The sequence below is a fragment of the Gymnodraco acuticeps genome, unplaced genomic scaffold (genome assembly GCF_902827175.1).
Source record: "Gymnodraco acuticeps unplaced genomic scaffold, fGymAcu1.1, whole genome shotgun sequence".
Lineage (NCBI taxonomy): Eukaryota > Metazoa > Chordata > Actinopteri > Perciformes > Bathydraconidae > Gymnodraco > Gymnodraco acuticeps.
In genome coordinates, this window is record NW_022989974.1 from 1,902,739 (window position 1) to 2,046,917 (window position 144,179).

Sequence of the window (144,179 nt, forward strand, 5' to 3'; positions counted from 1 at the left end):
ATGGAACGGTAGTTATTAAAGTTGTTGGGGTCTGCACCACTTCTGGGACGCTTCGAGCCGCGGCGCAGCGCGGCGCAGCGGGTCTGGTGGAATAGCACCCATTGACTAGAGTGGCCGCGATCGCTAAAATCGCCACAGCGCAACGCAGCGCAACGCAGCGCAACGCAGCGCAGACGCTCCTGGTGGGATTAGGGGGTAAGGGGACAGCATTAGATCGGAGGGGGGGCATGAAGAAAGACCTGCACCATCTTCATCCACGCTGGGCGTTGCTGTTACTTATCACTGGCTCAGTGTCATTTCATTTGACCAAATGTCTTCACATATACATTTAATAGATGTTATTATTATCCACATTTTTGTTGTATGTCCTTTTATTTAAAACATTCTTTGAGACTTCATCTTCTGGTTAAAATTTCAATAAATGTAATTTGTATAATCACTCTTTTGTCTTTATTCTACATGAAAATGTTAGAGATTACATTCAAATCTGTTGATTATTCATATCTTCCTCAGGCTAGGAATAGTATGTAGAGTTGTTAATGCTAAATGTATATAATTTTCTCACAGGATATAGAATGAGACAACACAGTTTGTATCCATTGTGTATGAATGCTTCAGCTCTTCAGACCAACATAGTAAGATGTGAGCATGTTCCTAATTGTGTTGGTATGCAGCCTAGATCTGGTCTGTTTAATAAAGCAAATCTGCCACTTTTATATTGTAGAATTTGTAAAATTAAAGCAGTCCTTAATTGTTTGTCCTAAACATAGCAATATATGCTTTTGAAATGTAACATCTCTTTGAAAAAAAAATATTTATATTGTGCATCACCTTTAGCTTGAAAATACATAGATGTGTTTTTTTTATCTAAAAAATAAATAAATAGACAGACAGACACTTTATCAATCCCAAATTGGGAAATTAATTAACAGCAGCAGTGTGTTTAGGTATTAAAATATTTAAAGTTGTAATAAAGTATAAACTACACAACACAAGTATAATGCACAGCAATCCATAAGAGAAGTCCGATATGTTCATGAAAACTCCTCAGGAGACACCGACACTAACGTGGCCGAGTGGACTCCGGAGTTTGCTGCATGAGTTGCACTGTATGATCTGTGGTGTAGTGGGCTGTCACTCAAAAACTGAGTAGCCAATGAGGACACACCCCTGAAAGTCCCGCTCACCTGGGATGTTTGTGTCAAAATCTCAAACAAAAAATGAGGGAGCGTAAACGAGAGAGCTGCAGCGAGAGCAAAAGTCTGATCATTGAGAAAGAAGAAACAAGAACTGCAAACAAAAACCTATGTTAAAACAAAGAAAAAATACTTATAGTTTACATGATTACACAAATGATTTGTTTGCAATTTATAGTTTTATTTTTGAAATTTATTTTATTTTGCTTGACTCAGTTTTTTTGTCTTTTAAACTCATAGTTTTGCTTTATTCTGAGAAAGTGTTGCTTTATCTTTATGATACAAAACTAATCACATAGAAATGCAGACGTATTCACCTGTAAACACATACTGAACGACATACATGCACATTTACCATTTACCTCACTGTATGAAAAAGTAACTGTGTTGATAATAATAATAAACAGGGATTATATTTGCAAAGTAGCCTACTTTGTTTGTCACTCCTCTCACAATGTCGCTTGGGGCCCTGCGTGCCAGCATGTGTAACTGGAGAGAACGCAAACCCTCTTGGTGGTTTATATACGATATTGTGGTCGTGTTGTCTGTCCTCACGAGGACATGATGTCCTCTTGAGAAAAGGCAGAAAGCGTTTCAGGGTGAGGAACACCGCTAAAAGCTCCAGATAGGCTAATTTATGTGTGACCGTTGGAGGTCTCTGCTCCAGAGACCTCCAGCGTCTGTGGTGACTGTTGGGGAATATTTTCCAAGGCCCATAACTTTGACCCAGTTTATCAGTTCAAACTGTCCTGACTGAGCACACGCACCTCGTAACCTTGGCTGCTGTGCTCTCAGTGTTCTGTCTCCCTGTTCCTGCCTGTTGGCGTCAGCTGATAGAGGTGTTGATTCTATGTTCCTGCCTGTTGACGTCAGCTGATAGAGGTGTTATGATTTTATCTTGTTATGCAGCATGTTGATGATGCTCTCGGAACTAGCTAAATACATGGGTCTGGGGTCAGGGGCGGTTCTAGGGGGGGCCAGGGGGGGGGCCAGTGTCCCCTAACACTGAGCTCTGACCCCCCTGTGGCCCCCCTAACAAGGAAACATTTTTTTTATTTTCTGGTACTCGGTTTGCCAAAAACCGCAGGATTTTGTTGCTGTAATGTGAGATTGTGCAGACACCCTTATGTAAAGTAGAGTTGTAACTGTTCATTGTCTTTATTTTTATATAAAGCCTGTAGCCCCGTGTTACTGTCTTGAAAACCCAAGCAGAATCTGTGAGCATCCTCCACTTTTCGCTTCTCAAAGCGAGTGGAGATGTCACATCCCTGTCGTCTGCCCTCAGTGTCTCTATTTGTTGTGTTATGGGGCCCTCTAGTGTCTGAACACGGTGGTACCCCGGGTTGACAACCCCGGTCGACACTGCGCATGCGCGTGGCGGTGATGCCTTCACAATCCCGTCCATCGTCCGCCTTCTGTGAGAGGTAGCAGCCACTCTTAGAATGGGGGTAGACGTCAGACTGTTTATTGTTTTTATTGTCTTTCTTTTCATTTTTATTGAATGCGCCCTTGGCTTTAAGCCTGGAAACGACAGTGGAAAATGATTTATTAAAAGACAATAGTGATGACATGTGTTTGTGTGACTTAAACGAGCAGCGGAGCTTGCTGTCGTTGATGTTAAGTCCATTTCCCTCATGGCGCGAACTTGAGGATGACGTTCTGACATCACTCGAGGCGGCGGGAAGATGGGGGCATGGTTGCACCCTGGAAACACATGAGCATCCAACACTGGAACGTGTTCTGGAGCTGGAGAACAGGGAACTTCCAGCACTTTTATCGAGGAGAGGAGAGGAGGCTGTCAGGCCGCCCTCTTCTTCTTCCTCGTCTGGTGGCTGAAAGTCTGGGCCGGCTGCTGCCGGAACCGGAGACTTTCTTGGCCAGCTCGTCCTCGCCTCGTGTCTGGGCTGGAGACCCGGGGCGGGCTGTGGCCTCTGCTGTTTCGGGATCTTGAAACGGGCAGGACGTGAGGCAGCCTGAGCGAAGGACTGCCGCGGGGCCGTTGAAGGCGGCGGCTGGACCCTTCGGGGAAGTCAAAGCTGGAGAGCCTCATCCTCCTTCTTTTTGGATTCACACCGCTGCTGCATCTAAGCTAGAGCGGAGCCAAATATGCCCTCGGGAACAATAGGCATGTCCAAGACGTCCTCTTTTTCCCGGTCTGGAAGGTTCGTCAGGGTAAGCCACCTGGCTCTCTCCTGTACCACCATTATCCCCAGTGCTTTGCCCGTGGTTTGGACTGCACAGCGCTGCACACAGAGGCAAATGTCCGTGATCGCTGCGATTTCGTCCCACACGGCAGGCTCAGGTTTGATCGTCATGTCCTCGCAGAGCTCCGCCTGGTAGGCGGTCAGCAGCGAGGAGACGTTGAGCGCCCTGGCGGACAAAGCTGCGGCTTTATAGGCTCGTTCGGTCATTGCTGACTGGAAGCGGTCTGCCTTTGCCGGTAGCGTGGGGTTTCTGCTCGGTGCCGAAGCCAGCCGCGGTTGGAGGTGGGCTGTCACCAGCGGTTCCATGGGCGGTATGCGAAGCAGGCCGAGCTTCTCCATGCCGACACAGTCCAAAGAGGAGGCACCCTGGATTGGGGCCTTGTTTCTGAAAGGGCGGTCTCTCCACGAGACCGACACCTCGTCCAGCATCTCTAAAAAGACTGGGAGAAGCTGCTTCCTCATCCTCGCTGCTTGGGGCAAGTTCTTCCCCTCATAGCGAGATCTGGAGGTCTCCTTGGCCACTTCAGGCCAGGGGATGTCCAGCCTGGACGCAGCGCGTTGGCACACAGCCTGCAAGTCCATACTGAGGCAGGGCGAAGCTGGTGTGCTTTCGCCCGGGGGAGCGGACATCGCCTCCGGCTTGGCAGCCTGGGCAGATGAAACAAAGATGTCATCTTCGTGCTCATCCGAGTCGGATAAGAGGAACTCAGAGGCATCCTCCTCCATATAATCCAGCTGTAGGACATCCTCCGCGGGTGGAACCACGGTGAGGTCCAGTTGGGAGCCCCAGCTTGACACAGCGCGGGGCTCCGCTCTCGTGGCTCTTGCCGCCACCGGGCCCCAGCCTGACACGGCGCGGGGCTCCGATTCTGCGACTACCGCCGTTGTTGAGCCCCAGCCTGACACAGCGCGGGGCTCAATCTCCGCGGCGGTCGCCACCATGTCCAGATTGCCGGCCGGCGAATCAACGGACATGAAGGGGTCCCGTCGGCGGAGGCTCTTGATGGTGAAGCGGGCACAATGCCCGCACAAACCGGGGGTATCGATAGCTTCCTGGGCGTGTTCCAGTCCAAGGCAGGACGAGCAGACCTGGTGTGAGTCCGTGCCCGAGATCCTAAACCCGCAGCCTCCGAGCCGAGCCTCCGACTCTTCTGGTGTGAGGGAGAGAAGGGTCCATCCTCGTTTGCCGGGGTGTCGGCGCGGAGGGACAAGCTAGTAACAGGTATGTTGCCGAAAAAAATCCAACCTTATCGTTATTCCGAAAGGAAAAAACTACGGGGTAGATTTTTCTTTAAAAAATATTAACTGGTGTGTTAATATCTTTCTTATCTCCGTCTCCTCTGGTGTGAGGGAGAGAAGAGTCCGTCCCCGCTCGCCGTGGTGTCGGCGCGGAGGGATAAACTAGCAACAGGTATGTTACTGTTTGAAGAAAAAAATCAAACCTTACCGTTATTTCGAAAGAAAAAATGGCGGGGCAGATTACAATATTAACTAGTGTGTTAATATGTGTTCAATTCTTCTGCAAAGCAAAAAAGTAACCGGCAAGCGCCCGTCGACCGAATGTTAGCTTGGGTTCAGTCTGTGGACCGTTAAGCTAGCCCGGCTACTGATATTCGAGATGTGCTCTGAAGCGAGAAGAGGTGTTTGAATGACGCTGCGACGTAGCGCAAGCTACTTAAAGGGTGGGTGGATTCCCTGACGTAGACGTCAAGATCACCAGCCAACCAGGATTGGCATAATGAGATTGATGCTTCTGTTTGCATACGTGTTGAGGCACATCCCATAGTGAGACATCGAACGGAGTGTTATGAATGAGAACTGAGGATTTATTCCCTTTCACATTTGAGGTTGAACTTCAAGAGATTCTTCAATAAATATGTATACATTTACTGGGACCAACAACTCTGGATGCACATAAAGGCATTTGGGAATTGTACTAAGAAAAGCTACAAATCCACATATACAAATCCATAATCAGATGCAAAACCTTCTTTGGTTGAGATGTTGTGACTCATTGCAAGCAGACAAAATCACGTTTTCTTTAAATACTGTCAAACACTTCCCTGATGACAGGTTCTGCAGCTGCGCTGAAAACAACCACAATGTAAACTGTAGGATATATTTTGTAAAAGAAACGTAAAGGTATGGTGACAAGAATGAGGAAATGCAAGTACTTCCCTTTGCAGCCTGAGACAGTGTTGTAACATGAGTTGCTTCAGAGTTTGAGTTTATGTAAGCTCGGCCCCAACACATGAATCATATTAGAAGGTTACTGTCTCTTTTTCCATACAGATCATATTTTCTCTTCATTTTTTATTATAAATGGAATAAAGGTTTTACCATGGTTTTACTTAAAATAAGGTATTTGTCAAACTCAAGTCATGTAATGTGTGGACTGCCTAACAGAGAGAAACTTACCCTGCAGATTAACACAATTCTAAAATAGGCAAAAATTACATAGGTAAAACTCTCTTTTTTTAAGGCCTTTCACAGTATAAAGCCCTAAATTAGTTTAAAAGAGCTGTTAAATTAAATGATAGTTTATTGAATATAATTTATACCAGATATTTATTATTTTATTATTTACTAAATCGTTTATATATGTTTCGATCATTTATTTGATCATTGTTGTTGTTGTATTTTTTCTTTTTTCTACACAACCGTTTTAAAAGTGCCAATTGTTAAGAACATGTGTTGATTCCGTTTTATTTGTTTGTTTTTGTTTTAATTGATTTCTAGTTTAGTAGAGTGTTCGATGTGTATGAGAAACGGGTATAATCACCATGGTTACGCCTAAGCCAAAGGTGGTGGTTTATTTACAGGCTGTGTTCCTTCATGGTGTCTCTGTGACTGTGTATCGGTTACAGGCTGGTTTATCGATCAGGGTTAACTTTGTCTCACCATGGCATTCTTCGGTTTAACGCACCTGGGTGATCAAAACCCCATAGGGGATAATATGATAGTGAATCCCAGAGGAGCGTCTCTTTTTCGGGGTAAGAGGAGCTACACTCTAGCCTACCTTAGCTGCTAGTCCATTCTCGGTTTTAAAGTGGTTTCTTCTAACTAACTAACACAAAGTTAACTGAAGCTACACTTACAGGGTAAAAGACCCTTAGCTTGCTGATAGCTAACAAGAACACATGTTAAGTCTTCATAAGTCTTCAGGCTTCAATAACATGCTACATGTAGAGCTAACGTTATATAGTTATTCTTTTATACGAATGTTCTCATTGTTTACGATATTTGTTGTGCAAAAGGGAAATGTAATGTTTATTTTCATGTAGCTTCACAATTGTGAAGATTTTCTGTTTCTCTTTCAAAGTATTTTAATCAGTTTTTTAGTGCGTAGTTGCAGTTTCTCCATTGATAATTATAAATGTTTAACACTACTTGTACATTTTCCTGATTTTACTTTCATACTCAAGAAATATTTTCAATGTCAGGACTTTAATAGAGTATTTTTAGTGTTGCCAAATCAAATACAAGGACTTTGAGCTTGAATGCATCTGTTTGAGGAGCCTTGAATGATGCTGTATAATATATAGTATGCTTTATTTAAGCAATATATGGTAAACAATACACATACATTCAACTATATCCTTATTTCTTTTGAAAAGCAGCTGCAGGATTAGTATTATACATATCTTCTATTCTATAATAACATTTCTATTTACAGATGGACCACCTCCATCTCTTCAAGAACCACCGAGACCCCTCACATGCAAAGACACATGCAGCGTTTCCCACCAGCCTCTCCCCTTCAGCACTGACATACACCATGGGAGCTATGAGCGACACAGAGAGATGGTCAAAAAGATTAAAACACCCAGATGTGAGTAGTAGACATAGAGAGCATGCAGATTAGGGGTCTGAATCACAGCTGTATTCTTTGTGAAAAATGTGTCTGTCTTTTCTCCCCAGCACCTAACCAGCTGTACATAAGCCCGATGACGGAGAGCCAGCAGTATGGATGGATGGTGTCAAACCCTCGTGCACAATGGACCAAAGTCAAATCCTTTCCCAGAAAGAACAGTGAGATGACAAAGTAGGTATCATTTATAGATCTAAAGAATTCAATAACGTTCTATAGAAGCTGTGATTATAATCCATTTATTGCTTTCGCAGGTTTGTTAACGAAATGTCAACAAAAGACCGGGAGTTCATCATTTTCTGACAGCCTTATCTTCAGTTATTAAGCAACAGAGGCAGCATCAGCTTTGGGGTTCATTTCGGAGATTAAATTGAAAACAGAGCATCTTTTTGAGATTTTTCATGGCTCATTTAGATTCTTTAACTCAAGTTATTCTTTTTTTTAAATCTATTTTAATCGTGCCTGTTTTTTTTACACAAGATGTGAAAATACTTTACAAGCTTTTAAGCTCACAACCTTTACAAAAGAAGATGTACATCTACAGATATATATTCACGTGAAGGAGCAGTGTGTGGGGTTAAGGATCATGTATTGGTACAGTTGGGATATTATTTCCTTATAGGTTTTTCATTAGTGTATAATTGCCTGGAACTTAATACAGTTGTGTTTTCATTATCTTAGAATTCAAAATGCACTACTGGAGTGATTCATAAAGAGAGACTGTACCTCCCTCTAGAGGACATTAAAATAACTACTCCTAATTTTGGAAGATAATTGTATTGAATTGTTAAAGCAGAGTTTAGTAACCGGGCCATGGGGAGTTCTTTACCTACGGTCTCAAACCAATAATGTCTAAAACAATTCCTATTGGACTTAATTCAGTTCTACAAAAGTGGCAGATTGGCGTGTCAGAATTAAAAGCTGTTACTTACCATGAGTTAAAGGTTGATCCTGCAGATGGGTAATATTGGTTTGCTCTCCAGGACAGTTTCCTTGCGTGGTCCTTCTGCAAAAAAGCCTCAAGTATTCTTAGTCTGTTAATTTCACATTAAAACATCAACTTAAAAGTAAGTCACCATCTTTTTTTGTTTTCTGTCAACAACCACATCCTTGTTGCAGAACAGCTGTATAGTATTAGTTATAATGGTGCTGATTCTGAATCTGATAACTAAAGCGTTATGTACGTGTATAGCCGTTGTGATTAATGCCAACACAGTAAACGCATCCAAAGCCGGGATGTTGTTTCCAGTTATAGGTTCATTAGAAAGTGAATATTTAAAATGTAATTTTAGAAGCCAGCACAGCTTTCCAAATGTAGAAGGATCTGCCTGTGGTTACGTTTTTTTATATTGACAAGTTAACCCCTTTTTAGTGCCGTAAACATACATGATTCTAAAGGGTCACAGGTAATAGATATTTGCACTGAAGCCCATCTAACAATATAAGTAAATATACGAAGACGCAAAACAGCCATTGATCTTTTTTAATTTTTTTTCTTCAAGGGGAAATGTTATTTTTTCTCTTTGTCATAGTCCTCAACTCCTCATGTCCTTCAGTTTTGCAGAAAACACTCCCCTTTCAGCTCCTCCAACTGAGGGAAAATACAAATAAAAACATACGGAAGGATTCATCAGGCCTGAGCAAAAACAGTGTTTCAGTAGTATGGGGGACAACCTTCCTCCCCTCCTGTTCCCCCCAAAAACATCCCAAGAGTTAACAATCAACACAAGTCTATGGACAGCCAATAGAAATAGAATACATACAATGCACATTTTAAAACTCATGTCCGTTGGATAAACTCTGCTTATATGACTCACTCTTCATTGGTCACAGTTCACTTCATAGTTGGTGATCTCCATTACATTTTGTCCTCTGGTGCTCCCACCACGCCCCGAGGCCACATATCATCGCTCAGGAGGGGACAGAGCACGAGGCTGCGTGAGCTGGCTTTGGTACAAACATGATCAACTGTTGGTTGCCAGTGTTGAGTGTGGCGGAAGAGCTAAATCAGGTCCGATTCTCCCAATTACAAAAAGTTGAAGCTGGAGAAACCAAGATCGAGTTTAAAGCCCTTTATCCATCTCTCGTCCAATCATCAGCAGTCCAGGCAGGCACTGTTCCCTGTCAGAGTTATTCTATGATTTGTTTTATATTAACTTAAGGCAATCAAACTCAGCTATTAGTACTTCTACTGATTGTGGGCAGGATACAGAAATATGTGGTTAGGTTTATTAATTCTGCTGTCTTCTTCAGTCTACCACCAGTGATATCCTATGTTACTGAGAAGTGAATGTGTGGGAGGGAGAGGTCACCTAAAGCCTGACTGAGATTTACAATACTGCAGTAGTGGCATAAATAAATTAAAAAAGCACAGTGAATCATCTGTATATGTGTGTGTTTACTGCTATGCTTATGTGAGCATACACCCCTCTGGTTCTGCTGCAAAGGCAGCTAATGGTTATTACTTACTATACATGAAATACTGTATTGTGCATGTAGGGTTGAACAGCAGGATTCATTGGCTGCAGTTGATCAGTTGGTACCAGTGAGCTTGAGCTTTTACAACTGGCATTTTACAAGAAAGCGTGCTGGTCTTTGATCCTTTTCATTGGAATGGAATCATCATTATAAGCATAATAATAATCATCATAATAATAATAATAATATTAAGAATATACAAATGATGGATACAGAAGTGATACAAAATACCCTACGCTAAAACAAACCAAAATGAAAACAAGATACCACAATCAGACATGCTTCAAAGCAGTTATGTTTGGCAAGAAAGCAGTTTTTGTCGTATCGTAAAAACCTCACAGTGAAATTAGTTATGCCCCTTCAGGATTACAAAGCACAGTATTCAGTCAAAATCAATATATATTTCTTTCCTTCATTTATTTCTTCTTCATGGAAGAATCAGGCTGTGTGGTACAACTGCGTTGAAATCTGAGGTTTCCCCCTCTGATGGCTCTGGATCTAAATTCCTTCATTTCCATTTGCACCAAAAAAATACTTTTCTGAAAGGGAAGGAGCAGTCGATGACAATATATACTGTAACGGCTGAAACCAGCGGCACACTGGCTCTCAAGCTCTAAGAAAGCAATCCGACATGAAATGAGGATGAGGAGGATCCTACTTTTAAAATATAGATTTCAGATATCACCTTCTACTCACATCCTTAGTCGTCTTTAGTCATTTTGTTGAGAGGTTGAGGGCAACATTATAATTTAGAGCTCTCCGCTGCCTGAATGACAGACAAAATAAATACATTTGATATATTTTATGAAAACAATGTAGCAGCCTGCGCTGCCAAAAAGACAGGGTTCAGGCCTTCTGCCTAAAAAACAGAGGCGGTGATCATTGCTGACTTTTGCGAGAACATATCAAACATGTCTTGCCTTGCTTTTAGTGAATACTTTAGTCTTTGGTCAATATATTTCTCCTCGGTTTATACATATATTCATACACACACAAATATGCATGTACATACACACTTATAAACGTGTAATAAACTGGATATTTGTGCACGTATGTATTCACACTTTTTTATAAAGGACCTTTTTGCGCAAAACATCGAGATTAAAATAAATAATTAATCCGGAAACAGAAAATGAGTACCTGTTCTTCATAGGTCATGTGAAATAAAAATAAAAATCAGAAAAACAAAACTCAAAGTAAAATAAAAAGTAGCCTTATGTACAGCGTTAATCTTCTTTGACACAGGCTAAAAGGCGTTGTTTTAAATAAACAGACTTTGCATCTTTCAAGAAGCCTGAGAGAGAGGCTAGACATGAGAAAGACACGCGTCCTTCATCATGTTTGGAGCCAAAATGGCTGCTAAACGAGAACATCTTCTTCTCATCAAGAACACTTTCCATTTGATGTCTTTAGAGTTTGTTTTCCTCTTTACTTGGGATTCAAGTGATAGCGTCTCTAGTGAGTCCTCGCTCAGTGGGGCTGTGTCCTCGCAGCGGGGACATCCCGACATCTGCTGCTGCCCCGGCTGCTAACTGTTGGGCGGCCCTTCGTTCAGGAAGTAGGTCGCCATTTCCCCTTTACCTTTGACCTTTACCACCCCGCGATACTCCAGCACGTACCCTTTGTTTGCAAGCACCTGGTAGAGGTCTGTAGTCACCTGAGAGCAACGGAAAACATAGATGTATAAGAAACCTTTTAAAACGTTTTGCCCAAAGCGACTTACATACACTGTGTGTACTATAGACATTTCTACGGGAGTCATTTGGGGTTATCTTCAATCTTACAAATTATCAAGAATCCAGGGTCTGACTGAAGGTTTTTAACACTGGTTGCTAGAAAATGTTAATATATGTGGACTACATTTTAATAGTTGCAAAAAGACACCTACCTGTATGCAGTCAGGTACACCTGTGCTGTCCATACGGCTGGCCACATTGACTGTGTTTCCCCAAATATCATATTGAGGCTTCCGCGCACCAATAACCCCCGCCACCACCGGCCCAATGTTCAGACCTGGAAGACAAAGCAGCTACTGTTACCTGTTGATCACAGTAGAAAAACTGAATGAATGCGGTTTCAAAACATTCGAATCTCGCGCACCTATCTTCATCTGGAAGTTGTTGAATGAATGCTCGTTGATGTACTTCATCTGCTCCCTCAGTCTCATGGCGTAGTCGGCCAGTGCAATAATGTGTGATCGGCCCTCCTTGTCATAGGTGGAGTCGTTGAGACCGGAGGCCGCCATGTAGGTGGAACCGATGGTCTTGATTTTCTCTAGCTGCCTGTACTTGTCTTCACTGATGATCTGAGAACAGAGAGTGGTCACATTGTGCAACACAATCATTATTACATGTTTTAATTAGCTTTCAAATTAAGCCAAAACGTCTCATTCCTGTATTTTATATTTAGGGGTGAATGTTCACACTGAGCTTTAAAACGTGCCTCAATAAACTTTACCTGTATACCAAAATGTGCATACCTCATCAAAGTCAGCGATGATCTCGTTGAGCAGCCGGAGACACTCTACCCCCTCGTTGTTGGCCTCCAGCTCCACGTAGAACTCAGAGAAGTTGCTGATGGAGGCGAACATGACGGCCACACACTCACAGGACTGGTAGAAGAGCTCGTCGTTACGCCGCTCGCGCGTCAAAAAGTGAGCGGCTACGTCCTTGGGCAGAATATTATGGAGGAGGCGTCGATTGTAGGCTTGCAGTTCCTCCATCTCCTCCTTCTCCTCTGTGGCCTGGGAGTGAAGAGGAGAGTTTTAGTTCATATATCTATAGTTTTATTCAGTTGTTATAATGTATAAAAAAACAATAGTTTATACTGAGGTGGACTGAAGCCTTAGATTGTTAATTATTTCAAACAATGCTCATTAAATAACTAAATTCAGTATATGTATAGTATATATACCTAGAAATCCCCCCTAAATGTATATGTGTTTCTATGACACATTTACTGTACTAATTTAAGTTTTTTTTGCAACATGCAAATTCTTTTTCAGCCTTACTCTTAAAGTCCAAAAAAGTACAGTATGTGAATTTAGAAAATATATGCTCACTGTCTGTTTACAATTCTTATAGCTTTTACAGTAGCATACAAGTTTGATTAACAAATGATATATATTAAAATGTCAGGTAGGGTCAGGTGTACACAAAGATATTCTATAAGAAGACATTCATAAACTAATACAGCTCGATCACTTTTATCAGCAGAAATGTGAAGCCAATGTGTTTGCAGTTCACATGGTGAGATGGCGCCCTCTAGTGGACGCTGCACATACCTGTAGTTTCCACAGGAAGTCGAGGCGTGCGGTGGATTCGACCTGCTGGGAGTGCAGGTACAGCGCCAGGACGAAGACTGTGAGGATCACTGGAGTCATGACCCTCAGGGACACTTTGGTCACAACGAATGGGCTGCAAAGTGACAGACACAGCGTCACATTAATGCAGAACAATCTTTGAAATTAGAGATTAAAAACCTTACAAAGTGACACTTAATGTATTCTTACCACTGATTTGTAGTTTCATTGAAACTGGACCTAAAAGTGCAAATACAAAAAAACCAACATGCTGGTCATTACATAATAATCCTTGTGATATTATATATAGAGTCTTAATACAAATAAAAAGTCTTACCATTGAGCACTAGTTTGATTTAAATCACTGAAAAGGAAAACAAATACATTAGATCAAATAATAAAATATACAACAATTACATATAACTCAAATAAATATAATGTGATTCAAAGTCATGTGTGCTTTCACTCATGGCAAGAAACAAGGAACAAATAATCATATTGTTTCAAAACATTGTATGTTGGTGCCAATCAGATACCTCAGTTTTCAATACTGATTGAAAAAATCTATATTTTTTTAGACACTAGCATTTTTTCAATTGGAGATCTAATTGCTACTGAGAATCTCTTAAACAAAAGATTTTAAAAGACCAGTTTTGTGTCAACTTACATTTAAAAACATTGACATCTTAAGGAATCGGCCTCGAATTATTTCATTTTGGATTCAAAAGCATAATAAAACAAATTATTGAAATGTGAATGTTTACTGATTCAGATCAAGAGGAAAAAGTGAAAAGACTGACCAAGTATTTAAAGGCAACTTTCATTAAGTCTTGATGTTTAATAACCCGCTTTACTTTCAAGAGCCGAAAAGAAATGCCATGTTACTTACATGGCATTGGAGGTGACGAAGAGGTCTGCGTTGTCGAACAGAGCGACCTGTGGCCACTCCACCAGCAGCAGGAAGGTGAGCTGGATGAGCAGCATGAGGGCGAGCTTCCCGATGCTGCTGATCTGCAGGAACACCGAGCAGGCCAGCAGCGTCAGCAGCACGCTGTAGCTAAAATACTGAGAGCAGCATCACAAAGAGACGTTATCAACAACAGATCTAAAAAAAATGCAAATGTGACATTTCAGACAGTGGCATAGTGAACACACAAACAGTGAGGAGGAGGAACAACAATGGTCTCACCTCAGGGAAGGGGCAGGAGGGGCCTTCGCTTGGACAGATCTCCAGACCCCCTTCAATGGACACATTCAAGCTGCGGATCAAACAGGGCGTCACCAGCGCCGCGGAGGTGTTCAGCTTCTCGGCGACGCATTGTGCCAAGCTCCTGGTGTCACAGGCAAACTGCAGGGAAGCCACACACACACACACACACACACACACACACACACACACACACACACACACATTAGACTTTGCTGGATCCACCGGTGCCTTTTCTCCCTGTTACTAAAGTTTTGGAACGTTTTTCTTACCATATATTAGCATTGTGAAATTCTAGCAACAAGAAGTCATTTGGTTATCTTTATGGTGATTTGAAAAGCGCCTGGAAGAGATCTGGGTTTGCAGGAGAGCACAAGAAAAATGTTGCCATACTGGAAGTACCAGAGGCGTGTGGATACAGGATGCTGTAGGACTGTCTGTTTTTTCACATTCGTAGCTTCTATTGAGGTTTTGAAATTAAACTTTGAATGTTGGTTGTTATATTTTATGACATCATTACCCTAAGCAATTGAGAATATTAAGTTTGTTTTTTGTAAATGGGGTTGTATGAATGTAACTTATTAGTTGCTTGATTCTGAAAAATGTGGATTGAACCATTGCATTTGGGAACGGCATCCATCATTTTAAAATAAACGTTCAGTATGTATTAGTATGTAGCTTTGTGGTATTTTGAACAGCCCTCACATGCCGTCTCTTTAATCTTACCATATTAACAAAGGCAGAGATGAACACGAGGATAATGGTGAATACTCCCACCAGGGTGCTGTTGGTGCGAGACTCAACTATCTTCTTTGAAACAGTCTGCATTGCAGCTGGAAAGAGCTACACAAGAAGGGGCAAAGGAAACATAAAACGAGTTACACATCAAACAGTGAATGATTCATATGAAGATATCTGTGTTTTTTGGAAGCTCGGCTACCTTGATGCACGAATATATGGCACAGATGAAAAGGATGTTGGCGAGTATGACGAAGATACTGATGTAGATTCCCAGCATGACCGGGGTGCTGCAGGAAAGATAACAAACATTTATAGATAAATATTTAGGACACCAAATCCAACCTGTTCAGAGTCAAACATGTCAGTTAAACTCTTCAAACACTTGACTGTGTTGGCGACTATATAACGTATTACTTTAGCATGAATTCAAATTAAATGTATTCATCATTATTACATTGTGAAATGTTTTCATGTTGGAAGTTTTCTATATAAGGAATGAACTGTGTATATACAGTATATATATAGAGCTTACACAATTACACTAAGATTTACTTGATGTCTCCTCTGGACATCATTGAGAAATACATAATAGAGTGGCGAAGTCCCTCCCTTTCCGGGGACCTCCATGGGACCTTATTTTGGAAAAATGATGTATTGAAGTCAATGGAGAGAGAAAGATTACCCTTCGATCCCGTTTGAATTGTGCAACGAATTACACATATGATGTTTGTCAATTTAAAAGATAATTTTGCAAGTCACATTTTTTTAAATGTGCCGTAAAACTGTGAAGTAACACTTTTCTTGGTGTGAAACCGCTCAATGAACTACAACTCCCGTCTCGCACCAACACCAAGACGGCCGTCCCGTTGGCGCATTTCACTTCTTTCTTTCAGAATGAGGCGAAAAATATTAAAAGAGGTGAAAATCTCTACAAGTCTGGGCATGTTGAGAGCTGTACATACACAAAAGGGGAGTTAGTCGGTTCCGTAAGAGCCAGCATACAGGACCGGGATTCTGGGATTTGTAGTCTTTCTAGTTGCATATTTTTCAGTTTTATACTTCAACAGTTTTACGACAAACTGTGACTTTTTTGACATGGAAATCATTTTTTAAGATTGACAAACATCATATGTGTAATTCGTGGCACAATTCAAACGGGATCGAAAGATAATCTTTCTCTCCCCATTGACTTCAATACCTACTTTTTCCGAAATAAGGTCCCATGGGTCGGAAGTAGATGGGCGGGACTTCGCCTCTCTATCATTATAATTTTACATAAACATGAGCGAACATATCATTCCAGACCGAATGAAACTAACAACAGGTGTGAAAGCAACCCTAATACATACAGTACATACTGGAAGATATACAGTATGGAAACATTAAAGTACTCACTGTGGAAAGATGACGATCTGTATGAAGGATATGAAGCAGAATACTAGTAGAGAACAGGCAACATAGCCTCCAAAACGATCGTCCACCTTCTTGGAATACTGCAAGAGAGTCAGATATAGGTCACAGCCTCCTCTATAGATGAATTATACTTAAGTTGAAGAAGAACAGATGATTATGATTATTATTATTAAGGCAATTAGTTTGAACCTTCTTCTCCAGGCTGGACGTCTGGAAGGTGAGCAGGAACTTCTTAACGTGATCTTTTCTCAGCTGATCAATGCTGCGAGCGTCAATGGCTCGACCCAGAAACTCATCCACCTCGTCCTCCGGGTTCATCGCCTCCTGAACACCACGGCTGCAGAGAGAGACATGTTGTTAAAGAAATCCAGTGGAGCTCTGCCGCAGTATTCATATGTGTAAGCAGCAGGAGTCATGTAATGCATAGAACAGACAAAGGTCATTAGAAAGAAATAAAAAGGATCTGTGTACAGTTTTCAATTATTTAAAAGTAAATAAATGACTTAATAGTTACAACACTTAAATAATGTCATACTTCACATGTGTCAAAATCAAATCAGGCCCTTGGTGGATTTCATTTCGGCCCGCAGGATAGTTTCTAATTACTATTAGATCTGGCCCGCCGGTATATTGCACGCACACCTTCACTCAACCCTGAGGGTTTCCTCAGCTCAGAGCCTGAGCCCAAACATTGATGAACTTGCCCCCAAGATGAGATGCCAAGTATCTGCTTGAACTAGCATCACAGAGCAGCAAACTGATTTTAATGGATGTTTCCTTCTGCACTTTTGTTCTTGAGACAACAGGGCATGTTTGGTTTGTTCTTTGGAAGGAAATTGTTTTTTTGAAGCTGTTGTTGGCCTGTGGAAAAATGTAATCATAAGAAATGACTCTGGAAAAGCTGCAGATAGAGCCATAAGAAATGAATGCAACTAATTATTTAATGTTTAATGTTGTTTTTATAAGCAATAATTTAAGCTTTGTTAGTTCCAGGTTTAATATGTGCAATAAGTTCATTTAAATAAGTTTTGCAATAAACATTGAACCAGTCCGGCCCTCGACTAGTACCGATTTTTAAATGTTGGCCCACTGTGTATTTGAGTTTGACACCCCTGTCATACTTGATTGTGAAACATTTAATTACAACAGGTGATTCAGTGTATTGGAATAACCTTCTAAGCATTGTAACCTCCCCAGCCCTGTGTGTAAGCATCAGCACTCACTTGTCTTTACTGGAGCTCTCATCAATCCCCTGAGAAAGAGAACAGACACAACGTAAGACTCTCAGAGAGAAGCAGCAGCCGGCTCCATGAAGGAGTGTGTGTTGGTTTTAATTCTCACCATTTGTCTGAAGACTTTGGAGTCTTTGGTCCTGGAGAAGGTTCTGTCGGGGACCCAGCGGGGCAGCAGACCCTCGTTAGAGTTGGCTCTCGTCCGCTGCATCTTCGCCATCACCGCCTTCTCCTCCTTCTGCTCAGAGGGAAGAACATGAAGGCTCCACCAACTGTTCCCATTCAACACAGTCAATGACAATAAGTGCCTAAATCCACGTGAAGATTCCTGTGGTGTTACAGTTTCACTGAGCTGTGTTTGTTTTTGTGCACTGACCCGTTTCTGGCTGCAGCCGAGAACCAGGAAGGTCTCGATGCTGTTCTCCTTCAGATACGCGTTCCTCTCACCTCCAAAGCCTGGCTCCACCTCATAGTCTGCGTTCAGATACTGCAGCGTGGCTTTAGTGATGTGGATCCGCCTACATCGAGACAAGGAACTTTAGGTTAAACGTGCGTGTGTGCTGTGGGTCTATGTTTGAGTGTGCAAATGGTTTAAGGATATATTTCTTTATTAGAATATAAATAACTTGGTAATGCAAGACCATACTGTGCAGAATTACCATAACATAGTTCAGGGACATTATAAGAAATAATATACATAAAATAATCAAATGCAATTTATATTTTTAAGCAGGTTTATGCAACAGATATCCCTTCAACATAAAGGAAAAAAGGGTTTTTTTAAAATGAAAAAAAAACACTGGAAAAAGAAATATATGTATTTACATACACACATATACAAGTAATACAATAATTAAACATCATAAATTTAATGTGGTGAAAATGTCCTTTTATTATGAAAACTGTGTGTTTATCTCCCTCACCCTGCTTTGCCTCCTGCCTCCATGTGATTGGCCAGCGTGACGTCATTCGACCACACGTCAAACTGCCACTTCCTGAGTCCCAGCACACCGCAGTGCACACGCCCGCTGTGAATCCCCACACGCATGTTGACGTTTACTCCCGTCACCTCACGCACCAGCCTGCAGACACACAGCTGATCAGAGTCTCTTCCAGGATCAAAACTTTGCAAAGGACATCAAACAAACCAACTTCAAAACAAACACACTTATTCAAACACTGTTTCTACTCACGAGATCGCCTCAATCATGTCGACACCCATCTCCACACAGCAGTGAGCGTGATCCGCCCGGGGCTCAGGCAGCCCCGACACACAGTAGTAACAATCTCCCAAAATTTTAATACGTAGACAGTGATTCTCCTGAGAAGTAGAGAAAAGGGGAGACATACAAGATATAGAAACAATTTAGATTGACAGGTGACAATAAACGTATCGGAGGGTCAAAACAAAGCAATAGTTGGAATTTTTGGTAAACTGTCATATCTGTCTTTTAAAGGGCCAGTACGCCCCACAACTCACCGATGCCAGCTTGTCGAAACGGGCAAAGAGTTCATTGAGTGTCATGACCAGTTCCTGAGCCGTGCACTGGGAGGCGAGGCTGGTGAAACCCTCGATGTCTGCAAACAGAATACTGAGGGAAACATGAAAGAGGTGGAAAGAGAATAAACACACAGTCAATATTTCAATAGACTAGAAGAGAAAATACTTTGTGTACTCTTTGCATGAAAAATGCAGTAATGTGTCTACAGTTTGCAAGTGCAAAATCAGCCATTCAAAAGGTTCATCAAAACACATTATATCACATCCAAACATGACACATTTACATAGAAGAACATACACAATAAAGCAGATTTAAATGACTGTGCTAAAGTTGCAAACTGGCTTCAAAATGTCTCTGTCCCTACTGATTAAGATATTTTATGGCAACTGGTACAAATCATTTTTTATAAATGTTTTTACTTGCACAGGTGATGCTTGGTAAAAAAGATTTACAATTAACAGGAATCAACAAGAAAGTAACCCAGACGTAGAGAGGGATTATAATACATCATTTATTACATAAACATAATCTAATTGATTAGATCCTCCAGCTGTTTGAGTCAGGTTTGGCCTGTTATCCGATATCATTATCAGTGCGTCTCTAGTTTAGCAATTGTGCAGTTTTTCGGGAACCTGATTATATTTCCATCCCTACGCAGCAGAAAACAGAACTATAATACAGTTAGTTGCAATCAGAGCTGCTGACCTTGAGAGAGAAGTTTGACCTTAAACTCTTCTGAAGGAGATCTGTGCCAGTGTGTGCGTGCGTGCGTACATGTGTGCGTGTATGTGTGTGTGTGTGTGTGTGTGTGCGTGTGTCTGTGAGAGAGGGACAGAGAGACTATGTGCAGTGTTTGCTCAGTGCTGTAATTGAATGTGTGCTGAAGCTCTCCATCTTTGGGGATTATCTTATCTTGGCTGCTGGTGATTAAGTATTCCCTCACTAGTGTTAATTAGCCTCCACTCTGCCAAACCACTCTACCCTCTGATGACTGCATGCGCACGCCTATATGCGTGTGTGTGTTTCAGTGGAAAAAACGTGCTGTGAGTCTGACTTAGAAAGATTAAGGGAAAGGATTTGTTCTGTGTTGAATTGTATAGGTAGAAATTGTAACATGTATTTTAAAGGGAGACATATGATCAAAAACACATCCTTTTGATTGAAACATTTTAGCATTCGGAGTGCCTACTAGCCCGCAAATTGAAATAAAATAACCCATTGAGGTTTTTTGGGCTCCTTTGGTCAGTAAAATTGAGATTGATCAAACCATTCAGATTTAGATCCCCTTCCTCTCCATGTCACATGCAGGCTCATGAGAATATACCACCCCCAATCCTACTATGCACACCAGGGGTGTCAAACTCAATTTCATTGCGGGCCACATTCGGATTATGGTTGCACTCAAAGGGCCGGTTGTAACTTTAAGACTATATAAAAATACATATATAAATATTTAACATATATAAAATAATGTATTACATTATTGGCTCTGCATTGGATTATTATCGGATAGGGTAATACCTTCATAATTAACTATGTCTGAAAGCAGAAGTCTAGGGCAAATAATTGCAAGTCTCTTCAGTGAGAATGTCACAAAATAATTTAAAAAGAAAAGCCACATTCTGAGAAAAAAGTCAAATTTGAGATGCATTGTGGGACATGGAGTTTATGGGCAACGTGCCTCTGTAAAGTAGCATGTAACCGTATAATAAACATATCATATTTTTTGCAAGCTCTTGTGGGGCCACATAAAATGAAGTCGCGGGCCGGATTTGGCCCCCGGGCCTTGAGTTTGACACCCCTGATCTACACAAACTGCTTGATATATTTATCTCAGTTTTTCCCACAAGTCAATCGGAGCAAAGTGGGACTTCTTCAGGAAGGAAGCTTAAAGCAGGGGCTAAAATGAAGTTCAAAATACAGTTGTCTTGAGACAGACAGTATGAGAAAGTGTTTTGTAAACAATAAAGCAGGTAAAGCCCAAGTATGAACCTGGAAATGAGCATGATAGGTCTGCTTTAATGTTAAGAGGATGACATGAAATTATATATTATAGTACTTCATATCATTTTACTAAAAGAGGCATCTTACACAAATGCTTCTGCTCCTACTATAACAGAAAACAAAATGGATAAAGTGTGTATAATGTAAATTCTTAAGTGAAACATTAAAGCGGCGAGTGTCCCGGCTGACCTGACGTTGTCGTGTTTCTGGATGTAGATTTTATGAAACATCATGTCTTCCTTCTTGGCATTGATGTCAGCCTTCATCTCCATGGCAACATGCCTTGGCAACACTGAAAGCAACAGACGTTCCTGGAAAAAAAACAAAAACACACAAAAGAAAGAAACAAAATATAGATTATATCATTCACAATATAAGTGACTATGAGCAACATGGCAAGTGTTTTTATTTTAATCACAAGGCAACAGGTATGGGTTTGAGTGAACTACATTAAAACATTTATTTTATTTATTTGTATTTATTGAGTGCCATATTTTGTACATAAAAAAGACAAGAACAACAGAACAGTTATAATAACAAAACAACATAGAATAATAATAATAATAACAAATATCCTGAAGATTTTCTATTGTTATTTAAAGATGATAATCAGAAATATTTTTGTAAAAAACAAAACAAACATCTTTATAACATATATGTTGTTTCCACATTCATTGTTTGTGAACACACCAAAGTTACAATTATTTCCTAACTTTGGAAATGGGAAAATCCGAGGAACACTTGAATGCACCTATAAATATTGTTTATTTTTAATATGTGTCTAATTCTCTAACTGTGTTTTTAAATCTTGTTTTTATGCACCACGACACCAAGTCAAATTCCTCGTATGTATAAACCTACAGTACCTGGTAATAAACCTGATTCTGATATATACACACACATATATAAACATATACAAATATACAAGCGTGTATCTGTGTGCGGGCCCACCTGTTGCTGATTCTCCCTCTGCAGGTGCAGTCGGGCCTGGATGTATCCTCTGGTCTCCTGGAAGGCTTGTCTCTGGGAAACCTCAGCGGGGTAGTGGGTACAGATACCAATGATGTTTGTGCACAGGAAGATCAGGACATTAGCACTCACCTGGGGAGGGGGGGGGGGAGAGGTCGTCAAGTTTAAGATACAAGAAAGGAAAGGAGGATACTGCTTATCCTGTGAGGTAACAGGGGCAGTCAATGAATCAGGGGTTAAGCATAAAAGTAAGCAGGTGTCAAATAAAATGACTCCTCGTCATAGTAGACAAACGATTCATTTCTCCGGGTTTGTTGTTATTGCTTCGGGGCCAAAAGTGTTTCATGAATCAAAACCGTAGTCATGACTGACAGAAAAAAGTATACAGGATCTACACGTTGTAAAATGTGATAAAAACGTATTCCTTCATGTTTGAATTGAACCTTAAATCAGAGAGGAAGTGGTTCCATTGACAGTGAGAGCAACAGAGAGGCTGAGAGTTATAACGAGAGAGATATGAAGAACATCCCAAGTGCTTCACTTTACCGGAAGAACTAAATAAGAAGTCATAAAGACTGGTGGGAAAGGAACTGGGGACAGACTGTTATTGCACTCTTTGGCATGGTTACTTTAAGATACTTGCATTCCCCGGTTTATAGTTTTTAAACATTTGTGTTCCTTTTCACTCTCCTAAAAACTCAAGACGTGTTTGCAAAGAAACTCCAGTTTGGAATCTTTCCACTTTTTCATCCTTTCTGAAGTATTTATGATCTGAACCTTTTACACACTGACATCTTCTGGGTACAAATGGAAGTACACAAAGGCCAAGGGTTCTGTGGTTTGACTTTAATACAGTACCTTAACTTTAAAAAACACGTTTAACACAAAAATGTAAAAACACCACAACACATGATAGCTCTTATAACACATGTATCTTTAAATCTTGGTTGTTATAACACTCTATTCAGCACCATCCAGATCACTTTAGATGACTCAACTACATTCAATGTTTTGATCCTCATGTTTTCTCAACTTTTTTTAAAAATTCGCTGAGGACTAAAGGTGCAGTTTAAATGATATCATTCAGATTTATTTTCTCCCATTACTGGTAAAACAAAAGATAATACATTTTAAATTGTTATTTAGAAAACAGGGTGCAAACATATAATTGCCCATGAACAGAGCTTTTATATAATATCAAAAGAAACATGTTTTAGAGGGACTTGGATTCAAACACAAGAGCATAAAGGAACAGAAATATAGATATGGTGGTTATTAAAAGATCAAGAATAGCAATGGGGATAGAGGTGACCGGTGGTGACAGTCTACAGAGTGTTGCAGACACAAGAATAGAAACAGAAGTGCAATGGAAAGATGAGTTCAAGAAGAAAGTAAACAAGGGTAGAAAATAGACCGGCAGCATAATGGACAACAAAGATATAGGAGAAGACAGATGTTGAGGGTAGGAAGGAAATAAGTGGAAAGGAGCAGGATGAGGAAGAAAAAAAGACAATGTGAGGGCGACGTGTGTGTGTGTGTGTGTGTGGGGTGTGTGTGTGGGTGTGTGTGTGTGTGTGTGTGCGTGTGTGTGTGTGTGTGTGTGTGTGTGTGTGTGTGTGTGTGTGTGTGTGTGTGTGTGTGTGTGTGTGTGTGTGTGTGTGTGTGTGTGTGTGTGTGTGTGTGTGTGTGTGTGTGTGTGTGTGTGAGCAGACAGAGCAGGACAGATATGGGCCACAGTGACATTAGGCAGATGGCTCAAGCGCTCAGCTCTGTTTACATTACTCTCACTGATCAAGCAAAAGCAGCCATGAGCCTAAAGTGAAACCTGCAGCAGGGTGTGTTGTTGCAGGTGAATGCCTACCGTCAGTCTACTGTGTGTGTGTGTGTGTGTGTGTGTGTGTGTGTGTGTGTGTGTGTGTGTGTGTGTGTGTGTGTGTGTGTGTGTGTGTGTGTGTGTGTGTGTGTGTGTGTGTGTGTGTGTGTGTGTGTGTGTGTGTGTGTGTGTGTGTGTGTGTGTGTGCAGTCAGATGTGTTTTCTTTTCTCCAAATGCAATGCAGCTACTGTAAGTATTTATCTGTGGAGATTCACCCCAGCCGTGCGTATCACACTCCATGTTTCTGAGCTCACGTCCTCAGACTAATTGCTTGCTTTTCTCAAGAGGGCAAGGGCTAGTGGGTTTGCAGAGTACACAGTCAGGTCCGGTGTTTACGCAGCAGCACTCCCCCTCTTTAGGAGCTCTGCGTGGCAGCGTTTACCTTCTGCACGCCGTTACTGCACCTGCTCCTCTGTGCCCAACAACACACACATCTATCTAAACTGTGATAGACTAAACTACAGCCAGCCGGCCAACTGCACATCTGCAAATGAGTTGACTTTTTAAAGATACATTTGAGTAGGGCTGCTCGATTATGGCAAAAATCATAATCTCGATTATTTGGGTCAATAATAGTAATTGCGATTATTAAATGCGATTATTAAATGCGATTATTCATTGACTTTGAAAACATCCATTTATTGGAGAAAAAAACTTTGAACAATATGTTTTTAACAGTTGATTACCAGGAACTGGTAATAATAATAAAAAAAGTATCGTTTTATTTCGATTACGTTGTTTTCGTAATCGTTGCAAACCATAATCGCGATTAAAATATGATTAATTGAGCAGCCCTACATTTGAGCATGGCTTTAGAATATTTCTTATAACTTTGTTTTACCTCCTTGTGTCTATCTGATCAAATGTTATATTTTGCTGAATGTACCTTTTAAAGTTCTTAACAAATAATCTGAGGGGCATTTCTTGTTGTTTGTTTTTAACGTGTGATGTCATTTTGTAAAGCACTTTGAGCTGCATGAGTTGTATGAAAGGTGCTATATAAATAAAGCTTTATTTTTATTATTATTATTATTATAACTTGCCCTTTACATGTTCATTGCATATCCTAGATTAAAGGTGGGGTAGGTAATTTTGGAGAAACCAGCTCGAGTGCGCTAGAATTTGAAAATACACAGCCGGAACAAATCTGCCACTTCCTTACAGAGCCCCTCCTCCAACACACACGAACGCGCACATGACCAATGAGGGCACGAGATAAGTTTGTGCACAGATGGAAGGCTGACAGGCAGGTAGGCCATCCTGTTATTTTAGCCGGGCCGGCTAAAATGATTGGTCGTGCTTTTTACAGCGCCACGGCTTCCACAGATGACTTTTTTTTGGGGGATTTTTTGTCAAAGCACTTAAGATATTCATTGCTATCGGGATGTTAAGAGCATTCCATGGAATATAACAAAAAGTGTATCTCGAGCCGGTTTCTCAAACTTACCTTTAAATTAAGTAAAACTATTATATAAATCTGTTTTATCTGTCACATATTAATATTGAATTGACAGATTTATTATCTCCATTTGTAATCCTTTAAATGGGCCATGAAGAAAACACTTTATTTACTTATTTACACATAAGAATGTAATGGGCACTTAACTAGTTGAAAACTGTATTTTACAATTATTACACTTTTGTTCCTGAAGTGGTTGTTTATGGCCAACAATCAAATAATTTGGCCACGCCTGAAATGAGTGACTTATTCCTGAAACGAGTCACTTATTCCTGAAACGAGTCACTTATTCCTGAAACGAGTCACTTATTCCTGAAACGAGTCACTTATTCCTGAAACGAGTGATTTATTCCTGAAACGAGTGATTTATTCCTGAAACTAATCACTTATTCCTGAAACGAGTCACTTATTCCTGAAACGAGTCACTTATTCCTGAAACGAGTCACTTATTCCTGAAACGAGTCACTTATTCCTGAAACGAGTCACTTATTCCTGAAACGAGTGATTTATTCCTGAAACGAATCACTTATTCCTGAAACGAGTCACTTGTTCCTGAAACGAGTCACTTGTTCCTGAAACGAGTCACTTGTTCCTGAAACGAGTCACTTGTTCCTGAAACGAGTCACTTATTCCTGAAACGAGTCACTTATTCCTGAAACGAGTCACTTATTCCTGAAACGAGTCACTTATTCCTGAAACGAGTCACTTATTCCTGAAACGAGTCACTTATTCCTGAAACGAGTCACTTATTCCTGAAACGAGTCACTTATTCCTGAAACGAGTGATTTATTCCTGAAACGAATCACTTATTCCTGAAACGAGTCACTTATTCCTGAAACGAGTCACTTATTCCTGAAACGAGTCACTTGTTCCTGAAACGAGTCACTTATTCCTGAAACGAGTCACTTGTTCCTGAAACGAGTCACTTATTCCTGAAACGAGTCACTTGTTCCTGAAACGAGTCACTTATTCCTGTCCATCTCTCCTGTTCTAGTCCATCCTAATCAATCATGCCACCACTCTGCATTATGATGTTCTTTGCTCACTCCCTAGAGTTCATGACCAATATGATTACAGATCACTAAAAGGTTTGTGCATCTCAAATAAACCAGGGATTGAACATCACGTCGTTGGAACATCACATAGTTTCTTCTTCTTTTTTTGTTGCAATAAAAGCAGTCGTCATCCGTGTGTGGAGAGGAACTCAGCCTAATCCCGGGATATCAAAATGGCATTATGTAAGAGCCTCTCTGATCCAGACAGGACGGGCAAAACAGCAGCACAAATAACAGATTCAAATGTATTTGAACAAACACAGTTTAGGGTGGATATGCAGGCTTAATCAGTACATGATCAGCATGGCTGAATAATGGATGTCTCCTGCATAGCTGAAATACATCCAGAAAAACAATGCAAAACAATGTTTTATTATTGATTGATTATTAATAACCTGAGACATTTATACCTGCCACCAAATACATGTTTGGAAAACGTTTTAAAAGCAAGCTCAACAATATAATAGAACTTGTGCAGCTATAAAAAACGTGTAGTCTTAAAGGTCCCATGTCATGGCCATTTCTACTGATCATAATTCCATTGTTGAGGTCTACTAAAATAAATGTATATTGTGCAATTTTCCAAACTCACATTGGTTTCTCAAACAGCATCTCTGTATAGTATGTGTATTCACTCTCTGTCCTAAACGGCTTGTTGGAGCTCCTGGAGACTCTGCAGACCGTTTACATGCATAAAAAGCTACATAACCAGAAAAGCATGACATGGGACCTTTAAGTTTTTATATATTAATTGGTGAAGTGATTTCAGTTTAAATGCTCCGAAAACATAATAGAAAAGTAATTATAATATTGATCCTGTTCATACTCTTAGTTAGCATGCTAACACTTTGCTGCAGTAGTTACCACACACATTACTGTACAACTGAGGCTGATGGTAACCACTTTTACCACTTTTGGTCATAAATAATTATAAATGACGAGGAAAGATTGGATGGTGCAAGAGGAAAGTCAGATAGTTATTGCAATTTATGCTTGAACAAAGGTTTAAACAAAAAGTGTAAGACAGTGTGTACAGCAACATGGTGTTGTTAGAGAAATACTTATCGGTACAGTTCAGATAAAATCTTGAAGGTACCAAGACCAGGACCAGTTAGCTGATTTTCTTTCATTCCTAGTAACCAAAGTGGGGGACGGACTGACCGACTAACGTTGCATCCCGAGAGCCTCGTGATGGTATAAGAAGTAAATAAAAGCACAACAATATCCAACCCAACCTTCTATTGTTTAAACAACAATTACACCTTCCCTCCACATCCAAACTCATCACTATTTTAAATGTACTGGTCCAGAGTTGGACGAGCAAGCAAGCATGAGAGGGGCACTAATGGAACATTCAGAAACTTTTATTTATAATTCTCCTCCTCCTTTATGATGGATTTAGCGCGGCAGGCATTTACTTTAGCGGGAAGTATCTGGTCCTGACAGTGGGTCTATAAACATTGACTTTTAAGGCCATCAAAGTTTGAAAGAGTGTGCTTTTAAGAGCAACGTGAGAGAACATGGATGCGATGCTTAACAGAATCCCACAAGACGCACGCAGATGTTATACAGCTCAAACTATTTTTTCCACTCATCATTTCTCTTTTAGCAGCTATAGGGAGCTGTTTTCAGAGGAAGACTACGTCAGTAAGTGATCTGATGAACACACTGAAGCATTTAACAAAAACAGCCAGATTTTTTTTCTCTTTAGTACGGAGACCAAAAATAGAGCTAAAATGTGACTTCGCCAAATGGCCAGAAATACGAAGAGCAACCTAATGTTGCTCCGTAACTGCTGGATGTGCAAATAAGCAACTCTTTGCTAACACCAAATGAAATTCATCTTTAGCAAAATGTCAGCATGGAAGACAATTATTTTGCATGCTGATGCATATGGTTTGTTTCTCGTATACATCCTGCATTCACTCCACTCACACATGCTCATTTATGATTTCCTGCCATCAATGTCTGAAGCTTTCAATCCTGGCTATTGTCATTGTAGCCAATAGTCACAGTCAGCAGCACCTCCCCTACATTGTTAGCCTATCATCTTGCTGCTATATATTGACTTGTAACCCCTGTATCATCACACCTATCATATTGCCAGGTTTTGCAAAGCTCTGTCTCCCAGTCTTGCAGATTCTTCATTGTATCAGCCGTGTCATCATAACACATCTCCCCATAGTCTCAACAGCAAAAATGAGCTGTCAATACTTTATTCTCACATTAAATCATGCATTATATACACTTATCTTAACTTATTTCACTTGTGATTTGCATTTCAATGTTGTCTGTGCTGTCCTGAAGTGACCCTAAATAAATCTGTTATTGCAAGATGAATGAACAACGTTAAGGAAGACTGATCAACAGGAAAAACAAATGAAGTAATTAAACAAAGCCTCTCCCAAAAGACAGTAGGATGTGACTAATAGTCAGCACTCAAATGCCAATCCAATTTCAAACCAAACAATGTCAATCAAACTGGCGGAGGTTTCCGGACGCTGCACAGTGCAGAATGTCAGCAGAGTATCTCTTTTCTCTTTTCTCAGCATGTTCACGCAGCAGTAGGGGACCTGACCCCTCCTTTAATCCCCCCATCCTGCTCTCCATCACACTTAACAATACCCAGCCAACACCCAGCACTGATCACAGGAAGGGGTGTGTATATGTGTGACATTCATACATCCAAAAGCACAATGTAAGCAGGTGAGAAAAGATCTTAAACATGTTTCTCACCCGGTATTATACTGCAACGCCTCATTTACAGACCCCTTACAAGTCAATTGAAAGCATGAGGGTGCACCATCTATGGGGGGGGGTAGTGGTTGAAGGGGGGGCTGAGGACTTTGTCTTAAAGGCCCATTACTCCAACACACCAGTCAAAACATTTAGTGTGCTCAGTATGTTCTGAATATGGTTAACCCCTAACCCAGGGGTCGGCAACCCGTGGGTTAGGGGTCTACTCTGGCTCCCTTGAGCTTCGTATCTTGTATTTGGAGGTGATACTGTGACACATAAATAAAAAACGGTTTTAATTAGGTCAAATAAAATATGCGTCATATCTTGCTACGGTCCCGCACCAGCGCCTTTTCTTGCAGGCGAATAACCTGACCCCCGGCTCGATGAGCGAACTATGGATAAATCAAAGAAAATAAAAGTATCGTAGGAACACAGAGGGTTTAATTCTGCGCGGTTAGAGTTATATGCTTTCACAGCAAACGACGCTGGCTTACCGGTATGTTTGATATGTGGAGAGAAGTTGTCAAAGGTGCTGCAGCCTTTACGTATTGGAGGAAAAACACGGAAGAGGAAGACAGCTGATGATCTTCAGTCATAATTCAATCAGTTAACTCTTTTTAGGGTGCAGCTAAAGGTTTTATTTATTTCAAAGTGGGCCTGTGTATTTTTTTTAATTCTCCTTATAAGAGTTCTTTGTTTATTATAAGAGGTAAACAGTTTTCTATAATGTAATAAATAATAAATGCAAAAAAACTGTAGTTTTTGTCTATGATGTAACAATATATACAACTTTATAAGCTATCAAGCTATCACATATGTTTTGCGGCTCTGGAAAAGGGGGCAAAATTGTTCTTTTGGTCAAAAAGGTTGCAGACCCCTGCCCAAACCACACATTTGTTTCACTAATAATAAATAACATTGTTCTGAGCTGCCTAGTCCTGGTTTAATTAAGACAGGGAAACATTTAAGATTACGAACTAATGTGTTTGGTAAACGTAACGCAATTTCAAGTTACCTTAATAAGCACCGTAACTTTCATGACATAATTTCTCGGTCATAATCGGTTGTTTCCGTGAACAGCCGACTGTTGAGTGACGGCAAATGCTGCGGCTGCAAGGCATTGTGGGGCAGCATTTTCTCCTCTCCTTTCTTCAAGGGAGGTCCAGTGGTTCCTAAGCTAAAGGAGGTTATAAAGGAAGTTTGAAACCTCCTTTCCTATCATCTAGAGAATTCGAACGGCACTTATCATGGCTGCCACTGAGGGACTTTCGGGTAATTTGACTACGTTAGGAAGGTTCCTAAGCTAAATGGACTATTCGACTGCAACCCAAGAACACAAGAAGTCAAATATCGCTAATACTTAGACCCAATGCATAATGCTTCAATATATAGAGAAATAAAAAGTTTATAATTGGACTATCGCTGTTCTGTCAATGTTTCCACTCATCCTTTCAGCACTGTCAAACTTCAAATGCTTCAGAGCCGTTCTGGAGTACCGGGGTCCCAAAAAACTCAAACAATATTTCATGCTAATGTGGAAAAAATCATTTATAAGTCCTATTCCCAGTGGGAGCAATGACTGATGGGATATTGTTGTTGAAAAGTTGCCAGCAAGAGTGCAAGTCAGAGCACATTGGCCTTTGAGGAGCATCTGGAACTTCTTAGAACATCTGTGTTAGATCAGGCTCTGTAAAACACAGAGTAGCTGCTTAACTAGTGACAAAACATAAGAGTCTCCCACGTAGGTTGCCCCTTGTCTCTCCTTTTGAGCGTTGGTTATTTATTTCCATTTTCTTTCCTTCCATTAATTCTTTCCTGCCTGTTAATGCTCTGACATGTGCTTACTGCAACTTTTAGCCTTTGTGAAAGAGTGTGTGTGTGTGTGTGTGTGTGTGTGTGTGTGTGTGTGTGTGTGTGTGTGTGTGTGTGTGTGTGTGTGTGTGTGTGTGTGTGTGTGTGTGTGTGTGTGTGTGTGTGTGTGTGTGTGTGTGTGTGTGTGTGTGTGTGTGTGTGCGTGTGCGTGTGTGTGCGTGCGTGGTGCCAGGCAGCTGCTGGGTTTGTGTACTCAGCCTGAGCCTCATGTCTACACACAGCTCGTACTGCCCTTATCTGAAATGACCAGAACCACATTGACAGATAGAGTGAAGCCACGCCTGCTCCTCCTGCAGGGCGGTCCCGAGGTGAGCGTCCACCGGCTGCTGCTAACCGAGACACAATAAAACACTTGTATCTTTACAGTGGAAAAAACTTCACATAAAAACTATTTTAAGCTGCTGATGAATGACGATCTCCTGTACTGTCATTTCTGTAATTTGTGATCAACAGCAGGGAAGAGTTTGTTCCTTTCTTAGGAAATCATGTTCCAGGACATTTCCAGGACAACATCAATCAAACTGTTTATTGGGTTTTCTTTGTTCCTCAAATCTGTCATTGTTGGGACTGACATGAAGCAGTGTCATTTAAACAATACAAGTCTGTAGCATTTTGATGTGAGGGCATAAAATGTAATTACTTTTAGATGTATTCATTCTCTGGTTCTTTGTTTTCACTATTTTTTTGTAAATCCTATTTACTATTGATGCACAAAATGTCCCTTTTTCTAAATTGAGAGCTTCTATTGAGGAACAACGAAGCTGATCAAGATTTGCGTCCGATATGACGTAATATCTGAAATGTAGACCCACGGCACTATCAGAAAGTTGCTATCAGAAACAATGCCCGACTGTTTTGGACGTAATATGGTTGGTGTTCACATTAGCATCGCTAACACTCCGAGCTAACCTGTACTGGAGAGCATGTGTGTGAAATAGCAGGAAATGAAAAGGAACTCACCTTGTGGTATAACCGGCAAGAGCAACAAGTCCTCCAACTCATACAACCAAATGGGCCGATTGTTCAAGCCCTTATTACGACCAAATATGTTGTTTGTTCAAGCGCTTAATACGTCCTATAATTATGTTTTAACGTTTTCGCCCTCTAGTGCTCCCGTTGAATGCTAACGTTACATATGGTCGTTTATTCACAAATAACCCTCTCTGTAAAATCCTAAATTGTAGGATAGTTTGGCCATTAAAACGGTTTTTGATTAGATTTCTAGCAAGAAGTGTATATTGTACTTTTAGAATCCACGTCCAGTCGATATGTAGGATCTATAGTTTGATAGATATTACGAAGATGATTTGAGGTATGCGGCAGCCTCCATGTAAAGTTACGGGTTGAAAACAGTATTTCCGGTCTCGACGTTTTCATAATAAAACCAATGATCAAATGATTTAACAGTGATATCTGCAGTACTCATCAACTAAAAAACATCAGTTTATCCTTGTTAATTATACAACATTTATTGGTTTAAATTGTGTACAATGCTTTTGTGTTTTTCCCATAGGTTTTTCTCTTTCGATTCTGAGAGACACCTTTCTTTTTTCAGAGGTTTTGATAGGCTAAAACATCGATTATTTAGCCACAATGCACGTCGGGATATGGTGTTCATGCGATATGAAATTGGAAAAAAAATATTTTTAAATAAAATAATACTTCATTCCGAGTGTACTTGCTTTTCTCTTTGGAAGTCATCACATAACGGCATTGTATTACATGGTTCGGCTGCATTAAATATTACATATCTGCCGTAGATATTTATTTATAGAGCCCTGATCAGAAGACCTTTTGACAAACTGTAAGAAATGCAGCCAAAACTGAATACATGACGTGGATCATAAATATATTAGCAATTAAACAACATCTTCCATTTCCTTTCACACAATGCGTCTCCTTGCAGTATCAACACTAATACGGCTGACTTTTATATTTGATCCAATTGGTAGATAGGTTGTATTTACACTATAACGGTGCACAGCTGATAGAAAGGGATTTGTTTGTAGTTTTTAAAGATATTATTTACTGAACTACCTTTCCAACTCCTCATGCAGTTGACTGTTACAGGTCTATACAGGTTCATGGTACGATGCATAAGCTTCAAATCGAGAGACTGAAACTGTATTTTCCTTTACCGTTCTGTTTTAATTTCACAATAAAGTTAATAGTCATATTATGTTTGATATTATTATGTTTTATTAACTACACCACTGGTTTTTTAACCCGCACCGCCTAGTGGTTAAAGCACGTTATTGAATGTTGTTGTTGAATACGTTTTATTTGATAAAAACATTTAAATATTAAGAGTAGCCTACATACAAAATTTGGGGAAAGTAGATAGAAATATAGAATAGAAAATATCAAGAAGATACTGTAGTGATCTCTACAATAAAACAGTTTAGTGCAGGACGTCCAAAGATATTAACAGGAGGATGTGCAAAACAGACACACTAATAAGGCTATATTTAAACATTAAAGAACACTTTAAGTTAAGGTCTTCTGTTGAATAAGAAAAAAACGTTGGGGTTATCCACAGATAAATATGAAGTCTGACAAAGTACTTAACGTCCAATATATTGCATAGTTTATTTTGGCACTTGACAATCACCTTCCCTGAATTTGAGTCAGGTGTAACTAAAGTCTGATTTAAGGGTTGTTTATATTTCACATCATTAATCAGAATCTGCAAAGTAACTAAAATACATGTAGTGGAGTAAAAATACCAGGTTAACCTCTGAATTGTAGTGGAGTAGAATAAAGTAGTATGCTGCTGTAACAAAAACATTTCCCAACTTGGGATCAATAAAGTATATCTTATCTTATCTTAAGATGATCGATGGCGACTGCCATATTTGCAAAATGTGCCTCTGAACCTTGACAAGTGCATGTTTCAGGCTTATCAATGAACAACAGGAGGGGTCACAGACATAAGACCAGCTGTTAAATAAAGCTCTTCTGACCTCTGATGTGGGTATATTAATTCACCCATTTATTAATTATATGTTTTAAATTTGATAACACCACTGTGTTTCGTATCCCCTAAACCTCCAGGGTGTACAGTTTAATACTGGCAACTTCTAATTGTGGGAAATACGAAAACGTCTTATAAAGAGACGGGGGCTGGACCCGTCCAATTCCAGTTTTGGAAAGTCTGCTATGGTTCCATTCCATTTCATATAGCTGTTTGACGCTCGGCGTAACCTTGTCGCACTGCCACTCCAACATTCAATCACAGGGCTTGATGACTAATCACGGGGTTTGTAAAGCAAGGCGGATGTTGTAGTCCCAAACGATAGCTGGGAATTCTGGGTAGTGTAGTGTCTAAACTCCGGGAAAAAAAATGTGTTTCTCTGAATCGAAGGTTAAAAACAGAAAACCATTGTACACAATTTAAACCAATCAATATCGTGTAATCAACAAGCATAAACTGATGGTTTTTTTAGTGGATGAGTAATGCAGATATCACTGTGTAATCATTTGACAGTGAGGGGAATATATCCGGTTTTATTATGAAAACTTCGAGACCGGAAAAACTGTTTTCACCCACGCTAACTTTACATGGAAGCTGCATACACGTTATCCTGGCGAGACCTCAAATCATCTTCGTAATATCTATCAAACTATAGATCCTACACATCGACTGGACGTGGATTCTAAGAGTACAATATACACTTCTCGCCAGAAATCGAATCAAAACGCATTTTAATGGCCAAACTATTCCACAATTTAGGATTTTCCAGAGAGGGTTATTTGTGAATAAACGTCCCTCCGGAGCAATGAACGGGCCGGGAGCATGTTGTTTCTTACACGACCACTAGAGGTGCTCTAGTGGTCGTGTAAGAAACAACATACACTTTAAAACATGTCTCTGGGTCGTAATAAGGGCATGAACAATCGGCCTATATGGTCGTTTTTTGTAGGAGGACAGGCTGGGCAAGAGAGAAAGCCTTTGAGCTCCATACTGTTTCAGAAATAATCCTTGATAATCCATGATATGGCGTTTCATCACCGCAGTATTTTAGACAGTAGCTGCCGGGTCCCGTATGAGCTCAGCCCCCTCCTTTTTTATTTTTTATCAATTCTTTAATTTTTTTAATCTTTTTACCCAAAATCAGCACTTTTGAAACAGGAAGTGAAATAGAGGGATATGAGGCATGGCTAGAATGGGTGATCTGTTTGGTATTTTGAGCAAAACACTTCATAGACATGTTTTTATATATTTTTATATATCTGAGACCTATGCTATTGCCTAAAAATAGCATGATAGGTGACCTAACAGAAAATAAACTATGGATTGAAGCAGAATAATTGTTTAAAATGTACAGTGTACTTCTCTTGCAATCTGTGGAGGAAGTAGCATATTTTTTTTGTGTATTCAATGTTTGCCTAAACAAACGTGTGATTCAAAAGATAAATTCCAGACGAGCAGGAAGTGGAGAGCTGATATTATATCTATCTTCTTTTAAAACAGGAAATGGTGAACATATTAGACCAGTGGTCACCAACCTTTTTAAGCCCAAGATCACCGACCTCGGCCTAGGTGAAAGGCGAGATCTACCTATTGCAGAATTGAGTGAAAAAGACGGCCCAGACCGTGCTTCTAATTTGAGGCCTTTTATATAGGCTAATTGCATCTGAATTACTACAATGAAGGCTCAGAAGGAAGTAGCCTAATGATAAATCTGCAGCCTCTGAAAAGTGCCGTGTCAGAGAACCAGTGCCATTTATGCACGGCCGCTCACTTCGCTAGATCCGCTAAAAAGGACAGCACACAGACACACATCAGGTGCTCGCTCATTATTCCATATTCTGCCGTTGTATACTCTTTGTTTCTAAATGTATCAATGTATTGTGAACCAAAACTAAATAACATGCAGCATAACATTTATTTTCACTCATTGCGGCGTGCCGCTTAATCATTTAAATAATATGTAAGCTTCTTTTATAAGTGAAAATGTTTAAAAGAGAAGGGTTTAATATAGGAAATATGCATTACACAGTTGCCTACAATGATATGCAGGCATTTATTTTTATTTAATTTTTGTTAATGAGAAACATCTATTAGAACAGGCCCAGCCGAAATTACATTGGCCCACCCACAATTGAAATCCTGGCGCCGCGGCTGGTCTGAGGGCTTCTTAATATATTATAAACTATGAATGTTTCATATCCATGTAACGGGAAGAAACTCAGCTAACTGATAATATGAACCATTTTTAGCAAAAAAAAACACAATACTAACGCTGAACCTCTGAATTAGCCTTGAGCGAAAACATCTTAACGCCGTTAGCACAGAACTCTAGCTATACCGATCAATATACTTATTGGATCTGCACAAACAAGCTTAGATAACATCCTGAGAGTCCACAGATTATAGAAATATAAGAATCATCACTGAGCGATCAGAACTCGTGACAGGGGAAGCAAATACAGACAACACGCGACGTAGCTTTAGGTAGATATGCTCACCTTAGCTGTTATTCTGATCAAAAGTCCTGTTCAATGGCATTAAAACGAGAAAAAACGCGGCTGAAGGTTAATCCATAGGTTAATCAATGTGTCTGTCACTTTGAAACAATTATTGATAATCCATAATTCAATTTGTATGCAAAAATCTGAGAATAAAAATTAGCTGCTAATAGTAGCCACCAGAGTGTGTCGCAGCTCCGGTTTTGGCTACGCGTCACTCTCACTCCTTATTTGGTAATCTGTGTGTGTATGTGGGAGTTCCCCTCGATTCCATTGGCTCTAGTGGTTAAAAAGAGATGTCAATCATCAAAATCGACCAAGGGGGGCCAGAGATAGGTCAAATCCACCCAAATGACCCCAGAAGTGGTTTTTTTTTTTTCTAAATCTCTCTAAAAATGTCACATTTCACTTGTTTTGCATCAATCTTGATACAGGGTACTTATTATATGTTATAGTTTGGATTCCTAAAGCTTTTAGTCTGCTATCCCATCATTCAAGGGTGGTTTTCACAATAAGTAATGTGTTTTTTTTGGACGGACACAATCATTTACATTTTTTACTATGTTCAATCTGAATTTACTTTAAAATAAAAACATCCAACTCACAGGTTTATCATTGCTTTGAGAAAAAAGATTATGAATTTTCCCCTTTTAGAAGTGTAGTTATAGTTATTTGTTCTGGGAATGTCATTTTCGAGCCTGAGACCTGGAAAACAGGCTTGGGAGTTAACAGGTTAAGGAGCTTTGTATCTGCTTATGAAACGTAATACTCCTAATACCTCTACATAGCTAAAAAGACAATAAGTGATAACATTGAAGATTTCTAAATTGTTATTCTTAATGTTGTTGATTGAGTTCATTTCCATGCAAAAGCAGACAAAGCTATTCCCATCACGCAGAGCGGAGGAGCGTATATTTTACATTTTTGAAGGCAAGTAATACAGTATGTAAAAGGAAGCAGGGCAAGATTTTTCCTCAACAGGGTGTATGCAGGAATCCTGAAGTGAAATGTAATACCTTTTAAGACCTTTTTTAAGACCCTTTCCATACATTTTAAGACCTCATCGCCACTTCGAGTTTTAACCGGTTACATTGGCGACACACTTTACCTCACATTTACTATATTCAGTATTGATTGTCCTGTTTAATACTTTTTAATAGCCTTAATTTTCGCTAAATTGATTTATCAACTTGTAATACTTTTTAAGACCCCACGGACACCCTGTTTGGTGAATTACATTGTATACGTTAAATATTATGGTTATGGCTTAGACTGGGGCAGCAAGAAAGAAAGAAAAGGAAGAAGAAAATAGCTGATTGAAGAACAGAAACAGGTATAAGGGGACAGTGATGGAGCAACAGTGGAAACAAGTCGTCATTCAACAGGTGGAGAAAATGGAGGGATTTAAAAGGATTCAAACAGATCTTGATTTTGCCCACTTCCCCCTAAGCTGTTATATTATATACTATTTGTATTCAGGAAATACATTGTATGACATAATTCATCTTTCCTAATCACAAATAGATTCATTACGTTGTCGCTATGAAAGAATTGTATGAAGAATGTGTTAAAATGTAATATTTTGTTCGGTTTCACAATAAAACCACGCAATTGCTAGATCAACATGTGAAGAGGCGGTGGTGCTCATGGAAACACGACGACTTTAAACAAAAATGTAAGTTATTTTCTCTTGGAAGAAAATATGTCAACATTAGAAGAATACAAAAAGTTGTATTTAGCATTCAAAATAATGATTTGTCTCCCATAAATAACAAAACCATACAAGGTTATACAATTATTCAAGCCAGAGACTTTCTCTTAAATCTTTGAGGCCTCATACTGCATTGTGGGTAGAGACGTGCAGAGTCACACGCTGACAGAGATAAGCTTCCCTGAACCTCACAACTGCCGCACAACATCCTGTGCATCCCTCCACTCAGATGACCTCTCCTCTGTCATCGTCTTAATTATGGAGGGAGGGAGGGGGAGGGCGACAAAGCACAAATCTTTCAGAGAAACCAAACGGTCGATCAGTGTGCCTCGAAAGCCTCGGACCCCTCCAACATCAAAACGAGCTCGAGCTTTCAGATTCTCAGAAGGAGAAAGTGAACAGCAGAAATCAATTTTGACCTGTTTTTTCTTTTTTTACTTGAAACAAAGCTGTTCACCAGCAGCCTGATTCTGGGTCTGCTGGCTGCTTGAGTCGTAGTTGTTTCCATGGCAACCACTGGACCAGCTGAACACAAGCACTGAGGGAGACACTTAGCGATGCTGTTCATTCCCCTTCATTCTCAGAAGTGATGCTAAACCGATAACTTGTTTTCCAGCGCTCTGATTGGTCCACAGAGCTGCTGTTGTTGGTATGGATGAGTTTAGTCTCTGTCTGTTCAAATCTGTTAATAAGAAATCCTCATGTAAATAATAGGGAGTGCAACTGATGAATATTTAGATTGTTGATTAATTTGTTGTCTGTTTCCTCCATTAGTTGTTTGAGTCATAAAATAAAATGGTGAAAATTGTCCATCAATGTTCCCAAAAGACAAAGATGATGACGTTCGATGCCTTTTATTGTCCACAACTCAAAGATATCCAGTTTACTTTCATAGAGGAGTAAAGAAACGAGAAAATGTACACAAATAAACTACAATCTGAGATTTTTTAATTACTCGATCTGGATTAAACAATTGAAGAAATTGCAGATTAATCGAATAGGTATCAATAATCAGTTAATATTTGGAGTTTTCGGAAACACAGGAATTTACAAACAAGTGCATTTTATTTATATATAAATACAATTTAAAAAATCGTACCCCATTGGTAAATATAATTAATTATCAATGCTAACATTTTTACACTACAACCTCTCTGGAGCCTTCAAGTCAAGCTGAGGTATGTGTGTGTGTGTGTGTGTGTGTGTGTGTGTGTGTGTGTGTGTGTGTGTGTGTGTGTGTGTGTGTGTGTGTGTGTGTGTGTGTGTGTGTGTGTGTGTGTGTGTGTGTGTGTGTGTGTGTGTGTGTGTGTGTGTGTGTGTGTGTGTGTGTGTGTGTGTACTTATATGATTCTGTTTTCTTCAAGGTTGTGTCTTCCTGGTCGAATGTACTTATTGTAAGTCGCTTTGGATAAAAGCGTCAGCTAAATGCAATGTAATGTAATGTGTGTGTGTGTGTGTGTGTGTGTGTGTGTGTGTGTGTGTGTGTGTGTGTGTGTGTGTGTGTGTGTGTTCCCATCATTCAGCAGCACCCATCCTGCTAGGGAGCAAAGTGTACATGTGACAGGTACCCTCGTTAAAATGCTGCTGCCGCGTTAAACACAAATTATTTATCAAGGAGGCTGTGGAAAAGGGCTGTGTGGGGAGAATATCACACCTCCTCCTCCTCCTCCATTTATACTGGGTGTCTTATTCTATAGCTGCAGCTTTCTAGTTCTACAGGTGATCGTCACACACTGGCTGACACTTCCTCCACCGGGATCCAAGTGCTCCCATCTCAAAGCACACAAGAGGCGCATTCACACTGCGGTACTTTTCCCACAAAGGTTCATGTGAACTTAGTTCATGTGAACTCTTTAGTTCGCATGAACTAAGTACAGATCGCGTTCACACTGTAAAAAGTCCCTGGGGGTGGATTAGGCAAATGAAGCCGCTGACGTCACTTGTTCTTCTTCTGCTTTGGGTTTACTGGCAGGCCGCAAACCACTTCACGGCGTATACTGCGGCCTAAAGTTCCCGGCCGGAAGTCCCCGGAGTTGGGGACTGGCTTCAGTAGAAGCCTTCCGAGTAAATCGCCAGAACGCCGACACCTCCTCATCTCCACCGCTCCCATGTTTTATTTTGTGTTGCCATAAGTTAGTCTCTCTGCGTTTCTGCGCTGGGCTAATGCTAATGCTAATAATGCTAATGCGAGGATAATAAAATGGCGGCTTCACAAAACTTTTTGGGAGTTTTACGGGGCGTGGTTTGCAATCCGCCCAGCCAATCAGAAATATAGCTATTTTCTCATAAAAGAGCCGTTCGAAAGGACTTTCGAGGGGGTAAAAAGGTTCACATGAACTAATTTTAGTACCGGCTCTTTTTGGTGTGAACGCGATAAAAGAGTTCACATTAATGATGGGAATTCCGGCTCTTCTTGGTGAGCCGGATCATTTGGCTCGGCTCACCAAGAAGAGCCGGCTCTTTCGGCTCCCAAACGGCTCTTCAGTTTACCACATATTATACCTTTTAATTAAATCAAATGTAGCCCTGTTTTGACTAATGATTTATATGTGTACACACATATATCACTTAAATTATTCAATACATCCTTTGTACTGAAGTATTCAAAAGTAAAAATGACATGTTTAATATAAATGATTTGCTGTGGCCAAATGTTTTCATTGCATTTACAGACCCGTGTAACTCTCTGATACCACCCAATGAATGCACTGACTTGCTTCTCGAACCACGCTACACAAAACAGATAGCAACACCTATAAAAACTATTTTAAAAAAGGGGCTACTGTATCGACATTTTAAAATTATATTTAAAGAAAAGGCCCTGACAAAACAGCAGGGCTCTATTTCAGTAACTATTAGCTATAGAAAAAAAGACAGCAACAGCTGACATCAAATCTTTGCTGAGCCTAAGGATAATCATAAATAAACAACATAGTGAAAATAAATATATTGCAATGCTCAAAACAGCAGCATCCAACCGTCTCTAATCCTTGGATATTACATGTCACCTGCATGCATGCACGGAGCAGCTGTAGCGCGGAGATCATCATCATCATCATCATTCTGTCTTGTATTACTTAAAGTGGACCTATCATGCTATATTTGAACAATATATTGTAGGGCCATATCTATATAAAGTATATATATGATTCTGTGAGCTGCAGCTGACCACGCCCCCCTGCAGGAGAGGGCAGCATGCTCTGAGGGCTGTCAGAAGAGGGGGAGACAAAGAGATCTCCCTCCTCCGTGTTTTATTCTTATTGAAGTAAGAAGAGAAGTAATGGGGCAGAAACCCTCCTTTTTACGCAGCGGTCCAGACATAGACATCAAACGGCGACACATATTCTGTTGCCAGTTACTTTGGCATTAGGGCAGGGATATCTAGATACTTTCCAAAGTTTGACATAATGAATTGTGCTACTTTTAAAGCAAGCAACGATGTTTTCAAATCTGTAATCAAAAAGCTCCTCAAAAACACTCGAAGCAGTTCCTGCCGTTGCTACGTTAGTTCAAACAGTAACAACGGACTATTTTTCTTAGCGGATGCATGTCAATTTAAATACATACAACTCAATAAATCAATAAAATAATTTTCTAAATCCAGCGAGCCGGCTCCTGTCGTTCACTTAAAAGAGCCGGCTCTTTCGCGACCGACACATCACTAGTTCACATGAACTAAGTTCACATGAACCTTTGTGGGAAAAGTACCGCAGTGTGAAAGCGCCTATTGTGATCCCATCTCAAAGCACACAAGGTGATCCCAGCTCAACAGGAGTGGCTGTGAAACTGTGAACAGCTGATATGGTGTGAGATTTGCTCTGATTCAAATGCACTTTTTACATCCTGGAAATTAGGAAATTGAGTCAACAGCCATTTGGAAAGTTTAGCGTGAGAACATGAGTGTACAAAGCGCATTACTTCACAAGCAGCACATTATTATTTAAACTCTGTGTCCTTATCTTATTTACTGAATTTATAAACAAACACTTTAAACACTGAGTTGGAGCATGACAAGGCGACCTGTGAAACAAATGGGGGCTTTTGGGGGGTTTTATGTTGCCGAAGAGCAAATATCTAGCAAAAATCCAAAATGATTTAGCTTGTGCTTCCATAATGTGCAAAATAAGGTTGTAGTATCTGTGAATGTACAGTATTAGCCTTGAGGGTATGCAGAGAGAAGGGGGTTAGAGTGACCTGCCTGTCGTACTGACGCAGGCTCTGATTAGACTGTACCATATGACGCAACAGTTAGCAAAAACGCCAAGGGCTGAGTATTTTTAGGAACTAGTCTTTGACCTCTCACAGCACTTGTGTCAACAACATCCAATCAACAATGCTAGCCTTTGTCAGGGACCACAAAGCAAATCAGGCTAGGGTGAAAAACGTAATTATGAGGAGATTCAGTGACAGAAAAAATATAAATGTCATTGACAGATACATCAGCAGTGATCTGTGAATGTGAAACGCAACAGTACACTGATGTGTTTGCCAGGGTTTTACTGCTGCACTTCTTCTTTTTCCTGAATCCTGGATAGAAGCACGCTCTGTACATGTCAGCATTCACACTCAAACACACACCCACACACACACACAGGCAAGACAATCGCTTTGTGATGTTGCTTTCCCAAAGAAAAACAAACATCCAACATTCAATAGAGACCAGAAGGGAAGGTGACAAGCATAACAAAGCATGGGATGGTGTGCGTGTGTGTACTAATGCGTGGGACATCCACATGTGATGTGTGTGTGTACTGCTAGGGCTAATTGATTACAGATTGTCATTGCCATAACTACACTGTACTGTGCATATGACAACAAAACCCTTGAAATCTTAAGGTCTGAGGACCTTAGACATTACGACAAAAATAATAGTACATGGAAGTCAGCCTTCAGGGCTTTGTGCCAGAAGGCAACAAAAGTGCTGGTTATGTTCAGGAAAGATCTGTGGTTTGGGTTCAAACAAACCCTTTTAGGCATAAAGTCCTGAAGCTAACTTCTTCCATGTGCCGGAAAAGGAGTAAGAGCTCCTGCTCACAAGTAACAGGATGTCTCCATTAGAATTTACATTTGAAAAGGATAGTTCAAGTGTTTTGTGAGGTACTTATTCAAAGTTAATGTATTATCTACAGTAGATGGTGCCTGGCACACCCCCAGTTTAATAAAGTAGCTACAAATATTGCGTACACTTTTAGTGTTAATGATCTGCTTCACCTGTCCACAGCAGGATATCGCTTAGCTTCCTCATGGCACTCCTGTTTGTTTTCCCAAACAGGGGGATTACCCACTGCCATCGTCTGAGGAAGGCACTGACCCATTCCAAAACATCTGAACTATACCTTTAAAGTTTTGATAGATTGTTTTGTTTTTTAAAGCAGTTCAATGTGTTTCAAGCTCAATTATAAACTGTAGTTTATGGCGTGCACAATAAGACACTCAAAGTGAAGTTTAGAACAGACACCAGATTCTACTGTATGCAGCAAAGTAACACCGAGAGCAATACAGTTTAGAAAACAACCAGATCAATGCAAATGTTTTTAAAGGTTTGAAGGAAATAATGACCGTACATTTCAAGAGATTTGAGTGATTATACCAGTGGTTCTCGAACTTTTTCTGTCAGGCCCCCACAAAAAAAAGTCGGGGCCCCAACACAAGTCACGTAATGGGCCAAGTTAACATTTATTAAAATACATCAATATGAACGTGAGCATTCCTTTCAAAAAAAATTAAAAATCCCTTTGCTAGAACAGTGATAATAAAACAATGCTCCATAAGTCTGTGTGGTCAAAAAAGAAAATACATAATATAACTGTGCAATCCCTTTGCTAGAACAATAAGTTATAATACTTTGCCACTTTGCAATCTGTGCTAAAAAATGAAAAGAAAGAAAATGCTGATATTTGGTATTTGGTATATTTGATATCTGTGTGTCTTATCGCAGCATTAGTGGCTGCAATGAGCCTGTTTTGCACTGCACATGTCTTCAAAACTGGGTTGCAGGCTCAGTGGCGGCGCCAGAGATTTCTTTTGCTGCTCTTGGGGTGCTGTGGGGTTGCTTGACGTTTCATAGAGGGTGCTCAAACCTTTAGGGGTTTCCCATTAATGTACCGGTCGCTACAGTAGAATTTTCTACTGCAACACTCCCCACGCATATACACAACGTACCCGCGACTGTTACAATGAAGGCTCGATAATCAGCTCGCCGCATATGGTCAAGCAGGGGTCAAGTGCTATTTTTATAAGTGCGGAGTGGACCTAACATAGGGGGGTCCGGGGGGATGCTTTTAAATATTTAAGTTAAAAGCATCAATCTGGTGCACTTTGAGAGCAAAATGAAGAGATCTATGGATACATCTCTCAACATCCATATGAAACAGAACTGTAAACAGATTTACTATTTCTTTATGGATATTTTACAAATCACTCCCTTTTAAACTCTATTCTTGTTTTACTGTCATATAGTATTTCATACCTGTTTTTCATTTATTCTCTTATTTTTGTATAACTATAATGATGATCATAGTAAACGTGTGCCTCGGAAATAATTGTTTACATTAATCATGACCAAAACGTTTGAGACCCGGCCACTAGCTCGCTAGTACCAGAAGCTAACAACAACGATCTCCGGTACCGGTGCGCTCTCTCTCTCTCGCGCACGCACACGAAATGGCTCGTTCCATCCTCACACACACAGAGCCGAGCTTGAATGAAACACAGAGACCCAGACGTACTTGTACTGTATTGTATCATATTATTTTTGAATTAATAATCTTTCAAATTAGGATTTTATTTTTTTTCAAAATAAATGTTCTCCTGGTCTCTCGCTACTCCCTGTCATGAAACACTGGATTATACTGAGGTGATTTGGCCAAGAAAATGTGATTTTTTTAAAGTTGTTAATTAGACTTACTGTTACCGACCGTCTAATTATGTTTACCTTATATTCGTTGTGGATCTCCTGAATTGAGTTCGCATTTTCTTTTTCCTTTTTTTTCATAAAAACTACATTTTCTGACTTTTTTCAGATCTTTAAAATTGATTTTGAGTTTTGAGCTTTACAACATTCTGGAGTTATTTGAAATGTCTCTATAAAACATGTCAGAGAACATATCAATGCATCCCACCGCTGGAATCTTATTCTAGAAAATGTTTAATACTAATAATATTAGTGCAGCTTAATCTTTATCTGCTACTGTACAGAAATACTGGGTTAATAGAGAAGGAATATAAAATAAATACATTTAATTTATATAGCGCTTCTCATCTGCCAAGACAAATCTCGAAGTGCTTCACAACAAGGGATATTGATACACTTTGAGAGATTAAACAAATAATTGTAATAATAATAAGAAATAAAAAAATTAAAAATAAAATAGCGTACAAAAGTAAAAGTCGGAGATAGCGATAAAAATGGCAATACTCCAGGTGTACCATGCTCAAAGTTTATTGGAAGGCCTGCCGAAAGAAGAGGGTCTTAAGGCCGGTTTTGAAGACCTCGGTGGAAGGGGCAGATCTCAGCTGATCTGGGAGGGAGTTCCAGAGGCGCGGGGCGAATGAGCAGAAGGCTCGGTCTCCCATTGTTCGGAGACGTGTGCGGGGGATGTGAAGAAGAGGAGCGTGGCTGGAGCGGAGAGAGAGCGGGTAGATGTCTGGGTATGGATGAGGTCACAGAGGTATTTTGGGCTTTGTCCATTCCGGGCTTTGTACGTGAGGAGCAGAACCTTAAACTGGATCCTGTAGTGGACTGGGAGCCAGTGTAGTTTTGCAAGTATGGGGGTTATGTGTGCGGACCTTTTTGTACCGGTGAGAACTCTGGCTGTGCTGTTCTGGACAAGTTGCAAGCGGTTGATGGATTTGGCTGGGAGACCGGAGAGGAGTGCATTGCAATAGTCTAGTCTTGAGAAGACGAGTGCATGAACCAGTTTTTTGATGTCATCAGTTGAGAGAGAGGGCTTCAGTCGGGAAATGTTTTTCAGGTGAAAGAAGGAGGTCTTGGTGATGTGTTTGATGTGGGCTTGGAACGACAGAGTGGGGTCAAACCTTACACCGATGTTGCTGACAACGGAGGAGAGAGGAATGAGCTGACCATCAAGGGAGGGGCTGATGTTGGCGACCTTGGCAAGCTGGTCAGTGGTGCCTATCAGGATTGCCTCCGTCTTGCTGCTGTTGAGCTGAAGGTAGTTGGTGGTCATCCAGGAGCGGATGTCTTCCAGGCAGGTGTTTAGTGTTTGGATAGTGGTGGTATTGGGTTGTGTTTTGATGTAGACCTGAGTGTCGTCGGCATAGCAGTGGAAGTTGATGTTATGTTGTCTGATGATATGACCCAGAGGTAATAGATAGATTAAAAACAGGATCGGCCCCAGCACTGAGCCCTGTGGGACCCCGCATGTCACTGCGGTGTCGTCAGACCTGGAACCCCCCAGAGACACGTGGTACTTCCGGTTGGTGAGGTAGCTTGAGAACCACTTCAGAGCCGTGTCCGTCACCCAGGTGTAGGTCTCGAGGCGGTGGAGGAGGATGGTATGGTCCACTGTGTCGAAAGCCGCACTCAGGTCAAGAAGGACCAGGATGCTGGGTGACCCAGAGTCGGCTGCCATCAGTAGGTCGTTGGCTACTTTTATTAGGGCTGTTTCTGTACTGTGTGCAGGGCGGAAACCTGATTGGAAGGTCTCATACATGTCATTGTAAGACAGATGAGACTGGAGCTGTGCGGCCACGACCTTCTCAAGCACTTTGGCAAGGAACGGGAGGTTGGAGATAGGTCTGTAGTTGGAGAGGAATTCTCGGTCGATATTTGGTTTTTTTAAAAGTGGGGTGACAACTGCTGTTGGAATAAACATTGGTGTAAAACAGAGGGTCTGCATTCCCATCATTCTTCACACACAACGTCATCATTATCTGTAGCCATCAACACCAACGGAAACCCAGTGAGGTTAATGAGTTATTGGAGAAAGAGGAAATACTTGCACACAAGCGTGAAGCAGTGATTGATGACACTGTTTTACTGTGTCACATATGTACACAGGCGACCTTAGGAATAACCAGCATTGCAAGGCCGCAGCTATCTCATGACATGCATTCACTTAATGACGGCAAACAGTGTTGCAGCCTGTGATGGATTGTACTATGGTATATCATGCATGATGTTACAAAGCACACACCGAGTTCCCACGAACCGCTAACCTAGAATTATTTTTATAATAAACGTTTGCAATGTTATAACAAATTGATCTGTCTTTAAAAGGGTATTATATGAAACATTTCTGCAATAAACTGACAAATAAAAAGCCCTAAGGTATAAGTAAATAACTTAATGTCACAGAATTATACTCAGTAAGAGTATATAAGCATTCATTTCTTGCTAACAGCATAACATGACTTAAGATACGCTGTATGGGTAGTCAACTCATCCAGTGTTAAGTATTTAACGTAAATTAGTTATCATTTCTTGCAGCTTTTTCATCGGAACAACATGGTTGAGCTAAGTTAAATTCTTCAAGTCAATTGAAGTAACTTTTGGTAAGCAGCGTATACGTTTATGGTTTTTATTGTGAAAGGTAAGAATTTAAAGATTGAGGCTGTTATGCTCCGCTGCTGCTGTTCACAACAACATCTTGGTGTATACCATGGAGCATCCGTAGGCGGCAAAACGTATTATGAACTCACTATATAAAACATATGATGCATTATCTTAACAGTGAACATGGTTTCAGCGTGAGTCGTGGCATGTATTTTCTTCTGCAATGGTGGACAAAAACTCCCATGAGCACACTTTACGACTTCATTAAAGTCCCTCTTTTGTTCTCATTTGATTGAGAATCCCCTAGCAGCAGAAATTGCATTGGTTGGGTTGTTGTTGTCCAGCTGAGAGGATATGTTACTGAACACATACCTTACAGAAATGGCATTACAGTGACTATTACCGATACATAATTAAGTCCTATATCCCCCTATTGTTTCCATGCAATGGTCTTCCCATTATGTTTTCCCTATCTTTTCCCCAAGGAGTCGACAGTGGTGATCAGCTACAGAAAGGGAGGAGTCGTACAGCGCCTCCCCACAACCGTCGGCCTCACCCTCGTCACCCCACCCTTGGAGGAAAGTACAAAGTGTCCCTTGTGAGAGAGCACAGAGACCTGAGTGATACTGCTTTATATCAAGGTATTCTCCCACTGTCACAGAAGAGCACACACTCACACGTTTCGGCCTGCTGACCTTCAGCGAGCTCCGAGGTCCTTGGCATGACGCACAAACAATAAACTATACAAAAAGACCCATAAGCTCCAGAATACATTTAAATATACAGATACAACTTGGTGACAAAACACAGTAGAGCAATATAAACACTGCAGTCGCTGAGTTGCCAGTTCACACGGTAAAACACCCGTCATAAACATTGTGACAGAGGAGACATTTTAAATGCCCCCAGAGATACAGTGACGTAACAATGTGTCCAGTTCAGTCAGTCTACAGTCATAATTCATCCCTATATCCATCATTTAAATTTGATGTTTTTAATTACTTAGGAACTATTTCAACCTCAATGTTTCTATGTTTCCAAATGTTGACGAAAATATGTTTTAGGCATGCCCCCCTTATCTCATCATAGTTAAACTTCTCAGTCCTCAAATGCCAAATGTTTTGTCTGACACATCTTTACATCTGACGCAGGCAGTTAACACGTCTCCACTGCCCCCATCTTAATCTGAGGAAAACATGACTGTTTTCATGACTGTTAACATTTGGCTTCCATTGCACATCGACGTATGAATGAAAGCTTAACGCCAATGTGTGTTTATGTAGATTGTTTTTGCAAATGCGGGTCAGTCTAGTGCTGTGACCAGATCACACATAATTCTGATATTAGCCACATTTTTTAAATAATGTGAACTGCCAGATAAAAAAATTCATAAAGCAATTCATCCATAAACAGCGCTAAGGCGATCACAAAACTTCAACTGTGACATTGTGCCTTTAGACCTCATCACTCCAAAATGAAGTTATCTGGATTCAAACATTGCTAAGCTACACATCCCTGTGTGCAGGTGGGCCAACCAAAGGGTCAGTGAATTCATGTGAAACATATAACTTGATCAGAGGGAGGCTGTGGCACAGTGGACTAGTGTGTTGGTGTTCAGATCAGGGGAGCACAGGTTCAAACCCCACTGCAGTCAGCATGTCGTTGTGTCCCTGGGAAAGACACTTCACCCCAAATAGCCCCTGTGGGGATTGCCCACAGTATTGAGTATGTAAGTCACTTTGGATAAAAGCATCTGACAAGTAACATGTAATGTAATGTAATCAGAGAAAACTAGGGATGTAACGATATATCGAATATCGCGGTAAATAAATGTCTCAATACCGTCGTAAGACTGACAAAATCTACCCTAATTATTTTATTTTTTTAAACCTTTATTTAACCAGATGGTCCCATTGAGATCATCGATCTCTTTTTCAAGGGAGACCTGTCCAACATGGCAGCAAGTGGGTTACAACATGAACATAAAACAACAGATAACACAAAAGGACATCGTATTTACAGGGCTACATGTACATACCTAGAGACATTGACAAGTACCAACAGTATATTTATATCTCTGTCAATGAGCCTCACCTTCTTGACAATAACTGTATTGTTTTTGAAGTGGTGGAGAGACAATGCACAGTTTTACCCACTGCTGTCACCCATGGCCAAAGCATATCTCTCTGTCCCAGCAACATCAGTACCAAGCAAGAGAGTTTTTTCCACAGCAGGGGATATTGTAAACGCCCAAACATCCCAGCTTCTACCTGGAAATGTGGACATGCTCATATTCCTAAAAGATAACCTTGATGATGCTGAGTGAGTGAGTTAGAGTTGAGTTACTTGAAAAACTAAAGTGAAACTTGATTTATTCTATTGCAGGGTCTGATTATTATATTGTTGACACTTTAAAATACTACTATCCTACTAAAATGCTGTACAAATCAGATTTATTATTTAATTAAAAAAAAAAATTCAAGTAAAAAAATAAAGAATTCCCTTTTTTTCTCTTTTTTTTTCAATATCGCGATAAATATCGTACCGTGGACTTTTTGGTATTGTTACATCCCTAGAGAAAACTGACCCTCATTTATCAGAAGAACTCTCCGATAACATGCCAGCATACTGTCTGAGAGATACAGGGCAGAAAGTGAACTATAACTGTCAATAGACTGTTCACTGTACATTCAAAACCAGCCATTATCATTGTCAGATGAGGTCAAACAGTTAACGGTCAAACAGTCTTACCTGTTTCCAGAGGAACTGGTCTTCCTGATTGATCTGCCAGGAGGTGACCACATGAATGATGGACAGCACTGCTCCACTGACCACCGCCGCTCTCATCCTCACAGGCAGCAGAGTGTAGATGATGTAGATGAAGAACACGGACCACCAGATGCCCTCCGAGGCGCTCCTGGGGGCCACCATGAGCACCCCGAACACCTGTACGGACAGTAAGACTCCGATCACCAGGTAACTGACCATCCACATGTAATCCTGGTGGAAGCCGTTGCGGTTGCACACCACCATTAGAGCCATGAAGAGCGCCATGGCCACCGATAGTGCTGAGGAGTAGGCCACGTGAGGGGCGGCGTGGACACAGTGGAAGGTCAGCATAATGCCGCACACAATCACAAGCACCCCCATGAGCATTGTCAAGGAGCTCTGGTTCAGCCTGAAGAAGTACCGCTGGTAGAGGCGCTCTAGTTTGCGGGACTGGAATTTTTTCGACTGGAACACCTGCACCACCCTGAGCCAGCAGTCCGCGGCCGTCACCACCCCTGCTGCGCCCTCGTCGCCCATGTCCCCGCTGCCTCCGTTACATCCCCCTTTCCTCCCCTTCAAATCGCCGTCGTCAAAGCCCAAGTCGACCGATTTCAGCCCCACCCCTTCCCCGGAAGCCACTACCCTTTTGCCGTAGTGGTCCTCCTGCCATCCGCAACGGACGCCGAAGTTGCCCCCGCCTCCCACGGCCCCCGCCATCCCTCCGCGGTGGTGCTGATGGAGGGGGGCTCCAGAGCGGGGCTCCATAGCATCTGGATCCCGCAGACAGCTCATGTAACGTGGGTTGCAGAGAGATGAGCCTCCCTTCCGTTTTGACTTCTTGCCATTGCGCTCCCCCCACGCAGTCTTGCGGTCGTCCACTCTGGCGACTAGGAAACCACTGAACCAGGACATTCTGTGTGAGAGGGGCAACAAGTATGAGGTCAAAGACAGATCTCAGTTGTGAAGACAGAACAAATGTTGTTGCAATGCATAATTGTCTAGACCGGTTCCTGGTTAACTACAGATTACTTAATGCTTGTATTTATCGGAAATTCCTTGATTACAAAGACTTTAGATTTGCAGTAAAAACAGTCAAATGCATTCAAAATTGTAGTTTGATCAAAACAGAGTTGAATCATGTTGATTGGTTATGTGAAAGTGAAGGGGTCTGTGTGAATCTGACAAATAGGAGAATTAGGGTAGTACAGGCTATTTATCATGTACTTGTATGATTTGCCATGAGTTGGGTACACTGGAGTGTAATGGACTACTTCAAATGTTCGGATTATTGAAATGTCAAGAGCTTGTTGTGTCCGTTTCAGTTGTGTCCTGTTTATTCTGTATGGTGATGATTGTGATTCAAGTTGTAATGGTTGCATTGTCTGTTTTGTGAACCGCAGGAAGAATAGCTTCTGCAATCCTCTAGCTAACTGGGACCTTTATAAAATAAATGAATACCATTACAATCACAAGAAAACTCCAAGGCACTCTCTTTTTGAATGGAGAGTGCCTTTGAGTCTTTTATGTGATTTTGCATACACATGTACCCTTCACCAAAGAGCCCCTCAAACAAACTCATATTCAGTCCAGGAAGCACTCCTACCCAAACTGATTACCATGTGGGAGGACCATTTCCTCCTCTATCCATGTGTTGGAGTAGTTCATTTACCTGTTGGGGTTCTGGTACATGTCCCAGCCCTCTCCCTTGCAGCCGGTTCACTCATTTATCCCCGTGGACAATATTTAGAAGTAGTGACGAGGGGTTTGTAGAGGCCGCGCTGCAGGGCGGGTCTGACTGGATGAGGTCAACCAGGCGCTTTAAGAAGCTCCAGATGTTTGCGCCAGGGCCGGTGATCAGAGACCGAGGTTAATGAGAAGTCCAGACTCTGCTGCCAGGCCTATCTCCACAGCTCCTGCTGGGACTACAGGAAAAATCAAAACACATACAGAAGATTGTATAAAAGCCAATGCATAAAACAATATGTCATGGTGTTGTGGCTCAACATAAGCCGTGAGTAGATCAGCAGATGATTAAAATCTAACCCTAACCCTGTGGAGGCTAATACTAGTTTTTAGGCAATACAGTTAATTGATTCATCAAGAAAATAATTTGCAAATGAATCAATAATGAAAACAATCTTTAGTTGTAGCATTTAAGGTAACTTTTAACCAGATGTGACAGGATATAAAAGACATGAGTGTTAGCTAAATTCACATGAATCCCATTTCCTGCATAACCGGACGCACTTGAGATATCGTCTCATAAAAAATAGACAGATTCATGGGAGAAAGACAAGCTACTGCCGACACTATGGGGAGGAAAGGACCCAAAATAGCTAGAATGTTGTTGTTTTTTAAGTCGAACCAGAACTTGCTAGATTTGACCCCATTACAAAAACAAACCCTCTGGTATACACACAAAATACACATTACTCTAGAGACAGTTGGGCTGAAGGTGAAGAGTGACTCTCTCAAGCTCTGTTTACAATAACAATCAATTATAAAAGGCAAGTAATAAATACAGATAAATGCCACCGGACAACAGGACACTGTCAAGACAAATATCCAGACAGTATCAGGAAACACAGCATGACAGGATCTGTGTGCCCTGCAGCGTTAAAACAAAAGTTGTTTAGAAATGATTAGAACATAAAGTTACTTCCTTTTTAGTTTAAATGCATCACATATGAGATACATGTAATTGTATCCATGCTGTTGCTGAATGAAATATATATTAAGACACTGGGCATCACTGTCATTTGGATATGACACAGATAGTGTAGATGGTTTATATATACAATGTTCATCTTCAGTTTTTGTAAAAAAGCGTGTTATCAATGTATGTAGTTGGATATACTTATGGTCGTTGCTGGTTATCTCTTGCCTAGAGTTGTAACTTTAAATGTATGACATTCATTTTGTAAGAGTAGACTATGGACTAAGCTGATACTGCCTTGAAAAAGCCGACTGGGCATTGACCAGAGGCCTGTACTACGAAGCCGGATTTTCGCTTAGCGGGCTAACTTCAGGGAAAACTCGGGGTTTCCGGTCCTACGGCGCTTGTTCTCTTTTTAGCGGGCTAGATCTCCATGGTAACTTATGCTGAGCGGCTAACTCAAACATATCCAGGTTATGTTGAACCGGCTTCGTAGTACAGGCCTCTGATGAGACTAATCTTAATGTAATAGTTATTTGGTGTTACTATCATTAGTTACATATATTCAGTCATGGTAGGCAACAGACTTTGTTTTTAGAGCCACACCAACGCCTGGTTTCATGCAAAAAAATGAAAATGTTACCTCACAAGAGAATGATACCACGGCGAGTTATACAGAGTGCAAAGTTGGGGAAAGGAGAGCAATGGTATCAGATTGGGAAACTGTAATGACATAGGCAGATTATGAGATCATGTGCCCCCGGGGACAGAGAGGCACAAGGCCCCGCCGCTGCTTCTACATAGGAGCAATAAAAACCCAATCTGTATAGTTGTTTAGCCTTTTGTTGTTGTTGTTGTTGTTGTTGTATGCCACTTGGTATAGCAGGGGCGAAATGGCCATCTGTGAGTTCTGGAGAATCACAGAACAGCCAGTAGTCAAGGGCAGCTGATGGCCGGCATGCATATGGTGTGTGTCTTTGTAGTATTTTGCAGCTGTACTCTATGTTTATCCTTCTTGTGTTTCTTTTTGGTGGTACTTGTCTGTAAAAGTGTTATACTGTGGGTGAAGACCAAGGGGGCCCATGATATGTTGGGCCCTTGGGCCTATGAGCAGTAGGACCATTCAGTAATGCCTACAATTATTACAGTAAGCTAAACTGCTCTGAGGTATTGTTTCTCTGTGAAAAAATCAAATGGTGCATCCCACTTTTTGAGGCTGCATTGTTGTTTTGATAATAGTCCTGACAGAACATATCTAAAACTTTCCCCTTTAGGTCTCTATCGGCTGAAAGTGGGCTTTTCTTTGAAATTCAATTGTAGCTTAATGTTGACCTGGTTACATATACAGTATGTTGTATGTAATGTAGCCTACCTCTAGTATGTATCTCCAATGTTACTATAACTAGCCTACAGCACTTTATAATAGATAATATAAAAGTACAGTATTGCTCTCTTTTTCGTCCTGGTTTAATTAAACGTCCACATATGCCTCAGCAACTGCTACCAGCTGATCTTACCAGGCCTGCTGATACTCTGAGCTCCACACTGTGCAGAGAGACACTCAAACGCAACACAGCCGCCGCCTCCCAGACCGGCATTTTCACCGGAGAGGCATGCTGTGTTGTTGAAGCAAAAATAGCATTTCCTCGCTATAGCTTGCCTTCTCTGGCACGTATCCGTCCACGCTGCTTCCCTCCTCCCTGGCAGCGGATCGACAAGATTCAAGGAGAACCAGACCCCCCTCTCTCTCTCACACACACACACACACACACACACACACACACACACACACACACACACACACACACACACACACCTCCCCTCTTCTCTCCTCTCCTCCCACCTCCACGGCTGCGTCCCTCACTCCCCTGCACAAGGTCGACCAGTCTGTGCCCATTTGCAAACGTCGAGGTGTTGCCAGCCGCTTGGTGTGTGTGTGTGTGTGTGTGTGTGTGTGTGTGTGTGTGTGTGTGTGTGTGTGTGTGTGTGTGTGTGTGTGTGTGTGTGTGTGTGTGTGTGTGTGTGTGTGTGTGTGTGTGTGTGTGTGTGTGTGTGTGTGTGTGTGTGTGTGTGTGTGTGTGTGTGTACTTATATGATTCTGTTTTCTTCAAGGTTGTGTCTTCCTGGTCGAATGTACTTATTGTAAGTCGCTTTGGATAAAAGCGTCAGCTAAATGCAATGTAATGTAATGTGTGTGTGTGTGTGTGTGTGTGTGTGTGTGTGTGTGTGTGTGTGTGTGTGTGTGTGTGTGTGTGTGTGTGTGTGTGTGTGTGTGTGTGTGTGTGTGTGTGTGTGTGTGTGTGTGTGCGCGTGCGTGCGTGCGTGTGTGTATGCACGGTGTGTGTGTTTGTACGGTGCCTGGCTGTTCTCTTCAGTTTCCCCCACAAACGCTAGGAGAGGATAGGGGAGGGGAAGCGGAGAAGGGAAGGCGGGGGTGACTGACTATTCATAGTGGACACTTTTAACCGGACAGCCGCAACACTGGCGTTACAGTCACAAACCGTGAGCATAAAGTCAGTCATTGTGGGCTTGTTTCAGAAAGACATTTTCTCTCTCTCTCTCTCTCTCTCTCTCTCTCTCTCTCTCTCTCTCTCTCTCTCTCTCTCTCTCTCTCTCTCTCTCTCTCTCTCTCTCTCTCTCTCTCTCTCTCTCTCTCTCTCTCTCTCTCTCTCTCTCTCTCTCTCTCTCTCTCTCTCTCTCTCTCTGTATGGCTCAGTTGTCACCCAGATGACACAGATGCTGTAATAGATTCACCAATTTGTGGAAATCAAAAGGTTTGCAACGCGTTGATTTGACTAGTTTAATACATTTGGATCATGTTCGGATTATAGCCTATGTTTGCGATCCGGTGGAGAAATGCCATACACAGGCAGGCCGTGTGTGAGAGGGCCCGCAATCAAACAGCGTAGGCTTCGTGTTACATAACACCGTGGCCTATGTGACAACCATAGCGGGGACCATAAAACCATTCAGTTCTGTCCGGTAGTCCACGTTAAGACACATACACGCCTCTGCAGCGATTTGTGTTTGTGGAAAATGTCCTTCAGCGAAACGCAATATCTCCCAAGTTAAGTGTATTGACAAACGTTATAGCGTTGGGTAAATAAACTGATATAAACACGTTATTGCTGCCGCACATTCCTCAGCATCAGTCTGTTGATGGAAGAATATATCGGTGAATAATACTCTAAAAGCCCCTCATTTACAAACCATGTGTGTTCGTATTGGTAGGTTATAGGGGTGTTTAAGTTTAAAGTTGTGTTGTGAAAAAAAATATTCTGCAGCTGAATCATTATGATCAGATCAGATGCGAGCCTCTGCATGCAGCCTCTTATTAACGCCCCTCAGGACTGTCAGCTGTAATAAGAAACCTTGATGCAGCTCATCCCTTTTCCCTCCACACACAGATATGTTGTTATTGGCCGCCAGTGCAAAAACATGTACTGACCGTGTATCCTCAGCCACTGGCAGCACCAGCACCAGTGTGAAGCCGAGGGCCTTGCAGCAACTGTTGCCAGCTATGTCATTCACTCCGGCCGACATGGTGTATTGACAGAGAAGTGGCAGCGGTGCAACAGCGTTTGAGACGTGTGTGTGACAGGACAACATATATAATATATGTCGGCCTGCAGTGTGCAGCAGTTACAGAGAGAAAGACTGACTCACCGTGATCATCTTCTGTTTCTGTTCCCCGACAGGACCGCAGCAGACAATCCGTCTCGGTGTGGGTGGGAGCAGACAGCCGGGTGGAGGACCATTTGTAGCGGATAGCTGTCCAAGGATGGTCCGGTGAAATTGGTCACCCTGCCTGTGTGGATCTCCTCCTGTCGTCTTCTCGCTCCACTCCCTTTCCTCTCCTCCCCCTGACCCTCTCGGCTCCAAGCACCACTGTCAAGACGGGGGGAATACAAACATCACACTTCCGGTTATGGTTTTTCAAATGTAAAACACTTAGCCCAGAGCCATATATGGCTCTGACTTAGCCTACAGTGGTGGCGGAAGTAGCCTACCATAAATTGGTAGCAGGACCCTTTATACAGTCAATGGCAGGACCTTTATAGGCTAACTGTTATATAATAAAAACAAGTAAGGGCAAAAAAAGTGAGTGCATTTAAAAAATAATGATGTATTTTAAAAAATCGTGGTATTTTTTACACCATTCAGCCTCATCAATTATCCTGTATAACATTTTGCAAATATATATAAATAAACATAAACTTTCAAATAAGAGAAATAAAATGAAGATATATTTATAAAATAAAATTGCTGAATGAATATAGGCTGTCCAATTAGCTCAAAGTATTATTTAAAATCTATTTGTAGTGGATATCAATACTTAAAACATGTGACATTAAGGTAAAACTGAATATTTTGTAATAATCATATGAAAAAAGGATAACATGACAGGCATGACTCCTCTCTCTTTAGGATGATGGCAGGTCATACGATAAGATACGATAATACTTTATTGGTCAGATCAAGTCTGAAATTTGATTTGCATCACATCAGCTCCATGTGTAACATCAACATTCATAACATAACTGTTCTGAATAAAAGAAAATAACGTTTGAAAAAAGGAAAAAACACAGCGTAATAAAACATTAACTTTACAGAAAAAGCTAGGCAATTAAGTGAAATTACTTTTAAAACATCCTGTTTAGTAAAACGAGCACACTTTTTGTACAAAGTAGGCTACCTCCTAAATCCAAAAACCGTGAGGACATGGTTTCAAGGATGACACATTTCCTCAGGAAAAATTATAAGTTGACAGTGCATTGAACCTTCTGGTTTTTGTCTTCATACAAAATACATAATTGGCTTCCAGCTAAATTGAATGATTGGTTACCTAGTCAAATTCCTCGTAGCCTACGTGTGAACCTACCTGGTAAACCCGTTTCTGATTCTGATAGTCAAAATAATCCTCATCCTTTAAGAAATATTAATGTTTAACTCATTCTTGTGAAAGCAGGACTTCTTCTCAGTATGTTATTAACCCTTTGGATAAACCCGTTTAGTGTGCAATGCATGTTGTTCTGGTCATCGAAAATCAGCACTAATTTGTAAGCTTTTATTTTGAATTGAAATTGCAGTCAGTCCCGGTGTCGTGCTGTTTAACTCCGGCTGGTTTGACACAGCTCTCCTCAACCAGGCTGCTCTCACTCCTCTCAGTCCCTTTCAGTGACTCGGCACTCCCTCTAGAGGAGAAGCCGTGTCTGCAGCAAGTCGACCAACAGCTTAGAGCTCCAACATGACAGCCAGAAGTCACAAATACATGTATTATAATAATAATAATAATAATAATAATAATAATAATAATAAATTATGAATATATTATTATTATATAACTCAGTTAATACATACATATAAATAAAATATATTATTATTTGTTTTATTTATGTAGCACTTTCTTGTTTAGCTGGAAGTGCTTTCCTGATTCAAATATTTACAATATTAAAAAATGTAAATGATACAAATCTGAAACCCACATAAGCCCTGCCCCCTGTACAACGTACAACTTTTGGTAAAAGAGATAAACAAAAAATAATAATAATGTGGAATTTAAGAGAATACCTGGTTATAGATAAACAGATAAGGATATAAAATCATAAAAAGGCTATAAAGGTGACAGGCCCTCTCAAGCACTTAATGTTTTAAACTAACACAAATAAACTCGAAAGCAAAACTTGCAAAAATAGATAGTATTGTAATCAGTTAACTATTGGGTTGAGGAATATCACAAATGTGTGAGTTTGAGAAGGACAGGGCATGGTGAGACAGCCTCCACTGACGGCTCTGGGCTGGACCATTGACGGGTCTGAAAAACAGGTGCAACAGGTGGGGCAATTCTAGAAGATGGCACAAAGGTAACCTCTAGTCCAGGGGTGCCCAACCAGTCGATCGCGATCGACCGGTCGATCGCGGGGAGATTCCCAGTCGATCGCGAGATGTGTCTAAAAATAGAACAACAATATTCTGTTTTATCGTTAATGTCCTGTAACATAATCTTCCTGTGGCAGAATAATGCACTTGAACGCATCAAAGTTTTGTGATTGGCCGGCGTGACCCCATGTGTCGGGGCGTGGCTGGTGAGCAGTGGGCAGTGCACTTGTTCGCTAACGTTGTCCGTAGGAGTGACAGTCCGCACACACACAAGACCGCAATTATGGCAGAAGCAAAACATATATAATTTTCACTCCGAGTGGGAGGATGATTATTTTTGTATCTATTCCAATTCAAAGTGCATCTGTCTCATCTGCAATGCGAGCGTGGCTTTATCGAAGAAGGGTAATTTAGGAGCGGCATTTCAAAACAGTGCACAAACGCTACGAGACGGAATTCCCTCCTAATTCTGCCCTACGCTCCCAAAAGGGGAGGGGCCTGAAAGGACAGCTAAATGCACAGCAGTCCATTTCCACCAGGCCCAACAACAAGAGCAAGGCTGCTAGCAGAGCATCTTATCGTGCCAGTCACGTTCTTGCGAAACACATGAAGTCTTTCAAAGACGGCGAAGTTGTGAAAGAAGCATTCCTGGAGGCTGCCGATGCGTAATAAAAATAACAGTAGCATTTCAACAGGTTTTTGATATGATAAAAACTCAAGTTGGATACCGTTATTAATCAGCTGTAAGTTTGAGTTTGTTTGAACTTATTCATTATAATTATTGTACAAAATGGTATAAGAATGCAAACTTAAATTGATGATAGTCCATTATCAATTCAGGTTAAGAAACTATTGTTGCTTGCATCCTATTTTAAAGGCATTTCTTTTTATACTCTACTAAAATGCTACAAAAAAGGGTTTGATTCTATTAATTTTGTCTTTTTTATTGCACTTTGGCAGCAGATTCCTGTGTAGCTTCAGATCTGAGTTGTCTTATTAGTAAGCCTAATTTATACTTTTGTAGCAACACTATTTTTATATAATGGCAAAGAAAGGGTTCAGAGTATTTTCTTTTTTTCCTGTGTCATATGTGGCAGCACTGTTCAATGTTTTTTGAAAACATTACCCACTGTAGTATGTGACGTGTGAATAAACTCCAACTCTGTATCAACAACACTGTTGTGTAACTTCAGTTAAATACTTGTATGTGTGTAGATTAGAAAGAGGTAAGAAGGATCTGCAGTATTTTATGAAGTATTAATCGTACAAAGGTCAGTTTTATACAAGTAGAAGTGTGTATTTACCTGGTAGTAGGCTGTCAGTAATGGCTACGCCCGTCTATTTGGACTGGTAGATCTCGGCAGACTGGCAACTTTAAAAGTAGCTCTCGGTTCAAAAAAGGTTGAGCACCCCTGCTCTAGTCTAAATCACTCCCCACATCTTCAATTTGTTAAGCAATTCAGAAAAAGAAGAAATCAGCTAACATGTATAATGCGAGACTGAATCAACAAAACAAAGAGGCAATTCGGTCTGATTACATAGGAGAGAACCTTTCTGCCACTAAAGGGATAGTTCAGATGTTTTGATGTGGGTTGTAAGAGGTTCTCCTATAGATAACAGAGAGAAGTACCAGCATGGCAGTAATGCTGAGACTCTAGTTAGTTCACTACATGTATAAACTCACAATCTGCTGGTTTCACATGTGGTAGCTGACCTTAACTATGTTCTACACCAGTTGTATAGGTCGTGCCTTGTAGAGTAATACTGCCTGAGTCTAAATAACTCAACACAGGTGTAGTTAAATGCTTTGTCCAACTGGACAGGCAAGATCAGGCAAACTACTCATAAATCTGCCAGCAGAAGGAACATCAGCAACAGGTATGCTTGAAAGAGAAAGACAAATGCTTTGGCAGCAAAGTGTCAAAAACAACCTGGCAAATGGATATGAAGGTAAACTCAGTGACGATAAGTGGTGGACGAATATTCAGATTCTTTACTTAGGATTGTACTTTAAGTATTAGGAGTAAAAGTAATCATTTCAGAAAAAACTAAAATAATATTGAAATATTTAAGAATTAAGCTGGAACTTAAATACTTTTGAAGTAAAGACTGTGTTCAGCCTAGCTAACAGATACGGAAAGGCAGCTAGCATTGTCAAAACTACAACAAAAAGAAACAACAATTCTAGTTGACGTTTATTTTATAGGTTTAGAAATTAAAACCAGATATGTAGTTTAAAGAGCCGTTACTTAGCGTACACGGTATCATTTGGGGTCGTGTTTCCTAGCTAACAGACAAATAAATAACACAATTTTAAAGTTGTTTTTTCCACTTGATATACAGCCTAACTTACAGTCTGCTGTTATAATGGGCTCAAGATTAATCAGTACATTTTGGTCGCTAAAGGCAACAAGTTAATGGTCATATTATAGCCTTAAAAGTTGTTATACTAACATGTTAGTTCAATTGTTACTCACGTCCATGTAGCTTCATTTCCACGCTGTTTCTGGTGAATGTTGTTATGGCCAAAATTGTCATAATATTATTTAAGCTATTTTGTTGCTGTCCTTCTGTAATAAAAAATCAGACTCAATGCAGGATAAACAAGTTTCTAAAAAGCTCTTACAGGTGTTTGTATGTTGACTGACAGTGAAGCAATGTGCAAATGCAATGTAATGTAATGTGTAGCTTGATTGACAGCTCCCTCACTCTGCTGTCACTTTAGTTGCACCTGCTACCAGAGGTGGAAGAAGTACTCAGATTATTTATTGAAATTATTCATTTGCTCATCACTTCACTGGTTAAATTGGGGGTCTATTTGAATTGCTTTATACACGACTGGGTAGCTTAACTTATAATAATATATTACAATGTCGATTAACATTTTGTATTAATAACCTACATCTGAGTAACCAATAAATAAATATGTAAAATAAAGTAGTGGAGTATCACTACTACACTACAAGTACAACAATTGCCTACAAAATGTATTGGAGTAAAGGTATGAAGCAGCATAATGTAAAAATGTTTTGGTAAAGTACAAATACCTAAACATTTGTACTTGAGTAAATGTAATTAGTTCCATTACACCACTGCCTGTTAAAGATTAAACATCATCACTAGTTCAAAGCTCCTTCCATTTCTCTACATTTCTCCTAAATAGCCAAGTTGATGTACACAATAATGCAGCATTTGTAAGAATCAAGTAATATAATATAAAAGTATACATATTCTCTGAAATAGGCATAATTCTCAGTGTCGTAAAGTAACTAAGTAGATTTACTCAAGTACTGTACTTGTGTAAAATGTTATATAATATATATTATTCTGAATGCAACAATTTGCATAATAAACATACTTTTACTGTTGGTACTTTAAGAATATTTGTATGCTAACACTCCTGTATTTTTACTTGAGTAACATTTTGAATGCAGGACTTTTACTTATAGTAGTACTGGTACTGCTACTTTTACTTAAGCACAAGATCTGTATACTTCCTCCATCTCTAATAATTCTGCATATTGCTTTTAGGACTTTGATTATATTTTTGATGCTTATACTTTAGTATTGTTACTCAATTAAAATATTGGGTGCAGGCAGGACATGCATACTGTATTTCCACATTGTGCTAATACAAAAAATACTACTATTACTTTAAGTAACAGATCCAAATACTACTTTCTCCACTGAAGTAGCATCATGAAAATACTCAAGTAAAGTATTATCATAATTGTAGTTATGCAGTACTTGAGTATCCCTGAATATTACACGCTTACTTTGATACAAGTATTACTAGGATATGTAATCTACTGGTTACAACAAAAATAATTAAATATTAGATTTTTTTTATCTGCTATCAAAAACATCTCCCCTATATTATGAATTCAGAGATCCATTCTTTGAAAATTCCACATACAATCTACTGTTGTTTCAATTTGTATGACTCTTCCATATTACACACAAACGAGAGAGACCATAGTGATAATATTGACTAACACACCTCTAAAAACAAAAAAAGATTATAATTGTACACCTGTAGGCTTATGCTCTTTTTTATTGTTATTTGTGCCCTGAAAGCCATCCTTGACACCCCCGGCAGAGCCTCACACTTAGTACGGACCTGAACGGTTGCTCGCCTCGATGACGCTCCAGTAACGGTTTATTTTAGCTCCGGCATTTTTGCTGCTCGCTTAACATTTTTACCCCCGATGTAGCCTATAATAACACCCATTTTTGTTAGCTTTTTCTATCAGCTTTACTCGGATATTAATCGCCTTTTTTCCTGCCCAATTTTCCGCTCCTCCATGCCGCTTCCCCCGCTCTCTTTACTGCATTTTCAATGTATTTTGTGCCCCTTGTTTCCTCCAGTAACGTTAACCCATGTCTGTGTGCAACCCGCCTCCCTGCGCTCTCAATAGATGGTGCAAGTCAAAATGTCCAAATCGCCCGTAGACCCTCTGTCTGCTGTGGAAACAGGCTCTCAATCGCACTATTTTCAGGTAAATAACCACACTTTTTATAATCCTGTATTGAAGCATACGAGTTAAGTGAGAAAGGAAATGGTTAGCTCTAATGTGTTGCTGCTTGTTGTTGAAATTGAGGCGTCGCGATTAGGCAGCGAGCTACTTTTTTATATATTTATTTAAAAATGTCACCTCCTCCGCCTTTACTAAATCTGCAGATTGATGCTTGATCTGTGAAAAGCCAGTGGGTGCGATCATTAAGATGGCTCACATATGGTACACACTCAAAGGATACGATCTCCCTAAATGTTCACGCTTGAGTCTGATCTTAATGGATTTTTATTTTGCATTCCCTTAGAATACAGAAAGAAAACAAGCACATATCAGTAATATTTGCTTGAATGTATTAGCTAAAGGACCAGGCAGACCATGCATGTTTCTGACTCACCTGTAGCCTGAATCTACAGGGCCTGCTGTCAGCATGCTCACTGCAACATCCACGCTTTCTTATTATGTGTTACAAGAGGCCTGGGGAAAATATGAGACAGAACAGTATGTGCAGCTGGATAATTCAGCCCTGAAAAAGATGTGATATTGACAAAGCTACAGCCTATTATAGACACTGCTGTGGTACAAAGCAGTTCTTTTGCACCAGTTTTCTCTTAATTTAGACCTTTATGTAACATGAAAAAGCTTCATGAATCAGCATAGTGCAAGCTGAAAGGTTTGATGCTATCTGTCTATGCATCCATATGTATTCCTTCACCTGTGTGTGTCTCTCTTTCATCACAGCTGCCCAGGAAGTTGCCTAAACGCAAGAGCCGCTTCAAACGCTCAGATGGCAGCACGTCTTCTGACACAACATCCAGCTTCATCAAACGACAGGTAAAAAACAACAACTCCCCGAGCCATTTCTTTGCTTCCTTTTTCCTTGTTCATGCATACATTTTAGACAACATCATTCCCGGGTACATCACAGTCACAGGCCGATTATCACACTGATTGTCAGTGGGAGGGAAGAGCGGCAGTTTCTATGGAAAATGTAGGCCATGTTGTTTTTTCCACTGAACAGGTGTCACTGCATTGTTTTGTTGGTATTGCTGTCACGCCAGTATTTCCAAGGTTTAAGCTATCAAAGGGGAATCGAGTTCCTTTTTTGGACTCTCGATAGCTACAAAAAGAGATTCGTAGCTCTGCATTTACCATCCTTGAACCAAATACATAAATGTTTCTGTTCTGCATCTTCATCCTTAGAGCAGCCTCCTCAGCTTCAGTTGTTGTTTTGCCCAGTAGAGAGCAGCAAAATACTTGAAAGCATCTCACTCCGGCTGTGAGTTACATCAAAATCCCATCACAGCCAAGTCTTTTTAATTAATGTTTTGAGGTCAAGCACATGTGGCACACTCAGGCAGAGATTTGGTGTTATTTAATACAAAACTCTAACTGATTTCTGAGGCACTTGATGTTACTGCAGGGCTGCTGTAAATCATAGCACTGATATACATTTCATATCAGTTTATTTGATCAGGACACTTTTAATTAACCTCCAAGTGATGCTTTATGAATATGTATTTTATGTGGGTGTCAGAGCTGTACAGTAGTTCAGATTTGCCTGTACAATTCAGGCTGTGAGGAGTCAAGAGGTTGACATGTACATTCAGAGATCATCCCAAAAATGCAGCTATATGCCAGAGCAGTGGTGAACAAAGAAACCAGATATTTTACTTAACTATAGTAATACTACAGAATGGATTCACAGGTAAAAGTCCTGCATTCAAAATGTAATTAATGTTAAAGTAAAACAAAGTTTAAATATGAAAACATACTATTGAAAGTACTCAATCTGCAGTTCATCATTTAAATGTTGCCACTGATAAAGGAGTTTTTTTTAACTATACAGTATTTTCTGCCTGTGCATTTCCCCAAGGGATCCAAAAAGATTATCTTAACCTAATATAATACATGTTAAATGATTTGTTGATTATATTTTGTATTACCAATATGAATCTTTATATAACTAAAGTTAATCAAAACATGTAGGGAAGTAAATAGTGCAATATTTGCCTCAAATGTGTACATAAATGCAGTACTTGAGTTAATATACTGATATAATAATAGGAAGTTAGGAAGGATTCAAATATCCTTCCTCAAAAGGAGACTGATGTACCAATGATAGAAACTTCAAGACTTTCAAGACTAATTCTGTAGGCTTTAGCCCAGTCTTAAGTATCAGTTTAGTCCTGATTAACTAATCTAGAGCTGAAATAATTAGAGTACATAGAAATATAATCGCATAAATGGCATTGTTTACAAAAACATTGACCGTATACATGAGTATAGTTCAGGACTGTTGCTTTTACAACATAATTAATTAAACAATGTCAACTTGTTAGTCAAAATTGCGATGGATGTCTTTCAATGTTTTCTAACTTTTCTTTAAACCAAACCCTTTATCATCATTGCATTACATTAACCAAGTTATTTCCAGCATATTTATCAATAACGATAATGGCTTGGTCCTTATTATCATCTGTTGTTCTCTTATTGGCTATGTCAACTCATATACAAAATAATGTAAAGCATCTCTAGTAAATACAAGCAAAAGGGAAATAACATGTTGCCAGTTCCAACTTAAATTCTTTGTTATTTTAATCGATTAAGCTTTTTTTTAAGCCATGGTTATTCCAGTTGGATACGTAGTCAATTAAGTATTGTGTAGTGAATATAAAGCAGCCATCACAACTTTTCAAAGTGATTTGGATTGATGTGACAGACCCAAAATAATATATCATTTTCTATCAAAGAAGCAGCTAATGTTCATCACATGGAGCTAGAAGAAGCACATATTTGGCATTCTTACTTGAAAAGAGTAGGACAGTTAGTGTAAACATGACAATGCAGCACCCCGTGTCAAACATCGGTAAAGGAAAATTGCAGTATGAGAGCAATAACAATTGTAGCCATTTTAAGGATACTTAAACAAAACAATGGATTTATTATCCATAATATGTCAATTAATATCCTTTATTTGACTGTTCCTTGTAGCTATAACTAAAAGGTAGCTGAAAGGGAAGTAGTTTGAAGACTTCATTAAATTAAAAGTTCCACCCTGAAATTCACCCGCCTTTCTCACCAGAACGATTCATGGCAAACGTAATGAAAAAAGATTCATGCACAGCACCATTAGCATGAGGGAATGTGCAGCAGTCTAACTGGGAGACGTTAGTGAGAAAGAGGAAAGAAAAAGGGCTGAGCAGACATCTTCTGCAGGCGGGGGCATTAGTTATCCTGATCGGGGGGCTTAATGACAATCTCCAGATTCCCTGAGAATATTGCACAGCTTAAAATATTCATGATGCTCATTTGGAAGGCCTCAGGCGATGTGATGTGTGGGTTCATTGTTCACACGAGCACCTTTTAGTTTATTTTCAATCATTATACCTTCTCTCTCTGCACCCCCACCCCTCCCCCAACCACCAAACCCAAAGATGATGTGATAAAGTGTTTCATGCAGAGCGAGTAGATTTCCTAAACAAGGCAGATAGTTTCTTGTCTGTGATAGGGGTGGGGTGTCTATGGAGGAGCAGTGGAGTATGACTCATTTCTGCAGCAGGATACAATAAGCAGTATGCTGCCATAAGTGTGGATATATATGTGTTACATATGTAGGACATGAGGGGTTTGAGACGGGAGGAGAGATTTTGAGCTGCAGCCTCTCCGTTTCCCCTCTTCCTCTCTTCCTCTCTTCCTCTCTTCCTCTGCGTGTTGAAGTGGACTTTAATAACCAAGAATGGGGATGTACATTTGGAGACGTGGTTCGATCAAGTGACGCAAAAAGCTGCGTTGGTTCACGTTGTTTGTGCGTGTGTGTGTTTGGATGGGACGAGGTGGGGTAAGAATAGAAAAGAAGGTGTTGCCGGCTCCAGTGCAGGTTGTCCCTGGTTAGGGGACGGGACACAGGACAGTCTGCATTTTACAGCATGTAGTGTGTAGAGAGAGAGGGAGGGACCGGCAGCAGCAGCACATTAACTGAGTAAGTACAAATGACTCGTCTCGACACACTCTTCTTCTCCTCGTCTCCTTCTTCATCTCTTTGTAACCTTTACATTGTTGCTGCTCCTCTCTTTCTGTGTTCCTTTGTCTTCCTTCTTCAGCAATGCTTTGTTTCTCTCATTTTCTTCCCCTGCTCTACTTTTTGATTGCCATCATCCCCGTGTTTGCGCTCTTCACAGTTCCTTGTGATTGATCAATTTGACATACAGTATGCCTGATGTTGACTTTGATATTGATGTAACCACTGAGTGATTTATTGCGTTGTGTGTCAGAGAGCTCTGTGCATGTGTAACTTGCTGACATTGAAGTACGACCGCACAGTTAATCGAACACTTTCTGAAATTGGATATTTGGCTACTGGATTTCCAAATCACTGGAGCTTGCAGTTTTTCGTGGTGTTTCAGCCTCCTGAATATTATATTCTGCTGTTGTGCAGATTCTCTTTCCTGCCCAAAAAGCCTGAGGAATTTGGTTTTAGTAATAGCATGCACTTCCTGCCTATTGGTTTTGTATTTAAATAACATACTGCGTTGGGCATTTTAAATACATTTATTTAAAATAATATGTTTTCAACATTTCATCTTTAAGGCTTGCAGTTGTTTTGTTTGTGTTTTTCCTTCTGGTGATGCTAGCGTAGTGGACCTAGGGATGACAAAATAGATCTGTGTGTCAGTCCATCCCTTGGTTCAGGCTGAAATATCTCAACAACTATCTCATGGATTGCCATTAAAGTTTGTCTAGACATCATGACTCCTAAAGGTTGAATTATAGTATTTTTGGTGGTATTGTAACTGTTTATTCAGTGCCATAATCAGTAGGTCAACATTTCTATAATTATCTAACCAAATATGCCAAAAACCACACATTCCCATCTTCAACTATGAAGATTAACATGAACATCAGAATGTTAGCATTGCCAGCGGGAATAAGTCAGCATTCATTTAGAGAGTGACTTTTGGAAGAAGCTTATCTTGAAGTCGGAGAAAGTAAAAAACTAAAACATGAATTTCCATGAAACGCATATAGCCTTTCTGAGGTTTTCCAGTGACATCAAACCAAAGTCAGCAACCAAAACCTGTCAGTATCAGCTGGTTTTGGTTCAGTAAGCCTTCCTTTGAGCACTATGTGACTATAACAATTGGATGTACTTGCATACATAACAGTATGAGTTTAAATCATTAACAAGCAGGGATTAAACATTATTGATATCAATTTATAAGTAACTTCAAAGAACTTAAAAAAAACATGTTCACTATGGATTAAATTACTATGTGTTATGAAAAGGAAGTCACTCTATGATGAACCTACAGAGAATTATCAACTGAGTCTACAGCGTTAAAACCAATTTTAGCTCAATGTTTGGTCTCCTCCGCCTCATTTTACTGTAAGGGTTCACTCAGATCTGGAAAAAAACACTACAACATGCAGTATCTAATAAAACAACATCCAAAAAGCCCTGATAAACCAACTGAACACTTCCTACTCCAAACAGCAGACAGACAAAGTTAGCAACTACTGTACTTGGTGAACATAGTGCAGCACTAAGCAACTTTAAAACCAGATACTTAGTTCAGGAGTTGGTGGAGACCAAATATACTTGACATACGTTACTATGGATAGTTAGTTAAGCTACACATTTGGAACAAAGCAAATGTTAAAGTCAATCCTTCATACCATGCAAGAGAAATTGAAAGCAAAGTGTTAATCCAGTGCTTCTCAAAGTGTGGTCCGCGGACCACTGGCGGTCCGTGAGCGCCCCCTAGTGGTCCGTCAGTATATTGGTAAAATTTCACATTTTAAATAAATAAATATATTTAAGTTTTCCGCACTCTCGCGGGAATATCTCCGCAATGGAGCAAGCTTAAGTTTCAATTGCATGATATAGCCCAGCGCAACACCTTCATCACACATGTTGCCACCTGTTTGTACCATTTTCAGGCGATTTGTAATCTGTTCTAGAAAAACGATGTGTTTTTGGATATTTGTGGTGTTAAGTGGTCCTTGGTATGAAAAAGTTTGAGAAACACTGTGTTAATCTGATGTACTGATGTATCAGTAGGATAATGTTTCAAATTAATGTAGAAGTCCCCTGCTGCTCTATCCCTAGCTTATAGGATTACTTGGCCCTCTCGGGGACTCGACTATCTGGATGACACACTTCCTTGTCGGCCCCTCCCTGTGGAGCTGAAGCCATCAGTGTTGCAGTGTGAAGAATAATCACAGAAGCAGAATAGGAAGGAACAGAGTTAAATTTAGCCTCCAGACAGGGACATTAGCAGTAAAAAAAAAACAACAGAAGAAACAAGACATCCTCTAGACCAGACGATAAAAGATGCACTCACATCATTACACTCTGCATTGCAGCTCAGTTTCACCTGCAAAAACACACCGTTTCTGTTCACTCACATTGGCTGTTTTGTTTGAGGGTTGGACAGGTAGCCTGTGTGCAGCAGAGGTCCACAGCCTCATGTCCAAACATTAATAATGAACAGAAATCACAGCCCAGGCAGCTTTGTGTGCTCCAACATCATTAAACAGCTCTCTGACATAACGCCTTTCCCTTGCGCCCACCACCATATTTATTCCACTTTAATGTCTGTGTGTGTTTGAGCGAGTGAAGACAGGGACGCTGTTACAGTGAGAAAGATTCAGATTCATGTCTGTAACAGGCTCTAGCGCCGTCCTCCTAATCAGCCAGGTATGAAACTCTCTGTGACCGCCTCTATCTGTGTGTCTGTCTTCTCGTGGTCTTTTTTCTGCCTCCCCCCCCCCTTGCTGTTTCCCCTCTTTTCTTCTATATGTGATGAGGATAGATATCTAAGTCTCACTCCACTCCTTCATAGCATTTTATTATGTTCTAATCCCATCTTCCCCTCGAGATAGCCTCGCTTTATCTTGTCGTATAAATCGTTTATACACTCTCTCGTTTCTCCAACCATCTTTCAGTCACTCTCCGTCCTCGTAAACATTCTTCTCTTTTCAGTATGTCTTGTCAACGATATTCAACCCCCCCCCCCCCTCCTCCTCCTCCCCATCTCTCTTCTCTCTCTCGGTGCTGCTCTGGCACTGGTGCAGTGTTGCCTTGCAGAGCTTGTGAGTGCTAGAAATCAGATCTAGTTATCTAACATAGACACACAACCTAAAAAATAAACGAGGAGAGGTGTCCGCTCGCCGTTTCTCTGGGGCTTGAGGTGGTAAAACATTATTTTGGATGATATATATATGCATTCTGAAGTGCAGAAAGGTGGTGGTTGTTCTTCATGTCGTGGCACTTTTTTATGCCTGATTTGCCTTTTGTTGTGCTGCTGCTAATTGGTCCTCCAGAGGATTCGTTTGTATATGTTGGGCAAGATGGATGACCAGGACTAAGTCCCTGCACTCTGGAGCAGAAGAAACCCAGAGAGGAAACTGTGATTTGTGCTTTTTCTTTCGTTTATTTAAATCTTTGCAGGATTACGCTTGGATAGTCTCTACATATGTGAATGTTAGTATGCATAATGGAGTAACCTGTGAGAGGTTTAACTTTGTCTGCCTCATTCATCACTTCTTTTATTCTTTTTGTGTTTTTCTTCCTCTCCCCCCCACTCTTCCTCTCTCTCCCTTTCTCTCTGTTGCCCGACTTGGATTAGTTTTTGCTGCAGCGGTTCTCTTTACCGACAGATTCAAGACTGTGTTCCTTCAGAGAATCTAAATAGATGTCAAATATAGGAGAGCACACACACAAACTGCATCACCTCCTTTTTATGTTTTAATCTTAGGACCTAAACATCATGGTTACCATCAATTTTCTACATTAACCATTATTTGTTTTGGCTAAAGAAATATCTGTAACATTGAAGAAAACTGCCCATTATCATTTGTTGTAAGAGTCCATGGAGTTGTTTTCAAATGTCTTTTTTCAGTCAAAAACCCAAACATATTGAAGTTACTTTCATATAAACCTCACATTTTAAGGAATAATTGCAATGTCGTTTTTTGTCTATTTAAATGATTAGCAGAAGAAATTTAAACAAGTGATCGATTTAGCTCTACAGGTTATGACACAGACATTTAAGAAAATATGAACAGGAAACCGCTTTACAGGTTTTTAATAAAAGCCAACAGCACTTTTCAAGCCATTTTTACTTTGTGTAAAATGTCTCTTTGTGGGCTTTATCTGTCGCTTTCAGCTTAGTGTGCGAGCCATCACTGGGATTTGTCCTTAAACCTCAAACAATACAAATGATAACCAGCATATATTTAGCTAATGAGGAGATGTCCTTGGAGAATAAACATGGGGAACAGAGGATGTATATATGTGCTGCACTGTGGGGGATGATGGAGTGGATTGGGGCCAAGCAGGAGAGAAGAGGAAGCAGTTGCCTCCTTTGTGCTATATTTGGTCTACCAGAGGATGGCTGGTGTGGGAGAGCAATGCATTGTGTTGTAGATACATGAATGTGTTCCTGAATGCAGACACATATTTGCATGCACACCTGCACACAGACTGCAGAACAGAAAGTCAGATGAAAGCATGAACAGAAGCAGTAGATCTGTGCAAACTCATAGTAATATCCCTCTGTAATCTTCGCATTACTAGATGGTCTAAAAAAAAAAAAAAATTAATTACAGATGTCTCTCTCCTGACAGGGGTCGGCTGATTCGTACAACAGTAGACCGTCGGATTCAGACCTGTCAGCAGAGGAGGACCGCGAGGCGTATCGGCGTGAAGCCGAGCGCCAGGCACAGCTGCAGCTCGACAGAGCCAAGGTACCTTTATACACCGATATACACTGATACCAACTTCAGTATTTCAACTGTTTTATAAGCGGGGGGATGCATGTGGGTGCTCCAATGATCCAGAATGACTTTAATGTATACCCTGATGAACATAATATCCAAAAACACAAAGAAAACGAATTGATATAAAATGTGAAGGATCTGGACGTACAGTCAAATCCTTCTTACTGTTTATGTTCAACTAGACACTTGCATGTTCACAGAAGTAGAATTAAGTCTATTCAAGACTAAGCACGGCATCTCTGAATCATGTTATGTATCAACCTGTTACTGCTCTTAATGTTTACATCTGGTCGGGTGTTTGTAACTGTAACACACTCAAGGCTGATTAAAAACGGCGCCTTTTATGACAGGCTGTGTACTTTATTGGTCACCAAACTGTTGCTGTGAACTGACCACTACTATAACCTTACTTTGTGTAAATAATAATATGCATAAGATATACTTTAGCATTCATATGCTTTTAAATCCACAGCACATCTACAGCCAAACTGCTCTCTTCAGTGCTAACCAGAGGTGGGAAACAAATTGTTCTGCAATCATTAAATTCTTGGCTATAAAATCTCAAGGCAAACCTCAAGTCTAGATCAACAGGTCCGAAGTCAAGTCCAGGTCCTAAACTTTCATTAGTCCTGAAAAAGTACTCAGGAAATCAGGACATCGACAAAAGACAAACTCTGCAGTTTACTTATTGATTGCAGTGTTTCCCACAGATCTGAAATATACTTGGGCGGGTGGTGGCAGCGGGCGGGGGGGGGGGGGGGGGGGGGGGTTTGCGCGGAGAAAAAAAGAAAGAAAAAGTTTTAACAACATGTTTATTTATTGACTTTTCATTCCTGTATAATCATTTTGCGCAAAGATGGCACTGTTTGTCAGAGCACTTCATCCTTCTGGGATTTCAGCTCCAACGCCTGTGTGTATGGGAACGCCTCTGGTGCTGGTCCATTGTAAAAGACAACAATGCGACTTCAAATCTTCAACTCAAAAAAGTCGCTACACGTGTTACGTTATGTAAACTAGTTGTGTAGCTTAGCCAAAAAAATAATTAGGTTTACCTGAACCAAACCGTATTCTGTTCACATAAACACCTTTTATTGAGTACTCGTAAAAATAGTACATTCTTTGTCAATTGTCTTATGTGTAGTCATTGGCTGCTGTCAGAGTCAAATGTAATGTCACAAGATTCATGACTGGAGTCCAAACAGTGTCAAATATTTGTGTCTAGTCTACACCGCTAACAAGTGATAATCGTATTGTTTGTACAGTCCAAACCTGTAGCGTTTGCAGTAAAGACGAATGTGAGTTACTGCGGGGCTCTGGACGAGGACTGTCCTGTCCAAGGAGCTGCAGTCAACTTCGATGCCAAAGACTTCCTGCACATCAAAGAAGTGAGTAAATAATATCTGTGGCTAGTGATGATGAGCTCCTCTACTACACTAAAAGATGATATGTGACGCGGTGCTGTTGTTCTTCTGAATTTTACAGAAGTATAACAATGACTGGTGGATCGGCCGGCTGGTGAAGGAGGGAGCAGACATCACCTTTATCCCCAGCCCTCTACGACTGGAGGCCATGAGACTCAAGCAGGAGCAGAAACAAAGGTAAGTTTGTCAAACATCTCATGTGCCATTTCCTCAATATTAGTTTAATCATTTTGAGTGTTGCTGTTGCAGGAAAACAGGGGGTAACTCCTCTAGCTTGGTGACAGGGAACTGGAGGACAACACCGCCATCTGCAGGTGAATGTAAGTACCACAGGTCTTCTTCTTTATGCTTGAACAAAAAAAACGTTTCCCCTTTGCTGTCTTCTTCTTCCTTCATTTTGCTTTCATTGATTGCTATTTTCTTGTTTTCACAAGCCAAACAGAAGCAAAAACAGGTAGGTTTTGTTTTTTCTATGATGAAACAGCATTTGTGAAGAATACATGTTTGTTGTCGTTTATCTTCAAAGGACTTTACTAGGTTATCTGCAGGTCTTTGAGAGTCTAAAAATAATCATAAATTATATATTTTATGAACCAGCTAGCAGGAAAAGTTATACCTTACAATTACTTTAACAAACTACATACCTTTTAAACTGAAAGTGCTACAGAGGATTACTGTTGTTTGACATTATGTGTAGCCAGTTTTTTTTTTCAGTGGAACAAAAAGTCCTCGATTAGTTTTCCTCAACTCTGCAGAAAACCTGATGTTTATGCTTTTCACAAACACAAACTCATCCCCCCTTTATCTTACCTCTGCTGTCTCTGTTCTTCATTCCCCTTCCCTCGTCATCCCCTATTTCTGGCAGGAACACGTCCCTCCCTACGATGTGGTGCCCTCTATGAGGCCGGTGGTCCTCGTGGGACCCTCGCTGAAGGGCTATGAGGTCAGTCTCTCTACGTTTCACCTCCAGCAGCTGCTTCACTCTGTTCTCTGTTCAAATGTTCCTGCACTGCTGCTTTTTGTTCAAATGAGAATTAAGGAATCTATTAAGGAAGCTGGGATTTTCATTTCTGAAATCTGTTTAATATATTGTCCAATAATCTTTAAGAAGCCAACGGACATTTTGCTTGATGTTTTATTTTAGATGTAGTCATTTGTTTTTGTGGAGGTCAAATATGTGTTGACAGCAAATGTAGTCCAAAGAAGCAATATGTTCCTCAGTGCGTTCTGTATTGACCAAGAAAGCTGATTCCTCTTGTTTTTGGGGTAGTGCTGGCAGTGCCTCCATGTACCAAAACGTTTTTTTACAAAGTGATCTAGCCTCAAATCTACAGGCACCCTCAAGAGATTAAAACGAGATATGTCTTGTAAAATATCCAACTAGTTAGAAAAGGATGAATGTTTTCATATAAAGTAAAAATACTTTTACTTGAGGCCTCGTTTTGGCTTCTCTAGACTTTAAAGGTCCCATGTCATGGCCATTTCTACTGATCATAATTCCATTGTTGAGGTCTACTAAAATAAATGTATATTGTGCAATTTTCCAAACTCACATTGGTTTCTCATACAGCATCTCAGTATAGCATGTGTATTCACTCTCTGTCCTAAACGGCTTGTTGGAGCTCCTGCCACCCCCCCCCCCCTCCCTGTGAGCCCTGTGGCCGTCTGCGAGACACAGCGAAACCCAGCCCGAAACTGACACACACACCCGCAGCCTGGCTGGGAGTTTGTGTGTGTGCTCAGGCTGAGTTCCTCGCTGTCTCGCCGACCCCACACCAGTGAGCCAGTTCACAGTGGCCCGCTCCTCGCAGCAGCGAACCTCGCAACGTCCCGCCGAGTGTGTGTGTGTGTGTGTGTGAGGAAGTCCGCGGATTGGTCCAAACGTAACGGCTCCGCGGACGTAATGTTACGTCACTATACCCAAATACGTCACTGTACCCAAGAAGTACACAATGGAAAAAGAGAAATCCCAACGAGGCGTTCTGGGGCAGCATAGACAGGTATTTTCTGTGTTAGAGTTGTACTCGCTACAGGGTGTACTTTGAGGGTTTGTGACTCTGCAGACCGTTTACATGCAGAAAAACCTTCATAACACACAAGGGGACGGGTAATAACCGGAAAAGCATGACATGGGACCTTTAAACCACAGCAACACATTATTTCTTGTGGAGATTTGTCTTTAGAAAATATATGTTTCTTACCTTTTATCTTCCCACCTAGGTAACAGATATGATGCAGAAAGCTCTCTTTGACTTCCTGAAACACAGATTTGATGGAAGGTCAGTATTATGAAGACATAACAGAATAGTCTCTGTAGATATGTTGGATCAGTAGTTAAAGCAAATCAAATGTAAAAGTCTCATAGCATATGTTTCCTCTTTATATTTGTGGCAGAATCTCAATCACACGTGTAACTGCCGACCTGTCTTTAGCCAAGAGATCTGTCCTCAACAAAAGACCCATCATGGAGAGATCCAACACTCGCTCCAGCCTAGGTGAGCGTAACATTGTCATTATGAAATATTTTAGTATAAAGAAGCAACAAGTTGCAACTAGAATCTTTTGTATCCGTGCAGCCGAGGTTCAGAGTGAGATCGAGAGGATATTTGAACTCGCCAAAACCCTGCAGCTGGTGATTCTGGACGCTGACACCATCAACCATCCCGCACAGCTCGCCAAAACCTCGCTCGCTCCCATCATCGTCTACGTCAAAGTTTCCTCACCAAAGGTACAGTAAGTTACTTCTCTCATGAACTCAGACTGCCTCAACTTTCCCATTTTTGACATTTTCTTTTTTGTCCCTGTTTTGTCTCTCAGGTGCTCCAGAGGCTAGTCAAATCCAGAGGGAAGTCTCAGAGCAAACACCTGAATGTGCAGATGATGGCTGCCGACAAACTCTCTCAGTGCCCCCCTGTGAGTGGAGGCTTCCTTTTCTAGTTCTTTATCTGATATCTCATTAACTGTTCGATGCAAACAAAAGACATTACTGGTGCCCAGAGGATAAAACCTGTTGACTTTGGTGTTCCCCTGACTTTGTCTTTAACCGGTTCACATTGTTCGTCTTTTTGAAATATATCAACAACTACTGGATGGACATTTGGTTCACATATTGGCATGGGGGTTAAGTGAAGGAGCAAGGGAAGGGCCCACATTTAGGTTTTATTGCAAACATGAAAGTATATGCGCTTACTGGCATGTGTAGACAAATCCAAATAGAAGCAGTATTGAGTCCATGGAAAAGTGCAGGTGGGTAGTGATGTTACGTATTGCGCCGAGGCTTCGGAACGTGTGTCGAGTAATCCCGAAGCTTTTTGTGAAGCTTGTATCGAGGCTTGTATCGTTTTGGGCCGGTGACGTCATCGATGACAAACGAAGCCTCGCTACCTGTCGATACCACGTGACTGCTTCAGGAAGCGATTCAGATCGGTTGAACCACAACGCTCATATTACCCATGGATGCATAATGAACCATATTACCCCTCCTGTACCCGGGCCCGGTGACACGATGGAATTAAGAGAGCTCAGACCCTCACTTATATAGAGGTCAGAACATGTCACAAGTATAAATAAATAAAAGCATAAATAAATGTAGGAATAAAAACATGAATAAATACAGGAATAAATAACGTACAGTGTTTTCAGGTAGATTCAGTGTGTGAGCTGTGGCTCAGCTGGAAAGCAGTTGACTCACAACCGCAGGGTCCCTGGTTCAACGACTCGTCAATACGTCTTTTTTTGTTTTATAAAAGCTGCAGCTAAATTAGATAATGCAGTTAATAAATGTATTCTTTGATATGGTTTAGCCTTTCTCAGGCTACAACATGGTTAAGTTTACGAATATTATTAAGGAATACAAATCCCTCTTTGCAATGTTTACCAGCCTCCTTAGGCTTTTCAATCATAATCAACTGGAATAAATACAATATTGTTAACATGAAAATATGATTTTATGTTTGTTGTTTAGAGTTATTCTAAGGCTTTACTCATTGGGAACTCGGTTTGAGATAGAGCACACTGTTGAGATGTCCAATCTGCCTGTTTTACACACTTTGACCAACAGGGGGGTTTGTGCTCAAATGAAGCCCATGATGAAGCCTCATGAGATGAACCCTTTTGCGAACCAATTGGCTGGAAAGCTTCAAAGCTTCATAAGGCTTCATCTCACCATCACGACAGGCCGGTCTATGTAACAGAAATTTAGAAAAACAATGATACACGGCAACATTGACCGTACCAAAGGGAATGAGAGGTAACGGCCGGTTAAATAGCACAGGGCTGATTAGGGAAGTGGAAACAGGTGAGCAGGTGGGCGGAGGAGCTCAGTTGACTGGATGGAAAGAGGTTACTGCAGGTCAAATAAAGAGAGTTGGATAAGACTGGTGGACAGGTAGAGAATAACAATGAACAGCTGGATATTTTAATTTGTTGAATATGTGACTTTTATTTGGTTAAAGATCATATATATGGAAAAAAAAACAATGACACCCATCAACTGTACTTTGTGTTGTGCTTATGTTCACATGTTATCATGCTCACACCCCAAATTAAGACAGTGTACATGGTTAAAGTTATACTTGTGGAACATCAACATATTAGCATTATGAGCATTTTCAGCATTTGACATGTGAAACATTAACGGAAAAAGTAAAATAACTGAAGAAAGGGTCACTTAATTCTTGGATTATAAAAAAATATGACACCCAATTGTAATATCTATACCCAATTGTAATACTTTTTTAACAATTGAGTAGATAGACAAACATCAACCAATACACCTTATTTGAAGAGAACTATACCTACAGTATGGTTATAATCCTATTACTGAAAGAGGAGACTATACTTATCCAGAGGTGTAAAGTAGTTTCTAGGTTTAAACTTCCAAGTCTTTTACATCTCAAGTCATCAAAAGTATTTATTTAAAGTCCCTATAGCTCCTGGATTTTGGGCTTACTTCCATGCAGGTTATATTTTATATTTTGACCGACTTGAAGTGCTCCTTTCAGCCTGCAAAATTAAGTCTTTTTGCCACTGAATACAAGATGATGTAATTGCTCTTTTTTGTTTTCGTTCACTTGAAGGATATGTTTGATGTCATTTTGGATGAGAACCAGCTGGAGGATGCATGTGAGCACTTGGCTGAGTACCTGGAGATTTACTGGCGTGCGACTCACCTCCCGGGCAACACGCCTCTCAACCCGCTGCTGGAGCAAACTCTGATGACCCCGCCTTCTGCCATCTCCAGCCTCCAGGTGAGTGTGTCTTTACCTGTGTAGAAAGCACTGTTTAAATACTGATGTAAGTCTAGAAATCCTGTTTTGAACACGTTGTTTGTTGTCACTGTCTCTACCAGCTCTCATCTCAGATTCTCACTCCTTCGTTTGGTTTTGATTGTTGTCTTGTTTGTCCTCACTCATCCATGCTTAACATTTTTGCAGTTTTCTGAAACACAGGAATTAATTGAATGAACGCTTACAAAATGGGGTGAGTAGTAGGGTTTATATGTATTTATATTTGCACTCTCAACCCCAGCAATGCCCTTGTACACTACGCAGCGGCTGAGAAAGTGAATGAACAGCATTTTATTCATTCAGATCTCACCACAGAAAATATGACGTGTTGTTTTTTTCTTCATTGCATCCCTTCCTTTACCCGATGGTCTCAGGTGAATCACAGCTCCACACGCTTTTCGGGAGAAAAATTCACAAAGCAGTGTCAATTTAAACCGTAACTGAGATTGTCACCTTTGTGAAATTATAAAACGTTTGAATGAAATGTAGAAATCTGAACGCTTATTCTCTATTTTTCATTCGGCGCTCGTCCTTTTCCCAGCATGCTTGTGAATGGTGCCCCAACTCACTGTAACACATGGTGCTATATTGAATGACATTAAAGATTTATGCTTAAATAATGTATTCAACAGAACTAAATGCATCATTTACACAACAATAAACGGAGAGCATAACATCAGCACTGTTATGTTCTGGATTAACCTCCTGACCATCCATACAAACGTTTCACTGGCATTGTTGTTTTGGTTGTATCAATCTGTGCTCAAGCAGACAAAACACTGGAAACTAAAAAGGACTTTGAAGAGACTTTACCAAAACTGCTGCATGCCAAATATTAACATAGTCAAACCCCTTCTGTTTTATTCTGTTACTTGCAGATTTTGTATTACATTCAGTACAGAATGTTGTGTTTTCTTTTACATTTGAAGCTTCTATTGAGGTTATGGAATTAATTGATTTACATTTTGAAGCATCATTTTAACTTCAGCTGAACTTTAGGAAGGCTAGGCAGTTTTATTTTTAAAGCTTGGTTTATACACAGAGGTAGGTTCAAGGTACTGTACAGAGCAGTTAGAACAACACAGTTTAAAACTAAAATGAAAGATACATTAAAAAATAAAATTAAGAAATATTTATAAATTAATACATAAAAAGTAAAATAATAAAACAATCATGAGGCCTTTGGGATTTGATAAGAAAACGGCTTTTGGACTAAAAAAACGAAGGTGTGTGTTTGCAGTCAGTGAGGACTAGAGGAACGATGCAGCAAGCATTACATTTTAATATAAATATGCACTGTAACGTTGTTTGAAGATAGATTTCCTTCAAAGTCCTCCAGGATGTAGTGTTTTATGTTATCGACCCTCTGTGAGTTTGCTGTCTTCTGTTACCATAAAACGTTTGAGTTGCTTAAAAATCCATCCTGTTCTTAGAGCTTCCTGTTGACTCTCTTTCTTTCTTTCCTTCCCCTCCATGACGGTATGATCCTCCAGAACAAGAACCAGCCGCAGCCTCGTGAGGCGGGGGGATTGGAGGGTGAGGAGGAGGCGGGTGAGGAGGCCCCCTCCCCCCTGGAGCAGGACAGTCTCATGCCGTCTGACGAGGCCAGCGACTCCCTGTCCCACGGCCGGAGGGGGAGCCCGGGCCAAAGGGTGGCTGTGGAGGACGAAGAGGAGGAAGAAGAAGAGGAGGAAGAGGAGGAGGAGGAGGATGAGTTTGCCTCCCCCTGCCATGCTCGCACTTACAGGGACGTGTACCCCCCCCACCGCGGGCACAGCAGCAGCAGCGCCCACAGTGCCAACGGGCACGAGTCAGAGGACCGGCTGCTGCAGCGCGAGGCCCAGCAGGGCCACAACCAGAGGAACAACTGCCAGCGCAGCCGCCCCTGGCCCCGAGACACCTACTGAGGAACCCCCCCCCGGCCTCCAGATCAGCCCTCCAACTGTCCCAAACACACAACTTAGAGATGAAAAAACCTGCTCCAAATCAGAAACAGATGCCCAGTTTATCAAGTACACAACTTTAGTTTGATTTTTTAAGAATTGACAGTCACTCTCTTCCAGATTCCCAGATTTAATTATTTGTAGGGGTCGCACTGACCTCTTCAGGGTCAAGTCTTTCAGATTAAAGGGACAATTCCCCACCTTTTAAGTGGATGTCCAATCAGTTTTTATGGTTAATTGAATCAATTGAAAAAAGCAAAAAAAACTCTGTGCATGCTTTATTGATCGACGAAGCTGCTTCCTCCTGCCTGCATTTACCAGGAGGCATTGTGTCTGCAGACGCAGGGTTTCCTCCAGCTCCTCCTAGGAGTGAGATGAAACTCTGTAAGATGTATCTTTGCCTTTGCCATCCTCTGGTTGTATAGACTGGTTAAATATTTTTTAGAGCGGCTTTAGAGCATGCAAGCCCCCCTGGCCACCAGGGGGGGATACTACTAATCTAAGTTAAGGTTGCCTGTAGTTCTTCCTTGCATCAAAATACATCAGTCACCTAAAAAATTAAGATTTTGTAGCAGGAGAACTCAGTTTTCTATCAATATAGCATGCACTGAGGAATATATCGCTTCAATCGACTACATTTATCATCAAAACTGGTTGGATGTCCACAAAAGGTGGTCGGTTTCCCCTTAAAGTCAACAGGGCTCCCCTCTGCAATGGAAAGGTTTCAGGCTACCAGCTGTACGCAAACTCAAACTTTAGCTGCTCCGCCTAAAGTTTCTCTATTGTAGGATGTCTCATATACTGGCCTTAAAATTCCTAAGACTTTTAACTATCTTTACTATTGCATGTTTGAGTATAATTATTTTAAGACTATTTGCACATTGACGTCAGAACAGGAACTGAATGATCTTTACGGATAAACTAATGTAGGAATGTCTTCTTATGGGAAATAGTAATGCATTTGATTACAATGTATATACTGAATGGGCACCTGGTTTTGTTTCATTGCTACTATATTTGTTGGATTTTGTTTATATGGACTTGTTTGTTGTTTTTGGAGAAATGTTGCCACCCATGTGTTTTTACTCTGAAGACGGTGATGGAGACACACACACACACACACACACACACACACACACACACGTGGTATGAAGCTGCAGTACATTACAGTGCTTCTTTCTGGGCATCACTCGTCTTTTGCTGTTGCACAATCACTCTTTACACCTCTTAAGGAAGACGAAAAAAATATAAAAACGAGCACAGAGAATGTAAACACAACTAATAAAAAGGGAATGTTATCTTTTTAAAGGGTGAATTACTTGCCAAACTCGCTTGTTTACATGGAATCATTCACATATTATTAAGCACACGCTGCAGCTTCAGATCTCCAGAGAATGTAAGCTTGCATGCCTTTTTTGCAGCTCCAGCAGCGCCACCCGGTGTCTCCAAAACCCAACCGATCGCCCTGTAATTCGATTGTAGCACGTTATTGATTGTAGCATCCACAGTTTCTACACTTAATCTCCCCCCCCCCCCTGTGTGTCTTTGCCACTCATTGTGTTACGTACTGCAGTTTTATTCCGGTTTTTATCAAAGCAGATCCTCAGGTGTAAGTCCTACACACTCATTGCGCTCAAATCCACGAATGTGTCGTGCTCGTGAAGGACTCGTAGCACTCGTGACATGATGTCATTCTGTTCCTGCATTATTAATATTATTATTGAGTCCACCAGCCGATTAAGTGTTAACAGCCGGCTTTAAGAGTTACTGGTTTACTGCTTCCATGTCTCACAGGTATCTCTATCTAGTGTTCTGTATATTTTGAAGACAAAAAAAATCAGCATGATTGAAAAAAAAAAAAATCTATGCAAGTGTTGCATGAAATCTGATTGTTTCTTTTTACAGTTAAGTATTTCAGTAATGCATTGATTCTGATTCTCCTCGTTGTCTTGTAGTGATAGTCTTGTATTTGGGGCTACTCACTCCTCACACCACTAACAACACTATGACTCAAAAATAATAATCAGAACGCATCACTTTATTTATCCACAGACATTATTTGGGTGGACACTGGTTGACGCACTTTTAAAAGTCACTCACTTAAAAAATTGTCCCAGATCAGGCCCAGGATTTTTTTTTTGATGATTAAAAATGAATGAGTGAATCATTAAAGCCCTGCATGCTTTAGTTCACCAATTAGCTATTTTCATTATATTTTGGCAGAGTATGTTTTTCAAAGCGGACCAATTTAGCGACTGATAAAAGCAGTTGAAGTTTTTCAATTTATGAAGCACAATTTTTACAAGGGTTATCATTTAGTTTCCTCTGTCTTATTCTGTATGCAATACTAAGCTAACATTGAACAACTTTAAACGCCTTAGACCATCTGGACTTCCTCTTTCTGTGTGAGTAGATTTAAAGAAAAAAAATTGCACTACTTTTTTTTGGGATGGTTGCTTTGTGATGCAATAACTGCACTAAATATAACCGTGTATCCACCAGACTACCACAGCGTGCTAGCGTGACCCAACACGCCTCTTCCCTCTATTTATCAAAAGAGACAGCAAATGTGTAAAAAGTGAGACATTTCCTGCCTGATGCTGTATAGAATGCTTTCTATTTGAAAATAGATTTACAATGCTAAGTAAAAATATGACTAAAAAGAAAATAAAAACATGACATTTTATGTACTTTTAATTGTATGGGTCCTTTTTTTGTTTCACTATAATACACTCAGTTGTAAATCCACTTCTGAGCAGTGCCGAGAACCTTTGTACAGACTTTTGTATTACATAAACTAACTTGAGGTGGACATTTGTGGTTCTTAGTTAACAGCGTTGGACAGATTAACACACAATTTGGTGAACATATACTTATGTTCCCTTTTTTTTGCGGTCTAGATTTATTTAATTATTTTCTTTTTTGCGTGTGTTTATAAATTACCTCGAGGGCCGTACCAAATTGTCTCGCGGGCCGCAGGTTCCCCACCCCTGCCTTAGGATAATCACAATAACTTTAGTGATCCTGACTTTTCATGGGTCAGCACATCGTATACATATGTGGCCACAAGCAGTGTTTACCTACTGCTGAAATCCTGGTTTCTAAAACTTGGAACAGAAGAAGTCTTAGATACTATTCATTAAGTTTTATCCACACTAAAAGTCTGTTGATCTACATTTGAAGTCCGATTTTTTAATTGTTTGTGGACGGGCCATTTTATTATCAAAACTCCATATTACTCCTGAGCCTCTTACTTCGAGCGCTTGAAGTTTGTGCAAGATATATACATATATTTTTTAGAACAGATGTCACTCAAATGCGCTGTATTCACTTCATACCATTGTTTATATTAAAAATGATGAATTACAGTTTAGTCAGACGATGCTTGAAGTAAAAGAAAATGGCTGTCACTTCTGGCATGGGTCTCTAACAAAACAAGCTTAAACAGCACTTGGCCTCACATCCTGGATGGTGTTTATCACGGTCGATAAGCGAGGAGAAGCATTTATACAGTGCAGATCAGTTACACCATCACTTCTTGCTTGTAGAAGCAAAACAAAACATCTACCAAGGAGTCCACATGTACACACCTTTGAATGAGCAGTCTTTAAATCCTAAAAGCAGTGTGGTAGAAAAAACAAAAACAGACCGAAAACAAGGGAGGTAAAGGAAAAATAAATGGGCGTAAATTAACTGGAGACCAAGTCCTGAATGCAAAACAGAGAAATGATGTCCAGATGCAACACGATAAAACAGTTTGAGACCCTGATGTGTGTTCAGCTTATTAAGTCCAACTATAACAGCGTGATGGATCAGGCGAAGATGGTCTCCTCGCGCCTCTTCTTGGTCAGGATGGTTCCAGGTTTGTGCTGCGCGTCGGGATGGTTGGTCAGCTCCGGGGGGCAGGTGGAGACCGGGCTCTCCATGAAGGCCTGCTTCAGGTCGTAGAACACGGCACAGTCCTCTTTGGTGAGGAACGTCAACGCCATACCGCTCTTACCCGCACGACCAGTACGACCGATACGATGGATGTAATCTGCAGGAGGAGGAGGAGGGCTTAGTTAACACTTCTTATTCTTTATGTGCATCCTATGTTATGAGCGCAGAGCAACAGTCTTGACATCACAAAATAAATATCTAATGTCGATAATCTGGATCAGTGAAAATAACTATAGTTAAAAAAAGGAAATTAACACTTTGACTTTATTACAACCTGGAAAACTGTTGAGGTGAACATCTAAAGTCAAATTAAAGATACCTAAATTAATAAATACATCTGGAACTGAACATCAAACTAACTGTATAATAATAAATATAAATGTGTTGAATATAAAGCCTTTAGCTATATTTTTAATATTGACTGTTCAATATCTACTAAAATCACAGGAATGGTTTAAGTTGCACTTTGATGTTCGACTCAAACCTTTCAGATAATGTTCAAATTCCTAAAGTTAGTAACAAACGCTTATTATAACAAAAACTTATTTGAGGAAAAATGCATTACCCGATAAATATTAGACCAACCCAGACCAATAAATCCTCTAATAACATTTTAAAGAACATGATTGATGTATAAACATTGAGAAAAATGATACACCCAATAAAGAAAGAAATACTGAGGGGGAGCTTCCTACCCTCGATGTTCTTGGCCATGTCGTAGTTGAGCACCATGGAGACGTCATGGATGTCGATACCTCGACCCGCCACGTCTGTGGCCACCAGGATGTCTTTGGCTCCGGCTTTGAGGTTGGAGAGAGCAAACTCTCGCTGCTCCTGGCCTTTGCCGCCGTGCAGCGTGCAAGCATTGTACTGCGAGAAGAAGAAGAAAACTAAGGTTACATTTCATTTTATATTTCCAGTATTTTAAGGAGAAAATCCAGTTTACCGTCAGGCGTCTAACAAAAATGTCCAGTGGGTTCAGTTCGTACTTTTATTAAATGTTTTGGAACTATTTGTACTACATAAAAATTCGGACACTGAAATGCTCACAATGACAATTAATGCTAACGGTGTTGTTGGGTAGGGTTAGCAACATTAGCTTATTAGCAGTAAACACAGCACGCATGTTTGTTCCAGATGTCATGCCAAGTCAAATAAATATCATGATAAAAAAAGTATATCTAAGAGTTTGATGTTGGAATAATGAATTGATTTCTATTTTTTTTTATTTACATCTCTAATATCTATTTAAAGGAATTGTTTAATTTCTCAAACAATGTGGGAATTTTGCAATCCCATTCTAAAAACAAAAGATAACTAAGAATGTTTTTCAGAATTTTAAAGTAAAACATTAAAGAGTCCAGTGACTTTCTCAAGTGACAGTTATTTTGTATATATTGATGTTTTAATGTGTACATATATATATATATATAAATGTGTCTGTTGATTGTGTATATATAGGATATACATATTTATATACACATTTGTATTTTTGTAATCGGGATTGTGGGAAATGGCATTTCAATTTCAAAGATTGACAATAAAGTTGACTTTGACTTACCCCCATCTTCTCCAGAGACTTGGCCAGCACGTCGACACCCTTCTTCTGGTTGACGAAAATGATGATGGGAGGCTCGAAGCCGCGCGCCAACACCTCCAGCAGCTTCTTCCTGCACAACAACAACAACAAAAAACCCTCAGTAAGAGACTTCAACAGAGAAATAAACAATATGCATGATGTTTACGTGTTTGTGTGCGCTTACCTCTTCTCTCCCTCGCCCATGAGCATCACCTTCTGCTCCACTCTCTCGTGAGGTTTGCCAGCAGAGCCGATGTAAACCACGGCCGGACGCCTCAGGTAGCTTCGGGCCAGCCTCTCCACCGCCGGAGGCATGGTGGCCGTGAACATGACCGTCTGTAGGGGGGACACAAACACAACTTAAATACACAAAGAGAGCAACCAGCACTTACAAAACTAATCTCCAGATTCATTATGGCATCTATAAAAAAGGGACTTTGCTTTTATAATCTTAAACTTCTTTCTTCTCTGAGATCACAAAGAAAAACAATAATGCATGTGCCTTTTCTCGTGTCCAGACTAACAACCCTCCAGAGTGTGTAGCCTTCTGTCATCCATCACCTGCAGTTCATTCATTATTAAGTACTCGGTGCCTCTGTATCGAGCATACATCAAAAACTGTATCTTGCCCCATGTCTGAATGCTTTTATTCGGTTTTTTAACAGCACTTTGAAATGCCTCGTCGTTTAAATGTGCTATATAAAGTCGCCTTACACAATAGTTAAGATTGTAAATGATGTTTGAGGGATGAACATACTTGTCTGTATTTATGTTTTCCAGATTCAAAGTTCTTTAACATTTTCTCTGGGTCTTCTGCCTCGTCGGTGTCTGGTTTCTGATTGGTCACCGGGATGTACTCCAGGATCTTCTGGACGTCGGGCTCGAAGCCCATGTCAATCATACGATCGGCCTCATCCAGGACGACGTACGTGCAGCGGCCGAGCACCAGGTACCGGTTCTCCAGAACGTCGATCAGACGGCCGGGGGTGGCGATCACAATCTGTCAGAGAAGGAAACACAGGCAGGCGGGGGGGGGGGGGATCAGTGTGTGTTGTGTATGAAGCACATTACCGAACAGATTTAAGGACACGGTGGGCTTCCTGTCACGACAAAGCTTTATTATAAAACAGTCTGTGTGTTTACAGTTATCAAAATTATGTGTATATAGGTCTGGTAAACCTTATGTACTGCTTTCAATCACTATTGTTATTGCATTTTTTTATTTATTTGTGTCATCTTGGGGTGTAAAAAATACAGATTATTCTCAACTTTTTAAGCAGCTGCAGATATTATTTTGAATGTATTGATAACTGTTAAGTCTATAAGAGAGATAGTCAGATACCATGCCTTACTAGCTTGACATCACTCATTAAGCCCCGTTTGTTTTTTTTGTGTTGCCATAAATTATTCTCTCTCCGTTGGTGCGCTGGGCTAATGCTAATAATGCTAATCCCAGCAAAAAAAAAATCAGAGTTTTACGGGGCGTGTGATTTGCAATTCGTCCAGCCAATCAGAAATTGGTACTTTTTTCTCCCCATGAAAATACCTGCTCTCTAGCAGGGACTGAAAAGGGGGGAAAAGTTCTCATGAACTAAGTTCTCTTTTTGGTGTGAACGCAAAATCCCAGGAACTATCGGAACTCGAAGAGAAAAGTACGGGGAAAAGTACCCGGTGTGAAAGCGCCTATAGACGTATATCCAGGACACTAAAAAGAGAAAATAGATATCCCAGAAGAGTATAAATCTTGCTGAAACCATGTATATGTGTATGATATTAGGGGTTTAGTGTTAGAGAATGAAAATTATTTTACTAATACTAATCAAGACTGTAATGATTCACAGAGAGTAATGGAGCAGACTTTAGGTGTCTACTGGATCCTAACTTTAGACACTTAGCTTGTCTAGATGTTCTACTCTTTCGTGGCACTTTTCCTAGATAGGCCTAAATGTCCCCGTGTGTTACCTCGCAGCCCATCCTGAGACGGAAGCCCTGGTCCTCCCTGGAGATTCCTCCGATCACAGCCACTGTGCGGATGCCGAGGGGTTTACCGAACTTTATGGTCTCCTCTTCGATCTGCTGCGCCAGCTCACGAGTCGGAGCCAGGATCACAGCATAAGGACCCTGATCTGAGTCTTCAATCCTGCAGAGAACAGGAGTGTAACAGACATCAGTAAACAGAGAAATGCAGGTATGAGATGATTTGAGAATCTGCTTTGTTACCTGTCGATCTTCGGCAGGGTAGTGATCCAGACGAGCAGAGGAATGAGGAAAGCAGCCGTTTTACCGCTACCGGTCTCAGCCACACCGATGATGTCACGGTTCTGTAAGCCAATAGGAATGGCCTGCCTCTGGATAGGTGTCGGATCCTGGATTTTAAGAGATGAGTCATTTTTAGATTAACTTGAATCAGTCAAGAACAGTGGATATATCAGTTTGTAAGTGAAAATATATGTAGAAATACATTTAAGATATATAATAATGTCTGTTCTGTTTTATTCTCAATTTACATTTTTGTATTTATACATTCATTTATTTATTTCAATATATATCTTTTTTTATTTATTTCTGTAATTATTTCCAAACTTATTTATTTCAGTTTTTTTTTTATCACATTTATTTATTCTTGTATTTCTTTATTCCTGTATTTATTCCTATATTTTTAGATGAACTTGAATCAGTCAAGAACAGTGGATATATCAGTTTGTATGTCTGTTTAAAGAAAATACTAAAGAGTCAAATAAATGTATTTTAACTCTAAAAAATCATGAGCATTTTACTTCATTTTGTGCTCATTTACAACTAAAATGAGAGCCTTATTAGATTAGATTAGAATCTGTAATGACCACACAGCCAGGCTGGTGGAATTCGTGTTCAGTGCAGAGTATTACAGCTTGTCCATACAATTCAACATACAATAAACAGACAATAAAAAAACACACAGCACAGGGCAAAGACATATCATAACATAAAGTTCAAGGTGTGGTGGATTGTTATTGTTCATTGGGGTTATTTACCACTTCAGAATAATAACCCTTTTATCAATTGTTTTTTCTAAAAGCCCACACATATAAAAAAAAATGCCACAAGGGCTTGACAATCTGTACAGCAAACAAGACTCTTTGTTGTTTGACATAATAAAGAATAACCTATTCATAAGCACGATGACATGGAGTCTCATTGCACCGACCTTGTAGCCACAGGCGTCGATGACCTCGTTGATGTGATCCGGCATGGAGTACTCCTTCCAGTTCCTGATGGGGTTGGGGATCTTTCCTCCCTTGGTGGTGATGCTGTAGTCCTCTCTGAAGATTCTCCAGTCTCTGTCCGTCATCTCCTCCAGCTTCTTCTGACCCCAGTGTCTGTCGTCCCAGCGCTGCTTCGCCTCCTTCTTACGCATCTTCTTCAGTCTCACCCTGAGGAGGAGAGAGAAAAGATTGCATCAGTAAAGATCAATTATTACGTTCTACATTCGCTGCTTTTATCCTCATGACACCAATGTAGTCATCTCACATATCCGCGTGGACTGTTAATATGATAAATCTATATTTTTTACAACACTATTAGATTTGTGTCTAATGTTAGTCTTAGTCATTTTCATACTGTGGAGGAGAATCAATGATCACAATATGTTGGACCAGAATCATCAGTAATGTTGATTCATTGGATAAGAGGGTAAAGGCAGATAATAGAAAAGATACCAAGTCTATCATTTTACTGTAATGTATTCATCTGAACCAAGAACTATACTAACATATAATAGTATTTAAATCCAAGACGATTTGAAGTCTTATATCACGATAGATATATTATAGATATATTGCCCAGCCCTATTTCCGACCATTTTTTATTCAAACCCTATTCAAAAATACTTTTATCCTCCAGTCCGCTTCATTCATGTACTATAGAGTGACGCGTCCTAAAACCCGGATGTAAACTCCTTCCGGTTCCTTCGACAAAAACCAATGCAATTTCTCCATAGGATTTTGGAAAATAGCTTGAAATAACGTCTGTGGTTGAAACACATTTAAGAGACGGATCACGTTTTGTTCAGCCGGATAATCTCCACATGTCTATCCTACTTTTAAAATTTTCGAATCATAAATCTAGTCGCCAGAAGCAAAATGCTAACGTTATGCTATAAAGGAACTACAGCAGGGTGGCTGCTTCAACGTCACGCCAACTTAAGATCCATATTCAAAGCTACAGATTGTAAATGGTACAAGTTGAAGCGTTTGTTTGAACAGTTTGCACGAGGCAGGTACTTGCTTTCAAGCAGAACAGGGCAAACAAACTTAGCAGGAGTGTTTTACGTGTTTGCCGTAATGACGTACAACGGCCTGGACAACTTCTGTAGTCCTATTCTGCCACTAGTTAACAACCATCCTTTTCAGACACGCAAACTCTTCAAAAATCACCAGCGGGGTCACTGCTGATGTATTTAATGTCGTAGAACAAAACGTGATCCGTCTCTTAAATACGTCTCAACCACAGACTTTAGTTCCAGCTATTTTCCAAAATCCTATGGAGAAATGTTTGTCGAAGGAACTGGAAAATGCTAACTTACTTCCGGGTTTTAGGACACGTCACTGTGGCACTCTATGATATGTCATTACACTGATGACACTACACTACATTCAAAACTTCAAGTTGCTCTTGAAAGCAAACCTCAGTGAACTCCTCAAAGCCACAGAGTTGATCATGTGGATGTTTTTTTACTCACTCTTCCTGCTCCTTCTCTTCCAGCGTTCGTCTGTTCTCCATCATGTCACAATAGAAATTGGACTGATCTCTTTTCTGCTGCTTCAGGTCGATGCCGGCGATGAAGCCTCGTCCGTACAGCTGCACGCTGTGCTTCTCTTTGTAACTGGGAGACAGAGTGGGAACATCGAGTTGTTCAGACACACACATTCAAAACAAGGCAAAAGATGCGCTTCAATTAAAGAGGGACAGGTTTCAGTGAACACTGTGTTCATGTTTCCTCACATCGGGTTGTAGTCGACTGAGGTGTCCTCAGAAGCATCCCACTCAAACACAAACTTCCTGTCGTTCAGGTGGCGAGTTCTCCGGCGTTTCTTGGTCCCGCCCAGGTAACGCTCCTGTAAGGATCAGATATGTAATTTAGTAAATCACACATGTTGAATTGTCATCTAGTCTGGTCATGTTTAGGAATCCACAGCCGGTTTTCTTAAATGTTATGTTAAAGGTCCCATGTCATGCTTTTCTGGATATTACCGTCCCCTTGTGTGTTATTTTCTGCATGTAAACGGTCTGCAGAGTCAAAACCCTCAAAGTACACCCTGTAGTTAGTACTCTAACACAGAAAAGACCTGTCTATGCTGCCCGAGAACGCCTCGTTGAAGATTTCTCTTTTTCCATTGTTTACTTCTTGGGTATAGTGACGTTACATCCGCGGAGCTGTCGGAGGGGTCGGCGAGACACCGCAGAATTCAGCCTGGGCACACACAAATTCCCAGCCAGGCTGCGGGTGTGTGTGCGTGTGTGTGTTCGGGCTGGGTTTCGCTGTGTCTCACAGACGGCCACTGGGCTCACAGGGAGGGGGGACAGGAGCTCCAACAAGCCGTTTAGGACAGAGAGTGAATACACATACTATACAGAGATGCTGTTTGAGAAACCAATGTGAGTTTGGAAAATTGCACAATATAAATGTATTCTAGTAGACCTCAACAATGGAATTATGATCAGTAGAAATGGCCATGACATGGGACCTTTAAAACTGTGATGATGGAATACAAAAGTGAACTACAAATTACATAAAAACATAATTACTCTAAAAAGAAAAGTGAAAATAGACTATTTATATCTCTGTTTTTAACCTTGCTGCCATTTCATTACATGAATCTGATTGGATTACATTTGTGTGCCACCTTCTTAGCTTTCTTTTCCGGACCCAAAAAGTTTCCATCTATCAGATTAGTGAAACCTATTTTGCATTCCCTTCTTTTTCACAGATGTCAAATTTCCAACAATAAATATGTAGCGAGGTTTCTATTTTCCAGGGAAACAAACTCACAGATCGACTTTGAAACACATCAATGACAGGAGGACCAATGATATGGGTTAGGGTTAGAAGAAAATAATCTCTGGAAGGGATTAAAATCACTGACCAGTACAGGTGATGTTTAAACAAAACCCCACACCGCTAGAGACATAAATCCAGTCATCATGGGGTTTAAGATTCAGGCTAATGCAAATCTATATAAGGTTTGCTACCAACAGCCACCATTTGATCTGCTCTGTGCAGTTTCTCCTGAGACTGACCTTGATGGCGTGGAGTTCTTTGCTTTTATCTTTCTCCTCTCTGAGCTTTTGTCGTCCATCATCGTTTTCATTCCCGTTGTTATCTCGGTCCATTCGTTCTCTTCGCTCTCGCCTCTCTCTTTCCTGGGGATCCTCTGTTAACCCACACTATCAGTTACTATCAATATGCTTACACAAACATAATGCAGACAACCCAATGAACCAGTGGCTGATAATACACACCCATCATTTTTCTCCCCATGTCCTGGAACATCCTTCTCTTCTTCCTCTCCTCTTCCATCACCTTCTTCCTTTCCTCGGTTTGTTGCTCCCTCCTCTTCAGAGCCTCGACTTCTCGCTCTGCTTTCGAGAGGAACTTGGGCTGAAAAGGGCAAAAACAATCAAATATGAAGCGAGGAAAATATAATCCTAAAGATTTAAAAAGAAGACAAATGTGAACTCAAGAGACTTCCCACCTTTGCCTCCGCTTCCTCTTCTGCCTTCTTCTTGGCGAGAAGCTCTTCCAAAGATAAAGGTTGGACCTGAAGAGAGGCGAGATGGGTCAAACATTTGAAATAACAACTTCAGAATATAACAAACACAGTTATGCCCTTGCTGCTAAATACTAGGGCTGAACGATTATAAATTGAAATTTGAAATAATGCAATTATCAAATCGCAAAGCCTGCGATTTTTAAGTTGTTGTTTTTCAACAAGTCTTCTTGTGTGTCAGTCATCCACACCAATCAGAAGTGCTGTGCTCCACATGTACCAGTCATTGTTAACCAATCAGAAGTGCTGTGCTCCACATGTACCAGCCATTGTTAACCAATCAGAAGTGCTGTGCTCCACATGTACCAGTCATTGTTAACCAATCAGAAGTGGCCCATGATAGAAGGTGATAGACAGATTGATCCAATCAGCTGCCAAGTCTTTTTGAAATACTTTTCCAAATGGCTTCCAATGGAGCTTTCCTAGATGGTTTGGTGAAACAAAGCGTCTGAGTCAGGTTAGTAATGCTCCATCACATGTTTCTATTACAGGGTGAATCTTAAACTGAAGCTTGACTTTAAAGCAACCCAACGGAAGTTCCATGTAAGTTTAGTTCTTTCACTCGTAGCTCGGGCTGCGGGGGTGCTAGAGACGGGAGCACGTTGATACAACCTTCCTAGCCGGAGGTATGGCCGCATTTTACAATAAACTTCCGTTGGGTCGCTTAAAAACAAATATCGCAATATCTGTCAGAAAAATCGCAATTAGATTATTTTCCCCAAATCGTGCAGCCCTACTAAATACCAACAAACTATGTGCAATATATAAATGCCGTTAATCACTGTGTAATATATACCTGGCTACTAAATCCTTAGAACTGTTACAAGGTGTGTATTTTGTAAATTGTGTAACTTGCTGCTGTTAAATACCAACCACCTATGTGCAATATGTGCTAGATGTGCAATATATATAGATGGCGTTAATAACTGTGTAATATATACCTGGCTGCTAAATCCGTAGAACTGTTATAGGATGTGTATTTTATTTTAATTATGTAACTTTTTTTTTTTTTATATCATAACTTAGTACTTTTAAAAAAAATGCATGTCACATATTATGTAACATTAAGCTGTCTGTGGCTCCTTTTCCTGCTGTAACTATGTACATTTCCCCTCCGTGGGACTAATAAAGGTATTCTGATGAGAGACTCAGTAAAACCCATTTTACCTTTTCCTTCTTCTTTTTTCCATCTTCCTCCTCTTCTGTTTTTATTTGCTTGTCTCTCTTTGATTTGGCTTCCTTGGACTTGGGTGAGAGACTTCTACGAAGGAGCATGAATTTAAAACAGATGTTAATAAATAGTTATGAGGAAAACATCTATTTGGTTTTTGCGCAATGAAAGTAAATCAACATGTGTGATGCATTTCTATTTCACTAAGTGTATTTCAGCATTTACATACCTGGACCTCCTGCCGCGATCTTTATCACGTCGATGGACGTCTCTTTCCTTGCGACCCCTTTCTCTGCCCAAATCTCTGTCCTTATCTTTGTCACGCTCCTTCTCTCTGTCTTTCATTCGTCGTTCTCTGTCATTAAAAACAAATATAATGTTTAGTATAATTTCATCATCATTCAAAATAGGGCTTGGTTATGCAAAAACGAAATGAAACAAAACTAGGACAAATGCTATAATGCAGTTTTTAAACATTACTCATTTAGTCTAGCGTTAATGACAGATATGTGCTGCATTTGAGTTACCTCTCTACAGATTTAGAGCGATTCCTTTCGCGAGGAACATTGCGTTTACGTTCTCGTGAACGGCTGCGTTTCCTCTCCCTGTCTTTGGACGCTGAGGAGTCAGCCTCCTTCTTCTCCTCCTTCTTCTTCTCCTCCTTTTTCTCCTCCTTCTTCTCCTCCTTCTTCTCCTCCTTTTTCTCCTCCTTCTTCTCCTCCTTCTTCTCCGGGTCGGCCGCCATCTGTAAGGAGCATGTTGTTAGTGACAAATGTGCAGTCATTTCACATTCACTTAGTTACATTTTTGATAAGAAAAAGTGCTCTATTACATTTCAGGACATACATGAATGAACAGCCTACAGTCAAGCTGCTATGGCACTTGCAATTTACTTTTACAGTTTTTCTTCACAGGGTCAGTAAATCTTATTTTTCCTATAAGACACTGGACACTGTTTTTCCCCTCAAATGTTCAATGTTTCCGGGGTCAGTTGTTTTGGAAACACTCTTCAACAACTTATAACTCCCTTAAAAGTATGTCTCCAAATGTTCAGATGGACAGTTACTACAAATGCAGTTGCAAAACATTTTTTACATTTTGAGTTTATACCCACATCAATCAGTAAATATATTGTCGCTTTGTTTATTTAACAAGCTGTTTATATTACAATTGCTTGATTTATGATGAGTAATTGGTGCTTGTTCATTTCTCGAGTAAGGAATCAACAAAGGATTTATCTCAACATTGATAAGTGTCAAAAAACGGAAAGCATCAATAATGTTAAACAACAAATCACATGTAAGCCTGTGTGAAGCATAGTACTAACTTTGGCAACATGACTATTAAAACAAAGCGTTTCCTTCTTCAACAAGACGAAACGAACCCTAAGTCAAGACCCAGGGAACATAGAGATGACCGCTTTATTATTTAGCATGCATGTATACGTTTCTGCAGCGAGTGTCTCAAGGTAACATGCATTTTAAGTCTGACGGTAAAAGTTTCAGGCCTGATATAGTTTCACATAAAAGTTGAACATCCACAGTAAGAAAACGTAACGTGTCATAGGGACTTAAAACACAATCAAGTATGTTAAATGTGAGTTACAAATGAATGCTGAGTGAACAAGCTAGCTCCTTACGCTAGCTAACAACTTAGCAAAGAGGCTAATTTTCTCCAGTAAACTGCCAAAAGATTCAACGCTAAAACATCACGCGAGTCAGATGTTTATATTTTATACAACATCACAGCGAAATGTGTGGTTAAAAACATTTAAAACTTACCTTAATCACTTGTCAACAACACACTTGCGATGTATGTACGCTTCAAGAAGACGCCATTTTGGACACGAGCAAACGCTAGCAAGGGATTGTGGGAGTCGTAGTTCTGAGCGCTCCACACAGAAAGCAGCCCCTCGACTGTTTAAACTACACTTCCCAACAAATGGATGGGATTTTCGCAGGTCCCCAATTGTTTGGCACAGCAACACATGTAGTGCCTGAGCGTAAAACATTTTAGATTTATTTCAGGCACAAGGTGGCAACCGTGTAACAAGTTAGCACAATACTGAGGTTTAGATTAGAGTTTGATACTATATGATTAGGTATCATAGCGTCATTTGACATGTCCCCACCACTTTTTGAAATGGCTAATTTTGTCCCCACCACTTTTAAAAAGTTTAACTTATAAATGTTAAGAAAAATAGATATGTAATAATAAACAACAACACTGGTTTAGTGTCAAGATATGCAACGTGGACATGTTAGTAAACTTTCAATAGAACATGTAATTAAAAAAAACATTGCTCCCTCTGAGCAGCAGCAGGGCGCAGGCAATGCACTTAAAAAAAAAAGTAATGTAAATTAAAATAATAATTCCTCCTAGTCTCCTTTGTTTGGCCTGTTTGGCCTTTTTGCTTTATTTTCTTGTCAGAGAATACCAGAATGTGTATTTTACATGTTAAAAGAAAAAAATATATAATTTAATATACAGCCTGAAATCCTCTCTGAAGAACCAGCACCTTACCGTGGTAGAGAGGTTTGTGTGCCCTGATGAACCTGGGGGCTGTGTTGTCTGGAACCTTGTGTTCCTGGTAGGGTTTCCCATGGCAAATTGGTCTCAGGCAAGGGGCCAGACTAAGATTGGTTCAAAAGACCTCATGAAAGACGACACAAGAAGTGAGGATACCCGGCCCGGAGGAAGCCCGGGGTCCCCTTCTGGAGCCAGGCCCAGAAGGAGGACTCGTCGGCGAGCGTCTGGTGGCCGGGCTTGCCACGGAGCCCGGCCGGGCCCAGCCCGAAAAGGCAACGTGGGCAACACCTCCGCTTCTCCGTCCCGCGGGCCCACCACCTACGGGAAACATCGATGGGGTCGGGTGCGCTGCCAGAAGGGTGGCAGTGAAAGCGGAGGGTCTCGACGGACCAGACCCGGGCGACAGAAGCTGGCTTTGGGGACGTGGAACGTCACCTCTCTGGGGGGGAAGGAGCCGGAGCTTGTGCGGGAGGTGGAGCGTTACCAGTTGGATCTGGTTGGGCTCACCTCTACGCACAGCGTCGGCTCTGGAACCTTACTTCTGGATAGGGGTTGGACTCTATTCTTCTCCGGAGTTGCTCAAGGTGTGAGGCGCCGGGCGGGTGTGGGGATACTCACAAGTCCCCGGTTAGGTGCTTCGTTGTTGGAGTTTACCCCAGTGGACGAGAGGGTCGCCTCCCTACGCCTGCGGGTTATGGGGGGAAAACTCTGACTGTTGTGTGTGCTTACACACATCCAGATCTCTCAGGTCTTCAGGGACTGGTCAGCTTTCTGTCCCCAGAGTCAGAACTAAACATGGTAAAGCAGCGTTCAGTTATTATGCTCCAAATATCTGGAACAAACTCCCAGAAACCTGCAGGTCCGCTGCAACTCTGACTACTTTTAAATCCAGGCTGAAGACTTTTCTTTTTGTCGCTGCTTTTAATTGAACTATTCATATCTTAGACTGCACTGTAACTTTTATCCATGTACTTTTTTCTTTTAATGTTTAATTGACAGCACTGTAACTTGTATCCATGTATTTTTTCTTTTAATGTTTATTTTATTAGCTTTTCTTTTTAATGACTGCCATTTTCTTAATCTCTTTCATTTTTTGTAAAGCACTTTGAATTGCCTTGTGTTGAAAAGTGCTATATAAATAAACTTGCCTTGCCTTGCCTTGCCTTATGCACCCAACAGCAGTTCAGAGTATACGGCCTTCTTGGAGACCCTGGAAAGAGTCCTGTATGGGGCTCCTGAAGGGGACTCTTTAATCTTGCTGGGAGACTTCAACGCACATGTGGGCAATGATGGAGACACTTGGAGGGGCGTGATTGGGAGGAACGGCCCCCCTGATCTGAACCGGAGTGGTGGTTTGTTACTGGACTTCTGTGCTAGTCATGGATTGGCCATAACAAACACCATGTTCGAACATAAGGATGCTCATAAGTGTACGTGGTACCAGAGCACCCTAGGCAGAAGGTCCATGATCGATTTCGTTATCGTATCATCGGACCTGAGGCCGTATGTTTTAGACACTCGGGTAAAGAGAGGGGCGGAGTTGTCAACTGATCACCATCTGGTGGTGAGTTGGGTCGAGTGGCGGGGGAAGCCTCTGGATAGACCTGGTAAGCCCAAACGTGTAGTTCGGGTGAACTGGGAACGTCTGGAGGAGGCCCAAGTTCAGGAGGCCTTCAACTCACACCTCCGGCGGAGCTTTTCGGGCATTCCTGTGGAGGTTGGGGACATTGAACCAGAGTGGTCGGTGTTCAAAGCCTCTATTGCCGAAGCCGCGGCGGGGAGCTGTGGTCTCAAGGTCCTAGGTGCCTCAAGGGGCGGTAACCCTCGAACCTCCTGGTGGACACCGGTGGTCAGGGAAGCCGTCCGACTGAAGAAGGAGGCCTTCAGGGATTTTTTATCCCGGGGGACTCCCGAGGCAGTGGCAAGGTACCGACAGGCCCGAAGGGCAGCAGCCTCATCCGTGGCCGAGGCAAAGCAGCGGGTGTGGGAGAAGTTCGGAGAAGACATGGAGAAGGACTTTCGGGCGGCACCAAAGTTGTTCTGGAAAACTGTCCGACACCTCAGGAGGGGGAAGCAGGGAACCATCCAAGCTGTGTACAGTAAGGATGGGACGTTGTTGACTTCAACTGATGGAGTGTTAGGGCGTTGGAAGGAACACTTTGAGGAACTCCTGAACCCGACAACTCCGCCCTCTATGTTAGAGGCAGAGCTGGAGTATGACGGGGGATCAACACCAATCTCCCGGGGGGAGGTCACTGAGGTCGTCAAACAACTCCACAGTGGCAAAGCCCCGGGGGTGGATGAGATCCGCCCGGAAATGCTGAAGGCTCTGGGTGTTGAGGGACTGTCATGGTTGACACGTCTCATCAACGTTGCGTGGAAGTCGGAAACAGTACCGAAGGAGTGGCAGACCGGGGTGGTGGTTCCCCTTTTTAAAAAGGGGGATCAGAGGGTGTGTGCCAATTACAGAGGCATCACACTACTCAGCCTCCCCGGGAAAGTTTACTCTAAGGTACTCGAAAGGAGGGTCAGGCCGATTGTCGAACCTCAGATTGAGGAGGAACAATGCGGATTCCGTCCTGGTCGTGGAACGACGGATCAGCTTTTTACTCTCGCAAGGATCCTGGAGGGGGCCTGGGAGTACGCTTATCCGGTCTACATGTGTTTTGTAGACTTGGAGAAGGCGTATGACCGAGTTCCCAGGGAGTTACTGTGGGAGGTGCTGCCGGAGTATGGGGTGAGGGGGTCTCTACTCAGGGCCATCCAATCTCTGTACTCCCAAAGCGAGAGCTGTGTCCGGGTCCTCGGCAGTAAGTCGGACCCATTTCCGGTGAGGGTTGGCCTCCGCCAGGGCTGCGCTTTGTCACCAATCCTGTTTGTAATATACATGGATCGGATTTCGAGGCGTAGTCATGGGGGAGGGGGTCTGCAGTTCGGTGGACTAAGGATTGCACCACTGCTTTTTGCAGATGATGTGGTTCTAATGGCTTCATCGGTCTGCGACCTTCAGCACTCACTGGATCGGTTCGCAACCGAGTGTGAAGCGGCTGGGATGAGGATCAGCACCTCCAAATCTGAGGCCATGGTTCTCAGCAGGAAACCGATGGACTGTCCACTCCAAGTAGGGAATGAGTCCTTACCCCAAGTGAAGGAGTTCAAGTATCTCGGGGTCTTGTTCTCGAGTGAGGGAACAATGGAGCGTGAGATGGGCCGGAGAATCGGAGCAGCGGGAGCGGTACTGCAGTCGCTTTACCGCACCGTTGTGACGAAAAGGGAGCTGAGCCAGAAGGCAAAGCTCTCGGTCTTCCGGGCCATTTTCGTTCCTACCCTCACCTATGGTCATGAAGGATGGGTCATGACCGAAAGAACGAGATCGCGGATACAAGCGGCCGAGATGGGTTTTCTCCGCAGGGTGGCTGGTGTCTCCCTTAGGGATAAGGTGAGAAGTTCGGTCATCAGGGAGGGACTCGGAGTTGAGCCGCTCCTCCTTCGCGTCGAAAGGAGCCAGTTGAGGTGGTTCGGGCACCTAGTTAGGATGCCACCTGGGCGCCTCCCTAGGGAGGTGTTCCAGGCACGTCCAGCTGGGAAGAGACCAAGGGGTAGACCTAGGACCAGGTGGAGGGATTATATCTCTTCGCTGGCCTGGGAGCGCCTTGGGATCCCCCAGTCAGAGCTGGTTGATGTCGCCAGGGAAAAGAAAGTTTGGGGCTCTCTGCTGGAACTGCTACCCCCGCGACCCGTCCATGGATAAGCGGGAGAAGATGGATGGATGGATGGATACAGCCTGAAATGTTCTAGCAGGCTCTGGATTCGAACCGCCAATCAGAGTCTATTTATTTAGCCCAATATCACAAATTGTGCTTTTATCTCAGGGGGCTTTACAGTTTATACAAAACATGAATACGCCTGCCCTGAAGTTTCCAGTGCTGTAATTTGTTAAAATAATGATTGAAGAGAGAAGAGTCACTGTGTTTCTCCTTCACTGTGTACAACTTGACGCAAAGTTCCAAATAAAAGTGGGACTGGTCAGAGGAAGTGAAATAAAATAAAAACTGGAAGATATTGTTAAAGACACGTGCACTTTCAGAGCAATTGCAAGTGCATTTGATATAAATGTTGTCGTACATCCACAGAATACAAGTCTACCAAGCAAAACAACATTGTGTGAAACAGGCACAGACACAGAAATGTATAAATGTAAGGGAATATAAATGTAGAAATACATTTAAAATATATAATAATGTGTGTTGTGTTTTGTTCTCAACTTTTAGTTTTTTATTTATACATTCATTTATTTATTTACATATTTATTTATTGTTTCTTGTGTTAATGTGTTGATGTATTTATTTCCACACATATTTATTTCAGTTTTTTTCACGTTTATTTATTCTTGTATTTTTGTATTCTTGTATTTATTCCTGTATTTATTCCTGTATTTATGCATTCACTTATTTCTTACTCCTGTCATGTTCTGTCCTCCATACCTGTTTACTCGTTATGTGTGTAAAGGTACAAATTCCCTGGGTGTTCAATGTTTTATAAACACATTGGTGGTCTAGAGTTCTATGCATTGGTTTTTAATGGTACTCGACGTTCAACACTCAGGGGAGGGACATATTTTGTCTTCTGCTATGCTGATGTGAAATCTGGAAAATTGTCCCCACCATTTTTCTAACAAAGTGACACCCATGGGTGTGTATATCATGGGTGTGTATATCATGGGTGTGTATATGTGTGCACATGTTTCTGCAGAAAGATAAAATACATTTTGAAGATGCTGCTATGCCTGACTGCAGTCCGGATTGGCCCGATGCTGATTTATATTCTGGACCAGACGTTTTCATCCACAGGGAGATCAAGAGAGATTTATGAAGCCCTTCTGAAGGTGAAACTGTTTCAGTAGAACAGATCAAAGTTGATGGTATGAAAGATACAAATAAAACACAAAGGGAGAAGGCACAAGGGGGAAGGAAACAATAGACTAGTACTGTAAAATTCAGATTTGTAGTTTGTATGCTGAGCCGTGGTTCTTTCCTGTTTTCCCTGATTAACAAGTTTGGATAAAAGAGTGAGGGTGAAGGCTGCACATAAAATAAATAATGGATTCCCTCTGCCTAGTATAAATACTAATGTGCAAAGAGCTATTGTGTTCCTCAATGCAAGCAATATATTTTAGGGAAATTCCTCATCAATGGTGTAACTAATGATCACTTAAGGTGGGAGGTAAGTTTGAGAAACCGGCTCGAGATACACTTTTTGTTATATTCCATGGAATGCTCTTAACATCCCGATAGCAATGAATATCTTAAATGCTTTGACAAAAAAATCCATAACAAAATTAATCTGTGGAAACCGTAGTACTGTAAAAAGCACGACCAATCATTTGAGCCGACCCGGCTAAAATAACAGGATGGCCTACCTGCCTGTCAGCCTTCCATCTGTGCACAAACTTATCTTGTGCCCTCATTGGTCATGTGCGCCTTCGTGTGTGTTGGAGGAGGGGCTCTGTAAGGAAGTGGCAGATTTCTCCAAAATTATCTACCCCACCTTTCAACAATAGTTATTTTGTATTTTGTACAAAGTAAGCCTTTCAGTGAACAAGCATAACATGCAGAATACCATGGCCCTGAAACTCGAATACCTAAATGTCATGCAGCCATGATTAAAGTTATTTGTTACACATGTGCTTTGGTTGATAATTCAAGTTACAATATCAGTCATAAAAAGAGTATATAAAAACTCCATCTGAAAGAGTATATAAAAACTCCATCTGAAGGGAACTTTGGGATTGGATCCTTTGCATGCATAAAAACCTATACACAGGAAACGGAAAACTTGCATAATAGCGCCCCTTTACAGTAAGTCACCTGATGAGTAGATGGGTGAGCTCTGCAGACAACATGTGTTCAGGTGCAGCAGGGCTCGACAGTAACGGTTGCCAGGTTGCCATTGGCAACCATTCAGAAAAAATGTCAACCACTTCTTGGCCTTTGGTTGCCATCAGTGGCAACCAGTTTTTAACATAAGGAAACAAGGACAGCAAACAGCTAAATGTGCTCCCCAAAATAGATAAATGTTAAATATTTGTTGTATTAAGAGTGATATTGAATTATTGTTGTGACCAGTCGGAACCTGATACTTAAGTTGCACGTGCATTGGTGTGATTACAGAGCCAGAAAGCGATGCACGTTTACTAGCGTGTGTGGTGCGCCGTGTGTTTGTTTTACAAAAAATGGCGAAGCAAATTAAGTTGTTTGACTGTGGGGTAAAAAGTTTGGCCAACCCGTCAACATCTCAAACGAATGTTCAAAGTGATTCAACACATTTTAAATATAGTTAGACATATTAAAGGTAATTTACAGCATTAATAATTAATATAAAGCCTAATTCTTAACTGTGAATGATTTTAATTTATTTAACATTAGAAATGTATTAGTCTGGCCAATCAAGACTTCAATGCTGAAGGGCCCACGGCTCTATGGTGGGGGTCAGCACAAAGGTCAGGAAAACCCAAATTTGAAAGGGAGACAACGGATGACGAAACTAGTGACTTGCTCAATTCATTTTTGGGGGATCTGTGAAGAACATGACAACAGCTGCACTACTGGTATTTTGTATACCAGCCATTGAGGGTGGACAAGTTTACTACCACTTAGGTTTCAAATAATTGTGTTAATTACTTATTGTAAAGCATTTGAACATTCTTTTGTGTCACATGTTCATTATTAAGTTGATGTATAACTGTATAGTATCTTAATTATTTAAAATATAAGGTGTCTAAAAATGGGAACCGTATTTTTAGTTTTGGCAACCAAAAGCTGATGCCTGGTTGCCAGCCTGGCAACCACTTTTAAAAGTTAGCGTTGAGCCCTGTGCAGATTGGCAGCGATGGAGAGATTTTTCTAAACAGAATCAGATGTAGATGATAGGATGAAACATGACACTTGTTCACTGACTAATCATGTTTATTTCTTTTAAAGAGAAATTGCACTCCAAAATATCATTATATTATTCAACGTGCATGACTTTTGGCAGACATAAATCACTTACACATGCACAAATACTGTCTTGAAAAAACATGTGCTTCACCGTTGCCATGACTACTCTACGTTTGCCATGAGGAGCTTGTCTTATACAATATGTCTACTGTTGCCTCTAGCTATAGCTATGCATAGAGGGAGAATTATTTAATCTAACCAGTATACTTATAAGCATAACTCATCATCTCATCATTGGCCCAACTCATGCAGGCTTATTCGATTGAAGATTTTTCAGCACAGAAATCCATTCAACTGCTTTGATATTCATCTTCAAATTAATTTATGCATGTTTAATGTTCTTGAGAAGACATTTAACGGTTTAAATATCCTATAATAGTAACAATAACTTTATGTGTTGAGCCTTTTTATACAATCGATGTAGCTGAACGAGCTCCACAAAAATGCAGTTTAACATAGAAAATGAAATGAGATAATAAGAAGACAGCAGATTATAAGTGTAATTTAAGTGAAAGTAAAAACAACAATTTACAAGGGAAGAAATTAAAGATGCAATGCAAACTTTTTAATGCAGTTTCACCATCAACATACCTTTACATTGTATGACTCTACATGTTTTGTATCACAGTCAGTTAACGATTCTTGGTTCAGGAATCTGCTGCGTTGTGTAATGATAGTGATTACCTAATTCTGATCACTAACAGCTGACTATTGATAACAGTTCAAGTAAGTCTTTATAGATCAATAATGGAGGACTGACACATCCTGTTGTTTAAGGTTGAATATTGTACCAAAATGTTTTCAATTTTTCTTTGTCTTATGATTGGATGGCACACATATGACTGTGTTTAGCTGTTATCCAGATGTGCACATCACATCTCCAACTATAACCCTCTTCCTCCAACTCCTACAGTCGACCCCCATCCCAAGCACCTCATGTGCCCATGCTTTTTCCTCCCTTCCCCCCGATTTCCCCCAATGCCAGGCGGGGTTGCCTAATTAAACCGCTTGCAGAGCGCTGACTTCTGACATGCCCTCAGGGTGTGCCACACGGGGCACGTGAGCATGAAGAGGGGGGGTAGATCTAGTGAAGGTGAACATGTGTGGGTAAATAAGTGTCTGGGGTGTGTCATAATATGGCGGTAAGGGGGGAGGGAGGAGAGTTAGATGTACCAAGGGAGTCTATTTACCTTAAGCAGGGACAGAAGGGGTCTTCCTGCAGTGTGTGTTGAACCCGGCTCACCTCGCTGCACTTGGGGAACAGGAAAATATGCAGAGCAGACGAGATAAACTGCTTAGTATACACAGCACACACTGACACACATTCATACACCAATACACATGTTCATGGTCACGCATGGATGCCCTTAGCTGCAAATACAGTACTCACAGACACACACATGACAGATAATAAGACTGCATTCGTACAATTGCTGGTTGTGTGTACAGCAGTGATAAATAGATTTAATTTTTTTTTTTAAACACATGAACCCCTATACTTATTTAATTTTGTTTTTGATTTTCAGGACATTATGCATATGCAAATGTTAATACAGCTTAACATGGTTAATATTAATGTAAGTCGGTCCTCGGGGCTCAGGGCTACAGAAAGGCTGTGGCGTCTGCTGTCTGCTGATGTCTGTGAGCCTCAGTGAGTCGCCCAGAGCTCACAGACTGCTGCCTGAACCAACCCCATCATAACAGCGTTGATATGAGCAATCAGACCGAGAGGGACAGGTTGATTGAAAGGAACTTCAGTAAGTCCGGGACAATCAGATACATGCAGCTGGGATTTTTGTTATTTGTATGGCTGTTCTCGATGCTGTATCTCTTTGTATGAACAAAGAAGACAGATGCAAAATTCAGACACATGCAAAAAAATAGTATGTGAATATTCCAAGACAGCTTGTCATCTAAAGGTTGAGGTTTGAAATATTGAGAAATATGTTTAATTGTTTTATAAAGAGTAAGCTAAGGAGATCAATACCACTCTTGTATCTAAAGCTTCAGCAGCTGGTTCACTTAGCACAAATATTGGAAAAAGGAGGGAAACAGCATGCTTGTCAAAGGGGTAAAAACACCTCAAAACAGTTGCCCACTTGAAGCCACATGAAGCACAAATATGACAATCTTCTTCAGGGTATCGAGGGACAAAACAGTTCCTGAAACAAGGTGATGACACATGTGTGCTCAATCATGAGTTGGACTGCCCTATTACGTTTACATATTGTAAGACGTGCAGATTCACCTGAAAATCAATTTCATCAAAAGCAAAAAGCTAGGCTGCACAGACACTATCTCCATGTAACCATTTAAACGTATTGTTAAACATAGGATAGAAACATTGCATTTGATATTGGGTAGTCGTTTGCATCAATGCATCAAAAATACTCCAAAAAGCTAAGTGTCATCAGCTGACACATATAGAGAGATGTAACAAAGGCTAGCACTCCTTGCCTAAAGATGAGACCTGTAAGAATGCATTAATATGTGAATACATACAAAAATGTCATCATAAAATCCACCGACCAGCACCTCTGAAGCTCAGTAAGCCGAGAAATAGAACGGCACATAACTCCCTGTTAAACCACAACTTGTCTTTTATATTTCACCTCTTCTATTGAATAAAAAAACAACATATAAGTTGTTTATTTGTGAGCTTTAAAGGTGCTGGTATTTATTGTATGTCCTTTCGACAGAACCTTGCTATTTTTTTTTCTTGGTTTTCCAATCTTTATTCAAAGCCAACCAACTGCTGGCTGTAGCTTTAAATAAACCGTACAAACGTGAGAGTGGTATCAATCTCCTCTTCTAATTCTCTGCAAGAAGCCAAATACACATAATTCACATATTATTCAAACAATTCCTTTAAGTACACACATTATACAGTAGGTTGAGAAATTATACAGAAACACTATGTGGGGAAACGCCTGCTGTACAGAGCGGCAGATGCTCATATAGGACACTGAAGAATGCTCGGGCATTCTCACACTCACCCAGCTGAGCCTTTGACATACAACCCCGTTTTCTATCCAGAGACAGGAGTTATGACACTGTCAGAGCAGCTGTGGCAGAGATCCCTACACTAGATGTGTGTGTGTGTGTGTGTGTGTGTGTGTGTGTGTGTGTGTGTGTGTGTGTGTGTGTGTGTGTGAGTGCGTGCGTGCGTGCGTGCGTGCGTGCGTGCGTGCGTGCGTGCGTGCGTGCGTGCGTGCGTGTGTGTGTGTGTGTGTGTGTGTGTGTTCTGTGTGTTCTGTGTGTTCTGTGTGCTCGGGCATATAAGGGAATGTAACCTATATGTCAGTCTGCAGATAGCTCATCAGTAACCAGGCAGCGTAGCTCTGCAAACCCCCATCCTCTCCTCAGCCCTTTGCTTCCTTTCCCTGCCGCTGCGGTGCTGCTGGAGATGTCTGATAGGTGGATTGTGCAAGTGTGTGTGAGCTTGCATCATGTGTGTGTGTGTGTGTGTGTGTGTGTGTGTGTGTGTGTCTGTCTGTGCTGCCATGTCTGATAGATGATGTGCTTATGTGGTAATGAGCCACGCTGCACTGCAACCATTTTCTCTGACTCCCTGAGAGGGTTTCAGATGGCAGCGCTCTTCCCTAAATCTTCCTCCCTCCTGATCCTGATCTTCAGCCGTCTCACCGTCTCATCTGCAGGCACCTATATCCATCAGGGGAGGAAGGGACAAATGTCAACCCTGCACAGATCACTTGCTGCTGACCTGTTCATTACTTTACATCAACTATGTCAGTGTCATACATATGTCTTTGTTGGCCTGTACAAATCTATTTTCAAGCATGGGTAGTTTTCTAGAAATGCACCTGGACATGGAGGCAATTCTATCAATAAATCAGCAGTGCAGTCGCCTGTTTCTTTTCGATTTTGTATTTTCTTTATGAACACTTTAAAATAAAAGAGCAAATATACAGTACACCCAAACAAATACACAATCCTTTAACATGTAATCACCAACATAAAAACAATATTAGTGTAAGTAATAAAAGAGCACGTTTCACACATTTACTGTCTTTCTCGCAAATATGGAAATATAGCCAGTAGCTAAGAATATGATTGCAGCAGAGCAGTGATACTGTAAAACATCAGTCCAGTAAAGTTACTCCAAACCAGTAATATAATAAAATGTAACAGTGTAGCTTTGAACACAATGGTGCGTTTTTTTGACCAAAGAGCCATAGCAATGCTATAATCGTGCTCTAAAATCACCCCTTGGAGCAACATGCTGTGAATGACAGGCTCAATACGACATTAATCAGATTTACTGCGAAATGTCATGTACATAGGACTACTTTTGATAATTGTGTGTATGTATTCTGCGTGATAGAAACTGGAGAACAAGATAACAGAGAGGAGCGTTGTAGACAGACAGGCTGGCAGCCGCATTTATCCAAAAGACGATTAAACCTCTGGTACATTTCCAGAAAATCTAAGTTGGAGCAGACAAGAGATGGAATAAATCTGAGATGCAGATTATAGTCTCACAATTAATTGTTCTAATATTGTACAAAGGAAATTGATATGGAGGTCATCAGGCACTGTTCAGGAATGGCAAACATTCAGCTACTTCATCCATGTCCTATCATCGGGGTGACAGCAGGACGCAGCCACGGAGACCCCGATAAGAGCCGATATCAGTCGGGGGAAAGACTAAACAAATACAGTGATGGAGATCATGGAGAATGGCTGGTGACACAATAAAGGGAAAGAGAAAATGTAACTGCTCTGGAGAGAAGAGGAAAAACTCACATTCTTGTTGGTATACTTTGTTCAAATTAGCATTACAAAGTTATGCGTTACACCACACAAACAGTAGCATTTCTATGTTCCACATGTTCTGTTAACAAACACCAACCTTGCTTTTGTGTTTGGGTTATTCTGTGGTATGCACTGATCTCACTTTCCTACTAAAAACACACCCATCTCTGTTGGACTGAGTGGCAAAACAACATCCTGCAACATGGCTACTGTCCGCATGGAAACTGCAAATCCAAGCCAATTATCTGTTTAAAAATAAAAGCACTTAGATGAAAGGTATCCTTAAAACTTGCCAATAAACCAGTGTTCCATTGGATGCAAAATGGCAATCGAAAATCCAAGTTTAGATGGCTTGTTTCCAAGTATAGCACTCAAATTACTTCGACTTTCTTTAACTTTTAGCTCTGAATCTTTAAATATATATTTGTTGAGTTAATTTAAGTGACTTCTGCCAGCTGAATGTTTCATACATAACCCATATTGGGAGATGCTTAAGCTCAGACAACACCATTTAGTAAGTTATTAGACTTTTCCCACAAACTTAATGAATTATTTACGACTATTTAGTAATTCAACAACAAGTCATTCTCTTTTTTCCAAACAGAATAATACAAAGTGGCAAGTTTTCAAAACTAATCATGTATGTCACATATTGCATACATTTGGCAGTGGTGTGGTGTGTGTGTGTGTGTGTGTGTGTGTGTGTGTGTGTGTGTGTGTGTGTGTGTGTGTGTGTGTGTGTGTGTGTGTGTGTGTGTGTGTGTGTGTGTGTGTGTGTGTGTGTGTGTGTGTGTGTGTGTGTGTGTGTGTGTGTGTGTGTGTGTGTGTGTGCGTGTGTGTGTGTGTGTGTTGGGGGGAGGGTGGATCCCTTAAGGCTGCGTTCATGCTTCAGTGGTATAACATCCACGGGCTTGTTTTGGCACCACACTGTGTGTTGCTGCCGTCATCATCTAATTGTAGGCCACACGGACCACAGGGACTGAACAAAAAAGTTCACTTTGATGTCTCCCGACTGCATTTCATCTTAAAACAAATATGCAGACATTCTTGCTACGTTATCTGGGAACAAAACATATATGTTATCTGCATTATTAGGGTGAAGTGATCTACTGTGACCCTGACCTGAGAAATATGTTTATGTTATCATTCTTTATTAAGACAAAATAGACAATGTGCTGCCAAGCTATCAGTCTCACTCATGAAGCCTTGAATTTGTTAAGGTTACTTTAATAATCTCAAGTTCTTATTTGCTACAGGTCCTTTACTTCATCTGCATGAAAAGAGCTGCTTGGAACATTTCGTTAGGGCAATAAAGAAATGACGGACAGACGGACAGAAAGGGTACAGACAAAGCTGCCCTTTCAAATGTTTGATATCTTGCATGAAGTGAAAATAACTATTTCCCCATAATGTATATTTCTGAATATAGAAAACATTTCTAATGGATTTAATGCAGCAATAAACACTGACATGTAAGTTAAAGGTCCCATGTCATGGCCATTTCTACTGATCATAATGCCATTGTTGAGGTCTACTAGAATAGATTTATATTGTGCAATTTTCCAAACTCACATTGGTTTCTCATACAGCATCTCTGTATAGTATGTGTATTCACTCTGTCTTAAACGGCTTGTTGGAGCTCCTGCCCCCTGTCTGAGAATATTTCTTAAAATCTAAAAGGTGCAACACTACTAATAATAAGTGTGTATTTAATCAAAAACAGTGACCAGTACATCCATCAACGTTCTTATGTCTTACTAATGGGTTTAAAGCAGAAATAAACAAACACTGACTGGTAAATGAACTTTGGACATATTTATTTAAATAAAGATTTAAAGAAGTATGACAATAACAAATAGTAATACAGAATTCAGCCAATAATTTAAAGCCATAAAAGGCAACTTGACACACACGTTGTTTTGCTCCAGTAACATTCATTTTAGGGATTCATAATAAACAGTTTTATTAGGAAGGACATGTACAACAAAACAAGTTTTTCCTTCAGAACATTAGCAAGAGAGAAACACTGAAATTACGACTTTATATTCGATACCAACTGAAGCTACAGAGACATGTTTCAGACTACATGTTTCCCACAATGCACCAGCATGGGGTCTTGAAAACCACGTGGAGATCTGGAGCAGGCCTCCCACTCTGTGAAATGTCCACCCGCCTCCTTTGCAGTGGCTTCCGTCTAATGCTACAAATAAAAAGGTGAGGCGCCCTGTGGGAGAGCATCCCTCCCTCTCCGTGTCTCAGCGTGAAAAACGCCTGCCCCTTGCTCACACTGTTGCCAGGCAACACGTAAAGCTCCAGTGTTGGGGGTTCCTCGGTGCGGACCATGGATGTATAAAGAGAAAGGACCAACAAATCATCAGGCCCTCCATTAGCCGAGCTGTCAACAGCCCGCTAATGCCAGGAGACTCCAGTAAATACAACATCAACAAGCTACACAAAAACAAAACAAAGACAGCCAGAAGCAAGAAGAAACATCCAGAAGAAAAAAATGTCAACATGGAAAATGTCAGGAATACTTTTTAGGGGAAGTTAGAAATAAAAAAAAATTGATAGCATAAAAAAGGAAGGGAAGAAACCAGGACCAGCCTGTTTGTGTGATTCAAGTTAACCTTCTCCATGTCATCTCGGGACATTTATTGTTGATGCAGATAGCACAGGATTAAATTAGCATTGTTGCACTTCCAGTTCCTTCATCTCAAAGTCAATTGGATTTTGGTTAGATGCCTGAAATAGGGTCTGTGGCACAAGCTTGGGATATTGTCAAACTTGTTTTATTTCACATAATTATCAGTAAACACTACATTGAAGTTAATCTCAAAGCTTTTACTTTAATAATCCGTTTTTAATAGAATAATCCTAATGATTTATTTATGACGAGGAAATCTTGGATGAACATTTAGCTGTTCAAAGCTGTTGAGGACATTTTCTAAATAATCTAGGAGGCAAAGGATTACAAAAACAAGATGTCTAATACTCGTTTTGGTACAAAAACAGTTTGGCATGTGTAAAACAGAAATCTTTTATGCTTCACCTTTTAAAGTCCAGTAAACACTTTTTGCTGGAACAAAAGCTGGTTAAGCAGCACTTAAATGGACAAAATGAGCCACGTGTATATTGACTGAGAAAGCATGCTCTTTACATGGCCCATGATTTGTTTCTGTTCTGTCACATCATGTCCACCCCTCGACTCATGCGAGTGCCGAGTCACACTGCGCTCCTTCAGACGTGCTCTCAGTTCGTCCTCTGACTGCCTTTACTGATGAACACTCTGCTTTGCCAAATCCCTCCCTTCTCTCCCCCTTTCACCTTCACTGTCAGCTTTCATTTCCAAAAGAAATACTGAGGGGTCAACCAGTGAGGGAATATTTCCCGTTTTCAAATCCCAGAGCCGCATTTCTGTAGATACCACCTTCTGTCACTGTCAGATTTAACGTGTGATCTCTTCAACCAGCTAACATCCTGACCTTAAAAGACATTCAGAAAATTAAATGGATGGAAAAGGGCACCGCTACCAGAATTTAAAATGGCTCTCATCAGAGTAATGCAATAAAATGCAGTGCTTTCAAGCACTTTGGAAAGAGGAGGCACTGATCTAATTTAAGCTCTCAGGAGAGGAATCTGAGAGGTCATGAAGTGGCTGCTATGCTCCCTTTGATCAGGTGCATTTAATAGATCAGAATTATTTTCAATATCAAACATTTGTAACCCTCCCTGCACTGTGAGCTGGTGATATGTCATGATCAGAGTCCAGTGTCGGAGTTGAACAGAGAGAGTGGAGCAAACTTTTTTTGGAGTGGTTGACGGGAGAGCTGCTGTGTAGAAATCATTGCTCTCTTTTCCCTGCACACCACCTTTTCTGTCTTTTCTCCCCCAGTATGATCTCAGCAGGTTTCACATGATGCAGCAGCTCTTGGACTTGTCCTTGCTGAAGGTGGAGGAGATCAGCTCTGCCTTGCTGGGCAGGTGGAGGAGTCTCTTGGAGAGGCGGCGGATGGGGCTGGGTTTGTTGGCCGGCTGCAGTTTGTTCATGCAGGCCAGAGCCGCTGTACGGAAAACACTGTGGATGCTCTTCTCCGATGTGAAGGCGGAGCACTCCAGGTACGTCTCTGCTCCAAGCTGCTTAGCTAAAGACGAACCCTATGATGTAAAAACATACATTTTAAACTCTGGAAATGTAACACAAAGGGGGATTTCGCCACGACTACCCAGTCGTGACACGAGACAGAATCCTAAATAAGACGCAGAGAGGAAGAAACAGAAGTCATGGGACAAACCTGTTCATGTGAGACGGGAGATTGTTTCTGATTGGACAGCTCCATGCGTGTGCACACGTCTGTGCGCAGGTCTGTCTTACAGCCTATTAGGAGGATCCGTGTGCTCGGACAGAAGTCCTGGATCTCTGCTTTCCACTGCGAGGAGAAGAGGAACAGGTGTCAAAACACTGTCACTGGAAAGCTTTTTAAATATACTTTGGGAAAACACACATAGGAGTTATAAAGACTGGAGCCAACAGTGTCCAACATTCAAGCAGTCCTTGGTCCTTTTGAGGGGGGATATATGTTTATGTGATTGATGTTTACTATCTTGAAACCTTTACTTTATAACAGTTTATAATATAAATAAGATGAATACCTTCTTTAGCGCACTGTCTACTGTGTCTGGTCGGCTGATGTCGAAGCATAAGAGCACTGCATCGGAGTCGCTGTAGCAGAGCGGTCTGACGTTGTCGTAGTATGGAGAACCTGCAGAGACAACACACACTTACCAATGTCCTCACATACAACTTTATTACCATGTGATTTAGGAGCTGGGCAGTTAGCACTTTGAAAATTAACTTTCATAATGTTTTATCACAATCATCCGCCTCACTTTCACACAGTACAAATAATACAATGAATAACATAGCAGCCTGCCAAACTGATAAAAGAGCAAACACTTGGACTGAGCTTGACGCCTTCCCACTGACCAGGTTTTTCCAGTGAAGTCAAATGACTCACGGTCAGACAAACTCTGTACCAATCACATCTTTCCATTATTGGAAACCAAACTTTATCTACCAAACCTTTGTTTGAGTCAAAGCAAACACCAGATGTCTCATGGAACAAAAAGATCACCATACTTAGGATACACTTTCCAAGATTTGACTTTGGCTTACATACACAGTCCAGTTCTAAAATACAGACTATGTTCATCTATGTCTGTCAAATGAAGTCCCCTTCAGGTATTGTTAATACAAGACAGATTGAAAAGTATTCAAACAAGTTAATTATGTGAAGCCACAGCCAACAGCTGGTTAGCTTAGTGTTGCACAAAGACAGGAACCAGCTGTTTAACAGTAAAGAAAATGTCAAGGAAAAATGTGCTGTAATAAGAAAGCAATGTCACGTATAACTCAAGATATTCATCTACTTCTCCAACGGTTCATTAAGACCATAACCATTGTGTGTACGTGTGTGCGTGCGTGCGTGTGTGTGTGTGTGTGTGTGTACGTGCGTGTGTACAAAATGATATCATTAAGTGTTAATCACCTCCAACATATCCTTTTCCCCGATTGCTGACTCATATATCACACACACACACACACACACACACACACACACACACACACACACACACACACACACACACACACACACACACACACACACACACACACACACACACACACACACACACACACACACACACACACACACACACACACACACACACACACACACACACACACACACACACACACACACACACACACACACACACACACACACACACACACACACACACACACACACACACCGGCAGAGCAATATGTAGAGTCTTCCTTTAACTCTCAGGAAGGCTCTTGTTCTAAAAACAGACCGACAGGATGTCCGCTCTCTATTGTCTTCCCTCTGCCACCTAATCACTCCTCACACACCAACGCTAAGATTTCATTTCCTACTCCTGTCCTCAGGGGCTCGATGTGCAACCGAAGCTTCCCTTGCAAATAAAAGCAGGATATAATTACACCAGGAATAGATAAGCTACCGGAACTAAGTAACTCATGTTGCGTTGATCAAATCTCTGCTGAGACATTCATGAAAATATTTTAAGAACATAAAGCACTTTAATTCAAAAAGCCCTTCAGGTCTGCTCAGTCTGTGGGAACATTTGACTTCAATCTGCAAAGTAGGACGACTTCTACGACTACAATCTATCAATAACTCGCTTTTAAGGGGAATCAAAGCACCCGTCTCATAACTATCCAGAGTGATGTAAGGCTTGAGAAAGAGGAGGCAGAGAGATCTAAAGAGGACACAACTCCACCTCCCACACATTAGCAGCCCCCTGCCAACACACACACACACACACACACACACACACACACACACACACACACACACACACACACACACACACACACACACACACACACACACACACACACACACACACACACACACACACACACACACACCACACACACACACACACACACACACACACACACACACACACACACACACACACACACACACACACACACACACACACACACACACACACACAAGCCTTTCAGTTCAGCAAACATTAGTTGATGCAATGAAACTGCCCTCTCTACTCTCAAAGAAAGCAGTTAGACTCAAAAGATAAGACTGTTCCTTTTGATAAAAGATGCAACGTGAAGTGGACAAATGTTCCTTTGAGCCGTTTTCTTTACTGTGAGAAAGCGTGTGCTGGTACTCGTAGAATTGAATCTCTTCTCACATATATTTTGTATATGAACGATCATATTTGATGAAAATGAGACCTTGAACATAGAAAACAAGTCAATTAGCAGGACATTCATTGACTTTCTAAGATGACTCTTTGCGATGTCCCGCCCCTAAGCCCACCACGCACAACGTGATGGAGCGGTAGCCAATAGAAGCGCAAGTGTTACATAATGATGAAACTAAACTCTACAGGAAAGGAAAACCCCCAAAAGTTATAATGTAACTTTTTAAACAAAAATGCCAAAACATGCTCTACCTTTCGCTTCTATAAGATCTATTTGACCCTTTTAGGTTTCTATTTACAATCCATTTGACCTTGTGTTTGGTGCATAAAACAAATATATTAAAAGCTATTTAAATTCAGGCAAAGAGCTGAACTGACAACGTAATCAACAAAAAGTGATCCAATAAAGAATCCTATAAAACATAGAAATGAGGATTTGCTGCTTGTCTCTTTCCTATATGATTGTAAAGTGAATATATGTGTGTGTTTTGGATTGTACTTGGACTGTGTTGTTAGCAATGAATAGATAAAGATAATAAAGACAGAGAATACAACGGAAAATACATAAAGAGAGCCTGGATTTGTGTTTGTGCGTGTTGAAAAAGTAAATAGGTCTTATGCAATGATTTCTCTGGAAAGGGTGACTGTCCAGAAAGTTGTTACTCCGTGGGAGGTAAACAAACAAGCCCACATTAGTTCAGAGCTGGTTTCAGTTACATAAGACCTTTTTTTAGGCGGCACACACCATAAGGCAGCGAGGAGGTCATGCATATCTTTTCTCTCAGTCCCCCTCACTTGTGCCTTCTGTTCACACACACACACACACACACACACCCACACACACACACACACACGCACACGCACGAGGCATCCCCCTCTCCCCTGTGCAACAACCCCTCTGCGGGCCAACTGGCAGCGCCTCACTTCCTCGGAGCACAATGCCTGGGCAAAGTGTTATGAAATGAATCTATACTGGAGTGGGTTTCTTATTGATGACATAATCTCTCTGTAAGTGTACTTATATCAGTAGGACAGTAATGGTTCTCTCAACTGTATGCGTTAAGGCTGGAACTAAGATTATAGCAGACTGGAGTGATCTTTTTAACATGAATAGTTTGGAAATTGGGAAGAAATGCACACGGTCATTTCAATACCTTGTTCCATACATCTCGTTAATCATTTGTCAAGTCCTTAAGTTCACAAAGGAACAAAAGCAGAGCAAAGCAGCAAATCCTCCCATTATAAAACGTTAGCATGTTTACTTAACAAAAGACTTGAATGATTGTTGCTGATCATTCTTTTGGTCAAGGGACAATGTTCAGTTCATGTTCTGCCTGAGAAAGTTGGTTTTAAAACTCAAAAGTATTATATATAAGTTAAACAAGAGCAGATGAATAGTGTTAGACACATTTGTATTACCATGAATACAAACTAGAGCTAGGGCTGCTCGATTATTGCAAACATCATAATCTCGATTATTCGGGTCAATAATTGATATCACCATTATTAAAAACGATGATCCATTTACTTTGAAAACATCAATTTATTGTAAAAAAAAAATAGTTGATTACCCTGAACTTTAAGTATAATTCAATTGAAAAACCAATACACAAATATATTATTTTTAATAATAATATATTTTTATAAATAATAAAATAAAATAAAAAATAAACTGTATCTATCCAGTAAACTGTAGTTAACTTGGTAGCCTTAGAGATTTACATTAGTGTTAATAGCTTTGTTATATTTCTTAAACTTGGGCACCATGTGTTTGATTGAAGGGGATTTGTATTTTAATGTTATTTTAATGTATGTTTTTTCATTCAATGTTGTAGATTTTGGGCCCCAGCTTCTCAAACAGGCCTGTTGTTCATTGGCTGCAGCAATCCACCAAGGAAGATCTCAATAGATTTCACACGAGTGAAAAGCGGCTTAACTGCATCAAAACAGGATTGGCAGATAGTGATGTCTGGGTCAGCAGAAAACACATTGTATGTAAAACAATGATGGAGACTGAGCTTCATTTACAGTCGTTACCCGACTCCATGCTGACTGTGTTGATGTTAGGAGGATAAACAAGTTTCACAAATGATCCCATGAATACAGTGAAAGTTCTCAGTGTTGCTCAACAAACACTAAACATTGGGAAGAATGTTGACTTGACAGTGAATCAAAGATAGTGGGGAGAGGGGAACATGGCCTTGTTCTTTGCTAGTTTGATTAAACTAGGGTTATCAGGAAGAACAATCAGGGCGTAATGCTCACCTGATGTGTCCCAGAGGCTGAGCTCAACACGCTGATCTTCAATATCCAGACAGGAGGTGTAGTTCTCAAACACAGTGGGGACGTAGGTCTAGAAATGGATAATAAAGAGAAAGAGGTTTAAGGATTATTTAACATAAATTCACATACAAATATAATACAATTATTATTTATTTACAGTATAAAAGGCCAAAAAAATAAAGATGTCAATTGTCAAGGTTATTAGTTGTCCATTTTCTGAGATGGACCAGCAGAAACATTTATGAAATGTATATTTATTTACAATAAAAAAGGTAAGATCTTCATGTGTGAAGCTTGTATTATTTTTTAAATGTCTAAAAACAATAGTTTGGGTTAATGAGCAGTTATTAACATTTCTGTTAATTAAATTGATAGACTAAGCAGTGTTTACATGTGACCTGAAGTCTCTTAGTACTACCATTACCACGACGAAAGCTTTTAATGTAGCACTGTCAAAAATACTAATCCAATGAAAATATATCCTTCAGTCAAATATCCTTTGCTACACAATGACTGTTAATCCCATTATAGCCTACTATATGGGTTATGTTGCCCCTTGGGGGATTTATGAATATAATATAAGATTAAATAAAGTAAGATATGATAATTAAGCCGATATTGATGGCCAAATGGAAAATATGTCACAGAATATAGGAAGTTAACAATAAAGATGTATACAAAAACAATGTAATTATTTTTTAAATATCCAAGTTTGCATTAAATTAAGACAAAGATGTGTACAGTAGTGTGATTGAAAAATAATATCAGGATGAATACATAAAATAACTTTGGACAGTTTTTATAAGAGCTATGTCCCAAATATAATATGACAGGTTAGATAAAAGAAGCCTTCATTAATCACCAGATGGAAAATATGGTTGTTGCAGCATAGAGAACAATAATAATAAAGAGGTATATCATTTTAAAATAATTAAAATATCAGTGTTTAAACATATACCTGAAGTCCCTAACAAGAGTGTCATTCCCACCATGAAATGTTTTTATTTAGCACTGTAAAAAATACTAAAGCACCAGTGACTTAAAATAATATCAGAAAATAACTTTGTTCTGTCTAAAGGCTGTCTCTACATACCTCTGGGTAGCAGTCCTTGGCCAGCACTTGTAACATCGCTGTTTTACCGCATTGGACGTCCCCGACCAGCACGAGCTTACACCTCGCGACACACGGCTGCGTGAGTCTTCTTTCCTTCATGGTGCAGAACAATAACACGAGCAGACTCAAACAAGTCACACAGGTAATAATAACACCGGTGAAGTTTGGTAAATCCTCTCAGTTACAGGCAGCTCTGCTCCTCTTCTTCCTCAGGCAGCAAATCAGTCAGTGAGGGAAACACTGCGGAACTTTATATTGTCGCGCCAACCAATAAGCGCAGTGCGCGAGCCAAGGGAGGGAGCAGTGCACGAGGTCTCTCTTCTATCTCGTTGTAATGGTGGATGGTGTGCTGCAGAGCCATGGCAGGGATGTAAGAAATACTGATGTTCCCTCAATGCATCACCTCAACCAGCATACAACTTTTATGTCATACTATCAGGACGTGAGAGAAGTACTCAGATATTTAAGTTATATTAGTTTTACCACAGTGTAGAAATACTCAGTTAAAAATAAATCCCTGAATTCAACATTTTACTGTGGTAAAAGTGCAGTATCAGCATTAAAATATACTCAAACTACTCAAATTAAAAGCACAAAGCTACTTTACATTTTTATACCGTGATGTATTGTTCAGGTCCCTCATTTAAGGAGGCTGGTGTTAAATTACAGGCTGTTTTTAACATTACTCAGCTCGCTGAGCTTAAGCTTCTTTTAAATGTTGAGAAAACCAAGGTAATGCTTTTTTCAAAAGCAAAAAAGACTCCAGAGGCTGCTTTGGATATTGTTACTATGCAAGGACAAGTACTAGAAGTGGTTACCTGTTATAAATACCTAGGTATCTGGCTTTATGATTGTCTTACTTTTAAACTTCAGGTCATTAATCTGCTTAAAAAGCTGAGGGTTAGACTAGGTTTCTTTTTCAGAAACAAGTCCTTTTTCTCGCTTGAGGCCAGGAAAAAGCTGGTCACTGTGACCTTTTTACCTGTGCTGGTGTTACGTTCCCTTGTAGATCTAGGGGTACCAAGGGAAGTAGCGACACACAAGATAGCCGGACGAGAGAAAAAGGAGAGGAAACTGAATGCTGAAGGAGCTTAAGTGAGGTTTTAATTAGCAAATAAGTAAGGCGGCTCACCAGCCAAAGTACAAAACAAACTTACAATAAACAACACACAACTATGCTGGGTCTCACACATGCTGCACACATGCAGCCAGATGAGAAGGAGAGAAAAGGCCTCCCACTGCCGTCCTCCTCCGGTCCTATATGGAAGCCCTGATTGTCAATTAGGAGCACCTGGGGAGAGGCTGCACCTGGGGACAATCAGAGGGAGAGAGAGGAAAACACACACACACGACTACGGCACGTAACAGCTGGACTATGGTGATTTGATCTATATGAATGCACCTACCCATTGCCTGGAAATGTTAGATGCCGCCTATCACAGTGCTCTGAGATTTGTTACTAACTGTTAAGCACTTACTCATCACTGTACCCTGTATGCCAAGGCAGGTCTGCCTTCACTAACTGTACGGAGGCTCAGTCATTGGTACATGTTTATCTATAATAAAGCCATGTTGGGTAAACTACCAACTTATATATGCTCTTTGATCTCACAGAGAGTGGTAGCTATTGCCTGAGATCCCAGGATGTGTTTTTATTACATGTACCAAGTGCTAGGACTGTTTTAGGTACTAAAGCTTTTATGTGCGCTGCTCCTAGCTTGGAACACTATATGCAAAAACAATTTAAACTGACCATTTTGGTTCCCTTGCATCATTTTAAAGCTCGGATATGTTATTAGATATCTGTCAATGTGAATAGGTTGCTAATGTATACCCCTGTAATTATGTTGTATTGATGTCCTTTTTGTTTTCTGTTGTTTTTATGTGTAACCAATGTGCTGCAGGTCTCCCTTGAAAAAGAGATAGTTGATCTCAATGGGATTTTCACCTGGTTAAATAAAGGCTACACTCATTGGATCATGCTCAATTCAGAATCATATAGGGAGTATCATTATGTATGCAATAAGGTACTTGCAGCTGAAGGTGGAACAGCTTTAATAATTGTATAGGCTACTGTTGGGTAGCTTAAAAATAAAATAAGAGAATTAAAAAGGGGATTCACTTGTAATTCAATCAGTCCTTTTAGCATTTGTTTTTTTTAAAGTAACTAAACTAACTAAATGTCAAGGTGCTTGCAGGATTTTGTTCCTCTCATGTCCTCTTCTTGTAAAAACCTGTCTCTGGTTAAATGTCTAAAATATCCATGTATGCTTGTTTAGTCTGTGTGCAGTATATATAGTCACAAGGCCAGAAGTCTCAGAAAGTGTGTCATCTGTTATCTTTCTTGTGTCACAGGGTGTGCTCATAGTATCAACTGTAGATAGTAGCCTATCTCAGTTCAGAGTCAAAGGCAAATCTTTAATGTTTATTTAAATTGTATTGTATGTTATCCCTCTAGACCAGTGGTTCTCAAATAGGGGTACGCGGACCCCTAGGGGTACGTTGGAGTACTGCAGGGGGTACGTGAGATTTATTTTATGTTAATGAAAAAAAAAAATAATACCAATTTTAGGAAAAGTAACGAAGTTTGAGCAGTGTGGGTTTTATATTAACAGTTACACATATTTCAAAATGTGAAGTGTAATAACTGCAGTGGCCTTCCTGTCACTGAGAATAACAAAGATCCTCAGTGAAGCACAAGCCAATGTTTCTCACTAAATTGTAAGTACAACTTATTAAAAAAATCAGTTCAATGCAACTAATGTCGTCTTAGTGTTATTGCATGATGTTAAAATTGGTTTGCCATGAATTTAGTGATGGATTGTAAACATTTGAAATGTAGCATTTAAGTGTTTCTCAGTTACAATGTTGTTGTTTTAATAAATCAGACACTGATGGTATATAGGCATTTCTTCCCTAACAAATTGTTTTTGCGCTGATCAGGGGGTACTTGGCTGAATCTTTTTTTCAAAGGGGGTACATTATTGAAAAAAGTTTGAGAATCACTGCTCTAGACAACTGTTGGATACAGCCATGCCATTGTTTTACATGACACATATATAGTTTGTACATATGTTTCTATAACAACTTGTGTGGTACAGGGCCTATACCTACAACAGATAACAGATGGCTTCATCAATCTGAAGTACAACAGAGATTCAAGAGTGTGAGCCATTTGGAGATGAAGTGGAGCGTGGCTGGTCGTACAAAACATAAATGGAAACAACAGAGGGCTCTTTGATGCCATGTACAGCGCGAAACTGTGGACGGGGATATGCATTGCACCTGCTGCCTAGTTTGAAGAGAATAGGCCCTCACTGTCTTGCTTCAAAAATGCATATCTTTGTGCTCTTACACACATGTACATCACACACATGCTAACACTTATTTAAATGCTTCACTCCCTCATGCTCCCTTTCTTATTTTAGTGGTCTTACTGCGTCTCTTTGACTCAAACAACCTCTAAATATGCACACGTCCCTTTATCAGATATCCTACTTTTCTTTAAATAGTGTATTTATTAACCTATTTGAAACTTACATATTGAACTGTTTGCAGAAACGCCCCATTGGTTGTCCATTATTGACTTCAATCTAACCATCCATCCATCCATCCATCTTCTCCCGCTTATCCGTGGTCGGGTCGCGGGGGTAGCAGTTCCAGCAGAGAGCCCCAAACTTTATTTTCCCTGGCGACATCAACCAGCTCTGACTGGGGGATCCCAAGGTGCTCCCAGGCCAGCGAAGAGATATAATCCCTCCACCTGGTCCTAGGTCTACCCCTTGGTCTCTTCCCAGCTGGACGTGCCTGGAACACCTCCCTTGGGAGGCGCCCAGGTGGCATCCTAACTAGGTGCCCGAACCACCTCAACTGGCTCCTTTCGACGCGAAGGAGGAGCGGCTCAACTCCGAGTCCCTCCCTGATGACCGAACTTCTCACCTTAGCCCTAAGGGAGACACCAGCCACCCTGCGGAGAAAACCCATCTCGGCCGCTTGTATCCGCGATCTCGTTCTTTCGGTCATGACCCATCCTTCATGACCATAGGTGAGGGTAGGAACGAAAATGGCCCGGTAGACAGAGAGCTTTGCCTTCTGGCTCAGCTCCCTTTTTGTCACAACGGTCCGGTAAAGCGACTGTAGTACCGCTCCCGCTGCTCCGATTCTCCGGCCCATCTCACGCTCCATTGTTCCCTCACTCGAGAACAAGACCCCGAGAACTCCTTCACTTGGGGTAAGGACTCATTCCCTACTTGGAGTGGACAGTCCATCGGTTTCCTGCTGAGAACCATGGCCTCAGATTTGGAGGTGCTGATCCTCATCCCAGCCGCTTCACACTCGGTTGCGAACCGATCCAGTGAGTGCTGAAGGTCGCAGACCGATGAAGCCATTAGAACCACATTATCTGCAAAAAGCAGTGATGCAATCCTTAGTCCACCGAACTGCAGACCCCCACCCCCATGACTACGCCTCGAAATCCGATCCATGTATATTACAAACAGGATTGGTGACAAAGCACAGCCCTGGCGGAGGCCAACCCTCACCGGAAATGGGTCCGGTGAGGGTCCCATTTCCGGTCAATCTAACCTTTGACATTAAATCTCTATTTGACTATTTTTAAGAGAGGCGAGAGGGGTAGAGTTTAAAGGTCCGCTCCCATCTCATGCTTTTCTGGTTATTACCCGTCCCCTTGTGTGTTATGAAGGTTTTTATGCATGTAAACAGTCTGCAAAGTCACAAACCCTCAAAGTACACCCTGTAGCAAGTAAAACTCTAACACAGAAAAGACCTGTCTATGCTGCCCCAGAACGCCTCGTTGGAGATTTCTCTTTTTCCATTGTTTTCTTCCTGGGTATTGTGACGTTCCCATACCCAAATGGACCCATTGGTCCAAATGGACCAATCCGTGGAGCACACACACAAACTCCCAGCCAGGCTGCGGGTGTGTGTGTGTGTTCGGGCTGGTTTCGGGCTGGGTTTCGCTGTGTCTCGCTGTCTCGCAGACGGCCACTGGGCTCACAGGGAGGGGCGGGCAGGAGCTCCAACAAGCCGTTTAGGACAGAGAGTGAATACACATACTATACAGAGATGCTGTATGAGAAACCAATGTGAGTTTGGAAAATTGCACAATGTAAATGTATTTTAGTAGACCTCAACAATGGAATTATGATCAGTAGAAATGGCCATGACATGGGACGTTTAAAGTTACACATTTGGTAAATATTGACTTCCTTGCAGAGAGTTATGGATCTTCTGTGGCTCTGCAGTGTAAAGATAAAGATATGCATAGTCCCCACTCCCCAGTGACTGGATCTTACTGGCTTTGTTGATACTCTGACTTTTTCTTTAGCACTCATGTTCACATATATAGATTTGAGAGAAACATCTAAAGAAGGGTCGGATGCAGACAGTGACATGACATTTGCTTTGAGTGTTCATGTGTCCTTCAGGATGATTTGTAAAAACGTGTTAATCTTTTTCACTTTTCATGTATCGAGTGAAATGTTAAATCATGCCCAACTATCTTTAAAACCGGTGAAAATCCTATCAGTCTTGGCTTCATTTTGAGTTTAGTAATAATTATTAGAATCATAGAGAAAGTGCAAACATTTTAGAAAGAGGCAAAACCAGTTGACAACCAGTGAAGTATAGCACTCAATAATAGCAATAATAAATGGTATAAAAAGGTATCAATCTTCCCATCTCTCTCTTGGAAAGCAAGAACATTGGAAAACTGTCCAACTTTCCATCAAATATAGACCAATACCATAGCGCTGTTGCTGACGATGGGACTAGTATTGTTTAGAAATCAGTAATGTTGATCACCATGATTGGTCACATGACCACTTCAGACTGTAGTTGAGAGGATTTGTCCTGACCTATGTGTCCACATTGTTTTCTTGATGAAAGGAGACAGATGGTGGCACACTTTGGTCATCTGAAGATGTGTTGACCTTTTCCTCCCCAAACTTTGACTCCTCGTGTACAGTGAGATGACCCATTCATTCTGCCCAATGTGGTTTATGACAACCTGAAGACAGGCTGACCTAGATTTATTATAGACTCTGTGGAAAATTACATTTTCACCATCAGTTTCACCTTAGCTAACTCTACCCACTGACATTTATTGTGTACTGTTTTTGTGGGAGGGAAATACTGTTCTTTTAACTCCAATACCTGTATTTATCAGCTTTAAATACAAACTAAGATTAAGATCTCTTTAATGGAGAATATAACAGATAGTCCATAATCAATATTGTCATACATTACAGTTTAATAAATCAAACAAAAATAGTAAAACAAATACAAATAATAATCAATAAAGTAAAAATGAGCACCACCTCAAAGAACATCAATAATAAAAACATGCTTTTACATTCATTCAGAAATAACAATCAAATGATAAGAAATCCCATTTGCCATTATACGGCAAATAATATACTATTTTTAAAAATGTAAGAACATGTTTTCAGGACAGCAGAAAGCTTACACATCTTCCAGCGCAGATTGAAAACGTATCTCTTTCGACTCCACTTTGAGCAATACAATTACTAACAAAGCACTTATAATAAAGGACTGGCTTATCTAAAGCCAGTTGAGTAGCACTTGAAATGTTTTGGCTCTATGAAACCTGATGTACTTATATGATTCTGTTTTCTTCAAGTTTGTATCTTCTTGGTCGAATGCACTTATTGTAAGTCGCTTTGGATAAAAGCGTCAGCTAAATGCAATGTAATGTTGTTTATACTTAAACTTTACAAAAAAACATTTAAATGCACGACTTTTTTTTAACAGTGTTCCAAAATACTTTAAAATCTGATCAATTCCTTCACCACTGCAATAAATTCATTATGAGATGTCCGCTTACATACCTACTTGCATGATCAGCCACAGAAAAGCTGAAGTAAAGTTAGAGCGAGACCACTTGTACTTTAGGTTAGCAGCTATGTAATGTGCATATTTGCACCACACTTGTACAGCTGTAGCGTCATTAGAAACAGACATTGTTAATCCCAAATCCATTTCAAATCATTCCTAAGAAAGGACTAACCATATCCCCTGTGGCCTTCAGCAAAAATAATTAGCATAATTCAAGTAAGATGCGGTTGAGAGCTTTTTCATTATGTAAATCAGGATATGATTAAAGAATATTACCATAAACACAAGTGCAATCATCAAGTGGAAATGTATTGGTATGCTTGTCTATAAATTGCTCCTGAATGTGGCACAGTTCAGTGATGCTGCAAAGAGAGAGAAGTTCATTACTATAAATCAACTGCACACATTTTTCCCATACCGTAGCATATTATGATAACAGTTGGATAATTGCAACGGTGAAAGGTAATACTCACTGTCAACGTCAACCTTTCTGAAACAACTAGATTCAATGGAGTGCAGAGGAATGGACGGGTCGTGGTTGGAAAGGTGTGCTCAAAAAATATTGATGTGCAAAAGTTAATACATTTATTTTGTTTCTTAAAGTTTTCATAGTTACATTTCACATACTGCAAGTTAAGTTGTAAGTGAGGCATGTTTAAATGACAGCTGCACTGTACATAGTGTGTGTGTGTGTGTGTGTGTGTGTGTGTGTGTGTGTGTGTGTGTGTGTGTGTGTGTGTGGTGTGTGTGTGTGTGTGTGTGTGTGTGCGTGTGTGTGTGTGTGTGTGTGTGTGTGTGTGTGTGTGCGTGTGTGTGTGCGTGTGTGTGTGTGTGTGTGTGTGTAAAAGGTCTTGCCATATACATTCTATCAAATATCCATGTTGTGTGCAATAAAGGCAAAATGACAGAGCCAGAGGCATGGCAATTATAGAGAGGTTTAATGACAACAGAGTAAAGCTATAGATGAGACGAAATGAATACAATTAGATAGTAAATCATATATAATGCACAGCCCACAGTCCAAAGAGCAACTGATAATGTTTCAGTCCATGAGGAAAAGGACCCCCACAATCCCTTGAATGGGGTATTATAATATGTGTCCTTAAACGGTACTGCCCTCTAGAGGTGTAGTATAGAAATTACTACATTGCAAGGGATATTATTTGTGACACACATATATACACAAATACTCAGCCAATAGTGAAATTACGTTTTTATTGGTTGATGGGTAAAACAAAACAAAATAAAAAAAGGACTTGCAGTAGAGTCAAATGCCTACCCATCCCCAGAGCCATATAATAGAATATTATTATATCTATTATATGGCTCTGGCTCTGCCCATCCCATAATGCTCTCTCAGAACGTTGACACTTCCGCCTTCACTTCCGTTGTAGGACACAAGGTTAAATAAAGCTTTGAAAAAGTCAGATATAATCTTTTATAGCACGGCAAGTATTTAGATACAATTGACTCATATCCATTTGACATTACATTCCCTTGGTAGCATTTGCTGCTGCAAATAAAAAAAAACATGTTACAACTATTTCCGCTTTTGATGACGTCATTGTGTAATAATTTTCTCATTGGCTCTCTCCCTTCCTGAGTCTTTTCCCGCGCTACTCTCAGTGTAAAACAACACACCGAACTGTCAGTCTGTAGTGGCCGCAAGCTAGCTTCTTTTGACAATTTAACATATTTTTACAACTGTAACGATTCTGTTACTGCACTGTCAGGTAATGCCGGCCTCAGATTATGACTCGGCCTGTCTGCCGGACATATTGCCGCTGTACTACCGACGGCTGTTCCCCTTCTCACAGTATTACCGCTGGCTGAACTATGGAGGAGGTGAGTGTCGTCATTCGACAGCCCGCTGAAAGCTAGCAATAAATAACATTAGCAAGATGAATTCATTATGTTGTTAACTTATGTTTTGTTATTTGCTAAATTAGAGAGCTCACGGCAGGTTTTGATGACATTATGAAGCATATTGTTTGTTCAGCATGGTGTGCTTATTCTCTCCTATTGCAAAGTCAAGGAGCAAAAAACCCAACAATGAGAATAATATTTATTGCAAAGTAGTATTTGAATAACTACAAATGTTTTTGCTACAATAAACACAGTACGAGGAAATACAAATATAGGCAAAGTCAAGAAGATAATTATAGATCAGAACAGTTGCAATTGAAATGTGAAAAAGAGGCAATGATTCCCAACATGGCGTACTCAAATGTGTGCTTCTGCAGTTTTCTATGAGTACATACAAAAACAGTGTAGTAGCTCATCTCATCTGAAAAAGTACATAAATCAGCTACTATAACAACTGAACAATATGTGACTGAAAGTGTCACATAATACAAAATGTTTCCAAGTGTCCAAACAATTGAATTAGTTAGCTAAAGGAAATATAGGATAAATGGTTCAAAAATAATACCTAAAAGTAATGGATAAACAGGTATTACACTACCAGCATGTGCTTTTCCAAAGTACAAATAAATTATAGTTGTATGAGTGTTTTTGTTACATGGTAAACACTGTTACTGTATTTCCACTTTCTATCTTTTATAGTTAAATTAAACCTGGTTTTAAGTTGATTTTAAATGAACATATTTGGAATCTCCCAGGTAGTTTGACACATGAGTTCACCTGACCCACGTATGTCTGACAAAAAAGGTTGGGAACCACTGACTATAGAGGACTAATATATATTTTTTCTTCTACAACTTCAGTGCAGAAGAACTACTTTCAGAATCGAGAGTTCTCCTTCACGCTCAAAGATGACATCTACGTCCGCTACCAGTCCTTCACCACGCAGAACGAGCTGGAGAAGGAGATGCAGAAGATTAACCCTTACAAGATCGACATTGGGGCCATATACAGTCACAGGGTGAGAATGCATGCATCTTCTTTTGCATTCTTAGTTTTTTGTGCCCCTGCAGATATGTTATGGATAAAGTTGATTTATGTTTCACCCACAGCCCAATCAGCACAACACAGTGAAGTCAGGAACCTTCCAGGCCCTGGAGAAGGAGCTGGTGTTTGATATCGATATGACTGATTATGATGATGTCAGAAGCTGTTGCAGGTAAATTGATTTTGTGGTTAATTTGTTAAAATTATTAAATGTTGACTGTTACATAACTGAGATTAGGGCTGCTCGATTATGGCAAAAATCATAATCACAATTATTTTGGTCAATAATTGATATCATGATTAAATACGATTATTCATTGACTTTGAAAACAATCATTTATTGAACTTTAAAACAAATACAAATAATAATTTGAACAGTATGTTTTTAACTGTTGATTACCCTGAACGTATAATTCAACAGAAAAACCAATACTAAAATAAATGATACATTTAAATAAATAATATCAAAATAATAAATACCAATAAACAAGATCAACAAATATTTTGGAGCGCACTTCTACAACTAAACATATATTAATATGATAAATACAAATAAATTAGATCAAATATGTTGCAGTGCACTGTCACAACCTAGCAAAGCAAAATAATCGTTTTTTCCATTATGTTGTTTTCGTAATTGTGGCAGGCCAAGATCGTAATTGCGATTTAAAATATGATTAATTGCACAGCCCTAACTGAGATAACGCAAACTATCCTTTTAGTGCTGCAGAGATTTGCCCCAAGTGTTGGACCCTGATGACCATCGCCATTCGCGTCCTGGATAGAGCTCTTCGAGGTTTGTTTGTCATTCATTTTGTCTTGTGTAATTTTCTATTTTCTGCAGAACAGGTGTCTAACACTTTTTGATGTATGTGATCTTCTAGATGACTTTGGTTTCCAGCACCTGCTGTGGGTTTATTCTGGCAGAAGAGGAGTGCATTGCTGGGTGTGTGATGAAGCGGCCAGGAAGCTCTCGGTAGCAGCACGCTCCGCAGTGGCTGAATACCTCAGCCTGGTTAAGGTAACAGTATTTTTAGGCTTTTAATAAGATAAATAAGACATATTTATTTATGAGCAGCAGGGTGTTGGGTTTAGTGTATCTGTCTGTCTCTTTCAGGCCATCATATCTCTGAAATATTTGCATCGGCATGGGGGTCAATAACACAAGATTGTGTGCTCTATTCACTGCTGTCTTTATAGGGAGGTGATGAGACGATGAAGAAAGTAGTGCTCTCAGATCCAATTCATCCCTTTATCAGGTAAGAAGCCAATCCTTTTGTCAGTAAAGTGAATTTGAGGCTGTAACAGTTTTTCTGTTGAGTTTTTTGTGTATAATTACACCGACTGTTATTGAGGTTGCCTCTGACTGATGTTGTTGCTTAAGCTGTTTGAAAGTCTCTACCTGTGACTTCCGCAGAGAGTCTTTGGTGTTGGTGGAGCGATACTTCCCCCTGTACGCACTACAGGACCAGGACATACTGGGTCGTAAGGGAATCTGTGGACAAAGTGCTGGCACTCACACCTGAAGATATCCTTTTCAGAACATGCAGTAGAGCCAATAGCTGATGGAAAACACCACATTTTATTTCTCTCAAATCGAATGTGATTCAAACATGAGAGTATGATCTCTCCTTGTTCAACACACTATGAACATAACTTTACCTGACCTTAATTCAAGCATTTACATGTAAGAAAACAGTTACAGCAGGACTTTCAGAACGAGAAGAAACCGGAGAACCGTTGGAATCTGTTGAAGGACCAAGCCAAACGGAAACAGGTAATACTGCTCACTAGTCATTAAACTCATAATCTATCAATCTAAAAGGGACTCGGGGGCCATATTGAAGACGACACATTTCTTAGAATGAATTACACACGAAAGCACAATGATTTAAAATGTTTTGATCAGTGTTCTACAAGGACAAGACTATACAAATGGAGTAGCTTATTTTATGTTTGATAAACCCTAGAGTCATTAAGGTGGGGAAATAAATGACCACATTATATTTCTTATCCTAAGTTTTTATTACATACAGTCTCTTCATATTACAACGTGACTTTGATTCGTTTTTTCAAATATGACCACCATAGAGGTTGTTGTAAAAGAATGTAATCTTTCTTTCTAAAGGGCACTTCCAAAAAGGGCCAACACTTTGAGAAAGAGATCATGCTGCAGTATTGTTACCCCCGGCTCGATGTGAACGTCAGTAAAGGAGTGAACCATTTGCTGAAGAGCCCCTTCAGTGTCCATCCCAAAACAGGTAAGCGTAGATCTAATGTGATTTCATGTAGATGGCGTGTTTATTAATGACAGTCTTAATGTAATTTTTCCCTTTTGAACTCTGGCCAGGCCGCATTTCTGTTCCCATCGACCTCAAAGAGTTGGAAACCTTTGATCCTTTTGCTGTGCCCACCATCAGGTTAGTGATAGTGAACTGTCCCATGCTTTGTTGTTGCAGTGATTGAAAATCGTCAGAGCTTATATCATCATTTTTAAAAAAAATTTTATTTAGTATGATCTGTGAGGAGCTGGATCGTCCCAGGACAGTCGAAGAGGAGGAGAAGTCAGAGGAGACAAATGACAAGGAAAACGAGAAGGACGCAGCAGAGAGTCGAAAGATCAGAGGTGAGATTCTCAAATAGCTCATCGTAAATTTCACAAATGACCATCCCTTTTTTAAGTTACAGGCTAACACAAGGTAATTTTGCTCGCTTTTCCTGGTTCAAAATAAGGCTAAAGGGTCAAATCAACCATGACCTGCTTTTTATAATGATTATCATTAGGACTGTACCAAATAGAACGCAGCTTAAAGGTGGGGTAGGTAAGTTTGAGAAAGCAGCTCGAGTGCGCTAGAATTGGAAAATACACAGCCGGAACAAATCTGCCACTTCCTTACAGAGCCCCTCCTCCAACACACACGAACGCGCACATGACCAATGAGGGCACGAGATAAGTTTGTGCACTGATGGAAGGCTGACAGGCAGTTAGGCCATCCAGTTACTTTAGCCGGGCCGGCTAAAATGATTGGTCGTGCTTTTTACAGCACTACGCCTTCCACAGATGACATTTTTTTTTTTTCAAAGCACTTAAGATATTCATTGCTATCGGGATGTTAAGAGCATTCCATGGAATATAACAAAAAGTGTATCTCGAGCCGGTTTCTCAAACTTACCTACCCCACCTTTAATATATATAATGTTTAAAATCAACATTTAAATGCTTTTTTAAATGTTTACATATCTATTAGTTATGTTCAAATTAGGGCTGTCAAGTTAATGCGTTAACGCAAAAAAAATTAACGCCACTAATTATTTTAACGCGATTAACGCATGTGTATTTTTTGTCCTCGGCCGCCCCGTAGTTTCAGAGCGCATCGAGTTTAAAATACCATCTACAAGCTGATGCTGACAGCCCGCTTGTGGCAGACCACACTTCCACGCTCACCGGCAGGCACCGACTGGCTATTGGGAGGACCGGGAGGGTGTGTGTATGTGTGGCGCGAGAGAGACCTTACGTGTATTGTTGTTGTTAGCATCTGGTGCTAGCTAGCTGCGCTAACGGATATAAGGAGCTGTTTCAATGAAAACAGAGGAGCGACATTTCGCCGACAACTGTGCCGAGCACTTGACTTTATGCAGGAAGCCAGACAGTGGGACATTGTACGAAAAGTCAATGTGCGCAACATGATTGCAGCGTCCAGGCAGCTCCCGTTCGAGCATATGCCTCCATCGCACGCACGCACACACACACACACACACACACACACACACACACACACACACACACACACACTTTGTATTGTATTATTGTATGAGAGAGGTTCCAGGTTGAATTGAGGCGAATATTTGTAATGTTCAGAGGTTGTTGTGTTTAATATTCATGAGGATATTTGTCATTGTTCAAATGATAATAAACATTTGCATAAAGCATATTTGTCCACTCATATGTTAAGAGTATTAAAAACTTGAAAAATATTCCTCTAAGGTACATTTAGAACAGATCAAAAATGTGCGATTAATCGCGATTAACTATGGACAATCATGCGATTAAATATTTTAATCGACTGACAGCCCTAGTTCAAATGTGTTATTCCCGCACAGATGCAGATAAATATTAGGCCACACAAATATTATTAGTATAATACTTTTCTAGAATTAGAAACCAGTGGTGGCTGCAAATCATTGTTTTCAACTTGTGAAATAACTACAGATCATTGTAAAGTGAAAACTAATTAAAATACAAACAGAAAGAAACACATTTGCCCTGTAATCAGAAACAGTTTGCTCTCCCAGCACTCGCACTTTTCATTTAAGAAAGTTGATTTTAAAAAAAATGTCCCTGAAATGTCATAAGGTATAATAAGAGACATTCAAAGCTCTTTTTGAAAACCTAGCAGCTCACGGATTTATTTTCTTGACAGATTACAAGAGAACAAGCCTGGCGAAATATGTGAAATGCTTTGACCAGTTTCTGGATGTGATGTCTCGCTCATGGAAAGGAGAACTTCTTAAAAAGAGTGGTACGTTTTGTTTTTTTTCCTAGATTAAATAAACGTCTCTATATGAAGTGTGTTCTTTCATGTAATTATTTTCTTCTTCTGTTCTTTTAGATCTTCAGAAAGACTTCTGAACTGGATCAACGATCAGAAAGTGATACAGACAAAACATTGTTAATATTTCCCGATCACTAATATGGATGACGATACAAACGGTCCTGTGTTGGGGTGGGAAGTTTCTATTTTTTGATGTACAATCATTTCCTCCACATAAGAATATCTCCTTACTGCAGGTTTTTTCTACTACATTACCAATGCTATGCTGTTTGTCTGCTTTTTTCTATATTCCTCTACTGTACAGTCATTGTGAAAATAAATTTGGTATTTCAACTTTTTCAAAATCTTGTATTTTACTTAACCCTTACTTTAAATGAGAACGGTTTGCAATATTTTTGCCAACAATTTTCACCTATACATATTTGTATTTATTGTTATAGATTAAACTATCCAACCGTTCTGTAAAGTTTATGTTGATTTTAGATGTTGTCTTTGTTTATATCAGTGATATCTGTAAGTACAGAATAAAGAATTAACAATATGATAGGTCTTGCATTCAGAAGTTTAAAAACCACAGAAATATTACAATCAAAAATATTACATTGCATTTAGCTGACGCTTTTATCCAAAGCGACTTACAATAAGTGCGTTCATCCAACAAAATACAACTTGAAGAAAACAGAATCATATAAGTACATCAGGTTTCATAGAGCAAAAACATTTCAAGTGCTACTCAACTGGCTTTAGATAAGCCAGTCCTTTATTAGTATAAAAGTGCTTTGTTAATAGTTCTATCGCTCGAAGTGGAGTCGAAAGAGATGAGTTTTCAGTTTGCGCCGGAAGATGTGCAAGCTATCTGCCGTCCTGATGTCAATGGGGAGCTCATTCCACCATCCTGGAGCCAGGACAGCAAACCCACGTGTTTTCGCCGTTGGGAACTTGGGTCCCCCTCGCAGCGAGGGGCGCAGCGAGTCGTTTGGCTGATGCAGAGCGTAGTGCACGCGCTGGGGTGTACGGTTTAACCATGTCCTGGATGTACGAAGGGCCAGATCCATTCGCAGCATGGTAAGCAAGTACCAGTGTCTTGAAGTGGATTCTAGCAGTTACCGGAAGCCAGTGAAGCGAGCGTAGGAGCGGAGTAGTAGTGTGGGAAAATTTAGGAAGGTTGAAGACCAGACGAGCCGCTGCATTCTGGATGAGCTGCAGAGGTCGGATGGCACATGCAGGTAGACCAGCCAGGAGGGAGTTGCAGTAGTCTAGGCGTGAGATGACGAGAGCCTGGACCAGAACCTGCGTCGCTTTCTGTGTCAGCTGGGGACGTATCTTCCTGATGTTGTAAAGCGTGTATCTGCAGCAACGGGTTGTAGCAGCGATGTTTGCAGTGAAGGACAGGTTGTTATCTAGGGTCACACCCAGATTCCTTGCAGTCTGAGTCGGGGAAACAACTGAGGTGCCGATGTTGATTGTTAGGTCAAGAGTGGGACAATCTTTTCCCGGAAGGAAGAGCAGCTCAGTCTTGTCAAGGTTGAGTTTGAGGTGATGAGCAGACATCCACTGAGAGATGTCAGCTAGACAAGCAGAGATGCGTGCGACAACCTGGGTCTCTGAGCGGGGGAAGGACAGAATTAATTGGGTGTCATCAGCGTAGCAGTGGTAAGAAAAACCATGCGGGCTAATGACTGATCCGAGCGAGTTTGTGTACGGGGAGAAGAGGAGGGGACCAAGAACAGAGCCCTGAGGGACCCCCGTAGTTAATTGACAAGGGTCGGACTCAGACCCCTCTCCAAGTCACCCTGTAGGTACGGTCTTTCAGGTATGAGGTGAGGATGGGAAAGTGCAGAGCCTGAAACTCCAAGTTTTTGGAGAGTGCGAAGGAGGATCTGATGATTCACCGTGTCGAATGCAGCAGACAGGTCCAACAGGATGATGACAGAGGAGAGGGATGCAGTTTTGGCAGTGTGCAGTTCCTCCGTGACAGCAATTGAGAGCAGTTTCTGTGGAGTGACCTGCCTTGAAACCAGACTGGTGCGGATCCAGAAGGTTGTTTCTGATTGAGATAACAGGAGAGTTGTTTTAAAGACAGCGCGTTCAAGTGATTTAGACAGGAACGGGAGTGAGAGAGACAGGCCTGTAGTTTATAACATCAGACGGGTTGAGAGTGGGTTTCTTTAGGAGAGGGTTTACTCTTGTCTCCTTGAGACTGTTTGGAAAGTGACCAGAAGTTAGAGAAGTGTTGATGAAATGGGTGAGAAACGGTAGAATATCAGGAGCGATAGTCTGAAGGAGGTTTGAAGGGATAGGGTCCAGAGGGACAGGTGGTAGGGCGGGCAGAGGTAATGAGGGTAAGAACCTCACTTGGAGAGAGAGGGGAAAAGGAGGTAAGTGTGTTGGTGGAAGGAGGGTCTGGTGACCCCAGCGGTGAGTAAAGGTGAGGTCAGAAAAAGAAGAGCGAATATCATCAACCTTTTTTTCAAAGTGGGTAACAAAGTCGCTTGACAGAAGTGAGGAGGGGGGGGAGGAGCTTTTGGAGGGTCCAAGAGGGTGGAGAAGATGGAAAATAGTTTTTTGGGATTGGAATAGGAAGATTGGATCTTATCTTGAAAGAAAGTGCTTTTTGCCTGAGAGATCGAAGCAGAGAAAGAGGAGAGGAGAGCCTGATAGGTTAGGAGGTCGTCACGGTGTTTGGATTTCCACCATTTCCGCTCTGCTGCCCTAAGGACGGTTCTATTAGCACGCAGTGCATCATTTAGCCAGGGAGCAGGAGAGGACTGACGAGCCTGCCGAGATGTGAGAGGACAGAGCGAGTCCAGAGTGGATGAGAGAGTAGAGAGGAGAGTTTCTGCAGCAGAGTTTGGAGGCAGGAGTTGGAACGAGTCAGAGGAAGGGAGGGCTGAGAGCACCGACGAGGCAAAGGTAGAGGGGGAGAGGGAGCGAAGGTTACGGCGGACAAGTGCAGGATGAGAAGAGATTAGTTTGTTATGTTTGGAAAGGGATAGAGAAAATAAAATGAAGAAGTGATCGGATGTGTGGAGCGGGTTTACAGAGAGGTTAGAAGTAGCGCAGTTCCTTGAGAATATGAGATCAAGGACATTGCCAGCTTTATGAGTCGGTGGGGACGGAGACAGTGAGAAAGCAAAGGCGGTTAACAAAGATGTTAGTTCGTCTATCTTCCCCGTCTGGAGGTTGAAGTCTCCGAGAAGTACAGCGGGAGGGCCAGTTTCAGGGATGTGTGAGAGGAGATTATCTAATTCCTCCAAGAAGTCCCCCAAGGCGCCTGGTGGACGGTAGAGAACAACAATGGTTAGCTGTATAGGATGGGTTACTGTGACGGCATGGAATTCAAAGGTGGAAGGAGTGAAGTTAGGTAGCTTGAAGAGGGAAAAGCTCCATTTGGGAGAGAGCAAGAGACCAGTGCCACCTCCTCTGCCAGTTGGTCTGGGTGTATGGGAGAAGGAATATGCTGTGGAGAGAGCTGCTGGGGTGGATGTGTTGGATGGAGTAATCCAGGTCTCAGTGAGAGCAAGGAAATCCAGAGACTGCAGGGAGGCGTAGCCAGAGATGAAGTCAGCCTTAAATATTTACTAAGAATAATTCTATACACACATGAATGAATTTTTTTTGTAATCATAGTATCATCAAGATACCCACCTGTGGGGCTTATCTCAGGAGGAGACGAGTCAGCCTACAGGAGTGAGGTACTGAAGCTCTCAGCGTGGTGTTCAGTGAACAACCTGGCACTGACTGAACCCCCACAAAAACCAAAGAGATCATCGTAGACTTCAGCAGGAATACTACCGACCCTCGCTCCCCTCGACATTAACGGTGAGTGTGTGGAGAGGGTATACACCTTCAAGTTCCTCTGCGTCCTCATCACCAACAACCTTTCCTGGAAGGACAACACCACAAGCTGTCATCAAGAAGGCCCAGCAGCATCTGCACTTCCTGAGGGCACTCAGGAAAACAACTTGGCCACTAAGCTGCTAGTGACCTTCTACCGCTCTTACCATCGAGAGCCTATTAACATACTGCATCACAGAGTGGTACGCCAGCTGCACTGAGGCAGACAGGATGAGGCTTCAGAGAGTCGTAAAAGCAGCACAGAGGATAATCGGCTGCCCTCTCCCCTCCCTGATGGACCATTTACACCTCCCACTGCCTCAGAAGAGCCGAAAACATTGTTAAGGGCAGTTCACACCCCGGCTTTCACCTGTTCAACCTGCTGCCCTCCGGCAGGAGCTACAGGTGTATCAAATCCAAAACAAACAGACTCAAAGACAGTTTTTTCAAAAGAGCCATCATTGCTCTTAACACCCTGAAAGTCATTACCTCTTAATCATTCCTGCATGTGAAATAAATGTGACTCTGTACAATACATATATATCATTATTATTATAAATACATACCTACGATTATTATTTATTATATTATACATTTTATTTTTATACTCCTGGAAATAATTACTGCACTTATTCCTTATTCCTAAGTATGTATGCTGCGTGTATTTGTTTGTCTTATGTTGTGATGTTTTTTGTTTTGGCACCCTTGAAAGGGAGAAGCATTTATTTCTCTCATTGTACATGTATAATGACATTAAACTATTATATTCTATAATTATGCCCAGTCTGCATGAGTTAACCAGATACCATAAATTCAAGCAAGCCGGGACCAGAATACAATAAACCCATTATTTTTAAAAAATCAACTAAAGCATCCTGGATTATCAGATCATAGTATAACAGAATACATAAATCACACAGAAACGTTTCTATGTAGTACTGAAATATCAGAGATACTATTGGCAAAGATAACACAAATAATTAAGCAATCATTCATATCATTTGATTATTTTACAACAGGTTTATAAGCAGTATTTTACTGGGATAGTAGAGTCAGTTTTAACTTTGTATACTTATGGGTTTTTTGTTTATAATCGACAAATAACAAACAAATCGTTGTTTGTAAAGTCTTATCTGTAAAGTAAAATACTGCTGTAACAGATAAATGTAGTTGGAGTTGAAAATTATTTCCATCTGATATGTAATGGAGTAATGATAACCTAATAACACTGTTTTACAAATAACCAAAAGTACAAGTAGCCTATTGTACATTCTCTAAATAATGACAAACCTCAAAATATTATGAGGTACTATCGCAAGATAATAAGAAACGTTCTCAAAATATGAGTTAGTTTCTCAAAATATTGAGAAACTTTCTCAGACGATATTTGAGAGTATCTAGTGGTTTACAGTATTTTTCAATCACATTTTTATTTTACATGTGGGTAGGATTTATAATGTATATTTTTTGTAGAAGTCCAGGTTCTCAATGATGTTAATGATTTACTATGATGTCGAAATTACGGTATTATCTTTTCTACAGTCAAAACAAAATGATTTCCTGTGGCCTTAAAGTGCCCCGGAAGTAGAACACCCAGCTCTGTACCGGATATTACTGCGAAGCTGAGGTCAGAAGTTCTCTCTCACAGCCATCTTGGATATAGCATCCCGAATCGGTGAGTGTCTCCGTTCATAATCCAACATCATCCAGCAGTTTTTTCAACATATCATCGTCTGTATTATTGGTATTATGCGTTAAAGTAAAGTAGCAGTAATCAGGCTGAGGTAGATATTTGCTTTTTTCGTCCCTCTCTAAAGCGATAAATGAGCCGTTGTGACGCCTATCAGAGGCTCCAAAATGGGGGGGAGATTATGACTTCCAGTTTACCAGCAGCCTGTCAGGGCCCGCAGTGAGCAGATTGTCTGGTGCTGTTAAGTTATTTGTGTCACCTTCAGATGTGGGTTTAAAAGGAAATGGTATGTCTTTGTTTACTCGCCGTAATATTTTCTCCTGTTGAGGCTGCCACCAGCTCTCAGCTAACCAAAGCTAACGTTAGCTAATGTTGCTTCAACAAGAGTACAGACGAAGCTAAAGCATGGGCTCGGTTCACCTGTTCAGCTGCAAGTCACTCTCTAAATGGCTAAATTACGCTCCAACTTTGTGTCCATGTTACCTCAATGTATTTCTTTAGACACATAGGTTGATCACAGGTTAGACATCTTTTCATAGACGTACAAAACACACAAAGCTCATAACCATTCAATTAATATCTCTGGGTTTAACTGGAGGGGCTGTAAATAAACCTAGTAGAGGGCAGCAGCTGGTATTCTCTGTTAACAACATTATACAAGTCTGATGAGATGCAGTTAACAATTTTGCCAACATAATATAAACATCATTATCTTCATACACCATAGCTTTCCATATTTAACTATAACTTAACAGAGGCTGACAATACTGGTTGTACAGCAGGACTCTGAATAGCTGATTTAAAACTACTATCCTTGCTAATAGTAGTGATCCAATACTGGCATGTATTAAGAGTTCCCTTTTGAGTTAATCAAAATGTATTTTAATTTTTACAGCAACCATGCCTGGTGAAGGCAACAGAAACGGTCCCAGTCACCGAGCAGGAGATGCAGCAGCCTCAAGTAGAGACCGGTTCGTATATTTTAACTTAACAGGCATGCCATAATGCATATTAAACAACGGGATCCTGGGTGTCCTGAAAGGGTCAAATTGCTCAACAAATGGCCCTCTACGGAAGGCAATTTGTTGAGTAAAAGAGCAATATTGCATTTTTAGGATAATTTGGTGAGTTGACTCAGCTGGCTGGACGCTGAGTTGATGTAACAGGTGATGGTTATTTTGACCATCACCAGCCATTTGGTGGGACATTTGTAAGGGAGGATTGCCCATTGAGGAATCTGCAGTGGTGATATTGCTCAGCTTGCCTTGAAAATGGTAATCCAGGACCCCTCTTTATTTACAGACTCACAATGGTGTGCGGTGACTTGCACTTACAAACTGGATTTAGCACACAATGCATGGTGTTTAGTGTGGTTTTTCCCTTTGCACGATAAATGCCTTAAAAACCACTTTGTGTTTATCTGGGATTTGTATTTTTTTAGTTTTTTTGACAGACCGAGAAATAATCTAGGATTAATTATTTTACGTTTTCCAGCCGCTCATTTTTTGAACAAATTGTATTTTTTTTTCATGGTAATATGGACACTCTTTTGAAAGTCAGCAGTTGGCAACGCTTTTCTTTTGACCAAAAATGGGGCAATTACTGGTTAATAAAATGTATAGATTTGTCTGTATCCATATTAGAGAAGACTCTTATTGTGGATTGTGTTTTGAGTTAGTTTTATATCAGGCAGGAGCAAGAAAATGCTGATAATTCTTAAATGCACATTTCACTTTTTTTGTTTTATTACATGTTTGTGCTAATGTAGTTTAATTGTGCACTTTTTTTGGTAAAGATGACCAACAACACTAAAGAGCAATTCAGGTGACGTTTGAAAGCAATGGCGCCATATTTCAATACTTGTGTTTGCCTCAATGGTAAGAGCTAATACTGATGTAACCTTCACCCCCAAGTGGGTCAGCACTAGACACTTAAATGAAAGGCCCCCGCAGTTGTTTTGGGTTATTCTTTTATAAGGATTGTGTGTAACATTATAACACATAGTCCTCCTGTTTCTGCTGACCAAAATGCCCTCATTTTTGGATTAAAAGGGCGTGCATTGGCTTGCAAAGTGATTTCTAGACTTTAAGTAACACCTCCACAAAGCCTTTCATCAGTAAATAAATCACACATGGTGAGCTGTCTAATTCAAGCATTTATGTTAGTAAATGGATTAATCACTTGTTTTCATGCATATTTGTGCAAAGATCCGCTGTTTATCTCACAAATGCACACTTGCATGGAGTTTGGACCTGGGCCTATTTTTTGTCTTTTACTTACTGCACACCTAACACCCCTTTCTTTGTTATACTTTGGCATACCAAGTGCCAATAACACGTAGATTAACTTCTTAAAAACTCGTCGTTCTGTTTCACGTTTGGGATAGGGCTGAACGATAAAACCGAATTTCAACCGGCGTCGCAAAGTAATCAAACGCAAATTTGAAAACGTCCTTTTATTTGATAGAAACGCTGCACCTCCGAACTGGATGTGGAAACTAATCAAACAGTTTTACATGTTAATAATAAGACTTTGACTTATTGATTATTCTGCCAGATTTTTAAAGTAGTTCATGATAAGATTACTTGTTACCATGGCTTACAGTAATTTCCTGCTGTGATGATCGAAACATTAGTTTTAAAACGAAATCCGCTAATTTTCCCGAATCGTTCAGCCCTAGTTTGGAGCACAATTTCTTTTTTCACTTCACGGTGTATTCTTGAAGCTCTCAAAATTTGCGTTGACGTTAAATTACTCACCAAACAATGACTGTGATTGCCCCTCCCCCTGTTACTCCTGTTGATACTCCTTAATCAGCTGAAGGAGCATTGGATTTCTCTGCTTCCCCCTGAGATGGGCCATTCCTGTGAGCAAAACAATCCCACTGGAGAATCCTACAGAAACTTCTGATCCTGCTCAAGCGATAGCCTCCAAAGAAGAAGCTAGCATTCAGACCAATGATGATAAAGCAAATGGTGTAGCTGTGACTCAAGACATCACTGAGCAAACTGAAGAGACTGGGTTGGTGGCCACACCTGTCACACAGGAAGAGGTGACTGCTGGACCAGCAGGGGCTTCAGCTGACATGCCAGTTCCAGAAGAATCTTTGCCTGCTGTCGAAGAGCCCATTGTTTCCGCAGAAGAGCCACCAGCTCTTGAACAAGCAGTTCCAGCTAAAGAGGTACAAAGTCAAGAGTCTGCTGTTGCTACTGAAGAAACTGCCATCGAGGAGGTTGAAAAGATTTCTGTTGAAGCAAAGACCACTGAAGAGGAGCCCAGTGCAGGGCCACAAGAAATTCCTGATGTACAGAAACCATCTACTACTGAAGCAAAGACACTGAAGAGGAGCCCCAGTGCAGCGGCACAAGAAATTCCTGATGTACCGAAACCATCTGTTACTGAAGATGTCGGTGCCAGCAGTGAAGATGCTCTACAGACTGAGGTTAAAAACTTGAGGAATCTTTGCCTGGACGCAGCTGAAAGATGAAGTATTGCCTGCTGAAGTGGACTGTCGACCCCCCGCCCTACCGTAAATGAAGATCTGGACAAGCAAGATGCTATTACTCTTCTCACCAAGGCCATTCAGTCAAATCAGCCCTCCAAATGTGACCACATCCCATCTCTTTTCCACTCGCCACCATTCAGGTTGGTTTATCCTAAAAAAAACAGGCCCTCCCCTCTTTTTGTATTTTTTTTTTTTTTTAATTAATCTTTCTGATCAGGGTGGGCTTATTCTTTCACAGATGGTAACATGAATGTGGCAGGTACAAAGGTATAATGCTCCTGCGTCCATCTTTTACAGTGGATTTTCTCTGGGTCCTTGTTTATTTAAAGTTGCATCTTTTTTCGCCTCATCTGAAATTGTTGCTAATGCGGGTAGTTTTTATTTCACTCTTCTTATACGGTTTTGTTAAATAGGTTGGAGAGGAAATTATAAAATCTACTTAAGTTCAATTGTTTAAAATTAAAATCTTACAATTAGGCCAGGTGTCGGTCAGTCCTATCTTAAAGGAACTTGTTCATTGGTCCATTCTTTGGTGCGTTTATGCATTTCTGAGTAAGTGCTATTGTGATGTGGCAGTGTGATATGCATTGAAAGTATGGTTTTCCCTTTTTGCATCCTGACTAAATATATAATGTGCTTCTCCTGTGTAGGTACTAAGTACGGTGCATTTTGAGTTGTGGTTTTGCATCAGTCTGTTAGGCAGGCGTGTCCCTTTCCTAACCCTAAGCAAGGAGATTGCGTTTTGGTTTGATGAGTTAATCCGCATGAGCAAGACTTTTTTACCAGCAATATTTTTTAAATAATTACTTTTTCTATTCAGCTACACCTCCTGCCCAAGCTGCGACCCTGAAACCTCAGGCTGCTACTGGCCATGTAAAGCCCAAAGGCAAAGATGCCAAGAATCCGCAGGGTTCGTCTGCCCCAAAGGCTGTCCCTGGTAGAAGAAAACGCTCCTCTCTGTCTGCCTCTTCCTCCTCTCCCACCTCACCAAAATCTACTTCCTCCACTACTCCCCTGTCGCCCGTGCCATCAGCCCCTAGCTGGCTCTCCTGGGGGCTCCTCTGCTAATAAGGCTAACCGCTTTACCCCAAAAGTTGTCAAGGCTGGCAAACAAGGAAGAGCTATGAAGGGAGAGGCATTTGTGCCTACTCCGGCCCCCTGTAGAGTGCAAAGTCACCACAGTTCTTGAAAAAACAGTAGAGGCTAGCCCCCAAGCAAATTATAGTTGAACCTGCCCCAGCAGCTTGCTGCAAAGCCTGTTGTATGCCCAGCTGCTTTCAAAGTTACCTCAAAGCCTGCTGTGGCACCCCCCAGTTTCATTTTCAAGAAGCTCTTGCCTCTAGCCCTCCTGCCAGCCGTGCCGTTGAGGTTAAGAAAGCTTTACCAAGCCCTGTCCCTGATTTTGATCAACTGATGATCTTCCGCCCACTTATTCCACCTGTGAAGCCAATGGACTGGTGCTATAAACAGCCCAGTGAAAAATTGTTGAGGTTGCTAAAGAGGTATCTCCAAGCAAACCTGCTCCTGTGAGGTTAAGCCAACTGCTGAACCCACACCTGCTCCAGTAGAGGCTTCCCGTTGAGGTTGACATGCCTAAACCTGCTCCCATTGAGGTTAGCCCAGCAGCTGAGCCCAAACCTTGCTCATGTTGAGGTTGACGGTGCCCAAACCTGCTCATGTTGAGGTTGACGTGCCCAAACCTGCTCATGTTGAGGTTGACGTGCTCAAACCTGCTCATGTTAAGGTTGACATGCCTAAACC

At 40.8% G+C, this 144,179-nt stretch overlaps 5 protein-coding genes and 1 long non-coding RNA gene across 9 annotated transcripts in view; 3 read left to right on the forward strand and 3 right to left on the reverse strand.

Moving 5' to 3' along the window:
* Positions 1-8,739: 8,739 nt before the first annotated feature.
* LOC117542997 (adenylate cyclase type 6-like) lies at positions 8,740-61,693 on the reverse strand. The gene is made up of 25 exons (XM_034210940.1): positions 61,600-61,693; positions 56,909-57,130; positions 52,256-52,508; positions 50,569-51,499; positions 22,101-22,250; positions 21,339-21,460; positions 19,124-19,235; positions 18,837-18,964; positions 18,567-18,725; positions 18,020-18,161; positions 17,753-17,881; positions 17,635-17,663; positions 16,601-16,748; positions 16,394-16,491; positions 15,198-15,285; positions 14,984-15,100; positions 14,240-14,398; positions 13,940-14,115; positions 13,388-13,414; positions 13,261-13,290; positions 13,033-13,165; positions 12,229-12,492; positions 11,850-12,054; positions 11,638-11,762; positions 8,740-11,406 (listed from the first exon to the last, which is right to left on the reverse strand). The coding sequence occupies exons 3-25, from the start codon at positions 52,273-52,275 to the stop codon at positions 11,278-11,280; spliced, it is 3,621 nt and encodes a 1,206-aa protein (XP_034066831.1). The 5' UTR covers positions 52,276-52,508; positions 56,909-57,130; positions 61,600-61,693; the 3' UTR covers positions 8,740-11,277.
* A 1,533-nt stretch (positions 61,694-63,226) lies between these two features.
* On the forward strand, positions 63,227-83,762 carry LOC117542981 (voltage-dependent L-type calcium channel subunit beta-4-like). Of its 3 annotated transcripts, none has more exons than XM_034210890.1 (15): positions 63,227-63,621; positions 64,378-64,470; positions 72,268-72,387; positions 73,683-73,805; positions 73,903-74,018; positions 74,091-74,161; positions 74,276-74,295; positions 74,707-74,784; positions 76,062-76,120; positions 76,236-76,336; positions 76,418-76,569; positions 76,659-76,754; positions 78,920-79,090; positions 79,277-79,322; positions 80,623-80,820. In XM_034210890.1, exons 1-14 carry the CDS (start codon positions 63,541-63,543, stop codon positions 79,304-79,306), a joined length of 1,311 nt encoding a protein of 436 aa, XP_034066781.1. In that variant the 5' UTR covers positions 63,227-63,540; the 3' UTR covers positions 79,307-79,322; positions 80,623-80,820. The 3 variants fall into 3 exon arrangements, with proteins under 3 accessions (XP_034066781.1, XP_034066782.1, XP_034066779.1); XM_034210891.1 differs by having other exon boundaries at positions 63,228-63,621; positions 79,292-79,322; positions 80,623-80,726; XM_034210888.1 differs by lacking the exon at positions 79,277-79,322 and having other exon boundaries at positions 63,229-63,621; positions 80,623-83,762.
* Positions 83,763-84,270: 508 nt separating this feature from the next.
* Positions 84,271-96,524, reverse strand: ddx23 (DEAD (Asp-Glu-Ala-Asp) box polypeptide 23). The gene is made up of 17 exons (XM_034210887.1): positions 96,352-96,524; positions 95,098-95,315; positions 94,800-94,925; positions 94,567-94,660; positions 93,325-93,390; positions 93,092-93,230; positions 92,870-93,003; positions 91,574-91,686; positions 91,311-91,454; positions 89,778-90,003; positions 88,811-88,956; positions 88,553-88,730; positions 87,348-87,590; positions 86,775-86,926; positions 86,573-86,681; positions 85,707-85,881; positions 84,271-85,108 (listed from the first exon to the last, which is right to left on the reverse strand). Exons 2-17 carry the CDS (start codon positions 95,313-95,315, stop codon positions 84,885-84,887), a joined length of 2,487 nt encoding a protein of 828 aa, XP_034066778.1. The 5' UTR covers positions 96,352-96,524; the 3' UTR covers positions 84,271-84,884.
* A 14,149-nt stretch (positions 96,525-110,673) lies between these two features.
* Positions 110,674-119,311, reverse strand: LOC117543060 (rho-related GTP-binding protein Rho6-like). The gene is made up of 5 exons (XM_034211096.1): positions 119,027-119,311; positions 117,916-118,003; positions 113,524-113,633; positions 113,166-113,300; positions 110,674-113,028 (listed from the first exon to the last, which is right to left on the reverse strand). Exons 1-5 carry the CDS (start codon positions 119,144-119,146, stop codon positions 112,783-112,785), a joined length of 699 nt encoding a protein of 232 aa, XP_034066987.1. The 5' UTR covers positions 119,147-119,311; the 3' UTR covers positions 110,674-112,782.
* An 8,219-nt stretch (positions 119,312-127,530) lies between these two features.
* prim1 (DNA primase subunit 1) lies at positions 127,531-133,730 on the forward strand. Its single transcript, XM_034211123.1, is given in 14 exon segments — positions 127,531-127,768; positions 128,650-128,807; positions 128,899-129,005; positions 129,556-129,629; positions 129,718-129,854; positions 130,034-130,092; positions 130,251-130,323; positions 130,325-130,361; positions 130,519-130,610; positions 130,962-131,094; positions 131,184-131,253; positions 131,347-131,459; positions 133,255-133,353; positions 133,444-133,730. Coding segments are annotated over 14 exon segments (1,281 nt in total). The 5' UTR covers positions 127,531-127,659; the 3' UTR covers positions 133,464-133,730.
* Positions 133,731-138,791: 5,061 nt separating this feature from the next.
* The window catches only part of LOC117542951, a 5,835-nt gene continuing 447 nt past the window's right edge, over positions 138,792-144,179 (forward strand). For both annotated transcript variants that reach the window (XR_004568509.1, XR_004568510.1), the window contains exons 1-3: positions 138,792-138,898; positions 139,809-139,884; positions 143,239-144,179. The exon at positions 143,239-144,179 is cut by the window's right edge. This is a non-coding gene — a long non-coding RNA (uncharacterized LOC117542951). The remainder of the gene's footprint in view (positions 138,899-139,808; positions 139,885-143,238) is intronic.

Coding starts and splice junctions, on each gene's coding strand:
- LOC117543060 (XM_034211096.1), bottom strand. CDS start 119,146: ATGAAGGAAAGAAGACTCACGCAGCCGTGTGTCGCGAGGTGTAAGCTC. Junction 118,004..119,026: donor CCAAGGACTGCTACCCAGAG/GTATGTAGAGAC, acceptor ATCCATTTCTAG/ACCTACGTCCCCACTGTGTT. Junction 113,029..113,165: donor CTCCCGTCTCACATGAACAG/GTTTGTCCCATG, acceptor TTTACATCATAG/GGTTCGTCTTTAGCTAAGCA.
- ddx23 (XM_034210887.1), bottom strand. CDS start 95,315: ATGGCGGCCGACCCGGAGAAGAAGGAGGAGAAGAAGGAGGAGAAAAAG. Junction 94,926..95,097: donor CGCTCTAAATCTGTAGAGAG/GTAACTCAAATG, acceptor TTTTAATGACAG/AGAACGACGAATGAAAGACA. Junction 86,682..86,774: donor ATGGGCGAGGGAGAGAAGAG/GTAAGCGCACAC, acceptor GTTGTTGTGCAG/GAAGAAGCTGCTGGAGGTGT.
- LOC117542981 (XM_034210888.1), top strand. CDS start 63,541: ATGGTGCAAGTCAAAATGTCCAAATCGCCCGTAGACCCTCTGTCTGCT. Junction 73,806..73,902: donor ACTTCCTGCACATCAAAGAA/GTGAGTAAATAA, acceptor TGAATTTTACAG/AAGTATAACAATGACTGGTG. Junction 76,121..76,235: donor AAACACAGATTTGATGGAAG/GTCAGTATTATG, acceptor TATTTGTGGCAG/AATCTCAATCACACGTGTAA.
- LOC117542997 (XM_034210940.1), bottom strand. CDS start 52,275: ATGTACCAGAACCCCAACAG. Junction 16,749..17,634: donor GAGAGCTCCAGTAAAGACAA/GTGAGTGCTGAT, acceptor CTCTCTCTGCAG/CCGTGGTGTTCAGGAGGCGA. Junction 16,492..16,600: donor CGTCCAGCCTGGAGAAGAAG/GTTCAAACTAAT, acceptor ACTCTCTTGCAG/TATTCCAAGAAGGTGGACGA.